We start from the raw sequence: 140,680 nt of genomic DNA, 5'->3' as shown, positions 1-140,680 counted from the left end.
ATATGTCCCAAGAAGAGACCAGATTTATTTATGTTGTGAAAAAGAGAAGAAAACTATGGACACATGTCTAGCTAATGGATGATAAATGAAACCGAGTTCATAATAATTATTCAAGAACACAAACAAATGAATTAAAATTATTTTCCTAAAAAAGTAGGTATTGAGAAATTGATATTTTAAACTATCATAAAACACATGTAAATAATATACCATTAAAAATACTCCTGGCTTTCACAAAATACATTATTGACTTTAATTAAGGTGCTAATTTTGACGAACTATATTTTTAATAATCAAATTTTATAGAGTAAATTGTGCTTATGATACACGAACTTGTAAAATGGGTGTAATTTAGTGAAAAACTTGAAAAACTCTTATTCTAGTGCATGAACTTGTATTGGTCTGTGCGAATTAGGACTAAATAGAATACCAAGACTAATTTGGCTGAGTTGGATGATGAGTAGACCGCCAACTAGGCACTCACTTGACGAGGACAAGCTTGGCTGCAAGTATGCAATGGCCATTTTTTTCAGAAAACCCCTTTTGTTGTTTGGTATTTCAATCGAAGGTCTATTTCCCAGTCAAATGAATTGAGAGGTCTTCGTAGCGACTGCGAGGTCGAATGCGGGTTGCGGTGATGCGGAATTTGATTTCGGTGGAGGCAGCAGCAGGGAGGTCGAGTCCAACAGTGGTTGCAGGTCAAGTCTGACGGCGGCATCGGTGGCTGGAGGTCGAGTACGACAGCAGCCGTGGCGGCTGCAACAGGGAGGTTGAGACCGACGACGACGGTGACGGATGGCGGGGATGTCAACTTCGGTGCCTATAGCAACTTCAAAGCATAGCTCCAATGCTTCAGTGCGGACATTGAAGCAGCAAGGAATGAAGCCATTGTGTCATCAGATTAACCGCGTGGATATTGAATCCATTGAAGCAACAAGGAATGAAATGTTTACTTGTACACAATGTGACAAAATCTGAACACACAATGAAATATTCTGAATGGAAACCAAAATCTTGAATAAAAACTCAGTGAATAACCTGAACGCAAACTAAATGCATAACTTTGAACATGAATTTGATTGTGCACTAGTAGCTAAGAATTGATAACATGGAACCAACTCTATGAATGTGTAGTATAAACTACTGTTTTTTTCTGTTTATTTTCCTGTACTCGATGTATACAGGAGATCGTGCTCCTTCCCTTCGCAGCCTTGGCACCATGTTACCTCTGCGCTAGCGGCAACGTCTTGCCACCGCTGCCCTAAACGTTGCTGGCGCGGTGTCTCCTAGCAAAGCCCTATATCTAATTTGTGGCCTTCTGTCACGCCCAGAAGTTTCCCCTTTTTTTCTTGCTTTAAAAATTGGTTAAATAAATTGCCCGAAGAAATTATCTTAATTAACCTAGAGCTAACTCCATAATTAATAAATGCAATTAATAATCAGAAATAGCGTGGTGGAATTTTTCTTGAGTTCCCCATGCTCCAATGCATTAACAAGATTTTTAGTGGAATTTCCAGAGCCTTGGAAATAATTTTAACCAATTAAAAATCACCAAAGTGCAATATTTAATCCCAGGAAAATCCTTCTCCTCTTTTTCTTTTTCTTTTCCTTCCTTTTTCTCTAGATGGGCCGTCGGCCCATCTCTCTCCCCGCGCTCGGCACCCCTTTCCTGGGCCGGCCCGCTCCTCCTTTCCCCTTCCCGAAGTCCTCCCTCCCTCCCTTTCTCTTTCGGGCGCCGACAGGTGGGGCCCGCCTGTCAGTCGTCCCCTACCTCCGGTCGTTGGAGCCGGAGCTCCAACCGCCCGCGCCGCCGCCTTCTCCGCTCCACGTCGCGCCTCCACTCCGCGCCCGCACCTCGCGCCCACGTCGCCGCCCTCTCCCCCGCATCTCCCGCGCGCGCGCCCGCAAGTGGTGGGGGATCTGAAATCCCCCAACACCCTCTCTCTCTCCTCCACCTCTCCACGTCGCCGGCCAAATAGGGGCCATCCCCGGCCGTTTCCACCCCTCCCTCGCCCATAAAAACCCTCACTCGAGCTCTCTCTCTCTCATTTCCCCCATTCACCGTCCTCTCCCACGCCCTCTACCGCCGTCGCGCCGCGCTCGCCGAGCTCCGCCGCCGCCGCCCATCTCCGGCCGCGTGCCGTCGCCACTAGGGCCGCCGCCGCTAGCTCCGCCGCCGTGTGGGCCATCTCGGCCACCGCCTCGCGTCGCCGGAACCCCATCGGAACCCCATCTCCCTCGCGAGCCGGTGAGCTATCCATTCCCCTCCGTCTCCGGCCAGCCACTTTGGTCGTCGCGGTCGCCTTCTCCATCCCTAACTCCTCTCCTCCCCTCCTCTAGGTGTCGCCGCCGCTCGTCCGCCCCTTCTCTCGTCGGGTCGTCGTCGCCGCCTTCGTCTTCCGCTCCGGCCGCCGTGTCGCCGGTGAGTCCTCCCTCCCCCTCCTTTCCTCACCTTCCCGCGAGCGCCGGCCACGCTGCTGCTCCGGCCATGCGCCGCCGCCTTTCGGCCGTCGCCGCCGCTTCCCGCACCGCCGGTCACCGCCGTCGGTGGCCGTGCCTCGCCGCCGCCCCGCCTTGGTCGGCCGGTCGTCCTTGAGGCCGAGCTGAGCTTGGCCGGCGCCTCCCTCGCCTCCCCTTTGAGCCACCGCCTGGTGGGGCCCACCTGCCAGGCGCCACCTCCCTCCCTTTGGAGCCGCTGCCCGTGGGGCCCGCGTGCCGGCGCCCCCCCCCTTTCGCTGACGTCAGCCCTGGGCTTTATTGCGCAATAAAATGATTAAGGCTTTTTCTTTATTAGTAAAAACACAGTTTATCTTCTAAAATTCTTAAGTAATTCATCCGAGCTCCGTTTAAGTCCATTCAAGTCTCAGTAAATCAAGAAAAATGCAAAGAATCCATTAAAAATGGTTTTGTTTCCTGTTTCAGTAGTTTATAGCATGTTTTGCTTGTGTGCTTTGGTTGTCACGTAGGTTTCGACCGTTTCGTCGATCCGCGGTTTCTCGAAGACGTTGCTGAGGTCTCATCAGTTCGAGAGCAAGGCAAGTCATGCTTTACATTTGATCATATTGTACCCAATTTACAAACACCCTGCATTTCTATTAAATGTTGCATTCTTTTACAATGTCATGTGGGATGGGTCCCATTACTCAGCCATTTATTGTTTACCATATGCCATTGATAACCTGGGTATCAAAATGATTAGATGTTGGTTTAGGAAATGCTTAGCCATGCTTAGCTCAACTAGTACACAAAAAGGGATCACATTATTACATAGACTCTGACTATTAGCATAGTTTTGGATTGGTGCCACCGCAATAGTGTTAGTTAATTAAAATACACTGAATGGTGGGCTGTGGGTGCATGGTTTTGCTGGTCGCACCCATGGCAGTTAAGGACCGGTTCACGGGAAACCCTGGGAGACTTACCGTGCTTACCACAAGCGGGAGTGGGTAACTGCTTGATCTGAAGTATAGCTCGACCCTTTCCTAGGCACCGGTGGCGAGGGTGGGCGTGATGGAGTTGGGTCGGCCGAGGTGTTCGGTTGTCCAGCTGCCGGATTCACCGCGGCGCAAGAGGGGACCGCCCACTGCCTTTTGAGGGGTGGGGGTGAAACCTTAGCGTGGTGTGGATGGTTAGGGGAGGGTTATGTGGAGGGTCTTGTCACGATTTCCCCCTTTGCAGTATCATGGTGATACTTCGGGGCATGGCGACATGTGTGGAATCGTGTCTTGTGTGTACAGTTGTACACCTCTGGCCAGAGTAAAACTATTCGAATAGCCGTGCCCGCGGTTATGGGCGATCAACCAGATTCACCTTGATTAGTCTCACCCCTAGTTTAGCTTAATGAACTGGTGTAGTTCAGGTGGTTGGTTGGGCCTGTTGCAACGTGGTGTAGCGTTGGACAGTGATTGGTTAATATTGATTAATTACTACAGCTGTTTTACTGCTTTCAACTACTGTTTTGAAATGCCTGCTTTATGTAAAAGAACCCCTAGCTTCCTTTGGTTATATCCTGCATCATACCTCCTCTTCCGGTATGACTTGCTGAGTACAGTGGGTAGTACTCAGTCTTGCTCTCTTTTCCCCCACACCAGAGCTGAAGTTCTTCTCAGTTGGAGCCGACTCAGAGAGGTTGGTTTCGTTGCTGCCGTCAAGGTTTGCCTGTGGAGTGGAGTCGCCCGCTGCTGAAGTCAAGCTTCCCGGTTTAGCTCGCTTTAATCTTTCCCGCTGCATTTGTAATCTTTTATATTTTTTTTGTAAGATGTGGGTCTGTATGTCAACAATTGTCGTTTGTGTACCCTGGCTGGTCCTGGACAGGGATTTAATGCACATTCAGCCTAGAAATTCTGGTTCGAGAATTTCTGGGTGTGACACCTTCCACCTTGATCTATAGTCAATCTCCTGACTTATCTCTTTCAGTTACAAAAGGAGGAAGAGACGAATAGAACGAAGTACGAGGGGTTATTTGTAAATATGTTTAGACAGCTCATGCCCATGCCCCAAAACGTGTGAATGCACTGACGTGGCATCTTAATCACATGCCAACTCAATAAGATTGGCCATGTTGTGATGTTTTTGCTTGAGTTCGCACGCACTATGTAGGTTTGTGCATCAAAATGGGAGATTTTCAAGTTTTTACACTAGATTGCACCCACCGTGCAAGATCGTGTACCGCCAACACAATTTACTCAATTTTATAACATGAGAGGCACATTGACTCTGGTATGGTTCGGTAAAATTTCAGTATTAAAATTACACACGGGCTACGAAAATGGCACGCCAACGAGCACACTTATTTTCTAGTATATTCTGCGATTCACTTCTGCCTTTTCTTTCTAGACAACTCTATTTGATGCATGAACCTGTTGCTCTCACTTGCGCCAATAATTAGTAGTGTCTTCAACATCACTAATTCCATAGTACAACTATTAGTAGTGTCTTCGCCATCATTATATTCCATAGGACCATTAGACCTGTTTTGTTTTGTCTTTATTTTCTCAATAGCCTCATATGGTTCTCAAATAAATAATAATAATGTCTGAGACTGGTATACCATTTCATATTGCACCTGAGTTATTACTTAGAACCACTGTCAGTGAATCATCTGTACTTTTGAAATAATGTTAGTGTTAGTGGTGAGTCTGTCACCACTTCTTCCACGAACTTCCTACTTTTTTGGAGTTAATACGTTGTTTTGGGAACACACCGATGTGGTTTCCGGTCACACGGATTGGTTTTAATTTTATTCGCGTTCCTAATCCACCACGCATCAGAAGAAAAGCACTTTGTATACGTAAGTAATATTGCTAATGATTATTGAGTTATACATCTACTGAAATGTAGATACATCCTATCTATTTGAATTTTTTTTGTTAGATTTTGATTCTTAATATATATACTATCCAGACATATAATTTGTTAGGTATTAATAATAGATTGTGAAACAAAGTTGACATTGAGTTAAGTTACTTTATTACTAGATATAAGTATGCATCAAATTCTTATACACAGTCATATACTCGTAATTTGAAAATTTTCAAATATTATAGTGAATTTGTATATTTCATACCTTGATGCCCGAACACCATAGTATCCCATATGGATGTCCTGTATATACATAAAAAGTACTAGATGATATATAGATAAAATAATAAAACAATGATAATAACGAGTTAATGATATTTTTGTTGATTAAAATCTCATTGTAACCACGGGTAATATGCTAGCTTAACTAAAGAATTTTTATGAGATCTAAATAGCCACTTATGTGTCATTTGATAATCCATAGCCTAGAATCATGAGATCGATCACAGTATGTCGGGCATTTATTGTATGTAATAATATATTTATAGAATCAGGGTCAATGACATGTAGGAGTGGCACGCTTGTGCTCATCAAATTTTGATATAAATAATCTAATTAATTAACTATCTAAATTTAGTGGGTCTACCGCCAGCTTATATTGGACGGTTTATGCGGTTTCTAAGCATGCTTTCGCTTCTCTCTTTTCCAACCTATACTTCCTTTTTCCGGCGCATACAATTCCTAAACTATTAAACAATGTATTTTTTAAAGAAATTTTCTATATAAAGAAGTTGCTTGAAAAAATCATATTAATTTATTTGTTTTTAGTTTTTAACTAATACTTAATTGAGTAATTTACTAATGAATTTTGCGTGTGTGGAGAGAAGATCCCAACCATTACAAACAAAGTAAGTCTAGATTGTTGACAAACATTAAACTCATTGTGTCCTTTTTTCTCTAGATGAGTCATAAATTAGGTGGCACGCTAATCAAGTGGTTAATTTGACTATCTAAATTTGGTGGGTTTGTTTCTATCTTGTTGGTCGCGATTTATCTCCATGCGAGTTTGTAGATATACGTTTCTCTAGAGTATAAATGACCCATAAATCATGAGGCACGCCAATCACGAGTTAATTTGACTATCTAAATTTGGTGGGCATGTTCCTATTTTGTTGTTCGATATTTATCTCCATTCGAGCCATAAATTAGGTGACGCTCCAATCAACGAGTTAATTTGGCTATCCAAATTTGGTGGATCTGTTCCTATCAACGAGTTGTTTGATTTTTGTCCGTGCGAGTTTGTAGACACGTTTCTTCATGGCTTTCGGGCAGCACGAGCCAATAGCGGCCTTTCGTGTGCGTGCCGCTTCCTCAGCCATATCGCATACTCCCTCCGTCTCCTCTATTCTATAAAATACCAATCTCATATCAAATGTAATATATTCTTGTACTATAAATATAAATTTAGATATACATATGTCCAGATTTATTTTACTATAATATATCACATCCGATTTTAGAATCGTTTTTTTGGACGGAAGAAGTATGTGTTCGTTCACATGTAGCCTGTAGGTTGCTGTCACCGTGGACGTGATGGCCCGGGCTGATGGTTTGAGTTCTCCGTATAACGGATGAATGGGTCATGTCCACACAAATAAATACTGTGCTTTCAAATTCTCGTCCCATAAGACTTGATCCCGTTCCGATTTCCTCCGTTTTCGAATTTTTTTAGCTCCTCGGGGATACTTACGCGTGTTTGCCTACTTTGCAAAAAGCTCCTCATTTTTTACCGAAATATCACATGCGTTCTCGAACCATCTGACACACCATTGTGTTTTACTCGGAAAACTCCTCGTATTTCAGAGAAATACAACGTAAAGAAGATAAAATTCCGCTTTTAAAGGTAGCGCTGTAAACATAAGACACAAAGGGATGTTTTTTTTTTGCAAAATAACCACATATACCCTCACCCAAACACTATCCCCAACACTTTCCGCCCCACCCCCCCGGCGCGTGGGGCTGCCTCCGCCGCTGGCCGCCCTTCCCCATCGCCACCGTGCGCCATCCCGCCGCCGCCTCCGTCAACGACTGCCCTCCCCCTACTGTCGCCACCTCCTCCTATCACCACTCTCCTCGTCGGCAGATGCGGCCTCCGCTGCCAACCAGAGGGGGGTGAATGGTTGTAATACCCCAAAACCAAAACTTTTAGCGGAATTAAAAGTTACCCTAGAATCCGATGTAGATCGGTCTGACTGGAGTAGATCCGCCAGTCTGACCGCGCATATGCCTTTGATCTGACCGGTGTTGTTCGCCAAAAAATCGCCCTTGGCTCCTATCACCGCTGCTGGTCTGACCACCGTGTCCCCGCCTGTCTGATCAAAGCGATGCCGCTGGTCTGATCGCTGGTGTCCCGCCGCACTACACCATGACACTAGATTACCAACAGACATCTGTCGGTAAAGATAAACAATTATTGATAGACTATTTGTTGGTAAAGGCTTTTGGCAAATTATATGTTGGCAATACTATGTAATATAACATGCTATATGTCGGCAAATCTAAATATTTTTTGGAACAAAATAACTGTCAGCAATATTATGAATAGAAACCAATGATATGTCAGGAAAACTTAATGATAATCCATCTGTCAGCAATGTTTCATCCGTCAGATCTTGATCCAACGGTTCAGATAGAGTGAAGTGAAAGCTCAGACGGCAAATTACTTTAGGTGCGCGGAAAATAAAAAAAAAAGAAAATCCCCATCCACCGCACGCGCTAGAGAAAACCCTAGGCGCCGCCACCTCTCCCCCCTTCTCTCGCGATCCCCATCCACCCGCGCGCCGCCGCCTCCTCCGCCCCATCCACCGCGCGCCTCTCTTCCCATCCACCTCGATCCCTCCTCCTCCTCCTCCTCCCTCTTCACCATCTCGTCGCCTCGCCGTCTCCACCCTCAAAACCCTAGCCGCCGCCGCGCCGCTCCTCGTCCTCCGCCACCGCCCGGCGTAGTCTGCAGCCATGGATCTCCTCCGCTCGCACCTCCACAAGGTCTGCATCCTGGAGCCCGGCAGCCGCATCCACAAGGACGAGTGCTTCGTCTCCTTCGACACCCCGGTAAACCAAGCCACCCGTCTTGGTCCTCTTCGCTCTGGTTTCCTAAGGTTAGGGTTTTTGATGCCGATTTTGCTGAACCCGCGCGCGCGTGCAGAGATCGGAGGGTGGGCTGTATGTCGACATGACCTCGTTCCTTGGGTTCGGGAGGAACCCCGTGTACCTCCACATCATGCAGCGCCGAAAGCCAGAGCCCGACGACGAGGCGGATCACCCGCTGAAAAAGCCCACGCTACTCTCCATCGGTATGAGTGACAGCGCTTTCCCACTGATGTCGTCCAGAGTCTAGGAAAAAAGAATGTTAAGTGCGCTGCCACCATCAATGAGGGATCGTCGGAGCTTGACGTTACGAATCACTGGGTCTAGTACCAGGGGGTACCGCCCCGGGTGGACCACTCGGTCAGGGTGGTCCAAGCGGTCAAACTTGATTGCTGTCTCTGACCACCGAAGATATTGAGGTGTATCGGGCTGGATGGCGTTGATCTCCCGTTCAGTCAGCTTTTGCTTTCGCTTGGACTCGTAAGCCAGGGGCCCACCAAAAATGTGATTGAGTTCCTTGCGAGAATCTTGAAAACCAGTCGGTGCATCGTCTTCATCATCCTTCTTCTTCGACGTGCTTTGATCTTCATCAGTCGGCTTACGTGCTTTCTTGGCATATTGCTCTGCGAATTGCTGATAGATGAAGCAATCTTTGGCCGCGTGATTCAAGTTCGGGTGATGTGAGCATTGAGCATTCATAATCTTGTCCAAGGTATTGATGCGTGATCGCTATCGAGAAGATGGTGTTGTAGTTGACACAAGATCCTCGGGTTTACGCTTGCGGTCCTTGTGGTTGGTACTTCCACACCATCCTGTCATCGGCGCATCTTTCTTAGGCTTCCAAGTACTACCCGACTACTTGGACGCAGTGACAGCATCTTCCGCTTTGGCGTATTCATTGGCCTTCTCGAACATCTGCTTGACCGCCTTGGGAGGCTTGCATCCGAACTTGCCGACTAAGAGTTCATGGCGAATACACTTAGTAAAGGCGGCGATGATGACGTCGTTGGTAATGTCAGAGATCTTGTTGCGTTGTTCAGAAAAGCGTCGGATGTAATCTCGAAGGGATTCTCCGGGCTTCTGGATCACGTTGTAGAGGTCAAACTGAGTGCCAGGACGTTCAAAAGTGCCCTAGAAGTTGGCGATGAAGTGTTCGCGAAGCTCTGCCCAAGATCCAATCATGCCACGGGGTAACCCGTGAAGCCAAGACCGGGCAGAGTTCGCTAAGGCCATAGGCAGATAATTATCCATGGCCTTGCTATCTCCTCCTGCTGCGCGAATCGCGAGACCGTAGACGGTGAGCCAAGACTTAGGATTTGTTTTGCCGTCATACTTCTCGATTCCAGTCGGCTTGAAGCCGGCCGGCCAATCCACTCGACACAGGTCGCTCGTGAAGACGGCAACTCCATCCACATCGTCATCGTAACGATCTGGTGAATGGTGAGGAATATAGCCTCTTTCTGCACGACGTCAATTGATAGTATCACGAAGATCGACGGGACGCCTTCGACGCGGAGAGCGGCGCTATTCAGCCCAGCGCTCCCTATGTCTGTCGGCGGGTGAGTGAACAGATCGTTTACCATGATCCCTGCTCCTACGACTGGATCCTGCGGCGGCAACGCTGAGGCTTGGTTGATGATAATCTTGAGATTGAAGAGGTGGAACTCGGTTGCTAGTCGGCGTACGGACGCTTGAGGAGTTAACTAGGACCGAGGCGGCGATCATGGTCTTGGTCTGGTTTAAGATGTTGACGATGTGGTTGGGTGCATCTTCCTGAAGTAGAGTGTCCAGAAGGGTGATTGCCGCTACCGTGTTCTGTTGCGGGGTGCGAAAAACTGCTGTCTCCTCAACGTCTTGTTGTCCGATAAGTTCTCGTGCTTGTCGCCCAGCCTCCAAGGCGCCCTGTCACCAGTCCTCAGCCTCCTTCGCAGCCCGTTCGTGTTCCTGTTGCTCACGCTGTAGCCGGTCTCGCTCTTGTGCTAGTCGCTCCTCCTCTAGTCGGTGATGCTCAGCTTCTTGTCATGTGCGTTATTCTTCTGCTTCCCGGGCTTGACGCTACTCTGCCGTCTCGTTGTTAGCCATGAAAACGCCGAGGAAGAGAGGCGTATAGTTGTCTTCGTGGCCTTTGTCGAAATTGTCGAGGTTGCTGAAGTCGTAGTGGTAGCCGAAGTCGTCATACTCAAGGATCTCCATTGGTCGAGAGTCGACACCGGGAGAGCTGAGGTAGCCATCTAATTCTTCCGTCGAAACCGTCCTAAGAGGCTGGAGTATGACGCCGACTTCCCTGGAACTAGATTGGATCGGGGCCGAAGCCGGATCCCGTCTAGACCTACAGGAAGAGAACATCCTTGTGGTGAAGACAGCTGCCAAGTCGTCGGGAAGCTTCATCAGGATCGAAGGATAGGCTCCATCATCTTGATCAGGTCGTGTCAGAGTAGATGGGATCTCGTCCGAGTGGTTTGAAGCCGAGTCGGATGAGATGATCTTGGAGTATATCTCGGCCGAGTTCGGGAGACCGAACGGGACAGAGACCTCGTCTCCCCTTGGCTGGTTCGGATCCGAGCCAAGGAGAGAGATCTTGCAGAAGTCGTTGGTGATGAAGTCGAGGCTGCCGAACTGGAACGTCTGCCCGGGAGGGAAGACGAAGTCGTCAATGCCGGAGATGGATCCCATCGCACTAATCGGCGAAAAACTTGACGCTACCCCTTCCTGGCGCGCCAACTGTCGAAACAAGATTTCGGCAATACGAAAAGGGGGTGGCTATCAAGATGGAAAAGTGGATGGGTTTAGAGACACAGAATTTTATACAGGTTCAGGCCCTCTCAATGAGAAGTAATACCTTACCCTTGTCCGGGGATTGATCCGCCGAGTGTGTTATTGATCGTATGATCTGGGAGAAAAGTTATGCCCCAAAAGGCACCTGGACCCCTCCTTATATAGGGGAAGGAGTCCGTATTACAAGATATAGCCCATATTCCTAACAGAATAGGCAAATAAAGATAAAATACAATCGTAACCGACTAAAACTCCGGGTATTTCCTTGATACATAAGTTTGAAATTTAACCCGAGTCCCTTAAAGATATTCTATCTACATACAGTACCCTCATACCCAGTCGGATATACATGCCGTGTGGATATGAGGTTTTCATAATCTCCACAAACCCACTTGGCGAGCGTCCGATATTTTATCATCCCTCATACATACGATTTAGAGCGTTTTCACCATAAATTAGGTGGTGCGCCAATCGACGGTTTGATTTTTCAACTATCTAAATTTATTGGGTCTGTTCCTAGCATACTGGTCGATTTAGCTCCCTGCGGGTTTGTTTCACATGTTTCTCCATGGCTTCGAGCAGCGCGAGCCAATAGTATGAACTTGCGTGTGATATGTCGCTTCCTTGATCGCACGTATGTGCACGTCCATATATATCTCTTCGTCTCAGAAAACAAAACTAGTATATAATATGACATGTTTTACGAATTTATAAGCAAATATTACATCTTATATTATGTTTGTTAGTTTTCTGCAAAACGGCGGGAGTGGTGCTGTCCCTGTTTGGAAGAGATGGCCCAGACTGATGTAATGGCTGGAGGAGTATAACGGATGGATGGGCCATTGTCCTTGCAAACAAATACTGTACATGTTAAATCAAATAATTGTAGGACCCACGAAAATATATACTGCAGCTATTATTTTCTAGAAAAAAGAATTATGAGAAAAATTATTGTAAAGGCCTGTTTAGTTCGCGAAAAGAAAATTTTTGAGTGTTACATTGGATGTTTATCTGATGTCCGAAGGGGTTGAAGCCTTTTCTTTGTGGTAGAGAATACATTGCTCTTACCTCCAGATTTAACATTTCATTTTTCTTGCTTTTGAATTGTGTATCTCATATTGCAATTACGATTTGTTGGGTCGAACACAGCAGACGGTTCATCTGCATATATGCACAAGAAAACTGTCACCCTACAAATCGATGCCTCCGATAGCATGTCAGAATTCAGGTACCTCGAACACACGCAAACAGACACGTCATGGCATCAATTTTTCCGTCTTACAGTAGGATATGAGCTCAAAAAATGAAATTTATCATCTAAACATATTATCTTCGAATACTGCTACAACGTATTACATACATATCACTGTCTAAAATCTGCCGTGCGGTGTTTACATCACCTTTGCAGTGGTTTCAACAGGTCTTTTGAGAGGCCCTCGCCGCTGAACATTCTTAGCCTTAGCCTGCTGTTTCTCTGTGTTGCAGCTGCAGCTGCTGGTGTTGAGATTTTCGCCGCAGCCAACGCAGAGACCTTTGCAGGTGGGACTGCACAGGGCATCGAGCGTGATCTCTAAGTGAATGATGTCCCTGATGTGCTTCGAGATATCAACCTCCTTTTCTCCAGCTGGGAAATGCAACCGGTCATCCCAATCTATATCTTCGTCGTCTCCATCTTCTTGGCTTCCAGTTAGCACAGGAGCTTTGGTTTGTTCTTCTTCAAATATCGTGCCGAGATCAACCACATCAGGTTCCTCTACTCTGCCTTCGGTCAGTAACAGGGAAAAATTCGCAAATATACCTTGAGGCGCTGGCTCAGCACAACTGAAAATGAAGCACAATGCGTTTCAGTATTGCACCATCAACCTTGTCCTCAAGTTGTGCCAGTATTAAATTAACAAAAAAAGAGGCCCGTTTCTACTTTGTGAACAACTTAAGTGATATTCACTGAATATACTAGTTGCTTCATATTCAATCCTCCATAAACCTTTATGCAATTAGTAGATATATATTATTTCAAGGTTTGCACACAACCGCAGCTCAGTCGGACTGAAACTTTCCACAATGGTTGTGGGCTAAAAGAGATACTGTATAACTTACTGTATGAGAGATGAAGTTGAGATTATTGTCCTAAAGTTTTCCTCCTACGGAATAGTTATTTATTTGTTTGACTAATTGAACGAAAAAACTCTTAAAGTGAAGAAATGCCAAGCCACCTTAAATCTAACAAACTAGTAGCTGTATGGAGCAGTGAAGTGTAGTTGACTGGTAGGCAAAGTTCAATCCAGCATGGACATAGAAGTGAAAAATTGCACAAGGCTAAGCTAAGGGTGCGTTATGATGTACTCCCTCCGTTTCTAAATATTTGACACCGTTGACTTTTTAGCAGATGTTTGACCGTTCGTCTTATTCAAAAACTTTTGTGAAATATGTAAAACTATATGTATACATAAAAGTATATTTAACAATGAATCAAATGATAGGAAAAGAATTAATAATTATTTAAATTTTTTGAATAAGACGAACGGTCAAACATGTTTAAAAAAGTCAACGGCGTCAAATATTTAGAAACGGAGGTATTTATGAACAGTAGTAGAGGTGATAAATTATAAAGATTGTTACTATGCTTGCCTTTGCCTAATGAAATTTCTTTCGGTCATAGTACCATGTCTAAAAGGAAAGGAAGAGAGAGAGTGAGAAGGTTAGTTAGTTACCCATAGCAACCGAGGGTGATGACAGTGCGGACGATGCCGTCAAGGCGCAGGCGGCCCCGGCGCCTGGCAACGTCGAGAGAGACGAGCACTGGCGTTTCGTCCTTGGTACCGGTAAGGTTGGGGGAGGAGAGGATGAGGATTCCCATGGTGGCAGCACGTGCCCGAGAGTGAGGGGAGGAGAGGTCGCCAAGGCCGAGGCGCTCCAGGGTGGTGGCGTACTCGAGGTGGTGAACCGAGGCGTCCCGCCGGTACACCACCGCGCCCTCCCACGGAGAACCCTCCTCGTCTTCTTCTTCTTCTTCCTCCTCTGGGTCGTAGTCGACGGTGAACAAGTCGTCGGCGGCGCATGGGGATGGGGATGGGTAGTGGGAGAGACTAGAGGGTTGTGGTCGGAAGAAGAAGCAGCTGCGGTGGAGTGGGGTCATCACCATCGGCGGGGGAGGGGTACGGGACCGGTTGCAGCGGCGGAGGACCAAGGGGAGGCCTGCTCCTGCTCCTGCGACGCCTCCAACTCCAAGCATCATCATCTTATGTAACTTTTGTACTGCTCTAACAAAATTATAGGAGAAATTCTATTACAACAGGCAACCTAGTGTATGCATTTTGTTCTCTAATTAACTATGTTCATGTGAAAAACTCGCTTAGGCATTACTACAAACACCTTCAATGCATGAAAAACTGAGGTAAATTCAACCCAAATGAAAAGGCACAAACCTCAAGATATCATCGTGTTCAAACAGTAGTGCGATGGGCAGAGATGGAGACTAACATGTCTACTAAAATTCTCAAATGAATCAGCCTAAATTCAACTATGAACTAAACCCTAAATTCCAAATCCAAAATGTTCCTAACCATCTCTGGATTTAGCATTTAGGAAGTGGATGAGGGGAAGAGTTACCAGTTCACACGTGGAGGTGGAGGCTGTAGCTCCGGGCGGCGGCGTCGCGGGCTTGTGGCGCGTGAGGCCGTGGGCGGGAGGGTGGAGGCGGCGAGGCGGCGCAACGGGGGACGGTCGACCGTCGACGGCGGCACCGTGACGGGTAGCAGGAGGGCGGGGCGCTCTCGCCGGCGGCGAGTCTCCCCCACGAGCTAGGTCACCGGCCGGCGGCGCTACGGCGCGATGCGCCGATGCGGAGATGGCCTGGGTGATGCGGAGATGGGCGATGCCGCAACGGCGGGCGGGCGCGCGCGACGGGCGACGGGCGGGCGCGCGGGGTGCCGGGCGGTCGCCGGCCGGCGGTGAGCCACTGGGGTGCGCGGGGTGATCGGGAGATTTTTTTTTTTTTCGCTCGATTTTTCTCGATCTGATCCGGATAAGGTAGCGTATGTGATTGAGTGGAGGAAGTACTAATTTCTATATATTAAATTCTTTCAAGCTTCCTTTTACATACGTGACATAACATAGATTAGCATGCATTTCTCTTAAAAGTACACTATCAGTTGCCCTGGCAATTTTGCAAAATACCCTGGATAACATAAAATTTAAGGCGTTTTGTGGTTACGCCTGAAATATGGAGTTTTTTTAAGGTTCTAACGAAAACGCCTTGAAAGCACAGAGTTTTTTTAGGCGCCTTCTAATGATGAAAGTATGGAAGACATTAATTAAATTTGCCATGTATAGAAATATTTTTTGTGGCATTTTATGAAAATTGCCTTTAAAAGGGATGATTTGAGGCGATTTTGCAGGAATGCCCAACAAAATACGTTTAAATGACATCCATCCTGTAGTGTGAGATGGAGCACGGCAACAAGTCACCGATTTCCGCCGCTGCCAGGAGATCGTCGACGCGGGGAGACGGATGCATGTGGTTATGCTCACCCTTGTTCATCGCCACGAGCAGCAACCTTTGTGATCTGTTCAAGGTGTAGCTGGTGATCCATTTATTTAACACTTAGAGCATGTGATTTGTTGGTTTTTGGTATTTAGATACACTTGCATACTTGAACTACAATTTTGGTTGGTTGTACAATATGTATTTGCATAATTGTGTTGCAAGATTTTTTTTGGATGTACTAGCTCACGAGTTAAACGAGCTAGCTCGAGCTAATCCAAGCCAGCTAGTCAGCTCGTTATCCTAACGAGCTAGACCGAACCGAGTACGTGTAGTCAAGAAAGCTGCCGAAGCGGCTACTCAGGACTCAGACTCAGCATACCCAGACTCCGACCTCCATGTTTCGCACATCTTCGGAGGTTCCACGGCGTACTCCTCAAAGCGAGAGTACAAGAAAGTGGAGCGCGAAGTTTTTTCGACATGGCAGGAGGCTGCGTCCAAGGTGAAGTGGTCAGAGCAGAAGATTGAGTTCTCAGAAGCAGACCACCCCAAGACTGCCGTCACTCCAGGGCGATATCCGATCGTGGTTGAGCCCACTATTCGGAATATCAAGGTCGCACAGGTTCTCATCAACAGTGGCAGCTCCATCAACTTACTCTAAACCAGCGGGATCTGCGGGTCACACGCCGGCGGACGGACGTTGGTAGGAAAAGCCTTTCGACAAGGATTTTTCTGGCTGAACGCCCTCAAAGACGCTTGCGACATGGTGTAGCGGTGTGAAGCCTGTCAATTTCACAGCAAACACACAAGACTGCCAGCGCAAGCGCTCTAGACTATCCCTCTTACTTGGCCATTCTTGTGCTGGGGGCTCGATATACTCAGACCATTCCAACGAGGACAGGGCGGCTACAAGTTCCTGTTCGTGGCTATCAACAAATTCACCAAGTGGATTGAAGCGACGCCCACGGGGAAATCAAGGCCGATAATGCCATCAAGTTTATCAAAGGGATATTCTGCAGATATGGATTGCCTCACCGCATCATAACAGACAACGGCTCTCAGTTCATCAGGCCGATTTCCAGGATTACTGCATTAGATTGGGAGTCAAGATTTGCTTCGCTTCGGTTTCTCACCCCCAGAACAATGGACAAGTCGAAAGGGCAAACGGCATAGTACTACAAGGGATCAAGACCCACGTCTACGACAGACTCATGTCACACGACAAGAAGTGGGTCGAAGAACTTCCCTCTGTCCTATGGGCCGTGAGTACCACACTGACAACATCCAATAAGGAGACACCCTTCTTTCTCGTGTATGGCTCAGAGGCTATGCTCCCTACGGAGCTACGACATTAGAGCACACGAGTACAGAAGTACTCCGATGAGGAGCAGGAGGAGAAGCGAAGCGATGATGTGAATCTACTCGAGGAACATCGAGAAAGAGTTGCCGTCAGAGCAGCCGGCTACCAGCAGGCCCTTCGCCGATATCACGAAAAGCGCATCAGAGCACGCACACTTTCGATCGGCGATTACGTCCTCCGACAAGTTCAAAGCCAAGCAGGGCGCAACAAGCTCTCACCCAAGTGGGAAGGACCATACATGATCACGCAAATCTTGCGGCCGGGCGTATTCAAGATTGCAGACGGTGATGGTCGCGAGTTAGCAAACTCCTGGATCATTGATCAATTACGTAAATTTTATGTATAAATCAATAGTATCCATATTTGTAAGATATCTTATGATTTCAATAAAGTTGATTTCAGGTAAAGAATATTGTCAAAGTGTTCCTTCCCAGTGATCCCTTACCACGACGACACCTAGAGTTGAAACCTATCCTCATGTTCCTTTACGCCGTCCTGGCAAGGCCTCTGAGGAACCTAAGGGAACTTCGGCTGGGGACGCCCAGAGCGGATAAGGCCTTGTCAGATTATGCAGAGACAAACGACCATGTAACATCAGGTCATGTAAGAGTTCTCACCGTGTGTATTAACCAAGCCGTGTGATCGGAAATTGAGTTTTCCAACTTCACGGCTGGGGGCTAGGGTCAACGCTTTTTCAACCAAGGCAGGTCAAGGGTCCAAGAGCCTTATCCTCCGAGAATGATTCTCTGACGACAAGGCTGGGGACTAGGGAGAGTGTATTGCTCAAGTGACTGATCGAAGTCGCAAAACGAGAAAACACTCATACACAACATATCCAGAGTAAGAAAGCTTAGTTAGATAGATTTCATTTCTATTTTGCCATGATTTCTTACAAATCATGAATACTTAAAAGTATATTACATGCTTCCTTGAGATGTTTTTCTACACGATACGAAAGCTACCAGGATGGCCAACGCCAATCCATGGAGGAGAAAACCTTCTCGGCAAGCGGCGCCATCGACTGCACAAGACCGTCGATCTCCGTGGATGTTCTCCGAGAACGAGAGAACCCTTTGTGAAGGAACTCGAGGTGCAGCTGCAGGCGGTGATCTCGGATGCAAGCCAGCACGTGTCCCCAGGCGTAGCGGCTCGCTCGACGGCACTCCTGCTTCAGGGCCTCGTCGATGCGCTTGCCAATCCCTTCGAGCTGTGCGCAGGCCCCCTTCATCCACGAGATATACCCAGCAGCGGACTCCTCGGGATCTTCGCGGGGAACTCGGAGCTCCCTGCAAACTTCCGCCATGGCCGTGCAGCAACTCTTGAGGTACGAGTTGAACCACACCTCGTGACCTCGGAGAGTTTCCATGGCCTGGTCCTTCTTCGCCTCCACGATGGCCCTTTCGAGTTCGGCCACCTCGAGTTTCGTCTTCCAATACTGGATCTGACGATCTCGATTAGCCAACGCGTTCTCGAAATCTGCCCAACACAGCAAGGACTAAGTCAAGCCACTTTTCTCTTTCGAGAACACAGCTAATTAAGTCAATCCGAACACGAGAAGCGAAGGAAATCAAGACACAAACCTAAGGATGTCATCGCCATCTTCGTCTCCGCGGACGGGCTTTGATTGACTTCAGCCTTCGGCACGTGCGGCTCAAGCATGAGCGCCGGAACGACTACCGGTGTATCGGGCTGCCCGTACTGCTGGACATCCTCAACATCAACATATCTACAATGACAAAGGTACTCGGGATCACGTGCTAAGGAAACAAGGGAAACAACTGTTTAAATAAAAGCAGTTCAGACCCACAAAAAGTTTTACAGCATGTAGATTAAGGAGTACAAAGGAAAATCAAAGTCCTACTCTTCAAAAAGGGGGAGGACAGACTCCCCCAAGTCGTCGACTTCCTCCATCGTGTCCTTACGCGCGTTATTGGCGACTCCCCGATCCAAAGCTTCTTTGAGGTTTAAATCGGGATGCGCCAGCCTCATGCACGTAGGGACATGACACGCCCCCGGTGTAAATACCGTTGGACGTCTCCTGGCCGCATGGCTAGAGGGGATCGCCTCCATCGCCTTAGCCAGCTCCGCGAGCGACGACGTCAGCGACCACTCATCAGGATGCGCCGGGATCGAAGTCGTGACACCGCACTCCCCGGCGAGTTGGTGCAGGCCGGTGAACAATGTCTGCAGCGAAGCTCGGATGGCTGTCAGATGGCCCTCGAGCTCCGACATCCGGTGCTCGAGTCTGCGCCGCTGCGTCTAGTTGCCAGCTACCAGCTCCTTCATCTTTTGGAGGTCCTCGTGGGCCTCCGCCAGATCATGTGCTAGCTGATCGGCACGTTGGTTTGCCGACGACGCCGCCGCCCTGGCCTCCTCGATCTCGCAGCCCATGCCGCGGGCGCCTGCTTGAAGGATGCGCTCCATCTTAGTCTGGAGCTCCCCCAGGTGAGGGCATCGGCGGACAGAGGCCGGACGGGCATGAGGCTGGCGATAGGACTACGTGGCGCTACCTCCTGGTCCTTAGTAGCGGCCACAACTTCCGTCGAGGTCGCCACAGGGGACGCACTGGAAGCAGCATCAGCCCCACTGTGCGCCGCTTTCGCCCGCACCATCTTGTGAAGATTTTTCTCTTCTCCATGAGGCTAGGTGATCAAAACGGTTAGAATGAAAAAACCTCAAAGACATTTACTTACTTCTCGCCGACCGTCACCAACCTCTGCTTTCGCTAAGGCGGTCGAGACGTGTCCGAGTCCAAAGTAAGATGATATGATGTGAGGTTAAGTCGTTCTGACTATGCACTCAAGGACGAAAGAGAAGCTTACCGCTGGGCTCGTCGCCTTCCGGCGGGTCCCAAGCATGGAGGAGAACTTTCTCCCCCTCTAAAAAACATTGCTGCCGCTTGTGGTGGCAGCAACAGCGTCTGATGCCTCCTTGGCGACGCCCTCCTTCAACGACGTCGCCGCCTGGTGATCCACGAGTGGTCCGATGGCGTCCGTCAGAGGGAGAGCCTGCACAACGTGAAGTCACGACGCGATCTCGAGAAGAAAGATGAAAAGGTCACGTTAATCACGGCGGTGCGTTCGGCCGAGCCCTTGTCGCAGAGTGAGACAGGAATGTCGTCCGCCTCCGAAAGTGCGCTGATCATTATCTGGCCGACGCGGCGCCCCACAGTGTCACTATCCAGACCTGTAAATCGAGAACGAGAACTCGATAAGTCAGGAGAAACAGATGCACTTAGAACAAAATTAGAAATGCGAGGATAAATACCCCGAGGAGAGACCCGGGTCACGTCATCTGGCCCAGAGTAATCTAAGGTCGGATGAGCGCGGGCTTGTAGCGGTTGAATCCACCGACCTATGAAGTCGGCAGCGACGTCATATCCCGACAACCCCTGTTTTCGGAGATCATCGATGATGTCGATAAAGGATTGGAGGGAAGGAGTCAGGGTAGGTTTAGCAGTCCACTCTGGGATCTTTTCTGGCTGGTCCTCAGGAATAACAAGGACGGGGTTCGAGTTCTCTATCTAGAGATAGAACCATCTCGTCCGCCATTTGCTGCGAGAAGCGGGGCACTGGAAGGGGATGTAACGCGACTTCAGGCCATCCCGAAGTCAGAATCCGACGCATCCAGATACCCTTTTGGATTCCATCCAACGCAGCTCATAATAAAAACAAAAGAGGTCAAGAAAAGGCACTACCCCAATGTAGGCCTCGCAAAGATGAGAGAAGATGCTCAGAAAGGCGATGGAGTTGGGGTTCAAGTGAAGCAAAGAAAGGCCGTAGAAATTTAAGACAAGAAGAAGAAACTCGGAAGGCGGAGGCAAAAAAACCGCAAGAAACGTAATCTTCGACTACAACCATGCGGCCCAAGATGGGTTTGGGTTATGTACCTCCAGCCTCTCTCTGCATGGTCCCGCGACCAGGGAGGGCACCGTCGTCCTACAGCTTCTTCATGGACGCGGTGTTCAAGGAAGACTTCTGAAGGTCCATCGCCGCCTGAGGATCGCCGGAGAATAGGATGAAGGAAGTGAGCTAGGGTTTTTTGCGAGGAGCGGAGAAGACGAAAAGCGCTAGAAGGCAGGAGAGTTTTCTGGCGAACGGACTTCAAATGGATCCCCAAAATCCCTTTAAATAAACGCACTACTGATGGTGCGTATTCCAAGGAAAGAAGAGAGATTGCCGCCAGAAAATTCTCGGTCCGTTGCGTGCGGTAGTTTTTCAGACTTCAATTTAAATTCACTCATGACCGTTGAACTTCACGCGGTGTTGTCGATGGCTCTTTATCTCTACGGTTTTCACACCGAGATCGACCAGATGAGAACGACAACAATTCCGACATCAGAAGTCGCGATCGATAACATGAGTTCATTTAAGCAGAAGTCGGGGGCTACTGTCAGGGTTACGGATAAGGTATACCCTCTATCCTTGGATGTACGCTATATACCGATAAGGTATACCCGCGCGTATACGGATAGTTTCCGTATACATTAAGGAAATCTATCACTTAATAGGGATGATATCTACGGATGGAAGGAGTTCTACTCGGACAAGACTGGGTCTTTACCATATCGTGAGGGGTCCGATATCTCCGAATCCTACTTGGAGATCAACTGACCCGCGGTATATAAGGGACCCCCTGGGCAGGACCTAAGGCATCGAAACTTACTGCCAACACACCCACCACAGCCTACGAAGCCGAAGCGCACAGGAGCCAAGTCGTCGGGAGACCTAGTCGAACTAACTCGACTACGATCTCGACGGTATCATCGAGTTCTGCTATTCCCTTTGTAATCTGTGGTTTCCATTATATAATCCCATACCAACTGGATTAGGGCTATTACCTACCAAGGGGCCTGAACCAGTATAATCCTTGTCTTTTGTTTGCTTGATGTCGTACTACGTAGATCCTCGTACCAACGGACCCCAATACCCTTTATATCCAGTCTACGGGTATCCCCCGTCGACAGTGTCCACACATGACCAAAAGGTTCTATATCCATACAGGACCACACATCTATATTCATTAATTTATCCTGCACACAGCTCTTTCCCAAAAGTAAAACTTTCACAAATCTACCCCTCATGTGAATTCACTGAGCATGTCCATAACCGAGGACGCGGCTATTCGAATATATTGACACTCTGCAGAGGTTTTACAACTTTACCCACAAGATACAGTTTGGTGCCACTAAACACCAAATAGTAACAAACCGTTTCCTCAACCTCACCCTAACAGCGGCTTCCCCCATGGGCGGTCCTCCCTTCACCACACAGGTGAAAGGTCCCATGGTACAAACCAAAAACCTATCATCTAGCCACCTAGGCCGCCAGTGTCAGAGCTAAGAAGTGTACTAAGCTAGGTCCTTCCCACGAGGATATGTGGTGCACGGTAAGGCTCATATCAATGGCGCACAAAGTGAAGTCCTTAACTGACTAGGGCGACTTGCCTAAACTAAGGACATCAAGCACACAACAAAAATAGAGCACACAGCTTAGGAGCAGACAGCTCAATCGACCACACAGGTCAACGGTAAGCACACACACATATGGCTTACCTCCTAGGTTCACACAGATCCACCATCACCCCGGTCTAAAACATTTTCCACCAGTTAATTACTACACATGGTGCAACACATGCCACCAAGAAGATAGCACACAGCCACACAGTGCATATAAAAAAAACTGTGATAAGTAGATCATTAGTCAGTATTATATTTTGCTTGTAAAACTAGTGTGAGCAGGGCTAAGCAAATATATGTACCCAGAGTCAATACCCATATATGACTCACATGAAAACTAGGGTGACATGGCGTGAAAGGTAATCAATAATAATTCAAAAGCATGTAATAATTAACAAATATGTCAGAACTACCCATACGTTAATTTGTAAAACAAAACAATGCATATAAGTTAAATACAAAATAATTTGCAAACTGGGTACAAATAAACAAAAATAAAAGGCAGCAAAATAACAACAAATGAAATAACCAATTAAATCAGGAGGTAGAACTCAATTTTAGAAGAATTTAGGAAAAAGAATGGGCCGAATCGGAGGTTGCATGAAAGACATGTGACCTCCGGAAGATTGAATTACTAGAAAACCGTGAATAAAGAAAAATAAATACTTGGAAAATATTCTCTGGAATTTCTGAATCAAAGGAATTATTTTTGGTGGACTGACAAGCGGGGTCCATCTGTCAGTGGGATGATCAACAGTGAATTGGTTAAAGGGGGAGAGTTGTGGACCGATTACATGGATGGCGGAGATTTCTTTATGGAAATGGATGACTTGGAATGGTTCTGAATTTTAGGAGACCGGCTTGTCTAGGACACGTGTGATGTGGTGCCGTGCAGCAAGCACATCATGGGAGCGACACGACGAACCATTGAATCGAAGTAAGGAAGACGACACCGGGCTCATGAAAAGGAGTGGTGATGCAGGTTAAAGAAAGAGACATGACTGACAGGAGGTTGAATTGGCAGAAAATTCAAAGGAAAAGGAAAAAGAAATATTCTCCAATATTTTTGGATTTTATTAGCTAAAGGATTGGGTCTACTGATTGATAGGAGTGAGACAGTGAAAATGCACGCGCATGGCACCGGTACGATGACCATGGAAACAGCGTGACGTGTGAGCGGCATGGCACAGCATCAGTGACGCTGTTGCCGACCCAAGGCAGCGAAAGAGGATAGCAGCTATGATGGCCCTCTGGGACTTTACGAGGAGTTGAGATATATGAAGTTAGACCAGAACTGAAGAAAAGTCTCGCGCAACAGCAGGTCAAATATTGTTGATGGGGTCAACGATACTGTTTGGCAGTACAGGATATATCCAGGATATGCAGGTCGGCATGATAGGGATATATGAAATCTGCGTCACTGAAGAGGAAGAGCGAAGGCTATCGTGGTAATTTCTTTGGATGATTCAAAGCAACGGTGATTTTCTCAAATTATCAGGAATTCAGTCCACGGATGCGGAAAGCGTGGATGTTGGATTTGTTAGCTTGGTTCATAAGACGACAAGGAAGAAAGGGTTTTCTTCATGTCGGGTGAGTTTGATTTATCTATTTAGTGATGACATGGGTTATCTAGCCACGGATTAGATCAAGTCAAATTTAAGACAAAAGGTGAAGGTGAACATGGTCTTCGAGGAGTCTTGTGATGTGATAGCTAAGGAGGAATCTGATTTTGCTTGGCAAGATGACTAAGATAATAGGTGAGAAGGTGAGCACTGTTGTAGGTGGAGTCTAGAGAAAGAAGTGACAGAGATAGCAGAGTCTCTTGAAGACGGTGAGTCTGGCGCAGGCTCGTTGGGCAGCTCGTGATGAAGCTTCGAAAAGAAGACAACCCAAGTCTAGAGGATAGGTGGATTGGCATGGTGATTCTACTACTTCTGAGTGGCGTATATTCGCTAAGGTGGAGTTTGTTAGAATAGTTGTCAAATATACTAGTCCTATTTAGTTACAGTTAGACTTGGAGTTGTAATAGGTGTTAGGGGGTGGAGTTAGAGTCGAACTCTGTAATCCGGTAACTCTCTTAAATAGAGAGGGGGCACCACAATGTAACTATGGCGACTACAATGTAGCGCAAACACGCAGGGAGATAATGGCGGCGTGGCTATGGACTCGTAGCGGCTAGGAGCTATATTGATAGCGGAGGAGCGCCCATAATCAAAGCCCCGGGGATGGAGGCTTCGGCTGAATCTCGTTAACAAATATCGTGTGTTCCTGTGTTGTCATCTGGCGTGTCTTGTGTGATCAATGATTAAAGCAATCGAGAAAGTTAGTTGTCGTTCCGCTATATCGACTAACTTTTATAACAGCGGCCTTCCTCCCTCGGGCTGCGACGATGGCACCGGCTCGAGATACCGAGGCAGTGGTCTGTTCCCTCCACAATAGCGAGCAGCGACAGCAGCAGGACAATGGCAGCAGGACAATGGCGTACAAGCTAAGTGGGAGAGCTTTAACACTGCAGCATGGCGTTGCGGAAGCAGCAGCGGCAGCAGCACGGCACTGACCTATCCATGTAAAAGAAACACAAGAGGGCATGGCACTGGCAATTATGCATATATCAATCAAAATTGAGGAGTTTCTATCTGGCCGTCTGCTCTCGCTGCTGCAGAACGAGTGAATCTGTTCTGAGGTAAATTTCTCCAACCAATATGTGCCTCTGATTGATAAAATTCCTACACACATCCTGCATTTGAGGTAGACAGTTAGCATCGGCCATCAGGTGATCTTCAGCAAACGACTTTTGAATGGGTTGTCCAATGATGCAGCCTTCGGAACCACGTTAAGCCATTAAGGTAACAGGTGATGTGAGCAATGTTATCTCTCCCTAAATCAGTATTCATGCATCATTTTATGGTGGCGGATATTTACCAATAGTTACTTTGCAACATAAAGCCTCAGGATTATAAATTTTAGTCTGTACACTCCTATGTTGCTACTAATATTGGATGCAAAATGTAGTATGATTCAACACAACAATTTCTTTCTATCGTAATATGTATTTATATAGATCTATCAAACTTGTGCTACATGACAAATTAATAGCTTTTTATTTGAGCAATTTTACAATCCTGAGGAGGGTACCTCATACTATCTAGGTATCAAAAGGTACTAAATTTACAATAAAAAAATGGTACCTCATGGTATCTCCTCAAGTATCGTAAAATTGCTCTTTTTATTTTCTGTCTGTGTGCTATTTGACCAGGTCTGAGGCAACTGTTCAATTTTCAAGATGTATTTTTTGCATACTACACATGGATGCACAATTGCACACTATTCATCTAACGCAAAGGTGACCGCTTTTACACTTATTTTCGTTCATGCTTCCAATAAGTGTTAAAAAAAAACATATGTACTAATTCAGCTGCTGACTGACTCCAAATATATACCATCGAAACAACATTCTCTCCCATAAAATTTTTATCCTGCAGAATCAGAACTCACCAATGCTAATCTTCCTAATCTTCTCATTTTTAACTCATGAAACATAAACAACCTACCAACGGGTTCTCCGGTTTTTCTTTCTAATTACTATCTAAACTTATATGGCCATCATGTTCTGCCTGTTCCTAACACAACAGTTGAACTACCACATTTGTGAAAGGTCCTAACTGTTCCACCTCTTATTTATTGCCATTTTTGTTGGATTTACATAAGAAAATCATCATAAACATAGCACTCCTAAGGCACAATTTTTTTTTCATTTCATATGTAAGTTGTTATAGTTTCTCATAATTACTATACCAGTTTATTTAGCTATTACAATGTTCCGCAGCAACGCGGCGGAGTATCATCTAGTTAATACAAAGATTGATCATATAGTTTTTCATCCCTCACCTGAAATAATTGATTCAGCATCACACATTTTCTGACATAAGGAATGCCCAACTTCAATATATTAATCAGCACAATCTGCCATGACGGACGCTTAAAAAAGAGTGTCGTTGAGTTGCACGGGCAACAGACAATTCACTCAAGCTGTTGCACAAGACAATTAGCCAGATCAAAAATTATTGGGTGGCAACTCCCCTCTATCTGTCCTAGGCAGCGTTCAAAAGTGAAGTTTGGTTTTTATACCACTCAAAATAAGATAAAACATTAGTACATGATTAATTGAGTAATAATTATTATTTTTAAAATAAGTTCCTTCGATTTTTCTAAGAAAGAAAAGAAAACTTGTATTAAAAGCTTTTAAGAAAATCACCTAAGAGGAGAGTTAAAAAAAGCCGAAGTTACTTTGCATACCTTATGCAACTGCATGATTCCCACTCAAGGATCAACACCCATTTAATTTGTAGGATTGGCAAAAGATTTTCATAGGATTTAATTTTCTGTAGAATTTTTATTCATAAAAAAAAAGGAAATTTTTTATAGAATTAGATTTCTATGCTTCACATTTCATAGGGAAGATAGCAAAAGATATGATTTCTTTGTAAACTTCCCTTTTATGGCACTATCAAAGAGTTGATATGTTTTTCTATTCCTGCAAGATTGAAGAATCATACCACTCCAATGTCTACGCTTTTTTCCTATCCTTGGAATCAAATGGGGGCCTCAATTTCTAAGAAATCTGGAAGACTCCAGCATAACCAAAACAACGATTCTTTAGATGGTTGACGCTGCACAGGGCACTCACTGCGGAAAACCTGCAGGCAAGACATTGGCCTTTTGGAGACACCATACACCTGTTCATGAAATGCAGTTCCACCCGTTGCGGTTTCAAAAGCAAATAGCTACTTACTACATATCAAAAGCCGCAATAATCATTGATGTAACAGAATACTCGCACAACTGTCGGAATGGAGCGCAAAACCTGAAACTGAATTGAAAACATTGGAGCTTAGTCGATCATTTCAGTTTCAGACATAGGAATTCGATCATTTTTTAATACTGATACTACTACTTTCTCAACGATGGCTTAGAAAGATGTACGCATGAGTAACGCAAATGCAACATACTAACACTGGCGACATATACTTACGTAAGACTCATGTCTAACACTGGCGACACGACGCAAACACGACCACACACTGTTGAAGTGCAGCGCAGACACACCCAACCATGGCACCATGATGCATTTCGACATGGCAGCGAGTACTTATTTAATTCAGTCCACCTCCTCCATCTTGCTCTCCTCGGCGGCGGCGTCATCGAGCGCGGGCATGTCAGCGTCGTCGTCGGCCGCGGCGGCGTCGTCGTCGTCGATGTTGAGGCCGAGCTTGAGCATGCGGTGGATCCTGGCGGCGAAGGTGTTTGGGTCGTCGAGGCTGAAGCCGGAGGTGAGCAGCGCCGTCTCGAAGAGGAGGAGGACGAGGTCCCTGACGGACTTGTCGTTGGCGTCAGCGTCGGCGCGCTTCCGGAGCTCCTCCATGATCCCGTTCTCCGGGTTGATCTCCATCGTCTTCTTGCTCGACATGTACGCGCCCATGCTGCTGTCCCGCAGCGCCTGCGCCTTCATGATCCGCTCCATGTTCGCCGTCCAGCCGTACTCGCCGGTGACCAGGCAGCACGGCGAGTCCACGATCCGGTCCGAGACCACCACCTTCTCCACGCGATCGCCCAGAATGTCCTTGATCACCTTGCAGAGCGGCTCGAACGACCTCTTCCTCTCCTTGGCGTCGTCGTCGTCGTCCAGCTTGAGCCCTTCCTTGGTGGCGGACACCAGCTTCTTGCCGTCGTACTCCTTGAGCTGCCCGACGGCGTACTCGTCGATGGCGTCCACCATGAACAGCACCTCGTACCCCTTCTTCTTCAGCTTCTCCAGGAACGGCGAGTTCTCCACGGCCTTGCGGCTCTCGCCGGTGATGTAGTAGACCTCCTTCTGCCCTTCCTTCATCCGGGTCACATAGTCCTTGAGGCTGGTGAGCTCGTTGCCGGACTTGGTGGAGTGGTACCGGAGCAGGTCGGCGAGCTTGCCGCGGTTCTGCGAGTCCTCGTGGATCCCCAGCTTGAGGTTCTTGGAGAAGGCCTCGTAGAACTTGGCGTAATCCTCCTTGTTGTCGGCGATCTCGAAGAACATCTCGATGCATTTCTTGACGAGGTTCTTGCGGATGACCTTGAGGATCTTGTTCTGCTGCAGCATCTCGCGGGAGATGTTGAGCGGGAGGTCGTCGGAGTCGACGACGCCCTTGACGAAGCCGAGCCACTCCGGGATGAGCTCCTCGCAGTTGTCCATGATGAAGACGCGGCGCACGTAGAGCTTGATGTTGTTCATCTTCTTGCGGGTGTCGAACAGGTCGAAGGGCGCGCGGCGGGGCACGAAGAGGATGGCCTTGAACTCCAGCTGCCCCTCCACGGAGAAGTGCTTCACGGCGAGGTGGTCCTCCCAGTCGTTGGTGAGGCTCTTGTAGAAGGACGCGTACTCCTCCCGGCTGATCTCCTCCGGCTTCCGCAGCCAGATGGGCTTCTGCTTGTTGATCTGCACCCATTCATGGCTCACCTCGTTCACCTTCTTCTTCTTCTTCTTATCTTTGACCTCCTCGATGTCGCCTTCCTTCTCCTTGCCTTTGGAGTCGTCAATGTCGTCGTCCTCGTCGTCGCTGATCTCCTTCTCGGTGGTCTTCTCGGACCAGAGGTAGATGGGGTAGCTGATGAACTCGGAGTGCTTCTTGACGAGGTCCTTGAGGCGGCGCTCCTCCAGGTACTCGAGCTGGTCGTCCTTGAGGAAGAGGGTGATCTTGGTGCCGCGGCCGAGGCGCTCGCCGGCGGTGTCGAGGGTGACGGTGAAGGAGCCGCCGGCCTGCGACTCCCACACGTACTGCTCGTCGTCGTTGTGCTTGGTGGTGACCACCACCTTCTCGGCGACGAGGTAGGCGGAGTAGAAGCCGACGCCGAACTGCCCGATCATGCTCACGTCGGCGCCCGCCTGCAGCGCCTCCATGAACTCCTTGGTGCCGGAGCGCGCGATGGTGCCCAAATTGTTCACGAGGTCTTCAAAAATTTGAAGAGCATTTGTGTCAGTAACTCGCCGCCGGCGAGGTGCGTGCAAGATATGTAAACGAAAGAAAGAATGGTGTACTGACCGGACTTGGTCATGCCGACGCCGCTGTCGATGATGGAGAGAGTCTTGGAGGGCTTGTAGGGGACGAGGCGGATGAAGAGCTCCGGCTGGGCGTCCAGCTTGCTCTTGTCGGTGAGGCTCTCGAAGCGGATCTTGTCAAGCGCCTGCATTCGCCATTGCAGCAGCATTGGTCAGTGTGAGGAAGAAGGGGAAGCAGAGCAAGTGAAAGAAAAACAGAGTGGAAGCAGAGGAGAAAACAGAGCAAACACAAACAAAGCAGAGTAAATCAAGAAACAGAGGAGGGACGTAGTACATCAGAAGAGTTGGAGATGAGCTCGCGGAGGAAGATCTCCTTGTTGGAGTAGAAGGTGTTGATGATGAGGGAGAGCAGCTGGTTGATCTCTGCCTGGAACGCGAACGTCTCCTTCTCCGCCATCTGCACGTCCCCCGCCGCCGCCATTTCAGTTCACTGCTCCGATCCGATCGGTGATCCCTCCTCAACAATGTTGCCTGCTGCTTGAATGCAAAGAGATTTGGTGCTTTCTTGTCGCTGGCTGAAATGCAAGTGCAGCTGTGCAGAGATGGATCGATTGGATTTGACAAGTAGGACGGACGGACAGATATATATATATACTCCTCGATGGAACAGGAAGACGATGGACGGATCGCAGGTGTTCCAGAGGCTTCTCAACATTTCCCGCTCTTTTGGGGTTGCAGCCCATCTGTTGGATCGTGGAGGTGGAGCGGAGAAAGCGCGATGCGGCTTCCAGACTCGAGAGCCTTCCTTCCACAGCTTCCAGCACCAGCGCATTTCGGAGCGTCAGTATCCGGAAGCTTCGGAATTCGTCTGGATGTACGCTACCTTGGGCTGGGCCTTGCTCCAACAATCATTTGCTACATGACCCATATTTGGGCCCACCTTCCTTCAGCAAGTCCATAAAATAATCCTATATATCGTAGATTTCTTTTATTGTCTCCCGTCATCTATAACTAATTTTATTTGTTTTCATATAACTAGGAAATTAGCCCGTGCATTCACGCGGGCATGTATTGTACGATATGTTTGAGAAATTTATAAGGATAAAATATCAACCGAATGACCCGGCCTATATGCTTCAAAAGTATTATTTCTCTTCAAATTTTCTTCATCGACATTATTTGAAATTTTCCAAAATATTTATTAGCTTTAAACTATATAATATTTAATTTATTACTATAAGATTTATTTTTTTTATTATTATCTTGAGAGGAGTTTGACTTAGTTTGTTTAAAAGATATGTCTTATAAATTAAGTATAAATTAAAGATATGGTGTTTTCCAGTTTTAATTGAATGTTTAGAGTCCCTCTTTTTTAATAAATTCTGAAAACTATTATTGCTAATAAACGTATTTTATTAGCAATAATGGAAAAGTTATTACAGGCTACATATATAATAAAAATGTACTCGCAAAAATATGAATGGTGTGTAGAATGAAAGAAACTCGAAGTTATATGCTTCATATAGCAAAGACAATCCAATGTATTTTCTTTGTTCGTGCTTTTAGAAGTAGAGTACAGAGTCCATATAGAAAATACAATTAGGAAATAATAGAAATTCGGAATTAAAAATATGGAATATTAGAAGTAGAGTATAGAGTCCACATATAAATACAATTACGAAAAAAATAGAAATTTGGAATTAAAAAAAGGAATATTAGAAGTAGAGTATAGAGTCCATATAAGAATTTAAAACTAACTAAAATTCGGAATAAACATAATAAAATTAAAAGTAGTATTCAGAGTCCGTATAAAAATATAATTTACAAATAACTAAAATTTAAAATTAAAAAAAATGGGAAGAAGCAAAGTCAATATAGGAATACTAACTGAAATTTGAAATAAAAAATTAAAGAATATTGAAAGATGAGTTTAGTGTCCACGTAGAAATACAATCAGAAATAATAAAAATTCATAATTAAAAAAATAAATATTAAAAGACGAGTCTAGAGTCCATATAGGAATATATATAATTTACAAATAACTTAAATTTGATATTAAAAATAATTAATAACTAACACATATATAAAATACAATATGAATACTACACATTAGTTGTTTCGTAAAGTTATTGCAAAATTTCAAATTATATTTTCATTTTAATATAATGAGAAATATATATATGCTATTATATGAGAGAAACTATAATGATGCTAGCCGCGCAATCTGCGCGGGTCACTATGCTAGTTAACTTATTAAAGGAATAGAAAAAGAAGCCTCCACGTTTGCTCTTATAGCCTAGAAATTCTCATATTAATCAGAGAAAAAGAAAAAACAGAGTCCATATAGGAATATACAATTTAAAAATAGCTGAAATTCGGATTAAAAATATAGAATATAGGAATATAATACTAGAGTCCATACCGGTAGACAATAGAACTAATGAGAATTCAGAATTTAAGAAGATAAGAAAACTAAAAGTAGAGATTAGAGTCCATATAGAAATAAGCAGAATAAAAAATATATAAGGAAAATTTTTTGTATATAAGGACTTTTTTTAGAAAAAAAAATGTGTCCGATCGGACAGCTGCATAGAATGATTAGTAGCTTGGAAGCCTTTTCCAAGGGAAAAAAACCTAAGCTGGGCTACAGTAACCGTGTATAATACAAATCACAAGTGCTCATGTCCGTAAGAGGTATTGGTTTCATTGCTTATCTCGATCTATTCTCCCCGTTGCAACAAATCAAATCTCTAATGGCATGTTCATACGGTCATACCTGCACACTCTACGCATTTATATGTCTATAATAGTATATCTTAGTCTAATATAAAAAGGCCACCATATTTGCTTCCACTTTCTACAAATTTCCATATTAATTAGAAAAAAATAGAGTTCAAATGGAAATATATTTCAATATATCTGAAATTCAGAATAAAGAATTCTCTTCAACTACCTAGATGAAAATAAAACTATTTATAAATATAAATATAATTTAATATATATCTAAAATTTGGAATAAAAATGAAGAAAATTTTAAGAAGAGTCTATGTTGAAATAAAATTTAGAAATATCAAAAACTTGGATTAAAAAAGAATAATAGAGTCCATATAGAAATACAATTTTAAATAGCTGAAATTCAGAATTAATAATAATAAATATTAAAAGAAAGTATTAGAGTCCACACCATTATATAATTTAGAACTAATTAAAATTTGAAATTGAAAAAAAATAGAAGTCCATATAGAAATAAATTTATAATTCGAAATTTAAAATTTTAAAAAAATAAATATTGGAAAAATAATTTAGAGTCTATATTTTTAGATAATGGAAATGGATTACATCTCCGGCTTCTGTCATAAGACACACAGCCATAAGTTTAATAGTAATAAAAAGGTAAGATAAAAGTAAATCAAAAAGAGAAATAAGGTGATGGGACAAATCCCCAACTCCCCTTTATTATTGACTAGCGTTAAACCACATAAAATATTTTAGCTAGCAATTTTTATGGAACTACGCTACCCATAGTGGAATAAGAGACCCTTGGCTACCGATTCCAAGAGTTTTACACCATTGCGCATAGTATCCTGCTCCTCCTGTGGTAGCATTGTAGACCAAAAGTGGAGCCAGTAGGAAGACATGAAGATAACCTGTATAGGGTTAGATAATTGTTTACCATTAAAAACTTTATCATTGCGACAATGCCAAATTGACCAACATACAGCACTAGCTCCAATTAGAATCATCTTCTTAATGGACCTAGATACCCCTATAAGCCAATTACCAAAAATGTTTTTGGTGTTACGGGGTGGGGGGATATTAAAAGAAAAAAACACACATCTCCAAACAAACTGAGCGACATGACACTCAAAGAAAAGATGTTAGATTGTCTCTTGTGCATAGCAGAAAGAACAATGTTTGTCTCCCCTCCCCCTCCCCATTTTCTTTTATCCAGGTTATTTTTCGTTAGAATTACTTTCTGGCGAAGAAACCACATAAAGACCTTGATCTTTAGTGGAACTTTCAAGTCCCACAAAATTCTCTTTTTGAAACATTACAGCTCATGATCGCGGCATACATAGATTTGACGAAAAATTGACCATTCTTATGGAGCGACCATACAAAGCAGTCCTTTTCATTTGACAGAGTTATATTAGCTAGCCTGAGGATCAAATCGTTCCACTCGATTAGCTTTTGGCCAACAATAGCTCTTCTAAAAGAGATATTTAGCGGCGTTGTGCTCATGACCTCTGCCACAGTAGACTGCTTCTTTCGAACCACATTATATAATGTAGCGTATTGATCTTTGAAAGCACGCAATACTAACCACATGTCTTCCCAAAATCTTATGTTTGTCCCATTGCCACATCTAAAAGAACCAAACCTAAGAAATTAATCTTTGACTTTCATTAAACCGGCCCAGAACTGAGAAATACCTATCTGACATACCAGAAAGAGCTTTACCCTTTAAGTATTTATTTCGCAAAAGGTCTTGCCATAGTCCTTCACCATTAAACAACTGGAAAAGCTATTTGCTTAATAAGCAGCTATTTTTTATATCAAGGTTATGGACACCTAGTCCACCTTAATCTTTTGGTCGACATATGTTTTCCCACTTAGTTAGACTATATTTTCTTTTCCGGTCATCATTACTCCAAAAAAACATAACCTAACATGAGTCTATATCAAAATATAATTTAGAAATAATAAAAATTCAAATTTATATAAAAAAGTAATATTCGTAGTTAGCCGCGCAATTTGCGCGGACCATCGTGCTAGTTTCTATTATATTATTAAAGTGGCTGTTCGGTGAAGAGCCCAAAACACACAACATATGGATCAAAATAGTAAGTATTGTATGCCAACACCGATGCATCTACGTTTACTTTGATGTGGTTTTAAAAGGGTAATGTTAAGGAGTTACTGAATTTTATTATAGCTGTGATTTTCAGTATATGTGTTTCGCTTGTTTCCTTACCGTGCTAGATTGGTAAAATTAAAACGAAGAATGCTATAAAAGGTTGATGATAAATCAAACATGCTGAAATTAACTGCATAGAAAGGCCTAATCTCGGCCTGTTTAATTGGATGTTAGCCCATGTGGATACTGCTCCAATCACGATTGGCGGCACATGTGAATTGACACGTGGGGGCCTGCCTATGACACGATTACAAATATGGATTATCCAATAAAGCAATGACTCGGACAGTTAAGACGGGGCATACAAACTTCATCTAAAAATGTTAGTATAAAAAAAATTTCATCTAAAAAGAAGTCCAAGATAAATTGGTAAGAAAACACTCGTGAAGAAAAACGTTTGTTGTTTGCATTGGTTTGCTACTTTGTCAACACTAACAAGCTTAGTATGGTGACAGTGAAACCAACCAAGGGTTTGACAAAAAGCAAAAAAGAAAAGGTTGATGGTGATGCCGGTGATATGATCACTGATGATTGTGTCGAGTTTACCAAGGTGAATACCAAGCTCATTTCAGTGTTCAGACCATTTACAGATGTGAGTTTGACTTTGTGCCGGAGCAATTACATTGGTGTCACCAACCTTCCTATTGTCTCTTCTGAATGTGAGGCCTACTATGATGATTTTGTCTCAGGGGCAGATTTCACAGCTAGACCGCAAGTAGTACCTCCCTGGAGACTGGCAGTTCCACTGGATTTTCGATTCTTGCCATGGCCAGATATATTTAATCAAGGCAGCGGAGGCATGGTGGTGAAGCTCTTACAGCCCTGGCCACCACCTATTCAAGCAGAAGTTAAAGCTAAAGTGGAAAAACTGAATTTACATGGTCAGAAACTAGAGATTCAGATTATCGTAACAGTCTATTCAGTCCCCAAGGCTACCATAGAAGGTCTGCAATTGTTGGGTGAACGAATGTTACAGGAAGAGAAACTGAAGTGTGAGGTTGTCAAGTCCAATTGGTACAGTTTTTCAAATCTTTTAGTTGGAGATATGATGGATACTGCTCTGCCTATGCAGTCATTGGGACAGCTAGTTCCAAGCTACAATCTAGCTCAATCTGAGAATGAAAATTTACTAATTCAGCAAGTTAGGAGCTGGTGTCGGTTCAAATTCTCAGCTAATTATTTCCTGAGCAAGCCTTATCAATGGAGAAAATATATGGTGGATGCTCCAACTTACCAAGGGTTTCATTTTCAAGGAATGATAAAGCAACAAATCGATGGTGTTGATAAGATGTTGCTATACTATCATCAAATCAGCATTGTATATTGCAGTGTTTCTGAAGATGTAGTGTATGATGTGACATGGACTCCTGTCATGCCAAGCAAATGGATCCATGTTGTAGCAATTGGGAGGACATGGCTATTATCTTCTTTTGCCCTGATAAATTTCCTAGAAGCTGGGACTGTGCAATTGGCAGTGAAGCTTGTGTATGTCAAGATTGCTGAGATGACAAGAATAAGATCCTGGGATCCAGGTATTGTCAATTTGGTTACTATAATAGCTTGCCAAATTTCTACAGAAGTGAAGAAGGGAGGGAGTGATACTCTTGATCTCAGCTCAGTTTGCAAGTACAAGAATGCTCATGATAGTATCCAAGTGGGCACAGTATCTAGCATTTCTCTATCACTGACCATGTTTGCTGTCCTTCCATACAGAAAGCTTGTGACTAGTATCAAGATCCCTAACTATAATTCTGGACAAATGGAGGTGCAATGCATCCACCAGAGTGCAAGTTTTGTCACTTCTATTGGCATGGAGTCGTCTCTTGTGGTTGCATTTTATGGATCAGCTGGTGCTTATGGATTAGCTCTTGATGATCACTTGCAGCTACCCTGGGATCTTGGAGGCACTGATCTTGAGCTTCAATTGCATCAACTTGGGGACAAGCTGATTTTTAAGGCGGGGAGAATGTCATGTAACTGGGCCGGATCGGTATGCATATTGAGTTTAGGGCTGGCTAGGCCCAATCCGCTGCGACAAGCCGACCACTCCAGCTACTACAAAAGGAGCAGAGCCAACAAATGGGGAATGGAACGGAACAGAACATATGAAACTTGACTTCTTCCTTCCGATGCTCTCTCTTCTTCAACCTCTGTATCTCTCTTCTCTTCTCCAATCTCTAGCTATCTCTTCTTCTCCAACCTACTGCTGATTCTCAGCCTTGATTCTATTTCCCTCATTTGTATCCCCAAATACTCATGTATCAAGTGTTGGAGGAAGAATTGTTTGCTTGTGCAGGAATTTACTAAATCACATGGAGTGGGTTCGTAACAGGTTCCCGTTAACATGCTTTTTAAACTACGTATTTCGTATCAAAACTTTTTATATAGAAGTTGATTTAAGATAAGTTTATTTTGTAATTTAGAATAATTAAAACTCAATTAATTAAACGTTAATATTTTCTCATTTCATATAACTATGGGCCTGTTCACTTTGATGCTATTTTCAACCATACCATTTTTTAGCAAAGTTGTTAAAAAAAGTCTACATTTAGTTTGTTGTTAAATTTGGTTAATACATAAGAAATCATGCAAAAAAATTTGATAATATTACATCTTGCCAAAATTTTAACATTACTAAAACTTATTAAGAGTTATTTTAGCTACAATCTAAAGATATCCTGTATATACTTAATCTTGGTCTGAAGCGCTACCGAATAGGGCCGATTAATTACGCAGGGTTTGGGGGCCTCACACAAGAATCGCGTGGGGAGTTGTTTATTTGGACAATCTAGCAAGCGGGACATTCGAGCGTCGGTTTGTCGGTTCCTTTTGGTGGCATGGGTGTAAATTGGATTCTCGTGCCCTACAATTAATTGATGATGACTTATTAGCATAGCTCCACAGGTAAGATATGCGCTCATAATATAACCATCTTACCGTTTAACCAAAATTGGTTTCATAATACGAAAGATCGCTAGTTTAGTTTTGTAGCACCCAAAAATCCCAGCTTATTTTAACAACACTGAAAATTAATTACCTCCGTTCTTCATTATAGCATTCCGTCCAAATCACAGTTAACTCTTACCACATTGCCGCTCTAGTTCATTCCTTCCTTCTTCCTCTTCTTTTTATTAAAGGAACCTCGCTCTTCCTTCTGCAGTTGCACGCACTAGCAGCTGAGCAGCAATTGCCCCGCTCCAGTAAAATTATCCCATGTCAAATTGATCACACTTAGAGCAGGTACAATAGCAGACTTTCAGCCAGCTATAAACATATTTTAATATGATAAAAGATGAGAGGAGAGTAGCGGCCTATAGATCTGTAGCCAGCTACAGCACGGATTTCAAGACGGAGTGTGTGTATGACATGTGGACCATATATTAATAGTATATTAAGCAACTATTGTATAAATTGGCTATTAGACTGGCTATAGATGAATTGGAACTAGTAGTGGGCTATACTATTAGGCCTCCTTTGATTCAAAAGAAATTCATAGGAATTTTAGAGGATTTTATTCCTATAAAAATTTTCCTATATAGCCCTTTGAATTAAAGGAATGGATCCTATGAAATCCTATAAAATTCCTATGGAATGCCTCTTCCCATGCAAGTTTTGGAGGAAATTTAACATAAGGTAGAATCTCTTGGTAACTTTACTTTGAGTCTATCTCTCTCATCTAATTCCTGTGTTTTTCCTACGGTTCAATCAAACGGTCATTCCTGTGTTTTTCCTGCATTTTGCAATCCTATGTTTTACACTTATATTCCTATAAAATCCTACGTTTTTTCTATTCCTACGTTTTCTCAATCCTGCGATTCAAATGGACCCTTAACCTTGCTCTTAGGCCGCCCAGTTGGACATACCTCGTGTGAAATTAATTAACTGCCCAAGTAAGAAAGAAACATAGACTACTGTGTTCTTTTAGGATAGTTGGGGACCTTCCTCTCTCGGCAGGTAAACGAAACAAAATATTAGCACATGATTAAATAAATATTAGCTAAAAAACTTAAAAAAATAAATTAATATGATTTTTAAAATAACTTTTCTATAGAATTTTTTTATAACAAATACAACATTTAGCTATTCAGAAAATATGTGTGTGAAAAATGAGAGAGTGAAAGTTAGGAAACGAAAGAAAAGAACACATACCTATGAGGTGCACCATCCAAAGGATCTGTAGGATTTAAAAGGTCTCAACATTTCAATTGTGATCTTCCTATTTCCATGTTTTCACCTTTGTTGTTTCAAAGGAGTTCCAAAAAATTCCTTGGATTGCAAAACTCCAAAGTTCCAATGGATAATCCATAAAGTCTCCACCATAGATAGAGATGCGTTCAAGTAGGTGTATGAGTGGTGACATTTTAATTACTGCACATGCATAATGGAAATTGTTTGTCTCTCGACAAAAACATCCCTTATTTTTACATATGCTACTATTTTTCTTTTACAGAAAAACTACCTAACAGGATCCCGTGGAGACGGAATAAGTGGATAACCATCCATTCTAATCCTTTCACTTCATGTCTCTCTCTTTCCCTAAGCCTCGCTTCAACCTTGTCGTCCTCTGCCGCTTCTCCTCTGCTCCTTTCTCCCTCTCTCTAACTTTTTTCTTCGTTCCTAGTAGGGTTGGGATAGGCATCCACAACAAGCCCTTCGACAAGGACGGGGCGGTGTCGGCGCTCACTATGCTAATGTCACGTCACCGATGGCGGCCATAGGGATCTCGCGTGCCTGGGGTCCAGGAAGAGATGCAACGAGTTTAAGGTGGGAGCTGAGTTAAGCTGTCCATCCTGGTGCCGCAAGCGATGTCCGAGACCATCACACTTGCGTGGGTATCGAGGATAGCAACAAGAAGGAATGGCACTAGCCTTTGTCTCTAAGGAAGGTAGCCATCTCATTTTCGCGCTTGCCTTTGCCTCCTTTCCCTTCTCCTTGTGGCTCTCATCGGTGTGAAGACCTGATAGCCATGAATCATACATGATACCCATAAGGTATTTGATGCCTAGGTATCGAGTCCCTGGTACCTAGATATTGAGTAACCGGTATCGAGATTGTTCGAATTGCTACCATAGGTACCAGGACAGATACCTCAGGTATCAAGGTACATTGTACCTAAATCGGTTTGATTATCATTGGTAGAAGACCGAGTACTAGGTATCAGGTATCTAGGTATATATATCAGGTACTTGGTACCTAGATCGATCTGATACCTATAGGCACTAGACCTGGTACTGGCTATCAGATACCTGGTACCTAGATCAGTCTAGTATCTAAATTGGCGCTGATGTTAGCATCATAACAATAGAAGTGGGTGTGTTGTGCCTCCAACGAGTAGATGTGTTCTGAAGTGTGGGCCCTTGTGAGGACACGAAGAACATGCACTGACGTGTGGAATCTCACGTGGGGATTTACATGAAGTTGATAAAATAACAGGAGTAGTTGGTTGGTCAAACAGTTACGCTCATTAAGTTATTCGATTAGGACGGGAGTCCATGTTATAGCCGTCCTTTTTTTTTAAGATAATCAATATGTGGCATACCACTTCATAAGCTTGCAAGTTATAATTTTACTTTTGCAAAAAGAATAAAATACTTTGATTGAACATTCAAAATTGTTTTTTTCTATTTATCTAGATCGAATTTGAATTTTCAATGTTTTTTTTAAAAAAATGATGAGCATGTATAAAACAAGGGATGTCCTCTCAAGAGAAAAAAAAAAGACTTCCCATGTATAAACAAAAAGCATATACTCCCTGACTTTGGACAAAGTTAAACTGTTTTAAGTTTGACTAAATTTATAGATAAATATAATAATATTTATAATACTAAATTAGTTTAATCAAATCAATAATTGAATATATTTTTATAATAAATTTATCTTAGGTTGAAAATATTATTAATTTTTTCTATAAACTTGATTAAATTTAAAACAGTTTGACTTTGACCAAAGTTAAAACGTCTTATAATCCAAAACGGATGGAGTAGAAAATTATTGTATGGGGACCTATGTACTACTATAAATAGCATGCATATATATGTACCACTGCACCCAACTACTAACAGGCAGCTGCCAGCCATGGCTTCCTCCCCGCCGTTTCGTCTACCTCTCGCCGTTGTGCTCCTACTCGCAATAATATGTGTCCTTTTGGCTTCTCCTAGCTGCCATGCGGACGATCTCACCGCCACCATGACAAACGAGCACGAGAAAGAGCATCAGCTGATGATGATGATGATGGACAGGTTCCATAGGTGGATGGCGACGCACAACCGGTCGTACGCCTCCGCCGACGAGAAGCTGCGGCGATTCGAGGTATACCGGAGCAACATGGAGTTCATCGAGGCGACCAACCGGAACGGCAGCCTCACCTTCAAGCTCGGTGAAACGCCGTTCACCGACCTCACCCACGAGGAGTTCCTCGCGACCTACACCGGCGACGTACGCCTTCCGCCGGAGCGGCGGGGGATGCAAGACGACTCCGACGAGGAGGATGCAGTGATTACAACCAGTGCTGGGTACGTCGCCGGCGCCGGCGCCGGCAGGCGTACGGTTGCGGTGCCGGAGTCCGTGGACTGGAGAAAGGAGGGCGCGGTGACTCCGGCCAAGCATCAAGGCCAGTGCGGTGCGTGCATTAATAGTTTTATTACTAGTATCAATTATCTGATTCTTCTTGTTAGCTTTAATTATTTTTATTAATCTATATGCATTTTTATGTTTATGTAGATAACTTTTTCATATAAATGAGGATAAAAAAAATTTTGTGACGAAAATGATAAAAAAAAATATAATACATATTTTTAATAAATTAGGATAAAATGTTGTTTGTTTCACAACAAGAGAGAGAAGGCATTAACTATGTGTGTTACTGGACAATTATATAGTGTTGAATAAAGTGATTAATAGGTAAGAAAAAAGTCAGTTAATTGAAAAATAGACAACCTTATTATTACACCGACTACATAATATATAATCGCATGGATGCATGGGATGCAGCGGCGTGCTGGGCATTTGCAGCAGTGGCAGCCATAGAGAGCCTGCACAAGATCAAAGGAGGAGATCTGATATCTCTGTCGGAGCAAGAGCTGGTGGACTGTGACGATACTGGAGAGGCCACCTGCTCAAAGGGTTACAGCGACGACGCCTTCCTGTGGGTGAGCAAGAACAAGGGCATCGCCAGCGACCTCATCTACCCGTACGTCGGCCACAAGGAGAGCTGCAAGAAGCAGCTGCTCGGCGTGCACAACGCCACCGTCAGAGGCGTCGTCACCTTACCTGAAAACAGGGAGGACCTGATCATGGCGGCGGTGGCCAGGCAGCCGGTGGCCGTCGTGTTCGACGCCGGTGATCCCTTGTTCCAAAACTACAGGGGTAATGGTGTCTACAAGGGCGGCACGGGCTGCTCCACCAACGTGAACCATGCCCTGACCATCGTCGGCTACGGGACGAACCATCCCGACACTGGGGAAAACTATTGGATTGCCAAGAACTCGTACGGCAATCTGTGGGGCGACAATGGCTTCGTCTACTTGGCCAAGGACACAGCTGACCGCACAGGTGTCTGCGGCCTCGCCATATGGCCGACCTTTCCCACCATTCGGTGAAACCGGCCACACAGACGAAAAGTTCGTTGTACTAGTTTATGTCTGTGGCTCAGGCTGATCGTATCGATGGATCATGGTGGCAATACTTGTAGCTGCATACATGTATATATGTGTCTATTTCACCCATCTATAGCTCCATCGTTTTTAAATTACTAGAATAAATAAAAGTCATGATGATCTCTCATCATGTGTGTTGTTTTACTCATGGAATCAGAAATAAAATTATAGAGAGAGTCGAATATGAGGTGTATCAGGGTTTGCTTCATTTTAGCAGTATTATTGTCCAAAACTCTTTGCAATTCACGGTGCAGGTTGCAATGTATGGATGATTCTTAATTGGAACATGCACCAGATAGGTTTGTGAATAATATCTAGGAGTACAAATTTATCAATTTACTTTAAGGCTGTTTTCAAGACACTATATTTTGGATTGAAATTTCTGATTTTTTTTTGTTTGGGAGCGTCTATTGATTTTTCAACATAGTTGGAACTTCGAATCTTGCAAAATTTTAACCAATGGATACATCCTGTTTTAAATGAAATGATAAAAAAAATGTCATAAGTCATAAATCTATAGAAAAAAAACAATTTTAAAATTTAATTTCAATGCATTGTAAGTGAATGTAAGTACTCCATAACAAAGTAAAAGTGCTCTGTAATTGTAAGTTGGATTAAAAAACACGAAGCTTTGATGCAACATTCTATGGATAAGAAAAATCAAAAGATAAGAGTCGAAAAATCTGTGGTAAATGAAATAGCAAAACCATTTTTATTTTCGCAATATTGAACCCTGGTTTTATTAGATCAAAAGCTGTGACAGCGAAAGCACAACTAGACAACTGATCAATCATTGAACCCAGAACTGATTGTCATGTGTCATGGTTTAGCATTGATTCTGGCCGACAGCAACAGCAGAAGCGCTATCTGTGTGATAAGGAAAAACCATATACTACAAATCACGAAAAACCATAGTGGTTTTCTACATGCCATTGTATTTATTTTACCAGTTTCATGAGTCTGTGGGTGAACTAAAAAGTAAAAGCTTTTGAATGGGAGGCTAAAAAATGCCAAGCCCATAATTGACCGACAAAATATATAATGGATTTAACTTTTTTCACTGGAAGTGAAACCTTTTTTTATTTTTTACTATAGCACTAACGCACAAAGTCTAAGGGCTTGTTAACTTGTTTGAAAATGGCAACGGAGTGAACAAACTCTAATCTCTAATTAGTCGTAGCAATGGTCTAATGGTTCTACACCCTGTCATAATAAGTTGGATGAAGATTCGGAAGGCATAATCCTGTAATGTTTCTCGACTGTGCTTGGTCATTCACTAATCTTCTAAGCATGTGTTGGTTTTGGGACGAGGTGTGATGGGTTAGACTCATCCCTGTTTTTAGGATAAGATGGTCCCATCTATCTATACGGCATGAAAACTGAGATGGTCCTACTTTTTAAGGGTGGCCCACATGTCAGCGAGAGAAAAAAGTGGGTTGGATTGGTTTGCTGGTTTTGCAGGACGATTCCAACCTCAAAATGGGGGGAGAATTTACTATTTGCCACTCTCTCAAAATACCAGTGCTCAAATGCCACTCTCCCAAATTTCCATTCCAAATGCCACCCGGGCCCACGTGTCAGCCTCACTTTCCATTCAAACAAAAATGATGCGGGACCCGGTGCTGAGTGAGGCTGACATGTGGGTCCAGTGGCATTTGGGAATGAAAATTTAGGATAGTGGCATTTGGGAACTGGCATTTTGAGAGAGTGGCAAATAGTAAATTCTCCCTAAAATTGGGGAAATATTTCTTGGCAGGGATCATCCCATCATACCTGTCTTCAAACCAACACCATGAAAAATAGATTCAACCTAACCTAACTTATCCCAACCTTTGAACCAAACGCATTCTAATGGTTTGTTTTTGTTGCTTCGTTTATTTTTGGGACTACCTATATTTATGCAGAAAATCCCCTGTGTACCCCTGAAAGTTCACCTAATCCCTTATGTACCCCTGAATTTTGCTCAATCCCTTACATACCCCTGAATTTTAGTTTGGATCCCTTCCATGCCCTTCCCGCTAGTTGACCGTTAAATTCTTATGAAAAAGTCCATTTTGCCCTTTGGTATAAAGAAGCATATAAATTAATAGAGTATATTGTTGGAGCATAGAAATTTGTTATATGAGACTATTATGTTTATGAGATAGTTATGCACCATATTATTTGCGATAAATATGCTTTGAGATATGACATAAAAAAATAATACTTATTTATTTTTTAGCATATGTGTTCTGATAGTAATAAACAAATCTGTTGTATTACTATGAAAACACATATGCTACATAAAAAGAACTTTTAATAACTAATAAATAAGTATTAAATTTTTATATCATATGTAAAAGTAAATTTGTCACAAATAATATGGTGCATCACAGACTCATAAATGTAATAGTCTCATCCAATAAGTTTTTACATTACAACAATGTACTTCGTTAATTTATTATGTTTCTTCATAGCAAAGGGCAAAATGGACTTTTTCAAAAGAACTTAACGGTGAACTAACGGTCAACTAGCGGAAAGGGCATGGAAGGGATCCAAACTAAAATTCAAGGGTATGTAAGGGATTGAGCAAAATTTAGGGGTATAGAAGGGATTAGGTGAACTTTCATGGGTACATAGGGGATTTTCTCATATTTATGCCGTCATATTTTTCATGAAAAAATAGTCATCATATATTTACATTGTTAGTCACTAAATTATATATGTAATTTTAGTGTATTTACCATGTAAATCCCAAATTACATATGTAATTTTAGCTTCACGTATGACATTTTAAGTTGAGAAATGCTATTGTTTGGAAATTTTGGGCCTCGCCATTTTAATGGGCCTGTCAACATGACAAGGGACTAGATACTGACATGATGAGATGCGTCCGTGGGTCTCGATCAGCACAAATCTCAAATTGAATCGAACTATTAGAAATCTGACTATAACGAGGAAAGAAAATTGTCGCCACAAATATAGCGATTCCATTATTTTTATATAGATTTGGAAAATTAATTTTCTGCTTTTCTATAGACACGTCTTGCCAGTTGCCACGTTGTATTTCCCAAAATTCAATACTACCTCCGTGCCAAAATAAGTGCAGTCATAAATATCCGTGTTTAGCGCTTTGACTATCCGTCTTATTTAAAAATTTTATGAAAAATATTAAAAAAATTAATCACACATAAAGTACTATTCATATTTTATTATCTAATAACAATAAAAATACTAATCATAATCTTTTTTCAAATAAGACGAACGGTCAAACGTTGAACATGAATAGTGTTAAAACCGCACTTATTTTGGAACGGAGGGTGTAGAAATCGACGGTCATGAGAAAGGAGGAGCAGAGTCGAACAAAAAAAATGGAGCCAAAGCAGAGCAAATCGGGAAACAGAGCAGACAATTGCCATGATACAGAATAAGAAACAGAGGAAACAGAGTAGGTGCATATATATCTGATGACTACCTTTACGGTGCTCTGCTTTGAACGATTTCCTTGATCGCTACGAGTGTGCGCTCAAATGATACAAACAGGATTCACAAATAAAAAGGGAAATTTGTACTCACTTTTTCATGACGCATAAAAAAATGAGAGCAATAAAGTTTGAGATACATCTATCCTGTATGAGCAACCTCTTTCCAATTCGTAAGACCACCCTTGTAATAGGATATCGTCTACTTTGGGTTTTTAATTATATTATCTCCTTTGAGAGATTTTTAGAATTATTCAGGCTATTTAGTCTATTTTAGCTTCTACTGTCTCCTTTTTCTTAGGGAAGTGGTTAAGGACCTCAGAAGATAGAGGAGAGCGTCACGCATAGATTTCTAGAATACTTCTACGTGGAATACTCGTTAAATGCGTATTCTCTGTATTATGCTTTGGACAGGACTCGAACCTCCACACCTTTTAGCACGAGATTTTGAGTCCCGCGTATCTACTATTTCACATCAAGACATCTTGAAATTCCTCCACATTCAGAAACACTATAGTAGAGCTTAAGGCCGGACTTAGCAATTTTCTGTCGATTGTGATTTAGCAATTCCCTGTTATTTATTCGAGAATACAACACCAAACTACTAGTATGAAGCAGGCAAATATACAGTCATACAGACTGTGCTCCGTGTGCTCGTCCATGGAGGCATGGATCATGGTCGAGGCACTCTTATTTATATGTCGATAAAGACTACTTCTAAACAAGCTTAAAAGGTGGTTTTGGGGGGCTTGTAATCGTTGAGGTAGGGCATGGTGGTCAGCCCTTTCTTCATCAGCGGCTCAACCATCGGCCACACGCCATTCTCCGTCGCAACCTTCTCGATCACATCGCTAATGTCGTTCTTCACGTCGTACCTCATCGTGCCGATGACCTCCTCCGCCGTCGGGCCGAGCTCAACGGAGACGATCTTGAACGCGCCGCCGCCGCCGGCGCTCTCGACGCGCACGAGCGTGGGGCCACTGAACAGGTTGTGCTTGCACGCCAGGGCCTCCTGGTACGCCCCCGACAGCAGCGCCGCCACGTAGTAGCCGCCGTGCTCCGCCGCCGCGTCGTCGAGTGGGTGCAGCGGCAGCGTCACGGCGTCGCGGATGAACTTCTCTACCTTGCCGTCGCTGTCGCAGGTGATGTCGACCAGCGTGCCGTTGATGGTCGGCTTCTCGTTCAGCCGGCTCACCGGCATCATCGGGAAGAGCTGGCCGATGCCCCAGAAGTCGGGGACGAGGGAGAAGACGGAGAGGTTCATGTGGTAGTTGTAGATGCCGTTGGCGTCGCCGGTCACCCTCTTGGACAGCTTCTTCGCCAGCTTGTACATCTCGATCCCGTGCTTCTTCAGCTCCACGGCGTGCGAGTGCATGGCGTCCACGCCGCCGCCGCCATTGACGGTATGAGCAGTTCTTGGCTGCTTGGAGGAGAGGTCCTGGATCTTGCTGAGCAGCCGGTGATGGGTGTCCTCCTCGTCCTGCGGCTCCGGGATCGCCGAGAGCGCCTCGAGGATGATCATGGAGTGGTGCGACGCCATGGCGCGGCCGCTCTCGGTGCAGAGCACCGGGTGGGGGACGCCATTGTCGTCGCACGTGAGCCGCACCGCCTGCACGATGCTGGACGCGTACTGCTCGAGCCCGTACGCCACCGACATGTCGGAGCTGCCCGACCGCGTCCCGTCGTAGTCGACGCCGAGCCCGCCGCCGCAGTCCAGCGTGGTCATCCCCGTCGCGCCGTGCTCCTTCACCAGCGCGCAGTAGATTCCTGCGGCCTCGGCCGCCGCGTTGTACACGATGTCGGTGGTCGGGATCATGGAGCCGACATGGTAGTGCAGCAGCTTCAGCCAGTGCAGCTTCCCCATCTTCTTCAGCTTGCCGGCCACCTCGTAGATCTTGTCGGCGAGCATCCCGAACTTGCCGTGCTTGCCGGCCGTGGAGCCGAAGTGTCCCGGAATCTTGGTGAGAAGCTTGGCGCGGACGCCGATGACCGGCTCGACGCCGAGCCTGGCGCTCTGCTCGACGACGATGTCGAGCTCCTCCTCCATCTCCAGCACGATGATGGCGTTGAGGCCCATGGCGCGCGCGGAGAGCGCGAGCGCGACGTAGTCGGCGTCCTTGTAGCCATTGCAGACCAGGTAAGCTCCGGGCTTGGCCTTGGCGAGGCAGCTCATGGCGATGAGCAGCTCCGGCTTGGAGCCAGCCTCGAGGCCGTAGCTGTAGCCATGGCCGAAGGTGACGAGGTCCTGGACGACGGCCTTGTTCTGGTTCACCTTGATGGGGAACACGCCCTGGTACCTGGACGCGTAGCCGGTGCTGTCGACGGCGCCATGGAAGGCGGCGTGGAGGGAGTCGAGGCGGTTCTTGAGCACGTCGGGGAAGCGGAGGATCATCGGGAACTGGGGCTTCTTGTCGCCGTCGTTGGTGGTGATGGTGGTGGCGAGAGCTCTGTGGATGACGGAGTGGACGTCGATGTCCTGGCCGGACATGGTGTCGCGGCCATGGGGCTTGACGGCGAGGTGGCCATGGGAGTTCACGGTGAAGTAGGGGTCGCCCCACCCGAGGATGTTGTACACTTGACCGTAGTTCTTCTTCGCCATTGCTGTTCCTTTCTTCTGTCACTAGAGACAATATTCCTTTTTTTAGAATTGCAAAATCATACTACGTATTATTATTGCTTTATTGCACTGCTCAACAGTAGTTCTTTATCATTAATTATCATTTACTAAATCAATATACTCCTAACAACTTACTCACTGTGTCTTATAAAAAATTCAGTTTCTAGATATGTATGTCCAGACTTATCATTTGGATTAATTTTTTTTTACTGAGAGAGAAAAGCAAGAAATCATTAAATTAAAATGGAAAAATAATACTTTGATGTTGACGCTTGCCAATAGAAGAAAAAAAGTATACCAAAGTTGTGTGCCATAATCTATTTTAGAAAGGTTGGATTGAGGATATCTATACTTGTAGTTTTTGTATTGTTCAAGTGTAGAAGCGATGTGTAAAGCTAACTGACTGCCTAAACTTGCACAGTGAGTGTATATAGTATGTGGTGTGCAACTTTTTTAGCAACTTCGGTGAAAATTTGTGCATCTTTTAATTTAATCTGTTTTTTTCATTTTATAAGTTTACACTACGCCATCAGGTCACCTCTGACGACGGACCCAAACCCTCACCTTTGATGGGTGGTGAGTGTGGAGTTATCTGTGACCATTAATCTCTGACCAGGGTCAAACCTGTCAAAGGTGAGGGTTTGGGCCCGTCAGAGGTGAGGATCTATGCAAACTCAGGGATGGTTGTAACCCGTCAGAGGTGAGACGCATGTGATAGGTTTAAAGGCGATGGTCCGTCACAGATAACCCATTATCTGATGTATCACCTACGTGTACTTTTTGTCACATTTGTTAATTGTACCCGCCTAATTTTTTCTTATTTGTGCAACTCTTTTATTTTTCTCTGAAATGATTCTGATGCAAGTTTTCTTATTCACCCAGAGAAAAAAATTGCAAACATTGGATATTGATTATGTCGTTGAATCTTTGACCGATAGATATGGAAAAAATCAGTCATCAGACATTACTTTATTATAAAAAGATGTGCGCAAGGCACCTAGCTAATTAATCATAAAAATATACATAATACTTACTGTAAATTTTACTAAGACAAAATCAAGAAAAATAATTTGTCAAAATTGCACGTTAGATCACTAGTAAAAGAAATCATATAGTAAGAGAACATGGAAAAAATCACAAATGTAAAATAAAACTGAAACAATGGACATCTGTTAATTTGAAATATAATAGATCTTCGCACTATGTACAGCTTTGCTATTCCATTTAGCAAGTTATGGACATTTAAATGCCGTCATCAACCAAACGTTGTGTTACTGCCTGTAAATGTTAGTATCAACCTAATTAAGCATGTAGCAAGAAAGCTAATTAATAGCAAAGATGTCGTTGGCAGATGCAGAAGAGAAGACACTCCAGGTACTAATCATAGAATGTGAAATACCATACCGGTAGGAGGGTAGGGAACTTGGATGACTGGATTTAATTCAGTGCTTGTGTGGTAGCATATGGGATGTAGACTGCATCTTCTTCCATTTATATAGAGGCCTATCTGAAATCAAAATGTGTTACTCTAGCTAGGAGAGTATTAAAAAATGACATGTGATGCATGCTTTGGAGGAGACTGACTGCTCAATAGTTAAATTACTGAGAAGATCATGTACTACTCCATGTGTACAGGATCTGCATTGATGTTAGTGAGTGTGGAGGTGTTCAGATCATATGTGTAAAATTTTGTCGTGTCACATCCGGTATCATATAGTGTGTCGCATAGGGTGTTCGGTCACTAAAAAAACTAATTACAAAATCCGTTAGTAAACCACGAGACGAATTTATTAAGCCTAATTTATCTGTCATTAGCAAATATTTACTATAGCACCACATTGTCAAATCATGGAGCAATTAGGCTTAAAAGATTTGTCTCGCAAATTAGTCGCAATCTATGTAATTAATTATTTTTTTAGCCTATATTTAATACTTTATACAGGTGTTCAAACGTGTTCGATGTGATAGGGTGTAAAATTTGTGTTATGTGTGATCTAAACAGGGCATGTGTTTAGATCTGTCAGCAGTCAGCGCAACACATTTATTATCATAGTTATTTTGGCACCTCTTGGCTCTATTGAATTCATGGGCCTCTCGTTTTGATTTGTTTTTTTGTGACACGTACAACCCATGTGGAAATGCAATTCGAAATGGATTCATATTTAACTTCACCTCGATGCTAAATTGCTACTCCCTCCGTCCTAAAATATAAGCATTTTTTTTACCCTGACACGGTCTACGAGATACTACTTTGACCAATAATATCTATAAAAGTAAGATGTTTTAAATAAAAAGAGTTGCATATTATGATAGTTTGTTTAATGGTAAATCTGGTAACATCAATTTTACATGATTGATCTTTTTTATTTTTTTGTTATTAATGGTCAATGTTTAAAATGTTTGACTTGTCACTATGTTAAAAATGCTTATATTTTAAGACGGAGAAAGTAATTGCAGAAAAAACTCATTATGCATGTCTCATTACAAAATCTGCTTTAACAGTTCGAGAAACTGACTCGCTTAGCGTGGCAAATGTGACATAGGACCAAACAGTCTGTCCGACTCACAATCGTTTGGTAGTATTTTAACTCCTAAATTTAACTTTAAGAATTGGATCTGAAATAAAGTTGTGGAACTGTCTAAACTTCGCTTCACATCTCTAGTTTAGTTTGTAAGAGCACTTCAGCCAGCTCCACTCTCTTTTCGGATAGAGCAAATAATTGTTTAGTTGAACTTTAGCTACAGAAGAAGTCGAGCTAGAGTTAAAGTCGTACCAGACGGATCCTCATGCTTAATCCGGATGGTTAAATCCTCTGACAAATAATTCTCATAGAGCACTATTGGAGAGAGACGCCTTAAAAAAGTTTTAATTTGCCACGAAACCAGGATCATAATATATAGCACTGTCGAATTATATAAGATAGTGTGCGTCCTAGTAATACGGGGCAAATATGCATATTTGTTTAGCAATGATGTATTATCGTAGGATAATGTTCACAGTAACCTGAGATTCTCTCGCCCTCGAGAAACGTAGCATTTGTGTCCACGTACCCACTTATACAGTACGTTGAGCTTAACATCACACTACTATCACACTTTAATCCAAATGCAAATCACGTTGTAATTATTATATGATGTTACCACACTGCCCTAATTCACCCTTTACTGTAGCATGGTTGGCTAAACTGTATGATTAATTGTATGATGAAATCAATGTATGTGCTATAATAAGATCCTACATGTATTGATTAATTTGTGAACCGTAAGTACTGAAGGACCATCTTGGTAACTTGGCGTCTTCTTCAACAACATCGCTTGAGAGATTCTTATTCTCTTATCCCCAACAGTACTTGACTTCTTCTACCTTTTTATTAAGTTCCAAAGAAAAAGAATTAAAGAAAATATCACGCGCTCCACAATTGTCTCGAGGTTGTTCATGAATTGCATCTTCCTAGCGGCAGGGCGGGTCCAGATAAATTCAAAGATATTCTGATGTATATCTAACATCTTTTTAAGAAAATTATATATGTAGTATGTAATATGTATGGATGCGTTTGGCAAATGGGTTATGAGAGATGAGATTGAGAAAAGAAAATGGATGAATGTGATTAAATGAGATGTGAAGAATGGATGGCTAAGATGCAATGTTACCTTGTGGAGGGTGGGATATAATTTCCCTATCCATTTGCCAAACAAAACCTATGTGGTGGCAGTGGTGCATAAAGATCGAATTCAATCAAGAAGCAAATAAATCTATCTTTCCAGACCTGATGGCAGTGGTGCATATTATGGTATAGATAATTGCTGACACTTGTAGTTTCAGCAGCTCAAAAGATCAAAACCCTGTTATAGGAAAAGTTGCATATTATGGTAGATTTATAGATATAACTCAGTTAAATTATAGTATAAAGGAAGCATATTATTACCCAGATGTGAATGGTTCAATATATGTTTTGAAAGGCAGTGGCATTAAGGAAGATAAATTTGGCATTAAACTTGTGAAGTTCAATTACTTGTGTAACAATGGAAGTAATTTGAGTGATGAACCATTTGTTTTAGCATCACAAGCTACACAAGTTTATTATGTTCAAGATACCGCAGAAAAAGATTGGCACGCTGTGGAACAGTCAAAACCAAGAGTTTTCTATGATATGAACATTAAAGACTGACAATGAGGAGGATATACAGCAGTTTTCAGACCAACCTTATAATCTTTACAATGATACTATTGTGACTTGAATTCTCTCGTAAAGGAAAAGAAGTCTCGGCGAAAGAAAAGGCGCTTCGTGCTCCCTCCGTCTGACCACCTTTCCCATCGATTCCGGCGGATCGGTCGCCAGCGATGAGGGAGGGGGTCCAGGTAGTCGGGTATATCCTGTAGTAGGGCTTTCCCTTTCTTTGTTTTTTTTAATTGTTTGTGCAGTTCGACAGGTTGCCGGCGTTGCATCCTCTTGTCTTGGTGCCAAACCATGGATTCTCTTCTTGTTTTAGTTTCCATTTCCATAGATAGAGTGTTAAACCGATGAGGTCGTGTTAGAATTGGACTCAGTTAGTTTCCTTGTTCTGTAAGATAGCCGATCGAGTCGTGTATGAGTCGGGCTTGTTCTTTGTAATCGAACAATAGTTTAATAAAAGACTTTCAGTGCATCACCAACCCTAGTTTTAGTTTCAACAAATTCTTCTTTTTGAGTTTGGGCTGCATCGGTTTCGATCTCCGACTATAAAGTATGTTTCGTCAACTTCTCTTGTATAAGAGGAATTAGTACTTTCTCGGTTAAGTCCAATATACTAGTTAAGCTTCTTCATGCGTTGCTTATCCAATATATTGGCTCGTTCTTAGATTGTTTTGCTTTCTTAGTTAGATTCAATATATAAATCACTCTGTAATTAATTAGCTCGTATAAATATATAAAACTTATTATTAACCTCATACTGTCTCAGTTAAGTCAGATCTTTTAGGTTATAATTTGCTAGTTAGATTTGCTCAAGTGAATAGATTTTATCCGTTGTTTCATCGAAGATTTAGTCGATGAATTATGTATTTATCATGGTTTAAATGTGCTAAATCGGTTAATTTACAAGATTTAGAATAATCGTCTAGTTGCTCTTTTTTATTATCTTCAATTTTATACTGTCTCTGTTAGATCCTATCATTGTGGTTAATAATTATAGATTGCTGTCAATTATATTTAAACTTGTTAAAGCCGATGTTAGTTTATTCCTTCATAAAGAGCAATAATAAGTATCAATTAATTTTGGCATATCGGCCCATATCCAAAAGACATATAATTGTTCAGATTCTATTTTATTACTATCAATCTTATAATGTCTCTAGTACGATCTATCAATATTGGTCGTAATACAATTAGATAATTTACAATTATATCACATCTAAGTTTCAGGCGATGTTCTTTTCAACTTATTATATCTAAAACTAGGTGAAACCCCGCGCATTGCTGCGAGAATTTAGTATGAAGATATACATTGAAACATTATGTGAATTATGTTGGATTATAATTTAACATGTTTGTGTTTGAAAAGCTCTTAAATTATAAAAACTATAAAGATATAGCATGTTTGCATGATGTTTAAATGTGATGATTGTTAGTGGATGATGATGTGGCATCTTTGCATGAAGATATACATTGAAACATTATGTGAATTATGTTGGATGATAATTTAACATGTTTGTATTTGAAAAGCTCTTAAATTATAAAAACTATAAAGATATAGCATGTTTGCATGATGCTTAAACGTGATGATTGTTAGTGGATGATGATGTGACATCTTGTTAATTAGTGGATGATGATGTGGCATCTTAAGCTCTTAAATTATAAAAACTATAAAGATATAGCATGCTTGCATGATGTTTAAATGTGATGATTGTTAGTGGATGATGATGTGACATCTTGTTAATTAGTGGATGATGATGTGGCATCTTTGCATGTTAAGTTTAAGGAGTTAGTGTGGGATAACTTTATAGTAAGATAGGATTCATCAGTTATAGCTGTTGATCTGGGACTCTATGAGAATCATTTGGGCACACGATACTATATTGGCCTTGTGGTCAATTGTCTCCTCGATCTAACCTTTTCATTACTATCTTGTTAGTTTCAAGATTAAACTTACTGGCACGCCCTGAACTCGACTGATAGGACCTGTACTAGAGTCAAGCAAATCTATCACACCTTCGTGTGAACGACGAATTTATCATCAACACCAACGCACCAAGCCTCTGCCAGATCTGCCATACCGCTCCTCCTCATCGTCGAGTAGCCATCGCCGCTCCTCATCCTCGTCGTAGAGCCACATGAGGAGGACTATAAGAGGATGGTGAGGAGAGCTCTACTTTGGGCTCCAGTGAGAGAGAGGAGAGGGAGAGGATAAGGAAAGAGTAGTGAGAATTTTGGGAACATCGTGTATTGGTCAGTTTGGCTCATAAGAACATTTTTTTTCTTTTTCCTAAATGAAACTTTAATAGTGTAGTGAAAACAGTGTCATACGGTAATTTCGATTTTGAGAGAACTTGAGATGTTGTCTAATCTGGGAGCATGGTCACATTAAAATGTTTAATACTAATTTATTACTTGAAGGGATATATATATATATGATACCCCTCTAAATTCCAATGTTATTTTTTATTGTCATGTGTTTGTGGGGGGTTGGGAGGAGGGGGCGGGGGGCTGAATTCTGGAAGTAACCTCGTGAGGGCAGGGCCCAATGTTTGTCAAGGACAAAAGGATTGTGGGGACCCAAAGTGGGTAAATCTAATATCAGCAGGTCTACGATGTAAAAAAATTTAGAGCATGAAATATATCTCTACTATTATAAAAATTTAAAATGTTTTTGGCGTCGTCCGACTGAGTCTCCATGCCTTTTTTTCCGTACGTCGTCCGATTGAGTCTTCATGCCTTTTTTTTTTCATCCGACAAAACAGTATGTTTGTGTAGTTCGAAACGGGTTTTGGTGTATAAACACCAAAAACAACTGATTAGTCCAAATAATCAGTTGATTAGTAGCTAATTACTCGATTAAGACGTTTAATATTTTTTTTTCTATTTGATCGGTGGGCCTAAAGGGAGCAACCCAAATAAGCTATCAACCATATATATACAGTATGCTCTATGTTTGTGCTTACAGTGCTAGGTTCCCAGATCATCCAATGATTTATCTCTGTAGTATGGTATTTTTATATATCTCTATCTCTACTATTATAAAAATTAAAGATGTTTTTGCTGGTACTTTAGTACGTCATCCGTGTATAAGTCGGTTTTTAAGTTCATTCGTTTTCGGAAATACAGATTTGTATTTAAATTGGGTTTTAAATTCATTCACCTTTGGAAATACAAGAGGAGTCATATAAGAAATCTCTTTAAAAAAAACTCGCATGCTAACTTAAAATGATCGGACTCCTAATTATAGCTCATGTTTTTTCTAGAAAAATATATATCCAAGCGAATTCTTCCAATGAAACTATTATAAAAATTGAAGATGTTTTTGCCGGTACTTTGGTACGTTATCCGTGTATGAGTCGGTTTTTAAGTTAATACAATTTTAGAAATACAAATATGTATTTAAGTCGGATTTTAAATTCGTTTGTTTTTTGAAATACAGGAGCAGTCGTATAAGAAATCTCTTTATAGAAACTTATATGCTAACTTGAGACGATCAACTCCTAATTGCAGCTTATGATTTTCTAGAAAAAATAATATGTATTCAAGCGAATTCTCACAATGAATTTCACCTTAACTAAACCATGTAATAATAATAAAATTAAAATAGCCTTCATCCATTGCAATGCATGGGTATTTTTTTCTAGTCAAGTAAAAAAATTTGACTTCCAAACATGCCAATAGTTTTACCATTATGTTGGCTTTATAGTTTTCACTAATTTTAGGAATTGGGAAGTGAATGTGTTTATATTCCTTAAATACTGTACGAGACAAAAATAGTCCAAAGCCATTGGCAGACAAAGCAATACGAGCTGCCCTTGAGAGCCTGCCGGTCTTCTTGCTCGCATTCAGATTTTCCTTTTTTTTGGGGGGGGTTGGGGGGGAGGGGGGGGCGTGGTTGGTGAGATGCAATTATACATTTGCATTACCTAAAGAAAATTAAGACATTGAATAATACTCCACAAGAATGGAGTATTGATTGAGTTTACTCTGATGTGTGTTACAACAACAAGATACAGGGCTGCTTGCAAATCAGTGAACACAACAATGTGTAATCATCTCAGATTATCCTCCCAATTTATGTATGATTGGCTCAGATCGAAATCGCAGCATATGCATACATACAAACATGAATAAGCAACAACTTGTCCCTTGTTATTTTTCAGGTTGAGAATGCAGGTTGAGGTTCAGAAACTGAGTGTACTTGTTTGTAGTACGTTCAGAGCTGCACTTGGCTGACGAGAGGCTTCCCGGAGAAGAAGGCGTCAAGGTTGGCCTTGACGACGTCGACGACGCCTTGGATGGACTCCGGCGTGATCACCGCGCGGTGGTCCGACAGCACGACGTTGTCCATCCCCCACAGCTCCGGCGGCACCTCCGGCTCGTTCTCGTACACGTCCAGCCCGGCGCCGCCGAGCACCCCTTCCCGCAGGCACCTCACCAGCTCGGCCTCGTCCACCAGCCCGCCGCGCCCCACGTTCACCAGCACGCCGCCCTTCCCCAGCGCCTCCATCACCTCCCGGCCCACCATGCGCCGCGTCTCCTCCGTCAGCGCGCAGCTCAGCACCAGCACGTCGCTCTCCGCGGCGAGCTCCCGCACGCTGGGGTAAAACTTGTACGGCGCCGACGCCTTCGGTGACCTCGAGTTGTAGGCGATCACGCAGCCGAACGCCGCCAGCCGCCGCGCCACCAGGCCGCCGATGCTTCCCAGCCCCACGATCCCCACCCGCTTGCCGCTCACCTGCGAGAGAGAGAGATCATCGGATTAGCATTTCGATTCACCTCGATTTTCTTTCCACCCAAATCTGCAAGAACCTTGCTCGCGAGAGGGTAATCGCCGGCGGCGGCGGCCCAGGCGCCGCGCCTGACGTACGCGTCGGCGGCAGCGACTCGGCGGAGCACGGCCACGAGCAGGCCGACGGCGTAGTCTGCGGCGTCGGCGGAGAACGCGTTCTGGGCATTGGTGACCGCGATCCCGCGGCGGCGGCATGCGCCGAGGTTGATGTGGTCGACGCCCGCGGACGACGCCACCACCAGCTCGAGCGCCGGGAGCGCGTCGATTTGTGCGGCGGTCACGGCAGGGAGGTCCACGGTGAGGAGCGCCCTCGCGGAGGCGGCGGCGGCCTCGTCGGCGTCCGCGGCGGGAAGGAGGCGGTAGCTGGGTGCGAGCTCCTGCTCGAACTCCGGGATGAGAGGGTCGGCCAAGAGCACGATCGGTTTGGACGAAGAACCGTCTTGGGTCGCCGGCGGCGCCATATCCGGCGAGGCGGCGACGGTGGGTGGCGGTGAGGGAGAAGGAGAAAGTCAGTGTACAGATAAGTGGGGGCAGGGTAGAGATGTGGGCTAATTTGTGTCATTCCTACAAAAAAAAGAAAACTCCAATTTACTCCCCTGAAACTTTTTAATTTGATCAGATTTTTTTTCATTTTACCTGTAAACCATAATAATTTGATCAGATTGTTTTTTTCATTTTACCTGTAAACCATAATAGCCATCTCTATTATAAAAATTGCTCTAATAGACTTACGGTAGCTCATATCCAAACCTCCGACGGCAGTTTGGGTGGACAAGAGGAGAAAGTTAGTGAGGTGGATGAATAAGGGTGTGTTTGAGGAGAAGAGGATTAAAGAGATTGACAAGATACGCAAAACGAGGTGAGCCATTAGCTCATGATTAATTAAGTATTAACTATTTTAAATTTTAAAAATAGATTGATATGATTTTTTAAAGCAACTTTCCTATAGAAATTTTTTTTAAAAAAAACGCATCATTTAGTAGTTTGAAAAGCGTGCGCGCGGAAAACGAGACTCAATCTCCCCTATCACCCTGGAACGAATAGAGCCTAAGAGCAAGTTTAATAGTATAGCCAACTATTAGCTCCAATTCATCTATAGCCAATCTAATAGCTTATCCATACAATAGTCATATACTACACTATTAATACCTGGTCCCATTTGTCATATACACACTGCGTCTTAGAGTCTGTGCTACAGCTGGCTACAAATCTGTAGCCCGCTGCTCTTTTCTTTTTTTATTTATCTTCTTAAAATATGTTTGCAGCTGGCTTATAGTCTGCTATTGTATCTGCTCTAAGTGGACCAGGGTGAAGAGGACGAAATGAGCAAAGCTTAAGAGGAGATAGGTGGGCTAAGCTCGATCTTAATCTATCTTAAACACTATCATAATTTTGGGCCAGCAAGTCATTAATGGAAAAATATGATTTTTTTTTTCATTTTTACTTTAAATTTGGATTCACATTGTCTTATGACACAATGTGTTAGATGGAGCCGATTTCAAATATGTTATTTTAGATGTAGGTGATAAGGGATTAAAAAAACACCCATCCTATAGCTCCCAAAACGACCCCCAATACTAGTGAGAGCAGATTGAAGGAGGCCTGAATCAGTTGAAGGATGACCCATCTAGGATGACATGGCAAATTTTATGAAGAGTTTGGAATATAATGACATATTTGAAGGACCTGTAATTTTTGGGCCCAAATATTTTTAGATGGTCCCATTCCAAAATTACTGAAATTCTCATTTTTTATCCTGGAAAGTTCGGTATTTCCTCAGCCACTAATAATGCAAGTTATACTTTGGATGAGTTTACAAGTAAACGTTGAACTGCTACATGAAAAGAGGAGAGAAAATTTCTGACGGTTTGTGAATGACTGACTCATGAATTAAGGCTGCAATAAATAGCGTGATTGGATCGTTCCTCCGATCCAATAATTACAGTACATTAGTTAGGCTGTATTTAATTCAGCGGTTTGAATTTTAGTTGAAATTGAAAATATTGTAACTGAAAAATTATGTGTATATGAAAGTTGATGTGATGGAAAATTACTGAAGTTTGGATCCAAACTTTATACGTAAACACAGCCTTAATTAATGAATTACCTTGGTCGCGAGAGGGTAGTCACCGTCCGCCGCCCACCTGCCTCGCCGGAGGTAGGCCTCGGCGGCGGCCACGCGGCGAAGCACGGCGACGACGAGCCCGACCGCGTAGTCCGCCACGTCGGGGGCAAACACCTCGCCGGCGTTGGTGACGCTGATCCCGCGGCGGCGGCACGCGTCGAGGTCGATGTGGTCAACGCCGGTGGACGTGGCCACCACGATCTCCAGCTTGGGGAGCCTAGCCACGAGATCTGCGGACACAGGCGTCAGAGCCGGCACGAGCACGGCCCTCGCCTCTGCTGCGTTGCCCTCGTCGGCGTCGGCGGCAAGCACGAAGCGGAAGCGGCCGTCCAGCGCGGCAGCGAACTCCGGGTAGAGCGGCCGCAGCAGGATCACCAGCGGCTTCCCGGCGTCGGGCGATGGCGCCACCATCTTCTCCTCCACTTTGGGAATTGTGAATTGGAATTGGAATTGGGATAGCTCTGCTCACCTCACCAGCACCAGGTAAGGCTGTGGTCGATTGTTTTTTGGAAGACTGATTCGATGGCGTCATACACAGCTGGTACACAATCAGGCAGAGGATTTGGTATTCCACCTCTGTGTTTTACCTATAGAAAGCAGTATTCTCTTTTTTAAATTAAACATAGTACAAACACAGACTCACAATACACATACACCAACCCATATGAACACGCACACACACTCTACATGATAAGCAACTTCTAAAGACTGAGTCATCAAATCTTGATATTGATAAAGCCATCATGAGCATCTCGCTATCTACAATTACGTCGTCTACTAGTGAAAAAAATAGTTAGCCGTAATTGTGAACACTAGGGGTGAAGCTAACATCAAAAAAGGGGGCGGGGCGCACTACCATTAAAAATCTAGAAAATTTCAGTACAACACTGTACATTCTAGCATCAATTGAGTGAGAAATTAGAAATTTGGAGGGTTCATGTGCACCCCCCCCCAAAAAAAAAGAATATAGCTTCGCCGCTGAACACCCATGTTAATTCTAGGACTTATACTGGGTAGGCCGATTCTATTAAAAGAAACCTAACTAGTTGAGCTACACCCACTTCATCATGTACAAAGTTGTTAACTTTAATACTAAAACATTCGATAATTTGTTTTATCACAAATTTAGTATAAATATGAAAAATAGTAGTCATATAAAGACAATAAAATAAATGAAAACAATTTCTGTCGCTGAAGAAGACACTAGCAGCAAGAAAGACGGATGCACTGTAACATCCTGAAAATTCAAGACAATAAAAATCACTAAAATTTTGAATTTTTTTTTTAAAAACATTTGCATCATGCTGGTTGTTATGATTGCTATTGCTTGCCAAACCGTAAGTGATCACAAAGAAAGTAAAGTAAGGATCTAAAATTTAAGTAATAGATAAATTTACAAGAATATAATATTGTTAATCCTACAAATAATTATGCACAAGATAGTTAAGTCAAATATTAATTTCTATTACAAATTACAAATCAGGTATTAAATATTCGAACCATGATTGATAGCTTGATGTCACAATTAGCTAAAGAAATTGTAAGATTAAATCTAATTCATTTGAATCGAATCTCACATGAAATATAAGAACACATGAAATGATGATCACCACTATAGTGATCGTGTTTATAAATAAGTAATTCACCGGAATATATAGATTGATACTTGCAACATGTCGCCGAGTTACTCATGACATGAAAATCACTCATATAAAATAATGGTCATATAAATAAATTAATCCTTATATATAAACAAGAATATATGAGTGTTTAAAATTAGATTAATGTTGTACCGAGTCTTAATATACTATTTATAGAATAAATAGATTCAACCTAACCGTGTAAAATATATTGCTATAAGTTCATTCAATGTGCTATTGTAATAATAAGGGCCACACTAGGATATTTTAGTACCCTCAAAGCCTCCAAAATTATCTAGGCTAATTTTAGAATTAGACCTCATTTAAATAATATAATAGAAAAATATATATGAGAATAAAATATGGGTAATATTAAAATTTGGTAAACTTTCATCTAAATTAAAACATATATTGGGTAAACCTCATTTATGTAAAAATTAGGATTTATAGAATGAAATTTATACAAGGGATAAACTAAAATCGGGTTAAATAAAAAATGGCACTGTTCATTGCACTCTAGGTGCTCGACGTGGTCCCTGGCTCTATTTTCCCCTCCTCAGCCTCCTCAGCCGCGCGCGCCTGGCTGCCTCGCGCCCCGCGCCACGCCGCCCGCGTCGCGTCGCCGCTGCCGCGCCGTCGCCGCTCGTCCGTCTCATCATCGCCTCGCGCCCCGCGCCCACGCGCCGCTCGTCCGTCGCTCCGCCGCCTCGCGCCCCGCACCGCGTCGTCATCGCCTCACCGTCGCCGTCGCGCCGAGCCCCGTGCCGCGCCGCGCCGAGCTCCGCGCCGCGCCGTCGCGTCGCCGCTGTCACCACCTGCTGCCGCGTGCGCGTTCCATCGCCGCCTCGCGCCGTGCCGCTGCCGCGCCGCGCGCCGTCCCGTCGCCTCGCGCCGCGTGCCCGCTGCCTCGCGCCCCGCGCCGCTGCCACGTGCCGTGCCGCCTTGCGCCCCCAGCCGCGCCGCGCCGTCGTCATCTCCACCCGCGCGCCGCGCGCCGTCACATCGCCGCCGTCGCCTCACCCCCCCTCCACCGCCCTTCCCTTCTCTTCCCTCTCCCCCTTATCCTCTCTTTCCCCTATAAAAGCCCACCATCCTCCCCTCTCCCCACTCCATCCCCTCCATCCTCCACGCGTCGCCGTCGTCGTGCCGCCGCGCCGCCACCTTCGAGCCGCCGCGCCACCGCGCTGTGCCGCGCCGTGCACCGTCGTCGCCACCGCCGCCATCGGTGAGCCGCTGCCTTTTCCCCCCTGTTTTGTCGCCGTGCCGCTGGGTAGAGAGAGAGCAGAGAGAGAGGGAGGAAGGGAGAAGCCGAGAGAGAAGAAAGGGAAAAAGAAAGAGAGGAGAGAAAGAAAAGAGAGAAAAAGAGAAAAAGAAAAGGGGAAAGAGAAAGAAAAGAAAAGGAAAAGAGAGAAAAAGAGAAAAAGAAAAGGGAAAAGAGAAAAGAAAAGAAAAAGGAAAGGGAGAAAAAGGAAAAGGAAATAAATAGGAAATTAGAGGGAGTTTGGGGAAGTTTAGAAAATTTAAAATAATTAGAATTTAATTATAGATTAATTATAGTCGTAGAATTGCAAAATTTAATATAAATTATGGATTATTCTTGGTAATTTCTATGAGAAATCAATTCGCGGTAGTAATTTAGATGTGATTAATAACTAGACAAATAGATGAATTCTTATAGATTATTATAGATTATTTTTGGGTAATCCCTATAAGTAATCGATTCACGGTAGAAATTCGGATTTAGTTACTAGGGATTTTAGCCGTGTATTATATTTAATCATTTAGTCATAGACTAAATTAAATCATATAATATTTCTAGGATTTCGTTCGATATTTAGCTCCAATTTGAGTGAAACTTGAACCTAAATTCATCTAAATTCATAAGCTTTCCAATGATATATAATTCACTATTTGATAAAATATATTTATAAATATTAAATAATTAATATCAAGATGATGCATAATAGTCAACTTAAAAATATGCTAATAAATAAAATTAGTATTGTACAGTAGAGTGGATGTAATAATATTTGTCTCTAACATGTCTTGCCACTGTAACAACCACACAAACTAATTTTATGTGATGTCTCAAATGAATGGATGTATAGGAAAATACTACTACTTATTTAATATTCGATGGCCATGGCTTATAGATTATTTAAATCAAGTATAGCCTTATGATTATGTAACTAAAATATAAACACACATAGATGAATCTTTAACCTGTTTAGGAAAATAATAACAGAGCTAGATGTGGAGGAATCACTAAGTAAATTAATCGATGCAATACCATATAGAATAGCATATATATGCCTAAATTGATTACCACTTATTAGTAACCCAATAGAACCAGTGCTTAAACTTGTCGCATCACATATACAATATCGCTCATAAAAACTAGCTAATGTATAATTAAACTACAATATATTCAGGAATCACTTGGAGCATTGGGTAGTACACTTTCTAAATAAGCTCATGTACAGTAGGCGACCAAAACCTTATACGTTGTTGCACACATATATTGTACATCCCATTATAGTTATACAATTAATTTATCTTTTTCATATATTAAACTAGGGAGTATATAACAAACATGAATAGTAGATAAGTACTAATTATAAATCTTGACCTCATATGTTCATAGTTCAATTGTAACTCCGGATTGTTCATTAAGAGATAATCTGTAACTATAATATTATAAACTTCCCGAATTTAACATATAGAGCATGGATAATTATTAGCCCCTTTATAATTTATAATGGCAAGTAAAATATGTTCATAATTAAAGTAAAGCTTCCATCAATAAAATAATAATACAAATAATTCACTGTAATTGTTTGATTGATCCTAAATCCATCTAACAACAGAACCTCTAGTATATAACCGTCCTATTTAGATAGATGCATGCTTAGCCATAATCCTTCCATAAGCCATTTGATAGACTAAACCACCGATTAGCCAAATATATATGTATCCCATAAATGCTATGTTGGTTAACTCCTAAATAGGCCACGTTGATAATAGAAAGATTAAGAAACCTTAGCCCCTAGCGTGATTGGAATCCATTAGCAAACACGAATAGTACATTTTGTTGCGCATATTTGATTGTTGTTTGAATATTGGTTTTTCTCGCGTATTATAGACCTTGTGTATCGGTTAGTCGTGAGGCAACGTCTGCAACTTCCAGGAGGTGAAGGTTGATCAAGATTATATCAATAATAAGGATTATCCTGAGCAAGGCAAGTCATCACTATTCCTTGAACATGTTGATCCTAATTGCGAAATTATTTTGTTTACAAATAAAATTGCATGCAATGATGAACATCCTACTTGTGATTATGCCATGCCTTGATTATTGTTTACCCTTAAAATCCTTGTACCCATGATTACGTATGAGTCCCTAGTCAATTATGACAATTGCTTAGAAATGCTATTCTAGAATCATACATACTCATATTTATCAAATGCTATATGCTTGGGCAATTACCTTTGGGAAGGTAATTGAGATGCGGCATGTGGAGACATGAGCGCCACATTGCCATGATGTTGATGACATGATTTGTGAAAGGAGAAATAAAATTAAATAACTGTTTTCGACTGGGGCGGACGGAGGATTTGGGTGGTATCTGGAAAAGGCTAGTACCGTCCCCGGTCAATTAAGGACCGAGCAATGAAGTTAAGCATGAAACGACCCCCGTACAACCGTACTTCTCGAATGGGTATAGACCTAGCGGATTAGATAGCCGAGCGGAGGCAGTATCCCTGCATAGATGGTTCACCCCTGAGTGAGGCAGGTGCGCTACAATGGGACAGCCGTTGAGGTAGGGCCGAGAGAGGCGTGCCCTACATCGGTGTCGCCATTGGTAGGACTGCCATGAGTGTGTGAGAGAGAGAACTTAACTTGAACCATAATTTAATATGCGTGTGAGACTTCTCTTTCCCGGGAGCGCCAGAACTCCTCTCACTGCTAGAAACATGGACGCCTAGAGTGCATGAGGATTTAAGTTCATGGAGCGGGTACTGCCAATGCGAGGTTATCGAAAAGCTTTGCCGTGACGCGTCTCATGTGTTGGGACGAGGCTCATGTGTTGGGCAGTCGCGGAGTGCGGGTAAAGTGTACATCCACTGCAGTGTGAGTAAACCAAATATATTCGAATAGCCGTGCTCGCGGTTATTGAGCACCGGGACATGTATTACACTTGGCTAGACTCTAAATTCTTAACTTGTGGGGAATGGGATATTGCATGATGAATTTTATGCTGATGAAGCCACATCCCGAGAGGAGGGAAGGTGGACATCCTCAGAAAACCATGACGATTCAATGGCGGGAAGCTATCCTTGGGATCACAATGGATGGTGGACAGAACCGTCGTTGTTTAAAGTGAACACTGGTACTAAAATTTGATCAGTCTATGCTAGGTTTTAGGCTTGTGAAAAGAATTGTAAAATTAGCTTTATGCAAAAGGACCTGAAGCCATTCCTTGAAATACCCTCTATCATATGCATTGTTATTGTGGTGGCTTGCTGAGTACGGTTGGTACTCACCCTTGCTATTTATATATCTTTTAGGAGAGTGTTGAAGAGAAGCCCTTGTCGGTACGCTTGCGTATCCCACAAGATGATCGGAGTGCGGTCTTGTTCTAGGTCTCGTTCCCCAGTCGACTGCCTGTGGCATGTTAACCGGGCCCTTATATTATTTTGTCTTCCGCTGTTATTCTCTGATAGTTGTTGGCCTACCTGGCCCTAATGTAAGTATTTAACACTTTTAGCCTAAGTTCATTCGTGATATGTTATGATCCAACTATGTATGTGTGTACCAACTACTGATCCAGGGATTGGTACGGATAAACACAGAAGATTTCCGATTTCCAAAATCGGGGGTCTACATGCACAAATCTTGTGCATAGATCGACAGGTGGTCAATTTTTTCACTCACCTAATGAATAACAAAGTGAAATAAAATTTCACTATTCTGCAGAATGTATAATAGATTAACCTTCTAATGGTCTTTTAGAAAAGATAAATTAAGATAGTTGATTCATTTAAGTAATAAAATTGTATCTCTTCTCTGCATAGGTAGACCACACAGAATGAATAATGATTAGTAAGAGCTTGTTCGGCGTGGAGGAATTTCAACATATATGAATTGAAGTGAAAGAATAGTAATGCATATCCACATTAATCCATAGAAAATTTTTCAAAAGGTATAGTTGATGAAATTCTTTTTTATGTTTTCTCTCTATAACTTACCGGAAATGGTTTTTTTATTTGTCTATACTTTATTCATACGAAACGAATGATACTCACAATAATCAATCCGTAGGAATCTACATCCTTTGCTTTTCCTCCAAAACGAAACTAGGCCCTAAAACATTTTATAGCAATAATGATGATAATAAGAATAAGTCAATTGTTGGACTAACAGGGCAAGTGTGCGTCACTCCGAGGCTTCCACTCGCGTAAGCAGCGGCTCGCCGGCGAAGAACGCGTCGAGGTTGGCGAGGACGACGCGGCTCAGGTCGGCCATGGATTCCGGGGTGAAGATGGCCTGGTGCGGGGTGAGCACCACGTTGTCCATGGCCCACAGCTCCGGCGGCACGTTGGGCTCGTCGTCGAACACTTCCAACCCCGCGCCGGCGACCCTGCCCTCCGCCAGCGCGCGCACCAGCTCCGCCTCGTCGACGTTGGCGCCGCGCGCCACGTTCACGACCACGCCGCGCTCCCCCAGCGCGTCCAGCACGCCCCGGTCCACGATGCGCCGCGTCTCCGCCGTCAGCGCGCACGCCACGACGAGCACGTCGGAGCTCGCGGCGAGGTCGGTGGCGGTCGGGAAGTAGGCGTAGGCCACGTCCTCCCTTCGCCGGCGGTTGTGGTAGGAGACGACGCAGCCGAACGCCTCCAGTCTCCTCGCGATCGCCGACCCTATGCTGCCGAGGCCGATGATGCCGACGCGCCTCCCGCCGATCTTGGATCCGAGGGGGAGGAAATCGCCGCCGCGCTGCTCCGGACAGAGGCCGCGCCGGACGAAGCGGTCTCCGGCGGAGACGTGGCGGAGAACGTCGAGCAGGAGGCCGACAGCGTAGTCGGCGACGTCGGTGGAGTAGATCCCGCCGGCGTTGGCGACCTGCACGCCGCGGCGCGCGCACTCGCGGAGGTCGATGTGGTTGGTCCCGGCGCTGACGGTGATGATGCAGCGGAGGGAGGGGACGGCGTCGAGCAGCTCGGCGCCGACGGGGATGGGCCCGCCGCCGAAGACGAGGACGACGCGAGGTGGGTCGGCGTGGGCGGCCACGGCGGCGAGGAAGGCGTGGATGGGAAGCGCGGAGGCGTAGAAGTCGAGGAGGCGGAATCGGTGGGCGACGTCGGTGAAGGTGCCCGGGAACAGCCGGCACAGCAAGAGCACCGGCGGCGACGACATTTCTCTTTCTTTTTTTTTGGTGATTTGTTGCTTTCTTTTTGGGTGGTTTCGGGCATCGACCATGCCATTTGTTGCGATGCGATATGCGACATTTTTGCTGTAGCGATCATGACCTGATAACTGACATCCTTAAAAGAAAATGGAAATGTCCCTTAAACTGTTCAATTAAACTTTGAAGTCGGGTGTTCAATCGCCTTAGACACTGTAAGATGATGGTTTTGCGGAGTGTTTTTTTTTTCTGATTTACATATATATTGGATGAGTTTCATTCCGTGATATATAAATTGGACATATATGTTAAAATCTCTACCTAAATCTTTCATTTTGCTCCTAGTATGATATCACTATAGGATATAAATTGGTAATTAATCGATGATTGATAATACGTGAACATGCTATATTAGTTCTTCAAAACCACTTATTTAAGCTTGCAAATACCCTAAATCACTTTAGGGGGGTGTAGTGGTGGAGCTAGAATGATTTTTTTGAGCCCGAGCAAACTTCAATATAAATAATATTTGCTATAGATATTTAATCATCAATTTACTATTCAATATTAAAATTCAATGGAGTCTTTGCCGACAAGCCCGGGTGATTAGCCGGCTAGCTAGCGGAGCGGTAGCTCAACCACTGAGGGTTAGATGACTAGTTTTAAAGTTTATAGTGCTGGATAAAATTTATTAAGGTTGGGAACTACACCTCCCCTGCACGTAAAACAGAATTATCCATTAACACATGGTTAATTAAATACTCCCTCCGTATTTTAATGTATGACACCGTTGACTTCTTGACCAACGTTTAACCATTCGTTTTATTTAAAATTTTTGTGCAAATACAAAAATATTTATGTCATGCTTAAATATCATTTGATGATAAATCAAGCCATAATAAAATAAATGATAATTACATAAAGTTTTTAAATAAGACAAATGGTCAAACGTTGATAAAAAAGTCAACGGCGTCATACAGTAAAATATGAAGGGAGTATTAGCTAAAATAAATTTGGAAAAAATACTAATATAAATTTTTGAAACAACTATTCTATAGAAACCTTTCTTAAAAAGAAATACACCATTTAATAATTTGAAAAGTTTAACTGAGTTAGTATAAGTTTTGAAAGTCGGATGCTGAACTCAGTCTTAGCAGGTAGTATATGGATTTTTATCTAAAACAGAAAAAGAAATCAATTCCATTTTTAGGAGCATCTGCGATGACATCAGCCGTGGCCGCGCCGCCTGCCACCGGCGGCAAGCGACCGGTGCTTCTGCTGCGCCGCATCAACGACCGTCTCGCGGCGGAGCTTCGCTCGCGCTTCCGCGTCCTCAACTTCTACGAATCAAGCGCTCCCCTCCTCGCCTTCCTCGCCGCCGCCGCCGCGGGGCCCGACCCCCCGCTCGCCGCCGTCGTCGTCGCCGGCGGAGCCATCCAGGTCAACGCCGCGTTCCTTGACGCGGTGCCCTCCCTTGGCTGCGTCGTCACCACCGGCGCAGGCGTCGACCACATCGACCTCGCCGAGTGCGCGCGCCGCGGGGTCGCGGTGGCCGGCGCAGGCACGGTCTTCTCCACCGACGTGGCGGACCACGCCGTCGGTCTCCTCGTCGACGTGCTCCGGCGCATCTCGGCGTCCGACCGGTACGTCCGCCGCGGGCTCTGGGCGGCGCGTGGGGACTACCCGCTTGGATCCAAGGTTCGTTCTTGGTTTTGACTCACTGTATGTTACTGCTGTAAATTGTGATTAGGATATTGTTGTAATTGATGTCGAACTTAACAATTTTTGATTGTCATCAACTTTTTGGGTTAGTGTTCTTCTCCATTTTTGGAAGAACTGAAGGAATTTGGTTCTGCCTCATTTCATCATCGGAAAAAAAAATGGCGCTCTCTGTATCAAAAATGGTCGTGGATGGCAAAGTTCAAATGTTTGTAACTTGAAGTTACAGCTTAGTATTGCTTTATCAGTGCTACTATTTCCTAGTAATTGTCACACAATCTCTAACATCTGAACATTTTCTGCAAAATGTGAGTTCAGGATCTACTCATGCCTGACTGGGAAATGCCTATTTGTTCCCCAGAAGTTATAATTGGCATCCAAGAATTAGCACCATGTTGTGTTCTGGCCTATTCGTACATGCATTTTACAGTTCAATCTGAATATCTAACATCAGTTATGACAACATCAATATCTCAATGAAATTGACACAAAAAAATTATGCTGTTATCAGCTAAGTGGCAAGCATGTAGGTATCATCGGCTTGGGCAGCATTGGATCACTGATTGCAAAGAGGCTCCAAGCATTCGGCTGCACCATTTCCTACAACTCCAGGAGACCAAAGGATTCTGTCTCCTACAACTACTTCCCCGATGTCACCGACCTCGCCGCTGCATCCGACGTGCTCATCGTCGCGTGCGCGCTGAACGATGAGACGCGGCACATCGTCGACAGTAGTGTGCTAGAAGCCCTTGGAAAAGACGGCGTCGTTGTGAACATCGCTCGCGGCGGGATTGTTGATGAGGCAGAGCTGATCAGGGCACTGAAGGAAGGGAGAATTGCAGGTGCAGGGCTTGATGTGTTTGAGAAGGAGCCTGATGTGCCGGCAGAGCTCCTGTCCATGGACAATGTGGTGCTCACGGCGCATGAAGCTGTCTTCACCACTGAATCCAACTGGGACCTGGCCGACCTCATGATTGCAAACCTGGAGGCCTTCTTCTCCGGTGGCCCATTGCTTACTCCTGTACTTCCCAAGTAATTGGATATTCATAAATTGCATGGGTATTACTATTACAAGAGATCCATGAACTGAAGTTTAGTGCAGGATCTGTAAAAAATACTACTTGTACTTGTTCCTGCCGAAGGCAGCAAGTGATTGCTATTTGATCGGTGTTTGTTCCAGTTTGTAGATGAGTAATTGCAGTTTTCATCTTAATCTTATTGAGAATGCAGTTCATGGTACAGAATGTTTGTTTGAGAACCACGGAACAGTGTAAATGCACTTTCATCGAAAATGAGAACTTCAGTTTCATTTCTCAGAGTATATATCTGCTTTGCATAATGAGGAATTAAAACTGGACGTTGGAGTTCATACTAGAAACTCACATGGATTGATTTGAGCAAAATTATCACCATGGATTAGTATTAAGAGTAGTAGATCATACCAGGATGAAAAATGTTGGCAGGAGATGCAGTTAGGAACTGAGGTCAAAAGATTTTCTTGCAGCCAACTGCTCAGCTACAGAAGCCCATTAGGCCCATCACATGGGTCAGGTGAGACATGTAGAAGTCCAGGTATGATCGTGGGCCTTCCATATTGGCAAGGAATAAGTTCACTTTAGGTCTCTCATCTTGACGTCGAGTTCGAAACGCATCCTGAACCACAATACCAAAAATCTTCATCCTCCGAACTTGCAAAACCAGGTTAAATTAGATGTACTCACGCCGACTAGGCGCTTACATGGGAAAAAAACAAAAGTGGGTCCCACATGTCATCATTACTCTCCTCCCCTCTTCTCTCTCCCTCCTCTCTCTCTCCCCTTGCTCTCGGTCTTCCTCCTCTCTCTCTCTGTTTCTCCACTCTCTTCCCATTTCTCTCCTGGCTGGTGGACGGGAAGGGTGAATAGGCGGGTGAGCAGCGAGGAGAATGGTGGCGGGAGAAAGGGCAGCCGACAGGAGAGGGAAAGGTTTCGGCCAGCGTCACCGAGCTCGAGCGATGGGAGAGAAGAGGGACGCCACTGAGCTGTGAGTGAGGTCGAGTAATCACCGACTGCGGCCAAGAGAGAGGGAAAGGTCGTGCCTCATCAATGGTCAGCGGAGGCAGCGGCAGCGGCAACTACGGGAAGAGGAGAGAAGGGGAAGGACAAGGCGTGGCCGATCGCATTGGGTGGGAGAGGGGAGAAGGAGAAGGAGCATCGTCAGCCGCATCTGGAGGCGATGGCTGCTGCTCAATCTCCATTAAGCTCCTCCATAGATGGCGCCAGCTCCTAGTAGACCCCTCCCAATCCAGGCGACAGCGACGGGGCTCTTCCAGGTCGATCGGCACCGCGATGGAAGACAGAGGAGAAATGGCAGCAAACGAGGCAGGCACCGCCGTAGGTGACAGTGTGTTGCTGGCCGAGGAGGGGTCAAGGAAGAGGACGATGGCGGCGGAAGCCGGAGAGGAGTATGATGATGACGGCGACCTAGGGACATTTGGCGATGGTGCCAACGCACCGTCTTCCTTGCCATCGAGGACATTGTCTCTCTCTCTCTACTGGGAGAGATGGAGAGAAAACGGAAGAGAGAAAGAGGAGAGAGAAAAGGGAAGAAGAGTGAGGACGAAATATGATGAAATATGGGGTCCACTTTTGTTTTTGCCATGTCAGCGAAACCACCCATCTTTACTGTCAGAGGACCTAATTTAGCCCAGTTTTGTAAGTTGAGAGTCAAGATTTCTAGTATTATGGTTTAGGGACATGATTCAAACTCGATGTCAAGATAAGATATCTAAAGATAACTTTTTTCCTAATGGCAAAGATAGTGTGGATCCTCGCCCTCTTGGGCTCTGTTTAGTGTGGGCTTTCAATTTATTTTCTCTCTTTCCCACCTCAAGAAAAAATAGAGTTAGACCTGGGGCTGGATAAAGGTTGCTATCGCGAGATATTTATTTTATCCAAAATTTAGGCTAAGCCTATATTACTATATTATATCACTTTATTTTTTAGAACAGTCTAAGAGTTTAAATCATGTCAAACAAGACCAAAGAGAATAAAAATAAAGTATGTTGTTATGTTCAAGGCAAGAAGCGCTTATAGTACCTCACTAAAGCACTGCCAGCACCAGTGTCTCCTTTGTAATGTTACAAATGTGGTATTATATAGTTAACTATATAAGACCACATTTGGAAAAGGAGAAAAATTCTTGGAGCAATGTCATATGATTTGAATCCTATGGAAATTTTGCTGTATAAATGATCCATTGAAACAAACGAATTGAACATCCATTAAATCCTATCCAATGCCTTAACCCATGGGAGTTTGAGAAGAAATTTAACAGATACAACCTCATAGGAACTATAGTTCGAGCTTTTATCTCTTTTCAAATTCCTTTGTTTTTTTTTTCTCCATCTAAACTGTCGTTGTTGTATTTTTTAAATATGTTTGACATTTCTCTATTTTCTCATCCTATCTTACTAGAAAGTTATAACCCACTAATTTTAAAGCTTAACATGCAAACATACTACATCATCATCCACTAGCAATAATTACATATAAAACTTATGTAAGCATGCATCATCATATATAATTCATTGAATTCTACGAATCAACATCCAATCATCTTCCTTTATATTATTTTTCACAATATTTTTAACATATATATCCATCATTTTTATAATACTTAACATCTATTCATCCATATAATCAAAGTGTGGGATATCATATTTCATCTAGAGTCTCATGCAGAGTCTACTAAATCTATTTCTCTCTTAACATAGTGTGACAAATCAGTTTTATTTTTTATTAATAAATAATATATTTTTTTACTTTTAGCTTAATTATTAAAAAAATATTAAAATTTACTTAGTAATTTTCGCAGCAAAGCGCGAAGAATCACTGGTTGTTTTAGATTGAAGGCCATAGGCCCTGCTTTTACTGAAAGCAATAGAGTCTGATACACGAAACGTCATACTCTGGGGATGCCAGCTTTACAAAGCAAGGAGCAAGAGCTACTGAAAGGACTCATTACAGAGACCAGAAACAGGCTCGAAACAGATTACAGAAAAAAAAAAAAGGTCATCCAACGCCAGTGCGAGTTGGGGACAGGGACTTGATAGTCATCAAGATTTGTCTCTGCCAGCTTCAGCGCATCTCCACCTTCTCTCTTCTTCTCCAGCTTACACCACCGTTGAATATAGAAAATAACACGAAAGATAATGGTTAGAGGAGTTGACAAAATTTTTTTCCCTAAACACCATATCATTTCGAGCTAGTCACAATGCCCAGGATCAAAATTTTTTCACCATTCTTTTGTCATTGTGTTCCTATCGAAATATTTTGTTTTTCTTATTCATGTGCTTCCGCATTCCCCTGTGGTCCAAATTAAGGGGCCATAAATGAGCATTCCCTAGCTAGCAGTGTCCCAATATAATCCAACGTACAAGCTGGTAATAACAATAATGCAAAGGAATACTCCCTCTGACCCAAAAAAAAAAGACAAACCCTGGTTTCCGTGTCCAACGTTTGACCGTTCGTCTTATTTAAAAAAATTATAAAAAAAATTAAAAAGATAAGTCATGTATAAAGTATTAATCATATTTTATCATCTAACAACAATGAAAATACTAATTATAAAAAATTTTCATATAAGACGGACAGTCAAACGTTGACACGGGAACCCATGGTTTGTCTTTTTTTGGGACGGAGGGAGAGTCGTTCAGTACGACCATTTCATTCAATTGGACAAGCAGCATATGGTACACTAGACGTCGTCCTTTATTTTGTTTTTGTTTGGCTTCCCTTGCTGCATGCGTTGCTAATGCTAGCTGCTGCCCGTGTCTCCTCGTGTTTTCTAGATACGTACTGTACTACTCTACTCTACTCCAGAGTACATGTTGTTGGTTAATTGTTGGTTAATTGGAGTCGCTAGGTTTCGAATTTCAAAAAAGTACGGTCGTCGATGGATCTGAGATATATGCATGGCGAAACAAAGCATGGTACGATCGAGTTCCAGAGATGGTACGTGCAGTGTATGGATCTGGAATCTTATTATTTCTTCTCTGCAGATCACCGGCTGATAGGGCCCCAGTTTGCCGGCTACGACCATTGCATAATTCAGATCGTGAAACCGTGCATTTGAATGTAGTTAGCACTACTAGTACTGCTACTACTACGTGCATTTCTGGATGCATGAAGGACATCTATAGATTCAATTATTCATTATTTTTGTGTTTTATTATGATTATTATATGAAAGACGAATGCCTACACTCACGTACTCATGTGTACGCAATATTTATAGGTAGTAGGATTTAAAAATTATGTTATTGATCATTGTTGGTTTAGTAATAGTATATATCTAGGGTTGTCAATAAGATGAGCTCGAGAGACCTCCCCTTTCCTAGCTCAAGCTTGGCAAGCGCAAGCCAAACCAAGCTTATTCCACCTACGAACTTTTAAGCAAGCTCAATTTGAGCTCAACTAAGTTTTAGCTCAGACATAGTAGTATAACATATACTTTATTGATAATATCCTAGTAACTAAAACTATTTTTCTGGTTAATCACACTAATGAAAGAGTAAAAGAAAAAAAAAGACTACGATATGTATATGCTGCTAACATGTTCTAACTTATTGTATAGACAGATACAAATGTATATTTATCTATTGGTTTATCAAACTAACAAGATGAATAAACAATAAAAGTTAATATATATAGTCAAGCTTAGTAAGTAAAGCTCGCAAGCTTTAGCTCAAGGTTGGGCTTGGCTCGTTTGGAGCTTAAGCCAAGCTCGAATAGAGCCGAGGACGAGCCTAAGCTAGAACTGATTGCGACCCTCAAGATTTTTTAACATTCTAATAGTATTATTATTGGTTAAAAAAACTAACAACAATAATTGTTATGTTTTTATAAACCGACAATAATGCATTTGAACCGATAAAAGGCGGTAGGCCTAGAAGGCGTCCACTCCCTTCTCGACTTCTTTGGAGCACGAATCACGAAACAAATGTTAAGGTAAAAAAGTTTATAAGAAAATTTTTTTTGCGAGGAAGTTTATGAATTTTGATCTCATTTTTTCGTTAACAGCCATTTAACAATTCCGCTACAAATATATAGTATTGCCTTATGTAGTCTCTTGCTGCGAGTCTCGTTCCGGACGGAAATTAGCCCGAAACAAATTAATCAGCATCGCCATGCGCGAACGTACGGCTAACGATGTAGAAGTGGGCGCGTTTATAAGCAGAAGAGAGAGGAGCCCATGGCCATGCGTATGCAGCACTGCACTTGTCGGTCGTCGTCTAGCTTCTTCCTCTTTCCCAGCCTCGATCGACAGCATGCTGCAGGAGGCAGCTGCTAGCGATACGTACCAGTACGCCATCGTCGTCTTCCTAGCACCCGATCGATCCATCATCTATCTGAAGATATGCAGATATACCTCTGCTGCTCGATCTGGATTCATATATATTTCGGACTCTCACTGTTTCCGTATTTGGAGCTAGCTATAGCATGCACCTGCGTTGTTGCCTGCCCTCTCAGGCTCAGCTCCCATATAAATCTACAGGAGTAACAGGACTAGCTAGCAATTCAATGTCCCTCCGATCCTAGCAGCTCTCTTGCTGCCGCTGCTGGATGCATGATTGCAACTTACTCTATTTGTTTCTTGCTTAATTAATTGCTGGCCTGGGGTTCACTGATGATCAGTGCTAGTACATGCCCAATCTTGGATTTTCTCCAATTTCAAAACCCATGTATATATATTCCTTCGCTACGTACGAATACATACATATACGACGTACGTAGTCATGGACAGTAGCTGGCTAGTACAGTGCGTAGTTAATTAATTAGTGGGTTGGTCGATCGATTTAACGCCAGAAACGCTTTGTCCGTGACGACTGCCTACCCCACTGTCTCGGTCTCTGACTACCTACCTACTGTGCTCCCTCACTTAATTGCATGCATCACATTAATTAATCTGTACCCCCCATAAGCCGACCTCACAATGCACTAGCACTAGTATACGTAACAAAAATTAAAAAGCTAGTATTGCAATATACTACTCCATATATTGGATTTTATGGCAACACCCCCCATCAAACACTACTTGCCCTTTCTGTCCCTCACCCTTCGTCTCCTCTGACTCTGAACGCCATACCACTGCCGCCACCGCATCGACCACTTCGGTCTCGGTCTTGGTCCTGACGAAATTCAACAACATTTTCATATATGTAAAGAAATAATTAAAATTTTCAACAAAAAATCACAAAAAAAAAATCGTAAGCACTTATGAGTAAAGACTCTTATTAGGCTGCATGCTTATAAGAAGTAGGGATGTGAAAATTAGAGTTTAATCCTATTAAATATAGTGGATTGTAGGTTGCATTTAGACTTTTTTTTGATAATTCGGTCTTTTCGGTTAACTGAGGGGACTAACCGAATTGACCGAACAAAATTATGTATGTCTTTCACTGCTTAGGACCGAATTAATGACCATATTTCTCGGTCTCGGTCTTTTTGGTTCGGTTTTTTTCTGCCCACCCCAGCGAGAAGGGGCCGGCAACGTCGATATGGTGATCCCCAGCCTCCCTACCAGGGTATTCATCTAGACAGAGTGAGGGCCCAGGTGGGCTGCAGCTCAAATGTCAGTGGCACTCGACCGCTCATTGTAGCTCTGAAGCTAGCGGTTCTCATTGTCGGGCCGCCCCTCCCCATTGTTAAGCCCTGGCTCCGCTCTATCGTCAACGTCGCACACCACCGCTCTCTCCCCTAGCTTGGGCTGCATCGCCATAATATTGCCTTTTCCTTCCTTCGGCCAGCCATACACACCTTCTTTACTAGCTTCCGTTTTCGACCATTGAGCTACGAGACTTGCTCCCTGAAGCCAACGTATACTAGTGGAGAAACCATCTTTGTCCGGTCGACTAAAAATCACAATAGTCACGGTTGTAATAAAAAATCGGGACTAGAGATGGTTTTTAGTCCTGATTTATAAGCAGAATGGGACTACGTGATCTTTAGTCCCGGTTTATAAGCAGAACGGGACTAAAAATCATCTTTAGTCCCGGTTCACATGCTGTCAGGTGTTGTCAGGCCTTCCAGGATTTGTAGTCCCGGTTGGAGTTACCAACCGGGAGTAAAGATCGGATCTTTAATCCCGGTTAATAACACAAACTGGGAGTCCCGGTTTGTGTTACTAACCGGGATTAAAGATCAAAACGCACTATATAATCCCTATTACTTATCCTCTTTTTCCGTCCACACAAACTCCTCTCTCCATCTCTAATCCTTATCTCTTCCCTTCTTCCCTTCCTCCTTATCTCTTTTCTTTCTTATCCCTTCCCATGTGCACAGCAGGAGGGGGAGGGCGGGCCGGCCGGCGGCGCGGCGGCGGTCGGGGAGGAGGGGAGGCGGCAGCCGGCTCAGCCGGCCGGCGGCTTTGCTTCCTTCTCTTTTTTTTCTTTTTTTTTTTGAAGAATTTGTGATCCATGTATGGATTGAGATGAATAATTTGTGATTCATTGTATGGATTGAGATGTATAATTTCTTTTTTTAGAATCTGTGATTCATTGCATGGATCTAATAGGTACATGGTTTGTGTATTTGGGATGTTTCTTTGATTTGGGATGTATAATCTGTTGTGTATATGATTGATTTGTGTATTTGGAATGTTACTTTGATTTGGGGATATGCATCCCACCTAATTTGGGAGAAAATAAATTAGAGATTAAGTAGTAAGTAACAATAAATGAAAAAAAAACTAACCGGGACTGCCGCTCTCATCTTTAGTCCCGATTGGTAACACCAACCAGGACTAAAGATCGATCTTCAGTTCCGAGTATTTAAACCGGAACTAAAGATAAGGATCTTTAGTCCCGGATTCATAGTCCCGGTTTAAAAACCGAAACTATAGAGATTACGAACCGGGACTTAAAAACGATTTCTCCACCAGTGGTACCACAAGGTCCACAACTTGGGGGCTCCTAGATTCAACCACCATAGGCTCGGATGCCACTAGATCAAATCGCCACAAGCTCAGTAGCAGGCCGGTCAGTGCAAGGAGTGGCGACGGTGGATCATATTTGATCAAGGGTGGATCATAACTTGCTCCCTCCGTCCTAAAAAAACCAACCTAGCTAGAAGGGGATGTGACCCCTCCTAGTACTTAGATTAAAATGATATAGATTAATTTATACAAGTTCTAGGAAGGGATACATTTACACCCCTTCTAGATTGGCTTTTTTTTAAACGGGGAAGTATTAATTAATCTACATCATTATAATTTGTACCCGGCCACTACTAGAAAGCCTGGTAAGGAATTGTAGAGTTAGAGGGTAGCTAGCAGTGAATTGCTTATCGTATATATATAGCTATGTGATGCATGCAGGTGCAGTCTTTTTTTTTTTGAAAACTAGGATATTTTATGATTAGAAGCAGAGTAGATAGTTGATCATACAGTTGGATGATATGAAATGATCTCTCAACTGCTTAGCATAACAGCCTCTCTCTGGATAGGATAAATGCACTATGTTTTGACAATTTAGGATCAAGTCTCTCCTAGTAGAAGACTTAGCTTCTTTGGCCAGCTTGTCCGCCATTTTGTTAATCTCTCTCGGAATCCAACAGACCTGCATCAAATCAATGGGAATGGTGGAAATGATTTGTGACCAAATGGGTTTCAAGCACCAATGCCCGGGGTCTTCCATAAAGTTCTTCTTCTAAGCTGCATCAACAATTGTGGCGTTGTCCGTCAGAAAAGTGACACCTGCAAATTTGAGAAACATAGCAATATCTAGCGCCAATTGGAGAGCCAAGAGTTCAGCTTGCAAAGAATTTTGGGCTTTATTAGAAATGGCTTTAATGAAAAGGAAAAAGTACGAATTACCCCCTCGAACTATCGTGGTCGTCCGAATTACCCCCCTAAACCACAAAACCAGACATTCTTCACCCCCAACTATGTAAACCGGACGAACTACCCCCCTCAATACAATCCGCGGTGGTTTTGGTCTATGCGGCGTACACGTAGCAATCCAGTCGGTATTCCATTTTAAAAAAATATTGTGGGACCCACCTGTCATACACTCATACTCTCTCTCACCCCTCTCTCTCACACTCTTCCTCTCTCTCTCTCTTACCGTCTCACGGCGGGCGAGGCAGGATGCGAGCGAGGCGGAGGGTGGCGCGCGGGGGTGGGCGGTGGGCGGCGGCGCGAGATGAGGCGGAGAAGGCGTGCGGGGGCGTGCAGTCGGCGGCGGCTCGAGCGAGGCGGAGGCGGCGCGCGGGGGCGGGCTGGGCGGCGGCGCGAGACGAGGCAGAGGTGGCGCGTTGGGGCGTGCGGTGGGCGACGGCGGAGGAGCGGCGTGGCAGAGAGGGCCTAACGACGGAGATCCATGCGCCGACAGTCGCCGCTGTCCTCGACGCCCCGAGCGGCCTCCGCCACCACCCACTGCCATCCCGCCGCGCCGAGCTCCGTCCGCCCCCGCCGCCGCCGTCCCGCTGCCCTCATCTTGCCCGCGCGCACGCCTCCGCCACCATCTTCAAGAGCTGGAGCAATGCCCACGGGGACCGTGCCGGCACCGCGGCGCGCGTGGAGAAGGAGCGGCGCCGCAGGCGGTGGTCGTTGTGGTCCCTTCCGTGGCGGCGGCGGCGGCGGCGGGGCGCGCAGGGAGGACGGAGTGGGGAGCGAAGCCGCCCATGCGCGTGCGCGTGTGGGGCGGCGTCGAGGACGGTGCGGCTTGGGAAGAAAGAGAGAGGGGAAGGGGGCAGAGAGGGCTCCCGCCTCCACGTCCCATGTCGGTGCCGACCGCCCGCCGCCGCGGTCGCCGAACGTTCGTCGCTGCCCCCACTCGCCGCCGCGCCCGACGACACCCAACAACTCCGGGGCGTCGAGCTCCGCGTTCCGCCCCAGCTCGCGGCGGTGCCCTCCACCGCCGACACCACCGCCCGCAGGTGCCGGCGCCGCGCCTCCTCTAGCCCACCGCCCGTCCCAGCGCCGCCGCCCACCTCCACTTCGCTTCTTCGCCAACGTCCCGCGCTGCCGCAAACCGCCGGGCCTCGCGCCGCCTCCGCCGCCCGTCGCCCGGGCGAGCTCCACCTCCACCTGCGATGCCGCCTGCATCTTGCCTGAGCATGTACGACGGAGAGAGAGAGAGAGAGAGAGAGTAATACCGGGGAAGGAAGGGGTATGATAGGTGGGCCCAAGAGAGGTATTTTTATTTTTATTTACTGACTGGATTGCCACGTAGGCGCCACGTGTGCAAACTCAAGTCAAAACCGCTCAAAACAGTGTTGAGGGGGGTAATTCGTCCGGTATTGAAAGTTCGGGGTGAGGGATGTCTGGTTTTCAGGTTCAGGGGGAAATTCGGCCGACCGCAATAGTCGGGGGGGGGGGGGGTAATTCGTAATTTTTCCTAATGAAAATGGCATTATGATTATGAGGAGAGTGAAAGAAAATGCCAATGCCAGTGCTCCCATTATCCCAGGCAGCATCCAGGTAACATCTGATGCTATTTGGAATTTTGTCCATCTTTCTGCTGTTTGTGCTTGTATGAGTGTCATCCATGCAGGTGCATGCAGTTACTACAGAAGCAGGATGTATGTACTATATATGTATGACCGATGTATAGGGGCGTGCAATATATACAGTAATACAGTGATTGGATCGATGCTACGCTTTACAATGTAAGACTTTCTAGCATTGTTTATATACATATATTGAATCAATGCTATGCAGGTATGTACGTACGCTAGCTAAGGTCTATATATACAGTGTACAGTATAATCGATCGATCAAACATGGTTAAATCGATGGATGGATCAGCTGCTCCGATCCGTCGCCCGCAGCGGTCATGTGATCGATGTATCTGAACGTACGTCACCCCATATCAGGACAATCGTCATACTCATACAGTACTATTTATTGCAAGGGATCGATTTGGGCTAAATAAATGATGTAGCCGCTCTGTTTGAAAATTTATTTTGGCTTCTCCATTTTTCCGTACGTTAAACGACAAATAACATAATATTAAGTATTATAAATTTGGAAAATGGGTTGATTTGATTTTTTTAAAAAAAACTTCTATATATAAAGTTTTTTTATAAAAAAAACCGTACTATTTAACAATTTAGGAAACATGTTCACAGTAAACGATGGAGTAGCTATACAAAAGTGAACCGAGAAAAAGAATGCACCCTAAGACATACTTTTGTAAACTACTCCCACTGTCCCAAAACATCTATTTTTATTTTTGGTGTGCAAAACAAGGTGGATAAAAAAAAAAGATCAAAGTGTTCCTCATTGTTAGGTGGGTAGAGAAGAGGTACTCTCTCCATCTCAAAATAACTTAATTTAGAATAGAATGTGACATATTTTAAGACAATGAATCTAAACAAGCTCATGTCAAGATTCGTTGTTATTCCAGGTTGAGTTATTTTGGGACGGGAAAGTATTGAATAAATAAAAGTCATCTATTTGTGAACCGGAAGTAGATATGATAAAACAAACTTATTTTAGGATAAATGATGATAAAAAATAATGTTATTTTAGGACGAAAGGAATACATTGCATAGTTTCAAGCCTCCAACTTACCAAATCTTCTACTAAATAGAGTTTACATATCAAATTGGACTCGCTCCATACTCTTGTTTTTAACTAAAATATTAATGAATGTCTCACCCTAATAACTACTCTCTTTTTCCCAAAATAAGAGATTTTGAATGGATGGGGACACATCTTAATTTTAGGAATATGGAGAGTGAGTATAATCTTCCGGTCACTACAACTCCATCGCTAAGAATTTTTGCTGCTAGGAGAACCCGGTTGTGCCAAACATGGCCTATATAAACTTTGAACTAGAGAAATAAAGTATAATTATGCAACATTACGTAGTTTATTAATTTAAGACTTCTTTAACATTTTTTTGGTTTCATTACTTTTTTAAAACTAAAATCAATGGGTGACATGGTATTTGATTTTTAATTTTCTATAAAATTGAACTAAATCTCAGATTATTCTAGACGATTCCCATCGAACAATTAATGCAGTATTTAGAATCTAAACAAATTCATCTACAGTGAAATAACATTTATTCATACATTGAAAATGGCTTTTGTTTAAGTAGTATATATATCACTAAAAACCACTCTAAATCTAGGCCAGGTTGGAAAATGAATGGTTTGAGTAGAAGGATAAGATCCATATTTGTCCCCAAAAGTTAATCCGATCCCTTATTTGCCTCGTATTTTCTCAATGATGCGTAGGACCAGGATGCAGGATCCATATGTCAATATGTCAGTGGCTCATTGTGAATATATAAATAGGGTTCGAGTGAATTTTACAGGCCCAGGTAAATAAGTAATTCAGAGTTGAATGGTGCACGTTTAGAATTTTACCGTTATTTTTTCATACTGATCTCTCTTACAAAATTTCATGGTTGTAGAGCAGACTTCTTAATTTTTGAAATAAAATATGGCAAGTGGCTACGTGGAACCGTATGATGACCTCATTTAGAAAAGCCATTATGTGCTTTGATATAAATGACACAGTTGACTCCAATATTGAATATTTTAATCAATACTATATTCAAGTTATTTCATTAGGAAGAAGAAAGGTATATAAACCATTTGGTTTGGAATTACTACTCATGTAAAATTACTTGGGCATCCCTATTATTGGTACTTTAGTACTCAGAGCATCTCCAACAGTCCCTCGAAATCTGACAATCCAAATATCCATTTGATCAACTTGTCAAAAATAATAGAGAGCCACATTTTCCTTTCACTCCAATAACCTTTGCATTACACTTTCCAATCTGACAATGGGTCCTACATATCAATCTCTATGTGTTTCTTCTTCCTTCCTCTAGATCTTTCTTCTCCCCACCTCCATCGGCAGATCCCCGACCTCTCCCTACTCACGTCCAAGTCGTCGCTACATCTGACCGTCTCACCTCCACCTAAGTAGGCCACCACCACAATCAACCGTCAAGGATGGTGACGGAGCGTGGGGCTCCTCACCGGGAGACCGCGCAGGCCCCCCTTTGCCAGTTCGGCCGGGGGCCCTGGGTGAGATTCTAAGCTCTCAGTGTGTGGAAGGTTCGCGAGAATGGAAACACACAAGACACGGGCGATGTATACAGGTTCGGGCCGCTGAGAAGCGTAATACCCTACTCTTGTGTTTTGGTGGATCTATGTATGAAGAAGCTACAAAAGAGCTGAAGAACCAGAGAGCTCTTACTCTCTCCCTCTCTGATCGTTCTCGATCCCCTCTAAAATCATCCAAAATCTCTCCCCTCTAAGTGGGCAAGGTCCTCCTTTTATACCTCAAGGGGATACCACATGCACCATCTCTCTCTTTTTTGTGGGGACTTATCCTATCTTTTCATAAACAGACGGAGACTTGTATGGTTACCGTCCGAATGACCTTCTGATGGGACGGCCCATACCTACCTCCACTTCCGCCGGAAGCAGGCGCGACGTGGGAACATGGCTGTCTGCTGACGACATGACCAGTGTCAGACCGGTCACAAATCGGTCATTCTTGTCCACCACGTGTCAGTTTATCAATCTGCATGTTCGCCCCTCTTCATACAATGTCTTGCTTGTAATGGTTAGGATGAAGCCTGGTATACATCTGACCGGGACCAACGTGCCATCTCCAGGAGCTAACACGCCGGCTCCGGCTAGGGACGAGTGCTTGGAGGCTCTCATCTTGACGGGATGGGGCGAGGCGTGCGTCAGACCGCCTGTCGCCACCTAACCCACGATCTGACCGGTCTGTGACTGGTCACAGACCGGATAAACGAGTGCGCTGCACTGCGTTACATGCGGCGTGACGCGCTCGTCCAAACCGCAATAAATGTGGTTAGGTGAGCCCCGCTATGCTCACTTACCCCATATACGCAGCGCAAAACCTACAAGGGGGCGGGGCGCCTCGGCCCTCGGGGCCGAGACGGGAGCGGTCCGACCCCTCGGGGAGACAAAGAGAAGGGCGGCCGTATCACCCTCGGGCCCGACCCCCCCGAGGGGGTTAGGCCACGTGGGTGATCGTGTCTGCCTCAAGTCTCTAAGTCATGATACTCCCGGTCCCATGTCACCGACAGTAGCCCCCGGCGTTATGCCAGGGCGATCGCCCTCCTCGAGGGAAGCGGTCGGGCGTGACGCCACTTCCTAAGGCCTGGTGACAAGTGGGGCCGGTCTAAAAATCGGGACAAGTCGGTTCGTTTTTCCTGGAGATATGGTGATGGCGCTTCGGTCGGCGAGCGTAATTAACGCGCGCACGAGATGTTCCATCTCGACTGCCACAGCCGCATATCCACCTCATGCACCGCAAACGGGCGAATGGGATTAGTGGATGCGTGGGCGCGAGAAACGAGGGGGCAAGATAGTGGGCGCGAGAAACGAGGAGCCGGGCACAGCGTTGGCAAGGGTATAAAGTCGCCGAGGAAGAGATTTGCTTCCTTCCTCTCGCCATTATTCCCCTTGTCTTTGCCGCTTGCGCCCTAACTCCTTGTTTCCTGTGCCCTACCTTCGCCACATGCGCTCGCTCTCAAACATCTCTTCTTCCGGCATCATGGCACGGGGCTCCGCTCCACTTGACGGTAGCGTGCTGCCGCCTTCCCGCATCGTGAGCGAGAGACAGGCCGGGCTGCCGCGCCGCTTCATGCCGGAATCTGTCACCGGCCGGGAGATAGTCTCGCTGGGCGAGGGATGCCCGGCGCCACGCTACCCGGGGCGGTCCGTCTTCTTCCTCCCTTTTGCTATGGCAGGGCTGGTTCCGCCATTTTCTTCTTTCTTCATGGATGTTCTGGAGTTTTACGATCTCCAGATGGCGCACCTCACCCCCAACGCGGTAATGACATTGGCCATCTTCGCGCACCTGTGCGAGATGTTCATCGGGGTGCGCCCATCCCTTCGGCTGTTCCGATGGTTCTTCACCGTACAGCCGGTGTCGCCGCAGTCGGTGGTTGGTGGTTGCTACTTCCAGCCGCGGGGGCTAGTGCTGAACCGCTACATTCCCTGCGTCCTCCGCAAGAAGTGGGATGACTGGAAGAGCGACTGGTTCTACACCCCCCTCGCCGACGAAGCGCGCCTCCGACTTCCGAGCCAGGTTCCAGCGCAGGCCTCCAACTGGCGGGCGCCGGTAGATCTGGGAGATGGCTACGACGCCGTCCTCGACCGCCTGGCGGGCCTGCGATCCCAGGGGCTCACAGGGGCCATGGTGTTCGGCGACTATCTTCGTCGCCGGATCGCGCCACTCCAGCGGCGCGCCCGGGGCGCCTGGGAGTACACCGGGTCCGAGGACTGTATGAGGACCCACCAGGGGGTCAGATGGGACTGGGCTCCTGAGGACTTCAAGATAGTGGTCCAACGGGTGCTGAATCTCAGCTCCGTGGAGGCATCCCTCATTCCTCAAGGAGTCCTCCCCCTCTGCAGCGATCCAGACCGCGCCTCCATCCTGACCATCATGCAGGCGGTCGGGGCGTCGGAGGAGCGGGCTCCTCGAGGCCACGATGGCGCGGGTGGGAGCCGCAGGGGGGAACAATCTACCGCGGGAGGGGGTCGTGCTTCTGGGCCCCGCGACGGGGGCCCGGGGAGCGGCCGCCCTGCCGACGCCCGGGGGAAGAGGAAGCAGGAAGGAACCCCTCCCCCATCTCCTCCCCGAGGGGGCGGGGCGGCGCGTGCCTGCAGCAGGCGCCCGGAGGGGGCCACACCGACGTCGCAGCCCGAGGGGGAGCGGAAGAAGAAACGGCTCCGCAAGGTGGGGGGACAGAACCATCCCGGGGAAACCTCATTTCCCCTCCAAGGTGGTCGTTTAACCGACCCCCTCGCAGGTTCGTCCCACTCCCATCGTGGCCGTATTCATTCTCTCAACGCGAGTTTTCACTCATCCATCTTGTTTGTCTTCTGGTCTTTCTTCTGTTTCAGCGAGATCCCGTCGCGTCCCTCCCGCCATTCCAAGTCCGGCCAGTCTGAGGCCGAGGACCCGGCGACCACAGAGGCCCGGAGGCGGGAATCTGACCGGCGAGAAGCCGCGGATCGCCTTCGGGCAGCCGAGGAGGCAGCTCGGGAGGCCGCCCGGGCTCGCCAGACCGAGGAAGCCGCTCGGGAGGAGGCCGGACTCCGCCAGGCCGAGGCGACGACATCCTCCGAGGCGACCCGTGAAACTGACCGGCAAGAGGCCGTGGATCGCCTTCGAGAAGCCGAGGAAGCTGCCCAGGTGGCCGTCCGAGCTCGCCAAGCTGAAGAAGCCGCTCGGGAGGAGGCCAGACTTCGCCAGGCCGAGGCGACGACGACTTCCGAGGCAACTCGCGACGAGGCCGCGGGCGCATCGCTTGGGCCCACTCCCTCGTGCGACGCTCAGGACAAACCAGGTCCGGGGGACATCCCCGAGTCCGGCACGTCCATCGGCGGGCCAAGCCGCGCGGCATCCTCTTCGAGGCGGCTCTTCCCCACGCCTTCCGTTGCTCCACTGAGCGCAGAACCCCTTCTGCAGGCTTTGGCCGTCGCAAACACCACGGTGTTGGATGGGTTAAGTGCCCAGGTGGAGGCCCTGCAAGCAGAGCGGGCGGAGCTCGACGCCGCATGGGCGCGTGTCGAAGAGGGGCGACGCTCGGTGGAGGCCATGGTGGAGGTGGGCCGCAAGGCACACCGCCGGCACATCTCAGAGCTCGAAGCCCGTCGGAAGGTGCTGGGGGAGATCGCCAAGGAGGTGGAGGAGGAGCGGGGGGCTGCCCTCATCGCCACCACCGTGATGAACGAGGCGCAGGACACCCTCCGCCTTCAATACGGGAGCTGGGAGGCGGAGCTAGGGAAGAAGCTCGACGCCGCCCGGGGGGTCCTTGACGCTGCCGCTGCCCGAGAACGGCGGGCGGCGGAGACCGAGGTGGCATCCCGGCGGCGCGAAGAAGCCCTTGAGGCCCGTGCCATGGCGCTGGAAGAGCGTGCCTGCGCCGTGGAGAGGGACCTGGCGGATCGCGAGGCCGCCGTTGCCATCCGGGAGGCAACGCTGACTGCGCACGAGGCCGCCTGTGCCGAAGAGGAGTCCGCGCTCCGCCTCCGCGAGGACGCGCTCACCGAGCGGGAGCGAGCTCTCGAGGAGGCCGAGGCCGCGGCGCAACGGCTGGCGGACGGCCTGTCCCTCCGCGAGGCAGCGCGGGAGGAGCAGGTGCGCCGTAATCTGGAAGGTGCCCGCGCCGAGAGGGCCGCGCTGAACCAGCGGGCCGCTGAGCTTGAGGCGCGGGAGAAGGAGCTGGACGCGAGGGCGCGCAGCGGCGGGGCGGCCGCGGGCGAAAGCAACTTAACCGCCCGCCTCACAGCTGCCGAACACACCATCGCCGATCTGCAGGGCGCGCTAGACTCGTCCGCCGGGGAGGTCGAGGCCCTCCGCTTGGCAGGCGAGGTAGGGCCCGGCATGCTTCGGGACGCCGTCTCCCGTCTAGACCGCGCCGGCCGGCAGGCGGGCCTCTGGGGCGGGCGGACTACGAAGTACGCCGCCAACCAGGGGGGCCTTGCCCAGCGCCTCTCGGAGATAGCCGGGACTCTCCAACGGCTCCCCGAGGAGCTCGAGAGGACGATTAAGTCATCCTCGAGGGACCTCGCCCGAGGAGCGGTGGAGCTCGTACTGGCGAGTTACCAAGCCAGGGATCCCGACTTCTCCCCATGGACGGCGCTGGACGAGTTCCCTCCCGGGACTGAGGACGGCGCGCGCGCGCAGGTCCGGGACGCCGCCGACCATATCGTCCACAGCTTCGAGGGTTCGGCCCCTCGGCTCGCGTTCGCCCTCAACTCCGACGAGGAGGACGATGACGGCGGAGTGGGCGACAGTGGCGACGAGGCTGGCGACCCGGGTGCATCGGAGTGAGCCCCCAGGCCCCCGCCAATCTTTAAATAGTTTCTTCTTTTCTTCTTCCGAGGCCTTCGGGCCCCTTCTTGTATAGACTAATTTAATCTGCAATCAAATAAAGAGGAAATTTTTTGTGTCAATTCTATTTGTTGTGTGTATGAGACGAGGATGTTTGTGCCGCGGTCCTTTTGTGTCTTGGCTTGAACAAGGGCTCGTGCCCAGGTCCTAGTCCTCAAATGGCTCGGGTCGGGGCTAGTGCCTGGGGAGATCCACATGTTGAGACTGGCCAGGCCGGGAGCGTGGTGACCGAGGGTTATGGGTGACCCGATTGTGGGTTTTTGCCGATTCACCCCCGGAGTTCACCACGCCCCGAGGCACGGCTCGGTTCTGGGCCCCGTTTGGCGATTTTAGCCGACCCGAGCCCCCGAGGGCAGGATTGAACACGAGTGACCTATTTCAAGTCAAGATCCTTCAAAAGGAAACAACAGCACAGATACAGCCTTTAGGAAATCGAAAATGCTTTTATTGAAATATAGATATAAGAGAAATAAGAATATGCATATGTGGTAGCCCCCGGCCAACCCTGCACGCCCGAGGGGGGTGCGGGGTTGGCCCGGGCCCGAAACCTGACACCCGATTCCCCTTTAGGGGTAGAAGCGACGAAGGTGTTCGATGTTCCACGGGTTAGGCAGCTCTGTGCCATCGCCCGTGGCCAGCCGAACGGAGCCCGGCCGAGGGACGCCGATCACTCGATACGGACCCTCTCACATTGGTGAGAGCTTGCTCAATCCAGCACGCGTTTGGACGCGGCGTAGGACGAGGTCGTCGACGCAGAGTGATCGGGCCCGGACGTGGCGCTGATGGTAGCGCCGCAGGCTCTGCTGGTAGCGCGCGGCTCGGAGGGCCGCGCGCCGCCTTCGCTCTTCCAAGTAGTCGAGGTCATCTCTGCGAAGCTGATCTTGATCAGCCTCGCAGTACATGGTGGCCCGAGGGGACCTCAGGGTGAGCTCGGATGGGAGAACCGCTTCCGCGCCGTAGACGAGGAAGAAAGGCGTTTCCCCGGTTGCTCGGCTTGGCGTGGTTCGGTTCGCCCAGAGCACCGCTGGCAACTCCTCGATCCACGAATCGCCGTGCTTCTTGAGGATGTTGAAGGTCTTGGTTTTAAGGCCTCTGACGATTTCCGCATTGGCGCGCTCCACTTGGGCGTTGCTTCTGGGGTGGGCAGGTGAGGCGAAGCAGAGCTTGATGCCCATGTCTTCGCAGTAATCGCCGAAAAGTTCACTAGTGAATTGGGTGCCGTTATCCGTAATAATACGGTTAGGCACTCCAAACCGGGCTGTGATGCCCTTAATGAATTTAAGTGCGGAGTGCTTATCGATCTTGACGACCGGATAAGCCTCGGGCCACTTAGTGAACTTGTCGATCGCGACATACAGATACTCAAACCCACCCGGGGCCCGCCTAAACGGTCCCAGGATATCGAGCCCCCAGACAGCAAATGGCCATGAAAGTGGTATGATCTGCAGGGCCTGGGCCGGCTGATGGATTTGCTGGGCGTGGAATTGACACGCTCTGCATCGCCGGACCAGGTCGACCGCATCATTGAGAGCTGTCGGCCAATAGAAACCTTGTCGAAAGGCTTTACCAACCAAGGTGCGCGAGGCGGAGTGGGCTCCGCATTCGCCTTCATGGATATCGGCAAGAAGCTCGACGCCTTGTTCCCGAGGAATGCACTTCAGGAGGATTCCGTTAGCCGCGCGCCGATAGAGGGTCCCTTCTACCAGCACGTAGCGTTTGGAGATGCGCTGGACGCGTTCACTCCCTTCGCGGTCCTCGGGTAGAGTCTTATCTGTGAGGTATGCTTGGATCTCAGCGATCCAAGCAATCAATCTAAGGGAGCTGGGAGCACTCCCCTCGGGTCCCGAGGCCTGGACTCCGACGGGCCTCGGGGGCCTGTCAGGCGCGTCCGTCTCCTCTAAGGGGTCGGGTCGCGTCGACGGCTGGGCAAGCCTTTCTTCAAAGGCGCCCGGTGGGGTCTGGGCTCGCGAGGAAGCGTGCCGTGAGAGTTCGTCGGCAACCGTGTTATCCCGTCTGGGCACGTGCCGAAGCTCTATCCCGTCAAAATGGCGCTCCATACGCCGTACTTGGCGCACGTAAGCGTCCATCTGCGGGTCAGAGCACCGGTACTCCTTACAGACCTGGTTAACGACCAGCTGGGAGTCGCCTAACACCAGGAGGCGGCGGATCCCCAGTCCAGCTGCCACCCTGAGTCCCGCAAGGAGTCCCTCGTACTCTGCCATATTATTGGTCGCCCGAAAGTCAAGGCGAACCAAATATCTGAGGACGTCTCCGCTCGGCGAGGTCAACGTGACCTCCGCACCGGCGCCCTGAAGAGACAGGGAGCCGTCGAACTGCATCACCCAGTGGGCAGTGTGAGGCGGCTGTGAGGGGCCCGAGCTGGCCTCGGGGACTAAGACGGGCTCGGGAGCTGGGGTCCACTCTGCCACAAAATCGGCGACGGCCTGGCTCTTGATAGCGTGGCGTGGTTCAAAGTGCAAATCAAACTCAGAAAGTTCGATTGCCCATTTCACCACCCGTCCAGTACCCTCTCGATTATGCAAGATTTGGCCGAGGGGGTAAGACGTAACCACCGTGACCCGATGCGCCTGGAAATAATGGCGCAGTTTCCTCGAAGCCATCAGAATAGCGTAAAGCATCTTCTGGGCCTGAGGGTATCGGGTCTTGGCGTCCCGGAGGGCCTCACTAACAAAGTAGATGGGCCGCTGCACCTTTCGGTGGGGCCGATCCTCTTCGCTAGGGGCCACATCCCTGGGGCGCTCTTTGTCCAAGCGGCCTCGCGGGGTACACTCGTCTTCTGTGCCGACGACCTCGGGGTCGGAGGACGACAGGGGCGGCCTTCCCACAATGGCCTCGGGGCCGTCCTGGGGGTCGGGGGCTCCTGGCGTCGTCGGACAAGCGGGCAAAGGGCCAACTCCGGTCGTCAGGGGCCTTAGGCCACCGTTCGGCTCGGGGGCCTCTTCTCCCTGCTCTCTCCCGGGTCGAGTCGGCACAGGGTTAGCCTCGGGGTCAGAGGGCGATAGGTGCGGCCTTCCCGCAGTGGCCCTCGGGCCATCCTGGGGGTCGGGGGCACCTGGCACCGTCTGACAAGCGGGCAGAGGCCTGCTCCGGTCGTCGGGGGCCTTGGGCCACCGTTCGGCTCGGGGGCCTCTCCTCCCTGCTCTCTCCCGGGCCAAGCCAGCACAGGGTGGGGGTGCGCGGAATGAGGATTGTCCTCATCGCGCTCCACAACCAACGCCGCACTAACCACTTGCGGGGTCGCCGCTAAGTAGAGTAGCAAGGGTTCATTTGGCTCCGGGGCGACCAGAACTGGGGGAGAGCTGAGATACGCCTTCAACTGAGTGAGGGCACGTTCAGCTTCCTCCGTCCAAGTAAACGGCCCGGAGCGTTTGAGGAGCTTAAATAAGGGTAGCGCCTTCTCTCCCAGCCTCGATATGAACCGACTTAGGGCGGCCATGCAACCGGTGACGCATTGCACATCCCTAAGCTTGCTAGGGGGGCGCATCCGCTCTATAGCTCGTATCTTCTCGGGGTTGGCCTCGATGCCTCGGGCAGAGACCAAAAACCCGAGAAGCTTGCCCGCAGGTACACCGAACACGCACTTATCGGGGTTCAGTTTTATGCGGGCGGAGCGGAGACTCTCAAAAGTTTCCGCTAGATCCGAGAGTAAGGTCTCTTGGTTGCGCGTCTTTACAACCAAGTCATCGACATAAGCCTCAACATTACGTCCTATTTGGCTACCCAAAGAAATCCGAGTAGTACGTTGAAAAGTAGGACCTGCATTCTTTAACCCGAAGGGCATTGTCGTATAACAATAAGTTCCTATGGGGGTAATGAATGCAGTTTTTTCCTCATCCTCCCTAGCCATGCGAATCTGATGGTAACCAGAGTATGCATCTAGAAAACACAAAAGGTCGCACCCCGCTGTGGAGTCGACAAACTGATCTATGCGAGGCAGGGGGTAAGGGTCCTTAGGACATGCCTTGTTAAGGTCGGTGTAGTCGATGCACATCCGAAGCTTGCCGTTCGCCTTGGGAACGACCACCGGGTTCGCCAGCCACTCCGGATGGATGACCTCGCGGATGAATCCGGCCTCCAGAAGTCGCGCCACCTCCTCGCGGATGAAGGCTTGACGTTCCGGGGCCTGCCGCCGTACTTTCTGCCGGACCAGCCTTGCGCCCGACCGCACGGCGAGACGGTGCTCAATCACCTCCCTGGGGACCCCGGGCATATCCGCCGGTCTCCATGCGAAGACGTGAGCGTTTGCCCGCAGGAAAGAGACGAGCGCGTCTTCCTATTTGCCGTCCAGAAGACTACCGATCCGTGTGGTCTTGGACGGGCCGTCGCCCAGGGCAACCTCCTTGACCGGGACCTCGTCGCATGTGACTATCCGCTGCCTCGGGGCGGCGGGGGCGGAGGTGCCAAGCCTCTCGTCGCCTCCCTTGGGCTTGGACGCGGCGGTGAGGTGGTTCGCGCGCTGCTCCATACAAGCAAGCGCGACTTTGAGGTCGCCATGGACAGAGATGGGGCCACCGGGGCCCGGCATCTTCATCTGGAGGTAGGCGTAGTGGACTGCCGCCATGAACTTCACCAACGCGGGCCTCCCTAGGACCGCGTTGTAGGGCAGACTGAGGTCCGCCACATCAAAGTTCACCCGCTCCGTGCGGAAGTTGGCGGATCCACCGAAGGTGACCGGGAGGTCGATATGACCTAGCGGCCAAGTGTGACCCGGCGTCACACCGATAATCGGCTGGGACGGCCGGAGCACCATCCCCGGGGCCTTGATAGCGTCAAAGGCTGCGGGAGAAAGGATGTTGAGGGCTGCTCCCCCATCAATGAGGACACGCCCCAGCTTCACGTTGCAAACAGTGGGGGAAACCACCATTGCGATCTGTCCTCCCCGGGCAACGCACGGTGGGTGGTCGGTCTGGTCGAAGGTGAGGGCAACCTCCGACCACCGCGCCCGGCGCGTCGCCTCATGAGTAGGGGCCGCGGCCAGAAGCTCTCGCTTCATGGCCTTGAGGCTCCAGCGAGAAACGTGAGCACACGCTCCCCCATCGACAGTGGCAATGGTGGCCCCAGGCTCTTGGAAACCTAGGTCATCATCGCCGTCATCGATGTCCTCGGCGGGGGCCTTCTGCTTGGCCTCACTTCGCCGATTGCCGGAAGGAACCGCCGGGGACTTGCCCTCTCGGCGCTCCTGCCTCCTCTCCTCCTCCCACTTCCTCGTCCGCTCAGCCAAACTTTTGACTGCGCGGCAGTCCGCGAGGTCGTGAAGGGAGGTGTTGTGGACGATGCACCACTTGCCGGTTAGGCGCTCCCTACTGGGAGCGCCGGCCTCCTTCTTTTTGTCGCTCGCAGGCCTCCCCTTTCGGGTGGCCCGCGAAGCGCCCTCGACGGCGAGGACATGACCCTCGTCGTCGGAATGGGCTGACCTCTTCTTCCTCCTCCTGTCACGCCGCCCTGTCCGAGCAGCGGATCCGGGGGCGGCCGAAGCTGCCACACCGGAACCGGAGGGGTTCCAGGTACATGCCTCTTCCTTACGAGCCACTCGGTCCGCGAGCTGAAAAAGCTCCGCGGTAGTCTGGGGCTCTTTGGATGCGATCTTTTCGAGCATGCGGTTGTGCCGCACACCCCCCCTGAACGCGTAGATCACCGCGTGTGCAGGGATGCATGGTATGGTGTTGCGGACTTGACAGAACCGCTGAATGTATGAGTGAAGTGACTCATCATCCCTTCGCTGGACTGCATGTAAGTCCGCTTCTTCACCTGGGCGCGGATATGTGCCTTGAAAGTTCATGGTGAACTGTTGGCACAAATCCTCCCAAGAGTGGACGGACGCGGGTGGCAAGTTCATTAGCCAACCCCGTGCCTGTCCCTTCAGGGCCATGGGAAAGAAATTCGCCATGACCCTGTCGTCACCCCCGGCGGCCTCGATCCCGGTCGTGTAGACCTGGAGAAACTCAGCGGGGTTGACGCTCCCGTCATATTTTTCGGCGATGGTGGGCCGGAACCTTGGGGGCCAACGGACGTTCCGAAGGCTCGCCACAAAGGCTCTACAGCCGACACCACCAACCGGGGGCACGGAGGGCTGATCCCCGCGTCCGTGTTGAGGTGACACTCCGGACGAGGAGGTGCCCTCCGTTGCGTGGGTAGCACGTCGGCCATTACGCCGGCGCTCGATACTGATGCGGGCATCCGGCCCCCCACGCAGATCTTCCCGGGTCGGAGGCGCTGACGAAGGAGTGGCGGCCGAATGGCGAACAGCGGCCGCCGCTCGCCGCGCCCTCCGCCTTGACGACACGGAGCCGGTGGTAGCAGCGCCAGAGGTCTTGGTGGCGGAGGACCGCCCACCAGCACCTAGGCGCTGCCGTGCCGTCATGACCAAGTTGGCCACGTCGTCCAGCCAACGTTGGGCTGGAGACTCCGGGTCAGGGACAACGGGCGGGTGACGTAGGAGCGCGCCCGCAGCTTGGAGCGCGCCCTGGGGCGTGCTGCCGTCGCCGTAGACGAGGAGGCGACGCTCCCCATCTCGCCGCCCTTCCCCATCACCCGTGGATGTCGAAGTCGCGGATCCTTCGACCCTCTCGAGCGCCTCCTCCCGCCTAGGACTTTGGCGTGGAGGGGGCGGTGGAGTACGAGCTCGACGGCGTGGGTTCGGCTCCCCGTCGTCACCGCTAACACTCGGAGAGAGGTTGTGCGCCTTTGCTTGTTCGGCCATTGGGCTGAACATGAAAAGCTTGGCGCACACGAAAGAATGCGAGAGCTTAGAAAAACACACGCAGAGCCCCCTACCTGGCGCGCCAGATGACGGAGCGTGGGGCTCCTCACCGGGAGACCGCGCAGGCCCCCCTTTGCCAGTTCGGCCGGGGGCCCTGGGTGAGATTCTAAGCTCTCAGTGTGTGGAAGGTTCGCGAGAATGGAAACACACAAGACACGGGCGATGTATACAGGTTCGGGCCGCTGAGAAGCGTAATACCCTACTCCTGTGTTTTGGTGGATCTATGTATGAAGAAGCTACAAAAGAGCTGGAGAACCAGAGAGCTCTTACTCTCTCCCTCTCTGATCGTTCTCGATCCCCTCTAAAATCATCCAAAATCTCTCCCCTCTAAGTGGGCAAGGTCCTCCTTTTATACCTCAAGGGGATACCACATGCACCATCTCTCTCTTTTTTGTGGGGACTTATCCTATCTTTTCATAAACAGACGGAGACTTGTATGGTTGCCGTCCGAATGACCTTCTGATGGGACGGCCCATACCTACCTCCACTTCCGCCGGAAGCAGGCGCGACGTGGGAACATGGCTGTCTGCTGATGACATGACCAGTGTCAGACCGGTCACAAATCGGTCATTCTTGTCCACCACGTGTCAGTTTATCAATCTGCATGGTCGCCCCTCTTCATACAATGTCTTGCTTGTAATGGTTAGGATGAAGCCTGGTATACATCTGACCGGGACCAACGTGCCATCTCCAGAAGCTAACACGCCGGCTCCGGCTAGGGACGAGTGCTTGGAGGCTCTCATCCTGACGGGATGGGGCGAGGCGTGCGTCAGACCGCCTGTCGCCACCTAACCCACGATCTGACCGGTCTGTGACTGGTCACAGACCGGATAAACGAGTGCGCTGCACTGCGTTACATGCGGCGTGACGCGCTCGTCCAAACCGCAATAAATGTGGTTAGGTGAGCCCCGCTATGCTCACTTACCCCATATACGCAGCGCAAAACCCACAAGGGGGCGGGGCGCCTCGGCCCTCGGGGCCGAGACGGGAGCGGTCCGACCCCTCGGGGAGACAAAGAGAAGGGCGGCCGTATCACCCTCGGGCCCGACCCCCCCCCCCCCCCGAGGGGGTTAGGCCACGTGGGTGATCGTGTCTGCCTCAAGTCTCTAAGTCATGATACTCCCGGTCCCATGTCACCGACAGATGGCGAGGAGAGAGGCTGGATGGGGGAAGGAGGAAGGGGGTGCGGCACACTCCGGGATGGGAGAGAGACGATGCAGGAGAGAGAGGGGGGTAGGGAGGAGATTCCCCGCATGGGGTCCAGTGTTGGCCAGCAAAATAGCATGGCCAAATCTAGCTAGTGACCAGGGGAGTTTGGCTAGCCAAATGACTTGGTAAGCCAGTTGGTAAGGTTGAGCATCTCCAACAGCCTCTCCAAATTGGACTCTCCAAACACCCATATAGCCAACTCTCCATCTGATTTGGCTAGTCAAACTAGATGGTCACTCCAACAAACTCTCTATTAATCCTCTCCAAAATAACAACGGATCCACATGTCAGCCTCTACTCATCTTCCTGCTCTCTCTCTCTCTCGCCCCCTTTCTTCCTGCTCTTTCATTCTTTTCCCCTTTCCTTCCTTCTCGTTGTTGTCACTTCCCTTCTGCTGCTCCTGCTCCTGCCACCGCCGCTCGCGGTGGCCGCGCGCGTCTTCTCCGTCACGGACTACAGCGCAGCGGGCGACAGTGTGCGGTACGACACAGGGGGCCATCCAGGCAGCCGTCGACGCGTGCGCAGCAACGGTAGGCGGGAGACGGAAGGTGGAAGGTGGCGAGGGGGGTGGGGGAAGGAGGCACAAGGAGGCGGGAATCGGAAGGTGGAAGATGGCGCGGGGGGGTGGAAGGAGGCACGGGGAGGCGGGAGTCGGAAGGTGGCGCGGGGAGGCGGAAGGCGGCGCGGCGGCGGCCTCGCCCCGCTCAGGCCCTTTTGCTCGACGAGGCGACAAGGCGGCGGTGACGGACAAGATGGGAGGCGGCAAGTGACGACGACAACGTCTTCGGGGGGCTGTGGCGGAGCTCGGGACAGGGATGGCGAAGGCAACTGCGCAAAGGCTAGTGATGGCGACGCCGACCTTGCTCGACGACGACGACCTCGATGGCCCACGACCTCGACCTCGAAGACGAAGACGCTTCCCGCTCCCTCCTTCCTCCGCTCGGGCTAGGACAAGGCGGCGGCGGACGAGGGCATAGACAGTGGAGGCCGGCGATGGATGCCGCCGCCACTGCATGTGCTCGGATGGAGGGTGTGCGTGGAGAGAGATGGGAAACAGGCGTGGGTCCCATGGATGGCTAGCCGGTTTTAGCTGGCCAAATTTGGCCAGCGAGGGAGGCAGTTTAGCTAGCTGGATGGCTTGGCCATTGAAATAGCAAGTATGTTGGAGAATAATTTTTGTTCAAAATTGCCAAATTTTGGCTTGGAGTGTGGGATAGCTAGGCCCTTGGAGATGCTCTTAGAGTGTGTTTTATCCAAAATTGCCAAGTTTTTGTTCGGAGAGTGGGATGGAGATGCTCTCATGAGATGGCCCCACCTTGCTAGTACTAGTACTCTTTTTAGAATAGAGGGAGTATATAGCTTGACGAATCGGGAATTATTGGTAAATAATACCTCACGGTGTATAATGCTACGAGATATTATATATCTTAGAAGACAATACTTCATTCGTTTTAAATTACTTACCATTTTAGCTTTGTCATAACTTTTATATGTTTGTATCAATTTTGAAAATTCATATTGTATAGCATCATAAGGTTTATGTTTTTAGATTCACTATGAGAAATGTTTGCATAACATAGAATTTACATGTTGTTAACTAACACTGATTTTTTTAAAGAAATAATGCTCAAAGATAGACATGATCGATTAACTTAAGATAGATTTAGAACGATAAGTAATTTAAAAATAGAGAGGGTACGGTAAAAAATAACTAGTAAGAGTAATATATATGCAGGTAAATTGAAATTTAATGCAGTGCTAGCTATTGTATGCATTGAATCAATCGATCCTTGGTCTCACACCCATTAAGGCCAGATTAATTGAAGGGTTCACTTAAAGCTTGAATTTTTGAACGACCAAGTAGTACGTGAGAGTATTGCCATAACTAATTTTCAATTTCAAAATGAGCGTATAGTAGTACGTAGTCGAATTCAAATCCACGACGAGACGAAAGCTATGATGCGTGGATCTAGCTACAAGCTATAGCTTTCATGTGGTAGATCTACCTACATGGAATTAATTAATTTACCGTGCAGCTACGAGTTTGGTCGAGAGAGAGAGAGGTTAATTATTTATTAACCAGGGGCCGGATCGGAGGCGCGTGTCTACTGACACGGTGGCCGGGGACGCATGTAGCTCATGGATCAGCTGCTAAGATCAGATCAGTATAGTAGCTGGTGTACCACCAAGCAGGCAAAGCCTCTCTGCATGCGTCCAAAACGTTATCTTTAATTTTTGCATTTGTGCATGCTCCCCCTACCCCTACCCCCAGCCTCAGCTGATCGAATTCAAAACTGAATACCATCATTTTATTTGAATGAACTTGCATGTGCATTATTTTTTGTTAGAAAAAACAAAAGAGTGAAAGTTAACCATGTACACTCCAGTTAAGAAAAAAAAAAAGCCATGTTTCATAAATCCGACACGATCTATTGTCTATGGATAATACAATGATACTCACTGGCTAATATATACGGAGTACAACACATCACAATAAACCGCCTAGCTATTAATTTTGGGCTATGTATCAAGCCAGAAGTTATTATTTTATATATATAGAGAGAGAGAGGGAGGTTCGTAAGTATATAGTTGGGTGTTTTTTTTAATAAATATTTGAATTAGGTTGAAGGAAATTATACAGTTGAGAATGAGATGGAGCATATTAATTAAGAGGGTGACGAAGAAGGTTTGCAGTAACTAACAGTTTACTAGAAAATAAACAACCATTTGTTGTGCAAAGAGAGGGATAATTAAGGAGGAAGAAGATGACGATGATAGGCCGGAAAGCCATGTGGTCACGCCGGCTGCTGCTGCTCACTGGAGTATTGTCTCACTGGGGTCGCTCATCCATCTCACCCAGAGAGAGAGAGATTCCAAGCAATGAAATGAGGAGGAAGATGATGATGGTGACGCCTTCCTCAATTTCAGTGCACTTAAAACCCCCAACCAATGGGGGCTCAAAACGTCACTCACAGTCACATTTGATCCGTTTTGTTATCCACTAATCCATGGTAATTAACCACCCTCGCATGGGGATTAACTACGGCATTAACTAAAGTACATCATATCAGTGAGTACAGGGGTAGTAATTAATTAACCAATGGACCATGCCCAACTGTCTGATGACCGATGAGAGTGTGCATTTTGCATAGAGGTGTGTGAAGAGGCTGTGCTTATATCATCTCATCTCATACTATGTGTTTGGTTTGTGTTTTCTCGTTGGAATCATCGTCGGTCCGTTCGTCATATCGTCATCTTTGCTCCTTCCAATGCAAAGCGAACCTTAATTACTGTGTTAGTACATGGGGCAGTCAGGTACTGTACATTAATAAACTTTAGGACAGTCAGCAGCATATACTACTGCAGTATCACATCCCTTTCTTGCTTCCCCTTTCTCTTAGTATCATGCCCAACTTTTTAACCGGTGGTACTAGTATTATACTACGACTGGATGCCCAAGAAAAAGGAACCAAATTCAAATTGAGACATATTTTGGTTAATTTCATGTTCTTGTTTTCCAATCAAATTATTCGCAATGTCAGTTCTATATTTTAGGACAATGAAAATATGTTACATCCTCGTATCTCTGTCCTAAAACACACATCCAAGTGATATCAGTTCTTACGTACAGTCATGCTATACGCTCTTCCATATGGTAGAATGTGGTTGTCAACCAAACAGACCCTGGCTAACGGATGGATGAGAAACGGGGGTAAAAATACAAAATATGGGGGTGAGAGTAGCAATTTGAAGGATGGTGAGCCCGCTCCCACGAGATGGAGGGAGGCATAACCTGCAGTAGATTCAGATCTCTCTTCTTTTGAAAACACATGCAGTCGGTGTACGCAGAGATACAGCTAGAGAGGAGCATCTGTGCTGAAAGCAGAGAAGCAACCAACAATTAGGCGGAGAATATGCAATGCATGATGATAACAACTTTCCCCTGTTTCTCCTCTTTCTTTCTTTCTTTCTTTCTTTCTTTTGTAGGGAAGGGTGTGATGGTGGTGGTACAAGAACCAATGATAACGATCCATCCTTTGGTTTGTTTTGGATGGAACAACTGTGTGCTGCATGTATTTCAGTCCATTTCCAGATTGACACTGATTGATGAGATTGATTCCCTTGCCCCGATGCATCCCTGCTCTGCACTGGAGTAGTTCCTCTCTCTCTACAGGCTATCCCAGATTCTATTACCGGATTGGGTTTCTATGTATGCAGTTGTTAGCGTGACTGCAATTTAAAACGATTAAAATAACATTCAACGGCTGCAGACATTGTTTGCACATTAAAATAACAAAAATGTTTACAATAGCATCCGTACTGTAGCACTCAATCTTAACCGTTCCTTGAAGAAATGAATGAATGAGATAATTAACATGTACTCTAGTCACTAACTTGCAATTTGTAGTAGTGACCGCATGTAATCTCAATCCAATATTATTACCCAAGAGAGAGTCTCTCTTTCATGTGACTGTAAATTATTCAAGCAGAGGGATTCCGGGTTCCTTGGTCCCCCTTGTTAATTACTGCTGCTGCTCCAGGGAGTAGATTTCATTTCACTACTACTACTACTGGAGCCTGGAGGAGTAGCTGCATATTTTTTTGCATACTCCTACTCATTTGCCCACTCTGTGCAGGCAGTGTCACACTTCCCCAGCTTAACTACTCCACTCCTCCTCACCCTCTTCTTCTTGTTCATCTATCTTTCTCTCTCTAGAGCAGGAGTACTAAAATGTTGAGGAGCAAAATATTTGCAATTGCTTGCACCTGCAGACACCGACAACAAACACTTGCTAAATTTGTCCTCCCCTGCCCTGCATCACAAAATACCTACCCACTTCAACCATTCCAGCTACCTCTACCTAAGCAAGTATAGCAGCCATAGGCGTATACTCCTACAGGAGAGAGGAGACGAGACGAGAAGATCGGTGAGAGGCAATTTGTTGCCATGAAGACTAGCTCCAGACACCATTGGTTCTCCCGCACCCGCTCCTCCTCGCCGCCGCCGCCTTCCAGGGATCAACCTCCTCCTCCGGCGTTCAGGCACGGGAGGCCAACGCCCGACGCCCACCCGGGCTGCATGGCCATCATGAGCTACCTCATCTTCTCCCCCGGCGCCGGCTGCGTCGGCCGCCCGCCCAATTCCTCCTCCTCCCACGTCGCCGTCGTCACCGCCGCTTCTCCGCCGTCGTCGTCCCTTGCTACGCCGGGCGAGGCGGGCCTCCAGGCGCCGCGCAACAGCCTCGACCTCCTCGACGCCGACCTGCTCCGCCGCGACATCCAGATCGGCGTCCAGATCGAGCCGGCCTTCGACGCCCTCGCGCGCCCCAGGCCGTCCGCGCCGACCTCCGAGGCCGAGACGCCGCGCACGCCCAGCCTCGTCGCGCGCCTCATGGGCATCGACGGCCTCCCCGACTCGCCCTCGCCGGCTACCTCCTCCAACTCCAAGCCGCGCGAGAAGAAGAAGCGCGTCATCCCGGAGTCCATCAGCCTCCGCCAGCCGCTCCGCGACCTCTCCCGCTCCCTCCCGGACACGCCGCGCGCCTCCACGTCGTCGCTCAGGCCGGCGGCGGCGGTGGCGCCCACGTGGGACGTCGTCGACCACCCGCGCCTGTCACTGCAGGTGCTCAAGGACAACGTGCTCGACCGGGCCAGGCAGTACATGTCCATGCCCACCTCGCCCACCTCCTTGTCCAAGAAGAAGAAGACCAGAAGCCGCCGCGACGCCACCGCCGCCGCCGATGGCCGCTCCAGCAAGGAGAATGCCGTGCGCGAGATCGTCAGGCAGGCCAGGGAGACCGTCACAAACCGCAAGTCCAAGAAGAACGCCGCCGCCATTGGCAAGGAGAACGCGAGCCCCGTGCACCACCACCACCATTGCGGCAAGGAGAACGCGCCACCTGCAGCTAAGCAGGCGGCAGCCGCGCCGCCGATGAGGGCGCCTTTGGCTGAGCAGCAGCCGCACGCCCCGAGGCTTCCGCTGCAACCGAGACCTGCGCCACCGCCACCGCCGCCTCAGCAGCAGCGAGCGAAGCCGTCCCGGCCGCCACCTCCGCCTCCGCCGCTGGACCCGCCACCGAGAGCTGCGGCGCCACCCGCCAAGTGCAAGCGACCAGACGGGTGCGAGCGGTTCGCGACGCGGATCAAGAAGCCCGCTCCACCGCCAATATTACCGGCGCAACCATCGCCGACGAGCTCGACGGACGTCAGGGACATCGTGGTCTCCGGCGAGCGCAAGATCACGTCGTCGACGCCTGCGGTGACGGCGCCTCCAGCAACGGTGGAGGAGGACCCGGAGTACGTGTACCTGCGGGCGGTGCTGGAGCGCGGCGGGTTCATGCGGGCGAGAGCGGCGGCGTTGAAGGGGCACTCGGTGGAGACGCCGGTAGACCCGCTGGTGTTCCACCTCCTGGAGCTGGAGCTGCCGGCGGACGAGGCGCGGCTGGGGCCCCTCCGGCACAGATGGAACCGGAAGCTGCTGTTCCAGCTGACGCAGGAGATGCTCGCGGAGCAGCTGCTGGGGCTGGACCCGACCTCGCCGTCGACGTCGTCGGGAGCGGCGCTGGTGGCGCGGCTGTGGAGGCGAGCGCGGAGCTTCCCGGCGGCGGACTGCAGGGTGGTGGAGGACATACTGGCGCTGGTGGCGGCGGACGTGGAGGCGGCGGCGCGGGCGCGGCGGGTGGTGGAGCGGCGGCTGGTGGCGGAGGAGGGGGAGGACGTGGCGGAGGAGGTGGCGGAGCGGGTGCTCGACGCGCTGCTGGACGCGGAGATCGCGGCGGTTGCCGGTGGGGAGTGACGTCACCCACCACCAACCACCGTCAGATCACTGTTCAACGATCCGGATAGCGACAGGTCGCCTCGAAATGCGCGCAACTAGTTGATGATCTCTCTTGAATTGGCTGAGTAGACATGCCTCGTCTCCTCACTTTCACTAGCTCTCTCTCTCTCTCTGCTTTTTCTTTTTCTTTTTTTAGTTTTCCTTTTTCTTTACTGTTATAAAATTTCTGATGTATATACTCCTACATAGTATTATTATTGATTCAACATCTGAACAAAATGCTTATTGATAATTGCCCTGAAACAAGATTGATTTTTTTTTATGTTTTAATTTCATTAATAGACTATTTCTAAAAATATTTTCAAATAATTCTATCACGCCAGACGCAGCTGAAGTGGAAGCAGCCTCTTCTCACGCCACCACTGCTGGCATGGCAGGACAACGCTGCCACTCGGCTGGCGTGGCCAAAAAGTTCAGTTTTCGAAAATATTTTTTTAAAAGGCTTATTAATAAAATTAAAACATAAAAAAAAGAAAAAATAAAAAAATTTGAACCAGATTACTCCTGTGTATATTGGGTGAGAAAGAATAAGGAGCCGAGTGTGCAGAGCAGAGCAGGTACGGTACAGTACGTAGAGATAATAGCACTGTAGTAAATGAATCGCGGCATTTAATTATGGGTGCTCCACATTTGAATGCGGTTCCGTCAGATAGTGATGTAGTAGGAGTACTTGTACTATAGTGATGATCAAAAAATATTGAGGGGTTGGCTTGTGTATCGTAGCGGTACCCTGGGGTAGGAACATTTTGCAGATCCATCCACTGTAAACAATTAGATTTCCATCTATCTCTGTTTGCTTTCGTTGCTACCTTTTCAAAACTGCATCCATGCAGCCTCAACCTAGCTACTATTACCGTCCCAAAATGTAACTATTTAGTACTCCATTCACCCTAAAATATACGTAACAATCAAGGAATGAATTGGACATATCATAGATTTGTCCAGATTCGTTTTATTAAGATACGTACAATTCGATCCTAAATTATTCCCTCCGTTTCAGAATGTAAGTCATTCTAGCATTTTCCACATTCATATTGATGCTAATGAATCTAGACATATATATTTATCCAGATTCATTAGCATCAATATAAATGTGGGAAATACTAGAATGACTTACATTGTGAAACGGAGGAAGTACTATATTTTTGGATGAAGAGAGTATTGAATTTGACACCGTTAGTACTATGAATTTGGATATAAGACCAAATATCTATATTTTGAGACGGAAAAAGTAACACTATAAAATTTTAATTATCTTGTTAACAAACGGTCACAATCTTTAAGTACTACTAGTAGTGATAATTAATACAGTATAGTACTATCTTATGGTTCTTGTTTTTGTTTTTATGAAAGAAAGAAAGAAGATAGTAAAAAGGTGATGATGAGATAAAGAGAGAATCTGATCCCATTTGTTTGGTTGCTGACATTGGCATCGGTTTCATCAAGAGGAATGTGGCATCGGTCTGAAACAAGGCTAATACTGAGAATTTTTTAGGCCGGTGATAGAGGAGATAGATAAGATGCTGTGTGGTTTGTACTGATTCATCCTCTCCAATACATCTCACGGAATATATGTCTTTTCCCCTGCGGTGTTTTGGGACTTGCAGCAGCAGAATCTCTGAATCTGCATGCATTCTGCAGCAACACGGACATGGCATGGCCGGCCTTCCTTCAAATTGCAGTCTGCACTGCATCTGCAACTGAGAGTAGCGGAGTAGTGTACCTCTCACCAATTTGTTGCTGTTTTGCTCGTTGTAAGTAACGTTGGTCATTTTGCGTCTATCGATGTGTCTGCTTCTCCCCTCTCGCTCATTGTTTGTGAGGGAAAACGTACGTGCAGAATTCCATCTGCCATATATTACGCCAAGTGGCCACAAAATTCACACTAGTAGTAGTAGATTCATATTCTCTTTTTCGATCCCCCTTGATCATCAAAATTTCTCAACTTTCCTCAGGTCGATCCGTATTTTTCATCCTTATTATATTATTGAGCCAACTGCCTAGTTAATATTCTCGGAAACGGATTGTGTCGGCATGGTTAATATTGGACTCAGAAACAAATTAGACTCTTTTATTTTAAAATAGAAAAAAAAGAGAAAATGGTGTGTTTCTTGTAACTTTTATTCCTCAATCTTAAAGAATACGGTTTCACTAGTAATCCAACGAAACTGGAAAACGATAGTAAACTATCCGAACAACATGTTTTTAAATAAAAAGGTGTAAATCTCTCCAAGTGAAAAGTGAATGTGAAAATTGAACGATAATGAGCCACGTAAGCAAGAAAAGATGGTCCGTTGGATTTGAAGACCGTTAAAAAGAAGACCTCTCCAATAATCAAGCAGAGTGAACGAAAGGCTCCCGAAGCACTCCTGGCTTCTAACTTCCCCAAGACCCCAACCTCCTGCGTCTGCCTCGATGTCCACACAACCGAGAAGTTCACCATTATTTTCTTGGCCATGGGGAAGACGTAGAAGGGGTAGTGGTGACGCAATATTGCAGTGTGGATGGGGAAGATGCGTCGACCACGGCACAGAGAGCTAGACGGAGGATGCCTAGCTTTGAGTTGAGGTGCCGCCCATGGAGTGCCTAATGTGTTCCCAGGGCCATGGCAAATGAGCCTCTGCCTTGAGCACAGCCAGGTCCACGTGCCCATGTAGAGAGCACCAAGACGAGCTCTATCTATAGGGATGCACGAGCCAGGGTTTAATTTGGGGGTGAAAATGGTTGGAAACAATCGGAATCAGTAGCATCTCTTCGGAAACGACATTCGATCGACCGGTAATTGACCATATTTATCATTTAAACTATTCAGTGTTTGCATTAATACGATGTAAAAAGAAATTAGAAAATATAAAATTTATATATAGCCAAAATGGGTAAAGGTCGAAAACGGTACCCCTTATATTGAAACGGTGCTCGGTCGATCGGGAATTTTCATGACCATTTTCATAAGGTTAAAATAATACATAGAGCCATTGGTTCAATTTAGAATAAAAACTCACAAACATATCCTTACAAAGCAATCACTCCATTGAAAAATAAAATAAAGGGTTGTACAGTAGCAGCAAAGGAAAAAGGGGAACTCACTGTCATACAACTACTAAGATAAAACAAATAGTATTAAAATAATGTAAATTTAGTTTAAAAATGTGAATGCAAGGTTTGCAATTAATTGTTTATTAGATTTCCTACTGACTTTATTATCTTATAAAAGTTAAAAATCAAATAAGCAAAATAATATAGAAGGCAGTTAGCATAACTATATTGACAAATTCTTCATGCACCAATACAGTTCATATATATTTTTTTTAAACATAGAGGAAATAGCAAATAGCAGTATGGTTAGAGCCGAGCGAATACGTGACTTCATCATATCCTAGTTGGACTTGAAAGCGAAAATAGATTTCACCGTGTTACAGAAGTACTCCTAGTATTAATTAGCACTGTTGAAAGTGGATAAAGAAACATAGGCCATGCTGACATACCACTGTGTGTCGACGCTGTTACTAATTTTTGTCAAGACTGACTAGTATTGTACTCTTTGTTAGACATGTTCACGTTTTCCCCGTACATTTTTGTCACACTGCCTCGAGTGGAAACCACTACCATCAGCCAAGCCAGGTTGTAACTGGACCTTATCTGGAATAGTAGATTTTTGAAGGAATTTCACGAGATTTAAACTGATTCAATAGAAAAATCCTAAGTTCCAATCTATGGATAAGAAGAGTCATACAGTGCTAGTACAGTATGAATAAGTTCATCCAAGGTCCCTTAACTTTACACCGAATTCGATTTTCGTCCTTAAACCCAAAAACCAGATATAACAGGTCCCTGAACTGTCAAAACCAATGCAAACATGGTCCCTCGGCGGTTTTAGCTAACATGGCGCCTACGTGGCTGGTTTAACTAGGTATTCGTCCCACGTGGCATTGACGTGGCGTCTACGTGGCAATTCTATCCCGAAAAATAAAAAAAAACGTGGGCCCACATGTCAGTTAAAAAAATTGAAAAAAGTGGGGCCCACATGTCATTCACACCCCCCTTCTTCCTCCTCTCTCTCTCCCCATCTCCCCTCTCTTCATCTCTCTCCCCCTCCTCTCTCTTCTCGATGGTGAGCACGCCCAGCGTAAGTGGTGAAGGGGTGGAGGAGCGAGGCGGCGAGGTCGGGCCGGTGGCTCGGTGGGCGATGAGACCGGTGACCGCCGACGAGAGCGACGGGCTGGAGGAGGAAGCCGGGACGATAAGAGGGGGTCGGCGACGGCGGTGGGCGAAGCAGGACGCGTGCGGCGACGGGTCCCCCTGGAGCAACGCCGGTGACCGAGATCCGGCAGTGGCGGCGGGGAGAAGGGCGGTGGCCGGTGGGGAGAAGGGGCGGCGTGCGGCGGTGGCCGCCGGAGGAGGAGATGCGGGGAGGCATGCCGGTGGCAGCGGAGGAGGAGGCCGTCCACCGCGCGCTGCTCCCACTCTCCACTGTGGGCGAAGGACCGGCCACGCTTGTGGTGGGACCTATGCAGCAGCGCCGACTTCCGCATGTTCCGCCCCACCTTCGACTTCCTCTGTGCCGAGCTCGCCACCGCTGTCGCCAAGGAGGACACTGCCCTTCGCGCAGCCATCCCCGTCCACCAGCGTGCCTCCCTCCACGAGGCCTTCCTGCATCCATGCGCCGCCACAACAAGTTCATCACAGAATCGTTAATGTCGTTTTAATTTGGAGCAAATCAAGTGCGTGCAGATGCAGGTGTGTGTATGTTTAATCACCGTTTTTTCTTGGAGCAGTGGCAGCCCTCGCCGTCGTCGTCACTATTGCGTTTGAGGCGGCCAGAAGCATAATCTGAAGCAGACTGCATTGGTGGGGATTGTCGCCGCCGGCGGAGCACCCGCCTACCGCTGGGGGCACCGCGTGGGCGTTGGACACGCTCCCATCGCCGGTGAGCTTCCCGCCCCTCTGCTCTGCCCCGCTCCGCCCGCGGCCCGTAGCCGCCCAGCTCCGCCGATGGCAGTGACGCCTAGAGAGGGATGAACAGAGCTGGGAAGGAGGAGGAAGAAGAGGAGGGGGTGTGGACCCACATGAGGCCCACCTTTTTTTTAACTGACATGTGGGCCCATAGTTTTTTATTATTTTTCAGGTATAGAATTGTCACATAAGCGTCGCGTCAATGCCACGTGGGATGAAGACTCAGTCAAACCAGCCACGTCAGCTAAAACCGTTTTCCAAACCGCCGAGAGAACTTATTTGCACGGTTTTGACAGTTCAAGCAACTGTTATATTTGGTTTTGGGGTTAAAGGACGAAAATTAAATTCGGTGTAAAGTTAAGGGACCTCGGATGAACTTATTCCAGTACAGTATAAAGCCTCTTTTGGGCCAATGGACCTCTGATGGGCCGCTTATTTGGGTTACACTGTACATATATATACCCATCACTGTATATACTGGAGTATTATCGGAGTTCACTTCTGCAACGAAAATAGAAGTGTAAATTTCATAAAATTACACGTTTTGTAATCCAAGCTGTAGAAAACTATATATATTTTGACACTTGACTACATATTTATATATTTGGTATTAAAGTTTCACGGAACCACGCTATTGATAAGTACATGAAATTTACTCAAAAAATGGAATGAAACCAGACGAATAGCAACAATAGAAATTACCTGTACGTGGAGTATGTAGGTGGTGGGTTAGGGAAGCATGACCGGCGTGAGCAGCGGGTCGCCGGAGAAGAAGGCGTCAAGGTTGGCCACCGTGTGGTCACGTAGGTCGGACCTCGACTCCGCCGTCCACACCGCCACGTGGGGCGTCAGCACCACGTTCTCCATCTCCCTCAGCTCCGGCGACACCTTGGGCTCGCCCTCGAACACGTCCAGCCCGGCGCCGGCGATCCTCCCCTCCCGCAGCGCCCTCACCAGCGCCGCCTCGTCCACGTTCGCGCCGCGCCCCACGTTCACCACCACGCCGCCCTCGCCGAGCGCGTCCAGCACCTCGCCGCCGACGATGTGGCGCGTCTCGCTGTTGAGCGCGCACGACACGACGAGCACGTCGGAGTCGGCGGCGAGGGCGCGGACGTCGGCGTAGTAGGTGTAGGGGAGCGAGCGTTTGGGGTTTCTTGAGTTGTAGGAGATGACGCAGCCGAATGCTTCCAGCCTCTTGGCGATCAGTGAACCGATGTTGCCAAGCCCGATGATGCCCACACGCTTGCCGCTTACCTGAAATTATTTGATTAATTATTTAAGCACATACATGATTCAGAGAAAATTAACTCAAACTGTCATTTCACATTTTTGGGTTGATGCATGCCAACAGAAAGACGAGAAATGCATATATAAAACCCGGCACTGACAATCAATACTTTTTTTTAGATAATGGGAATTTATAAAACCCGGCTTCTACACCAACGGGGGTGTATACGGCCACAGAAAATCCGAGCGAACAAGCTCTGTTCATACACAAAAGCTGTGTTTAGTTCACGCCAAAATTGAAAGTTTTTTGGTTAAAATTGGAACGATGTGACGGAAAAGTTGGAAGTTTATGTGTGTAGAAAAGTTTTGATGTGATGGAAAAGTTGAAAGTTTGAAGAAATATTTCGGAACTAAACACGGCGAAAGTTCACAAACAAAAGGAGCACAAAGGCTCAAGCACCTTACATAAAACTAAAAGAGCACAAAGATTCCAAAGCCTTTCAAAGTGAAAAGATCTTCTAAATAAACTAACGACCATATTACCCCTTTAATCGCTTTCTTATATTCCATCTATCTTTACCAAAGAAGTGCATGACATATGTCTCTAGCAAACACCACATACTCCCTCCATTCCATACATGACAATCAACACTTAGCAAACATTTTTACAGAAACAAATACTCCTTCCATAAAAAAAACGAATATAGGATTGGATGTAACACACATTCTAGTACAATAGTACTACGACAGATGTATGTCTAGATTCGTAGTATTAGATGTGAATCTAGTACTAGATTAGTTTTTTATGAGACGGATGCAGTATTTCACTAGTTAATAGCTTATGTCAGTCAAGCCTGCAATGATGGAACCTATAATCCTCATGGTCAGTCTGGTATATGTTCTCTGATGCAATATTCGTGTATGACACCTACACAATACACTAAACAATTTTATATGCGTCCCTTTGGTTGTAAACTTTAACACCACCAGTTGTTCCAAACGTCCTGAATTTCTTAAATTGTTGGTTCACAGAACAAATTAAACACCTAAACTTTCTGATTTAGTTAGAAGCCATTGTTGCATAAACTGTGGCTTATGGACAGCGGTTGTAAATAGAATTACAGGTGTAAGGAAGTGTGCGTGAAGTAATGGATTTGGATCATATGCAACGAAAAATTTAGGATATCAAATGATATGTTCACATTTTCCCATTGTTAAAAGGAATCGATGATAAGATATATTTTAAATTTGTAACTTGTAAATGAATGTTTTTCACGAAAAAAATGCAATATAAAAAGCAAAAGAAGTGTCTTTCAGGAATGTGCAAAAGGCTTGCATATATTTTGTATTAAGATATGAAGCAATGAACAAACTTAACAAGAAAAGCATAAACAACTATGAATTAAAAAGATTGGGTATGGAACAAATACTTTTTTTCTTGGAGGACAATTGGTCAGAGGCAGACCTGTGTCTCCGCAATTCCTTTTTCCATACAATATCCTCTTTACCAACAATTTTTACAGTGGCCAAAGTAAAAGCTGAGGGTTGGAGTGCTTTTAGATTTAGAAGAACTTTGATAGAGGACAGATTGGTGTTATAGCAGAAAATACAACAGTAATGTCAGATTATTATTCTGACTGATCAGAGAGACATGATTATTCGGAATCGTACAAAAAGTGGGCATTTTACTGTGAACTCCTTTTACAAAGCTTTAAAAGTACAGGGCTGCCTTTACGCTTTGAAGAAAATGTGAAGTTTAAATTACCTTTGAGATAAGATTTTGGCAAAGACAATTTAACTCAAAGAGGTTAGAGGTGGACATCTTTTCTCGACCTGTTCACCAGCGAAATTTGTATGGGATGTTGCTAATTGTGCTTTTGACTTGGAGTTATTCAACGTATTGACCCTGGATGAATTGATTCACTAAAAACCTCCAGAAATTGATTGCTAATTATGGGCCAGCAAGCCAGGAATGCTGCTTGTTTCAAAAACATTTTACTAAAAGACAATTTGAAGTACAGATGGGGAATCAAGCAGGAAGATTGCAATGATCTGATACTGTGCCATTTCAATAGCTCCTTGTTGTTGCTTTGCTGAAACTTTGTTGAGCCTTGTGTAATGGAGTGTGACTCTTTTTAGGTACTTCTGCTGATGCTGCTTCTCTGCACTGTGCTGAGATAATGCAAACAAGAGCTGGTTCTATTTTCACTCCTTATTTTAAATTGCTTTCTTAGCTATCAAAATAAAATGCATCACAAGTTCCATTCTTTAATGGGAATCGGAGAGATTATATATACATATAATAAAAATAAAAAGAATAAATATTATAAAACTATATTTTTTTTACCAAACTATCGCAAAACTACATATTTAAAACGTTGTATTACAAAACTACAGATTTAACAGTAAATTTATCCCAAAACTACACATTTAAAGCCGAGTATCATAAAACTACAGATTTTATATTAAATTTATCACAAAACTATAGATTTAATATTGAAGTTATCACGAAAATACATATTCTAGAGTTTAATCCCTAGTACTAACATTATGTTGGAGTTATAAACGTCATAGTTTTGGGATAAATTGATACTAAACATATAGCTTTGTGATAAATTTGGTACTTAATCTTTAATTTTTGTGACATTCCATTCCAATTATATAGTTTTGTGAGAAATTTCGTGCTAAAACTGTAGTTATGTGAAATTATAACTTCTGCTGATGCTGCTTCTCTGCCCTGTGCTGGGATAACGTAAACAAGAGCTGGTTCTATTTTCACTCCTTTTTTCAATTGCTTTCTTAGTTATGCAAATAAAATGCATCACAAAATAATGGAAATCGGAGAGATTATACGTACATATAATAAAAAATAAAAATGCATAAACTCAATTAGACTGCAGTTAGTGTTGGTGATTAGTTGAAGAAAAGAAAAGAAAAAAAGGAAGGTGGTGCTGACCTTGGAGCCGAGAGGATAGTCCCCCTGCACCGGCCAGAGCCCTCGCCGGACGTACCTCTCCGCCGCCGACACGCGCCTCATCACGTCGATCACCATGCCCACGGCGTGGTCGGCCACGTCGCCGGAGTACACCGTCCCGGAGTTGGCCACGACGACGCCGCGGCGCGCGCACTCGGCGAGGTCGATGTGGTCGACGCCGGCCGCCGTGCTGACGACGCAGCGCAGGGAAGGCACGGCGTCGAAGAGCGCCGCGTCGGCGCGGATTGAGCCGCCCCCCATGACGACGGCGGCGCGCGGCGGGTCAGGCGCGGCGGCGGCGGCGGCGAGGAAGGCCGGGAGAGGCTGGCCGGAGGAGAGGAGGTCGAGCACGCGGTAGCGCTCGCGCAGCGCGACGGCGAAGGGCTGGTCCACCGGCCGGAGGAGGAGGACGGCCGGTGGCTTGCCGGCGCCGGAGGGCGATGCCATGGTTGACACAGACTTGCCACCAGCTCCACCTCCACCACACCACTCCACTTGAACCTCGTAAAATATCACTCTTTTTTTTGGCAAAGTACTTTCTATATAATAGTAGTATAGTACTATCATTCTTTTTTTCTGTCTTTAAAATGCCAATAATTTATTACTCTTATTGGCCATGCATTTTTGTCGTCAGCATGTTGCCTGAAAGCACGACAAAAACGGTTCATATGCATTCTTCTAGCACACGATGATGAGGGATAACCATAACATCACAAGTGCAAAATGGAGGCAAACATTATTGCAACCTAATGAGTATATTCACATACAAAATCTGGCATAGCTGATGTCTACTACATAGGAACCTAGACTAACAGCTAAAGGAGTCTGGGAATCATCCTCTTTGCTGCTTCAGACTCAAGGGGTTGGTTGGTGATATGATATGCCCTGAATCTGAATGGATGCTCACTTGGAGATCTTGGCTGTGAGCTCCCGGACCAGCTTGGCTGCAACCATAGCCGTCATCCCGTCCACCGTGTCACGCTGCGGGTTGAACTCCACCACATCTCCGGCGACAACATCTCCTTGCAGGTTATGGAGGATGTTGAGCACGTCGCGGAAGGAGAGGCCTCCTGGCTCAATGTGAGAGACACCTGGCGCGAAAGCGGGATCGAGGCAGTCCACGTCAACTGAGATGTACACTCCCTTCACACCTTCCCCAAGTTTCTGCCAATAAATAAAAAGAATAAGTTAGACATTTGGATAAAAGGATATCCATGCTATGGATCCCAACTGGGAAACACATATACATAGATTGGATGGCATCAAAATTTTACTTTGGAAAATAAATAAAACATTGGCTTAATCCTAAGTTCCACTTGTGAACCTTCCTTTTTCAGCTGGTTAAATACAACAATGACAGGTAACAGGGTGACTTTCCAACAGATCTTGATGGTTTTGACAAGGTAACTGTCACTCTGCCACTTTATTTTTTAAGCAATTTTATGAATAGCTATTTCCACAAGGCACACTACAAAGCCCATCGACTGATGAAGTTTGGTTATAAAAACAGATTAGGGAGCCAATGCGAACGGCCCCTTGCCAAATTTTGGTGACAAACCAAGTTAATGGCAAATCTTGGTCCAAGCTACCAAAGTTTCCTAGGTTAACATCGCCAAAGCATTGAAAGTTCAAACTAGACACCCATGGCCTTGGTTGCCAACCTGTTGTAGACAAGGCTGTCCAAACAGAGCATCTACGAATAGATTACAGCATTAAACTTAATCCCATGATAGTTTATCTAACATTATGGTAGAGGTATCAGAGTTGCAACTTGAAGAGAGACCAAAAGCTGTGGAGGCAGTAACAGAGCCCAAAAGGACCCTAAAACTCCTTTGGGCCAAATAGATACATTAGTATGTTTAAATGAATGGCCAAGTGCAAATTTGCAATTATCACACTACAAAGAATCATAACACACATCAATACTATATGTCCCCAATCATCATATTAAAATTACCCAGGTGATTGCAAAGACATTGACGTGGTTATTTTTAGTAAAATTACCAGACTTTCAAGCTTCTCCCTATCTTTTGAAAAAGTGCGCATCTCATACTGTTCCACACCAAATCTCTTCCCCTGCTCACGCCCTTCTTTGGTAATTGATCTGATTCCAACCTGAAAACCATCAGGATTAAAGGTGAAACCATATTTTCAGAGCAATGACAGCTGCGCTAGTTATAGAGAAGATTATAACCCAATATTTCAATATTGTGTTTGTATTTTCCTTCTCCTTAAATTTGGGCTTAAAAATAAAAGAGATACTTCATTCATTCGTTCGTTCATTCAATAGTAGTCCCTTTGTTTAGATAAACATCCATTCAGTAGTACTATGATAGTTCTGGAATGCAGAACTCAAAGATATACAAGTGGGATACCAACCCTCCTGGTGATTCCCTCAAAAAACAACGAAAAGCTGTATAAAAGTACCTGTAGAAGCCTCCTAGCATAACCTCCTTCCATTATTCTTGCAAATGAAGAAGCATGCGAATAGATGTTTCCTTCAAAAGCATCGTAGATATCTGGATGTGCGTCAAGGTGAAGAATGTCAACAGGTCCACCAAGCTTTTCAGACACAGCCCTAACAACTGGATAAGATATTGAGTGATCGCCTCCCAGGACCAATGGCCGAAGAGGATCCTACATAAAAGTATGGCATAGTTAATAAATTACTCTGCTTCAATAGCTTTAAGTTTTGTCCAAGCAAATATTTGTCCTAAAATTAATTAAGATGTATGTCAGACTTCACCAGATCCTTAAATAAACTTCAAAAAATTATGCTAACTACTGTCAAGGAAATAGCTGAGATGATCGACAAACAAGTTTTTGAAACAAGCATGGTGGGATAATGTGCTCACTTCCTCCATCACTGTTTTGACAGACTCGCTTACAACATTCATCAATCTGTCATCTTCAACACCACAGTCACGAATCTCTTGTATGGGGACATCACCAACATCTGTTAGCACTCGAGGATCATTGAGTTCTTTGCCTGAACAACAAGAAGGCAAGGCATATTTCAATAAATGCTTATTGTATACAAGATATGCTACTATATAGTTTGAACACGTTAACTGTACCTTCTTCTGTGCTAGAGTTGGTACTTCCACACCAAATGGCTTCCCTTATCCGGGGAGGAGCAAATGCAGGTCCCTGTAAGAACGATGAGTTGTGACCAAGAGGAACACCTAAGAGGCATGCTGAAGCTTTCACACCACCAAGAGCGCGCAGCAACTCTGCCTGCACACAAGCAAAAGTTCCAAGTCAGGGTTGGCAGAGTTGTCAGAAATGTTACAAGATTAATTAAAAGATTTGATCCTAGAATGAAGTAATCTTGTAGAAACTGAAGTTTAAAATCTTTAGAATCTGAAAAAAAAACACTAAGACTAGTTTGCAGAGAATGTACGATTAATGCCACTCTCAATGAGCCATAGGTTTATTTACGAACTCAAACAAAGTAGCTCCAAATGTTAAACTTTTCCATCTCTAATTTGTTAGGTATTCAGGTGCAACATGGTAAACATAATTGCTTCAGAGAAAGAACATAAATCTGTAGATTAAGCTAAGAGGACGTTGGATTACAGCTGAAGCAAAGGCTGAAAGCAATGCTGTGTGCGAAGGACCATCTTTGACCATATCTTAGTCCTTGGCCCACTAAATAATTTTGATATGAGCCTTAAAAGGACTCAATCGTTACATAAGTTGCAGACAAAAAAAATAACACTTGAGGTAGCATATATAAAATGAGTTGCAAACAAAAAAACACTTGAGGTAGCAGATGTAAAATGTAGGTGTACAGATCCAACCCATGTATCCATTACGCATTCGCGATATGATTTGAAAGCCTGGTAGATGGTTAATTAATGATTGATTAAATTTCACAGAAAAGAAGAAAAAACAGGTCATACAACAGTCAGTTCATGACAAAGCCAAGGGTCGTATTAATGATAGTCCTGTATCTTGTCCTACAATTTGAGGGAAGAGCTGATTGTAAAGGTAAGCCACTTAATTTCTTGTGTGGAGTACTTGTGCTGTTGAAAGTCTGGTCCTACAACATTTGGTGCGTGTTGAATCGACTTAAAAGCAACATAAGTAAAAAAAAAAGGGGGGTTTGGGTAGTACAGGTGGGTGGGGGTTTCAGAATCAAATGCGACATCAGAGTAGTGTTGTAAGGATGCCCCCTATCTGAACGCAAGTGCTATATTATGGTTGTTGCATTAAGAGATTATTATTACTGGTAGTAAGTCAGTAAAGTTAAGTAGCAAAAAAAAAAAAATTTTTGGGTGCACAGGTGCAGAGAGAGAGAGAGAGAGAGAGAGAGAGAGCAAGTGTGAGAACAACAGAATGGTGTATAATTAACTAATCGATTAGCAGTAGCAGGATACAATGTTAACAAAGGGAGAGCACATGCTACCACTAGTAAAAGGAAAAGAAAAGAAAAGAAAAAGACCGGGTGATACTGACACTAAACATGATTACCCATTAACTGGGCGAATATAAATAAATAAAAGAAAAAGGGGGTGAAATCGAACCGAAAGGAATATGCAGCTTTTTAAAAAAAGAAGGGGAACCTGGAGAAAGAGGATCGCTGCAAAGCAGGATGAAGATGAAATGGGTGGGGAGAGAGAGAGAGAGAGGACCTTGAGCTTGGCGCGCTCGCGGATGAGGGTGAGGGAGGCGTCGATGACCCGGCTCTGGCCGCGCTCCAGGGCGTCCGCCGACACCTTGGCGGCGCTGAGCCGCCGGACGTGGTGGATCCACCTGGTGCCCGCCGCCACGCCGCCCATATCCCCCCTTCGCTCCGCTCGACGTCGATCGATCTCGATGGAGGATTCGGGATTTGGGGATGGGATTTGGAGAGGAGAGGGGATCGATCGAGCGAGCGAGGCAACAATAATGCAGTGCACCGCCCCGCCGGAAATGGCACGCCGCGACAAGAATAAGTACGCACGCAACGCAACGCCAAGAGACGCGTGTGTGTTTCCTACTCCGCTCTGTTCCGTTCTCTTTCCCTCTCTATCTTTCTTTTCTTTTTACAAAGTCCAATTGGCGTCCCCTATCGAATTATCGAGTTTCTACAGCTAATTCCTCAATATTGACATCAGTGTTAGGTGATGTGACATCTACGTCACACTTATAATTAGAGAAAAAAATTAAATAATGTGGAACTCACATATTAGGAAAAAAATATCCCTACACTTATTGCCCCTCTCTCTCTCTTCCACTCTTCTCCTGCAGGATGCAGGCCAGTACGCACCAATAACGAGCTCCTCGTCCATCCAAATCGACGAGGAGGATCATGGTCTCAAGGTTGAGGTCAACTACGAGACGTGGTGGGCACGACGTTGGTGAAGAGGGAGCGGATGGGGACATGTAATGAGGAGGAGAAGAGTGTCTTGGGGGTGGTGGAGAGGAAGAAGCTTGGTGAGCTGGGTAGTGGGATTTGGAGGAGTTCAATGGAGGATACCTTGGGAATATCGGCAAGGCAGCCAATCGAGAATGGGATCTCTATGGATCCAACGACCATGGGCCCATGGCAAAGATGAAGAGGAGGCAGCAGCCCAAGCCAGCGGTTGTCATCTTCTTGCCTCATCGACAACCACCATTGTTGAGGTCCATCGAGGTAGGGGGGTGTCGACGAATGCTTGCCACCGTCACGGTAGTTGGATGTCACGCCCAGAAATTTAGCCCAAATTTCCAGACTATTTTGTGTATTAAATCCCTGTCCAGGACCAGCCAGGGTACACAAAACGACAAGTAATAAACAGTTCCAAACGTAAATAAAGCGCAAAATACTTACAGAAGAGGCACTTAGTCCTCACACCGAAACAAAAGCAGCAGCAGCGGAAAAAAGGCGATCCTAGCGGGGCTTCAGCTCCACTCCACAGGCAAAACTCAACTGGGGTCTGAGCCTTGGTCTTCTAACTTCGTCTTCAGCTCAGAAGCACCACACTTCTGAAAAGGGGGAATAATAGCAAGGCTGAGTACAACCACCGTACTCAGCAAGCCACACCAACGATGCAGACGTGCAAGGGGATACAAGGATGGTTTGTGGCTATTTGCATAAAGGCGGTTGTAAAACATTTTATTTAGCAAGACAGTAAAACTGTTGAGTAATTAAAGTAACATTAAATCTCCACTGATCAACGCTACACCACGTTGAACAGGCCCAACCAACCCACCTGAACTACAGTGTATTGGGTCGATTTATTAAGATGGGACTAATCACGGTGAATCTGGTCGACCGCCCATAACCGCGGGCACGGCTATTCGAATAGTTTTACTCTGATCAGAGGTGTACAACTGTACCCACAAGACACAGCCCCAAGACACGTTTCCGTACGCCGACATGCCACCACGACATACCGGAAAGAGGCCGTGACAGGACCCTTCGCATAACCCCCTCTAGCCAAGCACACCACACCTCAGGTTTCACCCCCGTCCCCAGCGGGCAACGGGCAGTCCCCTCTCGTGCTTAGGTGAATCCGGAAGCCGCATAGGCCGTCGCAGGGCCCATCCAAACTCCATCACGCCCACCCTTGCCTGGATGCGTCGACTAGAGGAAAGCTACACTACAAGCCCAGCCGTTGCCCACGCTGGCTTGTGGTAAGTACGATAAGTTCTTCCAGGGCATCCCGCGAACCGGTCCTTAACTGCCAAGGGTGCGACCAACAAAACCATGCACCCACATCCCACCATTCAGTCGCATTTTAGTTAGATAATTACGACCATGAAGCATGGCCAGATGTCTCGAGCACGCAGCTCACTCTGATACTAAAAAGGTCTAATACTGTAATTATCCCATCAACTGAGCTAGTGGTAATTAAGCATGGCTAAGCATATAGTTCTAGCTAGGTCACATAAGTAACATGAGCTAGTCGATTCATTACCTAAGGTTGACAAAGAACAGATATCAAGTAAACATGGCACAAGCGAGCAGATAGGTAATACCCGGATCCCATGTAATTAGCAAAACATGCATATTTATTTGCAAACAGTAAAACATTTGTAAATTGGGATCAACATGCTCAAGGGGAATGTGTGACTTGCCTTGCTTCTTCACTTTGATCTTCCGAACTCTTTTCCTCGCGACCGCGGACTTCCGAAACGATGGATTCTACACGCTGGCACGTAAAACGAGGAAAAACTCTAATAAAAACCAAGAAAACAGTACATAAAAACTAAACAAACATGTAGAGCTCAATTTTAGATGAATTTTGCAAGTTGAATGGCTCAATTCGGAGTTCGAATGAATTAGATATGAATTTTAGAAGTTTTGAGCCATTTAAATGGATTTCTATAATTATTAATGATTTATTGAGCAATTATCAATTATTTTCTCAAAGGAAAAGGCATTCGCTGACGTCAGCAAGGGGCGCCGGCGCCGACAGGCGGGCCCCACACGTCAGCGAGACGAGGTGGCGGTCCACCGTGGACCGGGACCACAAGGACGGTCCACCGCCGGTCCACGGGTTGGACGGCCCAGATCGGCCAGGGCCGATCGGACGGCTGGGGACGGCCGAGCGGCGCGGCCTGGCCAGCGCACACACAAGGCTGGCGGCGGCGGCGGCAGGGACCAAAGCGACGGCGGCACACGGGCTGGGCGGCCACAGGCGGCGGCGGCACGGCGCGCGCAAGCACGGGAGGCGGCCGGCCAAGGGGAGAAAGAGGGAAGAGGGGAGGAGTGCTCACCGAGGGCGGCGACGAGGGGCGGGGAAAGGCGGGGGAGCTCGGCGTCGGCGCTCCTTGGGACGAAGGCGGAACGGTGGCCCGGCGGCGATCCGCGAACGGGAACCGGCGGACGGCGGCCGGAAGGACCTGGGGAGGATGGGGGAGAGGTTAGGAGGGGGAGAGAGGGCTCCCAGCGGCATGAATCGCTGGTCGGAGGTGAGAACGGGCGGCGGATGCGCACCGGCGCAAGGGGAACCGTGTTCCGGCGGGATCCCGGCCGTGAAAAGCGGCGGCCGAGGTGCTCCTCGGCGCTGCGAAGCGAGCGGCGGCGACAGCGCGACTTGGGGTGGCTAGGAGCAGCGCCAAGCGGCGGCTGGAGTCGGCGGCGGCGGTGGAAGAAGGTGGTGCGCGTGGCGACGGTGCTTCGGAGGCGGGGAGGGAAAGTGGAGCGGACGCCGGGGTGCAGCACGACGCGACGAAGCCGCTGGTGGCGGTCGCGCGGAACGACGGTGGTGGGAGCGGCTGTGGCGACCGGCTGGAGGGTCGTCGGCGAGCGGCGGCGGGAGGTGCGACGGTGGCGGGGTGGTTTTCGTGCACGGGAGGGCTCGGGAGAGAGGGGAAAAGGGAGAGGGAGGTGCGGGGAATGTTTTTATAGGGGAGGGGAGGCCGGATCGAGCCCGGGAGAGGCGGAGTCGGGGCGGCAACCGCCGGGGAAGTGGGGCGCCGACGTGGGGTGATGGCGGCTCGGCCGGCGCCGGTTTTTGTGGGACGAGCGGGGAAAATGGTGGAGGACATGGAGGGGATTGTGTCCACGTGGTTGGATGCGAGCTCGGGTGCGGGAGGGCGCCGGATTTTGCGGCGACGTGGGCGGCAATGGCGGTTGGGGTTGGCCGGCGAGAGGTAGAAGGTGGAGCTAACAGGTGGGGTCTACGGTCCCACCTGTCGGCCGGATGGAGAGAGAGGAGGGAAACCAGGGGACGTAAAGCAGACTTTCGCAAGGCGCGGGCCGGCCGAGAGAGGGAGGAGGCGCGCGGCCCACGGGAGAGGGGGGGAAGGTTTGGGCCAAGCCCAAAAGGGAGGGGAGGGGATTTTATTTGTTTTCTTTTTATTTTAATTGATGCAATGATCTTTGTGCTATTAAAACTATTTCTCGAGCTCCGAAAATTCACGGAAAATTCCGGAGAGTACATTAGGGCACAAAGAATATTACAGAATATTCCCCGCCAATGATTTTTAAAGGAAAATTTTAATTTCCTCTATAATTTCACTTGATTAAATTGATTTAACTTTTAATATAATTTCTTGAAATGCATTATTAATTGATTTTTAATCCCGAACGAAAATCGGGGCGTTACAATGGACAATGTCGATGACATGGAGGCTACTCCTATGGCCTCAACGTTAGCTGCAGGGGCGGAGCAAGGAGTAAGGCAGCTAGGGCTAGAGCCCTACTCCTGGCCCTAAATACCCATCGAAATAACATTCTAAAATTTGAAAAATTAGAAGAAGAAAAGATAAGCCTGTGAAAATTACATCAATTGAACCGTAAGCTGGAGAAATTTTTGGCTCCACCACTAGCTAGCTAGATGAGAGGATGAGGGAGAGAGAGGATTGTGACATCCTAGCCCAATTAGAATAAGGCATGTGTGGCACATACAAGCTATGTGCATGTTTAGTAAGAAAGGAACCAAATTATAAGGGTTTATCCCTCCGACCATATCACTTTTGGATTAACCCTTTTACACGAAATGATAATGAAAGTGTAAGTGAAGTGGTATGTATAAGTGGACATGCCCGTCGGATAGACTAGCTACGCAGTTCTTGTGGGAGGGCTGTTACGAGGATAATGATAGTGATGAAAGGATGACACGTTAGGCCTCATGTTTTTCTTTTCTTCCCTTATGATTGACATATGTGTACCATTATTTTTATTTATTTATTCTTAATTGTTATGTCATGTAAGTGCCACCGTATTAGATGGGATTAAGTCAATATACCACGTTAGCTAAAATCGTTGTCAAAACCACATTGGGACTATATTAGTAGTGGTTTTTAAGGATGAAGAATGTGTCTTACTCGGTTTTATGGTTGAAGGACACAAGGGAACTTGACACTTAAGGGATTTAAAGTGAACCTTTTTTTCCCGTACAGATGATGATGGAGTGATTTGGAGAACAAGAGCAGGCCCGGATCCAGAATTTGGACTAACAAGAGCAGGGCTACCAGAACCAAAATGATATGGGCCAGGTCCACATTTCATCGTCAAGTTTTGTGCAAGTTGGCATCAAGTATTAGCCCGTATAATAAGGCCCAGCTAACATAAGGCCATTCACAGCGCAAGCACCGGCTGCCCGGATCCTAATAAAAAAGTTGGTCCAAAGACACTCATCCCCACAGTACAAGTATCTATATTTGTGTGGCTCAATTGGATGGAGACACTGGTGAAGGAAACCTAGCCCACAGTGCACGTGACCCTACCACGAGGACACGAGGACACATCACCTACCCACGTGGACTCGTTTCCCATTCCATCGCTCTCGCCCCTCCTCCCCGCCGCTTCTTCTCCGCCCCGCTCCTCCTCCTCCACGCGTGGCGACTTTCTTCCTCCTCCTCCTCGGCCGCCGCCGCTGCCATCTCTGGCGCCGATGGAGCTGGTTCCAATGGCAGCGGCGGCGGAGGAGACGCGGTGTCGGGCAGAGCCCACTCTCTCCTCAGCGTGCTCGTCCTCGGCGTACACCACCTCCTCTCCCTCGTTCTTGGCGGCGGCACGCCGGTGCGCGTGCGGCCGTCGGTTCTTGGCAGTGGGAGGCGTCCCCAGCTGCCGTGGCGGCGTCGGCCACCACCACCGGCCTTTTCATCTATATGCACTGCTTCTGTTTGTAGAAATGCTTGTGTGCTTGCAGTATTGTCTTGTGGGTTGTTTCTTGGGTTTTTTGTAATTGTATGTATGGCCATTGTTGTTGTGGGAGGAGGAAGAAAGGGTGAGAGCTCTCATGATATATTGCTTGGCTTTTCCAAGTCCATGGCCTGTTTCAGTAGTAGCTAGGGATAAAGATCAAGAAAAGGCCTTCTTCTTGTTAGCTCCTTTTGCATTGCATCCCTTTTTTTTTTTGCCTGCACTCTTTGTTTCATGTCTTTGTGGTTTCTTTGGTCTGAGGAGCAAGTTCATTCCCTTTTTTTTACTTGAAAAAAGTCTATTCCTTTTGAATTCTCTCATTTCCATCTTGTTCTTGCAATCTTACTAACCCCAAACTGAGGAAGAAGCTAGTACAATGCGTGCAAGGCAAAAATCCGGCGCAGGAGCGGAGGAATCGGTGGCGGGAGAAGGAAATCGGTGCGGCAGGAGAAGATTTTGGAGGGCGAATCAGAGATTTTACCAGAGGAATGGGTGCGAGGTCACGGGTGGGCAAAGCCACGCTGCCCACAGCGCGCGTTCATGCCGATTTCGTCGCCACGCGCTCGCCCGTCTCTGCGAGGTTTTGCGCTCCTCAGTTTGGGGACGAGAACCCTAGGTTGGTCACGGGCGCGCCCTCCATGTCGACACGAATCCATCATGGCACAAGTAGGAACCGGTCTAACTGTGTGCACTGTGAAAGGCCTAATCTCTAGCTACCTCAGCCTCTGAATTTTTTATTTGTATATTTATTTTTTAAAAAATTATAAAAACATTTTTTGTTCTAAAGATACATAAATATATTCCTAACGCCCTAGGATGGTGATTTATAAAAATCAACCTTCCAGAAGGCAGCAATGGCAAGGGCTGTAAGTGTAGATTTTATATTTGCATTTAGACTCTTCCAATCAATTTTAATTGCTACAGAAACTAGAAACTAGTGATGCTTATTTAACACTCCAGACAACTTTAAATGAAAAAGTAATAGACCTACAAAGTTGTAGATTTCATTCAGACCAATAACTTTTATATAAAGCTTTTTTCGTCGGAGGTCATTTGAAATGTCTATACGAGATTTTGTCAAAATAGATTTTTATTTTGAAATGAATATTTGGACTCCTAAATGATATTAAATAGAAAAAAATATGTTCACTACTAGTATACTACAAGAGCATCCAAAGGTTTGGAACAGTCACAGCAAAACAGCCACAGCTCCTCCAAACATCACGGCAATCTAACTACCAACTACTAACATGTAGCATCACCTTCTCAGATTCTCTAGATCCTCCTGTCAACTTTCTTCCACGACACCTTTCATTGCAATCTTTCTGTGCTGTGCGTTTGGAGAGGACAGAGAGAAAATGTCTCGTTTCTCAAACTCTTAAATGTATTTTTTTTATTTCTATATAAAAGTTACTTTAAAAACATATTAATTTATTTATAAAATTTAAAATTATTAATACTCAATTAATATGGGTAAATGGTTTACCTAGTCTGACGTATCTTCGTAATCATTCCCTTTTTCTCTCTTCTTTAATACTCCCTAACGCCCTAAGGCCCTATTTAGATCACACACTGAAATTTTTTACCTTGTCACATCGAACGTTTGAACACGTGCATAAAGTATTAAATATAAGCTAAAAAAATAATTAATTGCACAGATTGCGACTAATTTGCGAGACGGATCTTTTAAACCGAATTGCTCCATGATTTAATAATGTGGTGCTACAGTAAACATTTGCTAATGATAGAATAATTAGGCTTAATAAATTCGTCTCGCGGTTTACTGACGGATTCTGTAATTAGTTTTTGTATTAGTGCTCGAACACCCCATTTGACACCTTATATAATACCCGATATGACACGCCAAAACTTTACACTCCTAGATCTAAACACCCCTAAGAGCTTACATAAGTTGGTGTGATTTAAATTTAAATAGTATACAAAACGATGATTCAAATGTAAAAGTAAGATGATGTGGTTTTATAATAGAACAAAAGAAGAAAGATAATTTAGGCCATACAAATCATAGATTAATCAATCTAAGGACTAAAAATAATTGATGTCGTATGGGTTAATAAGAGAAAATTGGAATAGCATTAACTAAGTGAGGATGAACTTTATTGTTATATAGGATTTTGTAAAAATAATAAAGGGATATATATTAAAATATTATGTGAATTATGTGGGATTACTTAACATGCTTGCATTTTAAATCTCTAGACTTTAATAAATTAAAAAATTATAGATAATATAGCATGCTTGCATGATGCTTAAATGTAATAATTGTTAGTGGATGATGATGCGAAATTTTTGCATATTAAGTTTTAGGATTCAGTTGGCTATAACTTTATAGTTTATAGTAAGAGCTGATTTGGTTGAGAATTGTTTGCGACATGTAAAACGAGAAAGTTCTTTAATAAGATTAAGCATTAAATTTTATAAACTTAAAAAGTATATTTATTTAACTTGTAAGAAAAAACTTTTACGCAAAAAGGCATTTTGGGTAAATGGATATTCTGTTAATGTGCGTTTTTGAGGAAAAAAATTATTATCTATATCTTGCCCCCCTCTTCGTTATTCCTTGATCTATTCTCATTTTACCATGAGAAGAGATTAATTATTCTGTCCTTTTTTTATAACGTTGGTTAGTTCAATTTTAAACTAGCCAACGTCATATATTAAGGAAATAAAGTAATATTAATTATTTTAAGCTTTAAAACTAAATTAATATATTTTTTTAGAAAACTTTTATATAATACTTTTTAAGAAAAATATAACATTTACTTGTTCAAAACGCGTGCAATCAGAAAACTAGAGACTGTTTACTCTAGCTTCATCATAGAGTATAGATAGAAAATCATCGGGGGAATTCTTTATATGCCACTTGAAATTGACTGACCAGTTTCTTTATATGCCACTTAAAATTGGCTTCTCCCATTAAGTTTTTCAACCCCCACTCCCATCACTATACCGTTTGTTGACCGCTAGTCAAATGTTAGTTTTTCCGTAAATGACCAATATGTCCTCTCAACTAAAAAATGTGTAAACTTCAAAAATTTATAACTAATTTATTTTAAATCCTTTTTTATGAATAAAATTTTGTCAGAATCAGTGAAAAATGCTCTTTATATTAAAAAAATTGTTGGAAAGCTGCATGTTTCATGTTTTTATTGAAAATATAAAAATTGATTTTTTTTACCACCACCGTCACAAATGAATTTTCAATAAAAACATGTAACATGTCGTCCATGCCACAGTGAACTAATCATAGCTTCAGATTAATTGTTATTCATATATATACATTGACACTCGTTATTCTTGATAGTACTAGTATTAGATTGTCATCGATATTTTTTATATGGCTAATGTATAATGTATTCTATTTTTTCATTCTCATATATTTGTTATCGCACATCTTATGGGAGGTGCATGAAGGTTCTAGAATACCCATTGATACTGTTAGCTTTTTTTTACTAATTTTTTTTCTCTTATAATGTTGATGTTTATTTAAAGACGTGGGTCGTGGTGATGACATCTTGTATTCCTTTTCACTAATGTAGATACACATTTATCCAAAATTCTTTCATACCAGTATAAAACACATGATCAACAAGTGGTTGTCATTGCCTCATTGGAAATCCCTGGTATAAGACGGTAGGCGTGTTGGCAGTTTGCCACTACTGCCCTTGCTTGACTCGTTTGGTTGGTTGCCTAATGGAGTAACTAACAAAAAGAACAAAAAAATTCATGCTAAAACTTGAGCGTTGACCGCTTTGACTCCTCTTCTTTCTCCATCTTCGGTGCGTTCACATGCCAAGGGGGTGTAACGTGGCATTCAATTCGGTTAATAAAACCACGACCATTTCCAATTTGTCGTTCCCCATTCCTCAATTCAAACAAATCTCAACCAAAAATTAAAAATCATGGCCATCACACGCCGCCACCCTCCTCTCCTCCTCCTCTTCCTCGCCGTTGCCGCCGCCGCCACCATCGCCGGCGCGTCACAGTCCACCAGGCCCAGGCCGGCGGTGAGCCCGGCCGCGGCGGCGGACTTCGTGCGGCGGTCGTGCCGCGCGACGCGGTACCCGCAGGTGTGCGAGCGGAGCCTCATGCCGCAGGCCCCCGCGGTGGGGCGCAGCCCGCGTCTCCTGGCGCAGGCCGCGCTCACCGTCGGCGCCGACCGCGCGCGCTCCTGCTCGGGCTACCTCGGGGGCGGCGGCTCCTCCAGCTCGTCCAAGCGCTCCGGCGGCGGCGGCAGGGGCGGCGCGGTGGGGGACTGCGCGGACACGCTGCGGGACGCGGAGGAGCGGCTGCGGCAGTCGGCGGCGGAGATGAGCCGGATGGGGCGGTCGGGGAGCCCGCGGTTCGCGTGGCGGCTGAGCAACGTGCAGACCTGGGCCAGCGCCGCGCTCACCGACGCCTCCACCTGCCTCGACTCCCTCGCCACCTACGCCGCCCCCGGCATCGACGTCGACGCCCTCAGGAAGCGCGTCGGCGCCGTCTCCCAGGCCACCAGCAACGCCCTCGCCCTCGTCAACAACCTCGATCCGCACCACCACTTGTAATTACTCTAAATCACTCCCCTACGTGCACCTCTACAATCACTTGTATGTAGTAATAATCTCATCGCTCCTATCCTACACGTATTATGGATGCTTAATTATAGTAGTAACTGCCTTGCTTCTTCCAAATTTCTTCTCCTCTTCTGCTTGGGGATGTGTGTGTAACTGTATCTTCTTGTCTTTTCTCTTCTTTGCTTTCTTGTTTTCTTTTCTGGAAGTTGCTAGCGTTAATCTCTTCTTTCAGAAGAGGTTGTAGTACTGCCTTTCAGTTTGGATATCTTAACTGTACGGAACCAGAGCAGCTTTAATTAAAAGAGTAATATATACAATAAGTTAATAATGACCCTAACATTCTTTCTTCTTAGGATCAAACAGGAAACAAAAGATTTGTTGTCTTGTGTTCGTTTAGGGGTATTAATTGATACTTAGTTGATGGATGATGATATTTTTTGAACTAGAGTGTGCGTTCTTCATGTGTAAACAGATGCGATAGCTGATCGATCCAGAAATGAAAAGGAAAAAAAAAGAAACCAACATATTATGGTTGCATTATTGCATATGTTTTGCATTTGCATGTAGTGGTCTGATGACTAGCTAGGTCCTGGCTTCACTTAATTATTGTACCTTCTTTTGATTAGCTCTATCTTCGCTCTCTTCTTCTTCGGCATCGTCGTTGTGTTGGCCTCTTGAGGGATAAGTACATGGAGAAAATGTCGGTTTCCTAGACAGTACGTTTTGTTTGGTGCCTGACTGACTGATCGACGAGTCTCGTCGTACGCTGCCACCGGCAGCCAAATTTTAACAGCATACTTGTATATATATATTTGGGTTACGGTTACGTACCCATTCCACACGTACTGATAGTATGGTGTCGGTGATGGAGATGGAGGATCTTTAGTTTTGAGTGCTTTCATATGCAGCCTGCAGGACCAGGACCAGGAGGAGCCAATGCAAGCAGCTATGATTATTGATTAGTGTCCTGGATTTTTTTTCAAAAGAAAAAGGCTAATTCTAATATAGTATACTCCCACCGTTTCAGAATAAATTCACTTTTAGCTCATCCCGTTTGTTTCAAAATAAGTTTTCTATAAAAGAGAAATAGTTGTTTGGGGATTTAGAAAGAGAGGGTATTCTAGTCTATTTTACTTTGTATTGGTATATGTGAAATGAAATGAACTTATTTTGAGATCGGAGGGTGTATGTAGCAGGGAATATGTGGGACACCAACGTCAGTTGTTGGTACTTGTCTTTAAGTAATTGTCCCTGAATTATTTGTCCCTCCATTATAGTAGTAACTATATTTTTTTTCCAAGAAAATATCTAGTACTATTATATATTTTCATCTGTGGGATCTTATTAGTACTTTTACATAGCATATTAGTGAGTTCAGATTTCAACTGCACATATTGCAAAGTTGCAACCTCTTTGAGAATGCGGACTACAGTACAGTACAAGTGTTGTGCATTGCCTAATTGCAATGCCAGCGGTGGACCTTCATTCCTTAAATTTCGTACCACCTATACTACTGTACTACTTCTAGTACTATGTACTGTTTCACACTAGTGGAGTACAGTATATGACTAGTATAGTGTGTTCACTTGATTGTATCCATAATTTATTAGACATAACAGTACGTTACGTAGGCTATATATATACTTTGTGGTTTTGTTGGTGCATTTGTGGTTATGGCAGTAAACCTATGAAATTTTTTTGATGGGGTAGGTAATTTGATGATGGTAATAACATCGATCAATAGTCAGCAGCAAAGTGAAGAAACGAAAATAGTAGTAGCACGCACTGACTGAATGGAGTGCTGATAAAACAAATACTCCTACTACATCATGTTCTGGTACAGGTCAGGTGGAGAGCTAGCTAAAACTTGCTTTTTAAGCCCGTGGTTATCCTCTAATCTGTGCGCAACTCGCTTGTTTTCATGTAATAACCATGCGTGGCATCCATTATGCATGCTACTTTACCTAACCAATTACAATAACTTACCAATTCACCTGAGACAGCACTACCAAGTTTGTTCAAATTGAATCTAATCAAGCAATCAAATCGGAGATAACAATGTGTAGCTTGGGTGCATTTTGTACACGAGAATATAAGCTTCCAGATTGAGTTCTTGATTGAATTTTGAGGTAAAACTAGTGCCATAACAAACTTGCAGAGATAAGATGAGAGGCATTTCAGGTTCATACTGTGCCAACCAACAACCAGAGAAGGCTGAGATCTGATTCAATTTATAAGGCCAGAGAAGCGTCACCTTCTGTTGCATGTCTCTGTCTTTGCCATGCAGTGCAGACATGGCTACATGCTGCTGCACATACAGTGTCCTTATCACTGGACCAGCATGGACCCCTGATCGATCCAACAAAGCATGATCCAAGCCATCAATCGCCACCATTTTTATGCAAACAGGAAATGAGCAGGATGGATGGATGAATGAAGAATGAAACTTCACGATAACTGAAACCATCTGCAAGACACTGAAAAGTCTTTGTACCTGAAGATACAACATACTACGACAGTATAGTATATGTAGAAAAGGCCGCTTTGTTCAGAACAAGAGGGAAATCAAATCCCCCAAATACAGTAGTACATGAGTTTCACAGCAATTGTACAGAAATGGCTATCAGAGTTTTGTATGCTAGATTGGCTACAAACATATATAGTCACGCAAATATTATTTGCAGATAGTTCACGTGGAAATCTAAATTAGGGAAAGAAGTAAAATTTCTTGCAAAATTACCGTGGCCACATCATGTAAGAAACAAGGACTGTACGATTTCCCTTGCAGACAACATAAGCCGTTCGATGTTTCAGTACTTGGTTTAACCTCCTCGTAATAAATCTTTTAGTTTCTATGATTGAGCCATGCCATGAACAAGCCCCGCAAATTATCTGACGAACGCAGATCCAAGAATTTGAGGAAATCTCTCGCTACCTGCTTCCAACACTGCCCATTCTTTATCTGCTCCTGCATTTGAAGCCCCCTGATCTTGTTCATCCTGCCTTGCCGCCGCGTGGTTCTGCGAGCTTGTGGAGGTGTCGCCATGCTTGTCTTCTCCACACTTAGGTGTGCACTGCCATGTTTGGATTTCCAGTACATCTGGTATGTCGTTGCCTCAGCATTGTGGTAAAGGTAGTTGATTGCCTTGGGCAGCAACATCTCGTCCAGTTGGTGAGGATGAACATCTACATGCCCCTTCTGCTGCTTCTCTCCATCGATTGCTTCTAATGCATAGCTCTCGGCTGCGTTAGTAGGTTCCAGGTCTTCAACAGAGTCATGTGGCATGAAGAGAAACCAAAGCTTCAAAAGAGGGAATTTCTCCAGTGAAGATGTGCCGTATCTGATGATTGATGATCCTTGCAAGTTGTTGTATTCAGACAGTGAGATGTGACACTGCAAAAATACTTGAATGACTGGTTCTGGAAATATGCTTGACAGACTACTACTTTTTTGTGTAGCTGCTGCTGCTGCAAGCAGGAATGTATCCTTTGGAGCAGCACAATGGATCTGGCCGGAACCATTGAGTCAAGGTGGTCTGAACATTGTCCCAGTGTTCCATGCTTCCATATTCATGGTATGGTGGCAACCATGAGAAATCTTGCGTAGGGAGCTGAGTGAGTTCCCTGACAACAATCTCGGCTGTGGACTTGAAGTGAGGTGTGACTGACTGTAAGCATTTGACTGTAATTCCCATGACGTCTGTACTTTCTGAAAGACGCAGTATGAATCCTAACCGAAAACTGTTCTTGGGCACCTTGCAATCTTCATAGACAAAGAACAGCATGGCCTCTAGTCCACGCTCCTCAAAACTCATAGGGCGTATACTGAAGAAATGGTATTGACTTCCATCATGCAATGTTTGATATCTTAGAGATTTGCCTGCGAAAAGATGTGCAATAAGAGGGTCAAAGAACAAATATTGCCGTGGTCTCCCGCCTAGCTGCACAAACCTCAGAAAACTGTCAGCACTATCTGCAATCCTCTCAAATCTTCGAACAATAGCGCTGCTTGAGTAGTCATCATTATTGTGGCCGATGAATGAGACGATGAAAGATTTGGTTGCATGAGCAACACGTCTAGGAAATGAGGATTGCTTGACCTGCACTTCGATCTCTTTCTCTTCTAGAGCGCGCTGCTTGCATTTGCGCAACGTATCATCACATTCTTCAGACGCACGCTTCAGTTTCTTCTGCCAACGTAGCAACGGCGTATCGGTGATCTGCCACTTGTTGGAAGTCTTAATCGCAGCCTCCAGCTTAATTTGCGCCATCTCCAGCCTCTCTATGTTATCTCCTTCGTTTGAATTATCCTCATACTTGCTGATAACACCAGAAAAGATTCCTCTGATAGCCTCCCCAACAATGGCAGATCTGACCGTCTCATCCATTTTGAGCTACCAATCTGTAAAACGGTGTCCTGCTACTAGAAGAGAAAGAACGGTAGCATTAGAATACTATTGGAGAACTACGAATAGATGAAAAGATATTGAAGTATGATGTTATAGCAATAGCATAAAAGATCACTCATACCAACCTTGCGGATTGATCTAGCAGAGAGCAAAGCTGGGTACTCTAGAAGTACTAGCTAGCAGTTGTGTCGTTGTAACCAATGTGTGGGATGGTTTCCAGAGGCTGGCCTTACATGGCTGTTGCCTCAACAACTATGTTGTTTGTTGTCCCTACTGTAACCTTGCTCTCCATTTCTTAATAAACTTTGGCTGGCATTCCATCGAGGCCCATTGGAACAAAAAAAAAAGAGAGCGGATATCTGAATTTGCTTGCAAAAATGCTGTACTAGAACATGCAGTACAAGGGAGCCGAGTAAACCTATAAATAGACAAAGATAAGTTTTAAGGAGGAGAAGCATTAACAAATTGAAAAAAGGGATCAAACCTCATAAGTTGCATATGGTAAACAGAACTTATAAAATAAGACCAAAGATAACGTTATATAGTGAATGATTTGTTTTACAAACAGCCATTGGCGGATTACACAAGAGCTTTTGTAGCTACCGATTATTTTCTGTTCATTTTGTATGAACAGAAAATTAGTGGATGTCCTGCACTCCACATTAGGTGGTAAGGACCTAGAAAAGGAACCATGTCTAGAGTTTTACATGTTGTTTTGAGAAAAATATGCTTCGTGGACTTGACTACGAAGACTTTCTTTTGATGTCACCTGGAACTGAAGACTGAAAAAACAAATTTAAAACCATGTTAAGGACAAAAGAACAAGTAGTCTTCACAATTTTCTCCTGTGTTGAAATCAAAATTGGTATTGGAATTGAAAGCTCTTTCTCTCCAGTAGAAGGAGAGATCATCAAAGTGGGGACTTAACTCTTAAGACTCAAGGTACCGTTTGGAAATTCACAGTACTGCATGGAACTGAAGAGTGCAGGCCCTGTTTGGAATTCCAAAACAGTTTTGCAGGAATTATATGTGATTGTTTTATTCCTCTAAAAGTGTAGTGCTGGATCCTGGATGGGCTACGGAGCAAAAACGGAGAAGGTATTCAAAAGGAAAATTTAGGAGTAAGTTTTTGCAGTTACCAGCCTAGCTACCAGTGAAATTTTTTTAGCAAAACTACCAGTAAATTTTGCAGGCTATGAAGTAAACAATCTATCTATTAACTTATTAAAGTAATAGAAAAAAGAGCCTCCACGTTTGCTCTCACGGCATAGAAATTCCCACATTAATCAGAGAAAAAGAAAAAGTAGAGTCCATATAGAAATATTATTTAAAAATTCGGAATTAGAAAATAAGTAATATTGGAAGAGGAGACTAGAGTCCATATAGGAATACAATTTATAGCTAATTAAAATTCAGAAAAAAAAAGAAAATCAAAAGAAGAGATTAGAGAGCAAATAGAAGTAGAACTTAGAAATAACTAAGGAATATTGAAAAAGAAGTATAGAATCCATATATGAATACAATTTAGAAATAATTGAAATTCGAAATTAAAAATAAGGAATATTAAAAGATAAGTTTAGAGTCTATATAGAAATGCATATACAATTTAGATATAACTGAAATTCGAAATTAAAAAAAATAGAATTTAGAGTCCATATAGAAAAACAACTTAGAAAAAACTAAAATTCGAAATTTATAATAAGGAATATTGAAAGATAAGTCTAGAGTCCATATAGAAATACAACTTAGAAGAAGTAAAAATTCAAAATTGGAAAAATAAGAAATAGTACAAAACAAGTCTAAAGTCCACATATGAATACAATTTGAAAATAACTAGAATCGGAATAAAATAAATAAATATTGAAAGATAAGTTTAGATTCCATATGATAAAAATACAATTTGTAACTAAGAGAAATTCAGAATAAAAAAAAGAAATACAAATTAAAAATAACTAAAACAAGGAATATTGAAAGAAGGGTTTAGAGTCAATAGTGGAATAAAATTTGTAAACAACATGAATTCGGAATTGAAAAATAATAAATATTAGAAGATGAGTTTAGAGTCTGTAGGAATACAATTTAGAATTAACTAAAATTAGAGTTTTAAAATAATTAATAAATATCACGTATGTAGAATACAATATAAATATTACTCATCAGTTAGTTTGGTCAAGTTAGTATCAAATTTAAAATTATGTTAAACAATTTATAAGTAAAAGAAGAAGGAATATTCAGGAGGTGTTCCTAGTAGTGCTAGCTGGCAGTTCTCGTTGTAACCAAGGTGTGGGCTGGTACTAGAGACTGGCCTTCGGCTGTTGCCTCAACAACTATGTTTTTGTCCCTACTGTAACACTGTAATCTTGCTGTCCATTTTCTCAATAAAATTTGGTCGGCATTCCATTGCTGGCCCATTGAAAAGTAAAAGGAGAGAGCAAGCTGTGAAGCAGACATCTGAAGTTGCTTGCAAAAAAGCTGTAACTAGAATATGCTTAAGGAGGAGAGGAATAATCAATTTTTTTTAAAGAAAAACTGATCTCAATACTTTCAGGTCTAGTAATGACGAGGGATGTTAGGTCCCGATCCTCCGATAGGTATTGATAAACAGTCGATTTGGGCAGAGTCGCGATATAACTCGATCCGGCTTCTAAATGAACACGCTGCTGAGCCCCGCAATCGCAGCGCCACGTCTCTGGTTATCAACCGTGCCGAAACCCGGTTGACCTCGCCGAGAAAACTAATCCCTGCATGCGAATTGAAGAACATAAGCAAGAATAAGATAGATTGCAACCAACTTGCATATAAATGATTAAGCACTCGAATTTGGGGTTCCACAAACCGATCTAGTGGCGAAACTGGTCTTGACAGAATAATCTAAGCAAAACCCAACTCTAAACGATGACGGCTATTGAGTTAATATGATTAGGGACGTCCTAGGGTTACCCTAGGGCGCATCCCCATTGGGCTAAGCCCACGACACAATTACAAAGCCCAAAACTCAAATCTGATTCGGACTGGATGAGGTACGTGGCTTGTTTTGCAGATTCCCGGCAGCTCGGTAGGAATTTTGACGTGGGGCGAAAACCATCTGAAAGTAGACTCCATAAGCTTTCCAACATGTACTCATGGGCCCCAAAATTCCTTCTAGATCAGCGGCTAGGTCCGTTTGAAGTTGATGCTGTCACGAGGCCTGAATCCGAATCCAAAACGTATACAACTTGATCTCTTGTCTTCTATGGGCCAAAAGTGACGTGGTTAGGTAGAAATAGACTTGGAGAAGGTCTTAGTTTGGTCCCCAGTCAACTTCTTTAATCATCCATTTATTAGTTACACTCGGTCTCTTTTCCTTTACCCAAGCAAGTACCTCTACAAATGAAAACACACAAAACTCATTGTGTAGCAACGTTTGTTCAAATATATAACAAGTAAATCTAATGTAGAACATATGCACATTTATTTGATTAATACATAAGGTAGTCATGGTTATATCCGAGCTAGTTATATTCTCATCAAGTAAGTACTATTTACAATCAACATGAAGAAACATGATCTTGAATCAAATCAGACCTCATAAAAGGTTCATAGGTACACTGAATACATGAAAATATAATGATATGTACCCTGCAGCTTTTAAGAACAATATAATTCGTTTTACAGACAACTATTGACAACGGATTATATTACATACGAAGTTTTTTGTAGCTACCAGCTATTTTCATTTGTATGCACCGCAAAAACAACAGACCATATCATACTAAGATGCAAAATTGCTGGAATGCTGTGTGGTACAAATTTTGGAGTTCTTGACAAAGCCAACAAAGCAAAGAACCTTCGCTATTTCTAGAGGATGTGACACAAAACAACAGGATTGACGACCAATGTTGGCCTATCTGTTTTGTGGTGTAATCCACTAGAAAACCATTTCGTACGTGAAACAAATTTATTTCTTTCCAATTTAAACTCTATATTTCAAATTTGATCTCCTTCCAAATTTAACTCGCTTTTCATATGCACGTAATCTCCCATCGTATCCCGCATGAAATCTCTATCAACCACGTGCATTGTTTTTTTAGTTTGAGCATCCCGCGTGATATTCCAATCGTTCAGACGCCATCTTCTTCCAAGTTGACTCCTGATTCACTGGCAACGCTATCCTGAGGTATCAACACATACCTACACATAAATCAAACAAGAAACCATATCCGAGCACAAGTTCTTTCCCAACATGACTCAACATTAACACACAACAGTATTATACACGTATAGAAATCATCTAGAAATCATACTCATGAGATAATCATAAGTATCCAAATAAACAATCCGAAATCAACACCTATCAGAAATCAGCTGGTTACACCGTCGGGCTAGCCGGTCTGATCGACCTACTCCACCCGGTCTGACCGGTCCCACACAATTAGCTAGCACCACATCGCCAATAATCATCAAATATAAAAATCAATTATCTCACAAGTTAATTATTTATCACAAAATAATAATCAAAACACACTTTGATGTCATATCACTAGTAAAAAATGATTTTCCTAGACAAGCACCTCAACAGGTTGAAGACGGACCATAAGTATCGGCGTCTGCAAAAATTGACTCACATTTTCGCATACGACTTGTTAAGAGGAGCGTATGCAAAAATCTATTTTTGCAAGCAGGCCTCTTAAGGGACTATTTGTAAAAATAAGCTTATTTTTTCGCATGAAGTCCTCTTAAGGAGCCACATGCAAAAATACCCCCTCTTTTTTTTCTCTCCTTCTCTCTCTTTTTCCCTCCTCACCACTTCAAAAAAAAATTTCACCCTCTCTCCTCTCTCTCTCCCCTCTCCTCTCCTCTCCTCCTCCGAATGGGAGTGGGCGGCACCGCTGACGAGGAGGCCAACCGTTGGATGCTACGGCGGGCGGCAATGGAGAACGGCGAGGACGGTGGATCTGGCGCTGCCGCCCATCGGGAGGGCCGGATCCATCGCCCTTGGGTGCGGCTGCGGCCTCTGCGATAGCATGCGGCGGATCCGACGACGCCGTCCTCGGGTACGTCTGCGAACGGCGGGCGGATCCAGCAGGCAGCAGCTGCTCCTACCCCCAACCGTATTGGAAGATTTGATTTTGATCATTTGGGAAAATCTCTTTTGTAGTACTAATGCATATACATGTAATTAATTAAGGGTACGGTGTGGTATGACTTCGAAGCAACCGGCCAATCTCTAGCTTAACTAGAAGTAGATTAGCATATTACCGATATGATTAGCCGTGCAGCTTGGTAAGTCGTGTTCGTCGTCGTGCAAAAACTGGCACTACAGCTGGATCAAACTGGTACACACGCGTCTTAACTGAATATCGAATAAAATTAGATCTTATACGAAGATCGAGAGAGTATTAAACTAGCTAGCTATAGCTAAGGTGTCGGCGATGCATGAGATCGATCATGTTGTCTTGTGAGAAGATGCATACTAATTAAGCTAGTACTTGACAGCAAGCTAATTAAGCTAGCCATGAGACGCCGCCATGCAGGTGTGCTCCTGATCCTGCAGCTGCAGATCGCCGTCGCCGGAGGTGGGGTACTACGGCGCGACGTGCCCGGACGCCGACGCCATCGTGCGGCAGGTGATGGAACGCCGCTTCTACAACGACAATACCATCGCCCCCGCCATCATCCGCATGCTCTTCCACGACTGCTTCGTCACCGTACGTACGTGCCATCGATCTGGAGTAGCTAGCTAGGGTTCGTTCATCATATGTTTCATGGCTGCAGGGTTGCGACGCTTCTCTGCTCATCGTCCCCACGCCGACGCGCCCGTCGCCGGAGCGGGTGGCCATCCCCAACCAGACCTTGCGCGCCTTGAACATCGTCAACGCCGTCAAGTCCGCCCTCGAGGCCGCCTGCCCGGGCGTCGTCTCCTGCGCCGACGCGCTCGCCCTCATGGCGCGGGACTCCTTCGCCCTCCTCGGCGGCACCGCCTACGACGTCGCGCTCGGCCGCCGCGACGCCCTCCACTCCAACTCCTGGGAGGACGACCTCCCGGCGCCCTTCTCCTCCCTCGACGACACGCTCCGCCACTTCGCCGCCAAGGGCTTCACCGCCGACGAGACCGTCCTCCTCTTCGGCGCCCACACCGTCGGCGCCGCGCACTGCTCCTCCTTCCGCTACCGCCTCGCCAGGCCGGACGACGGCACCATGGACGAGAGCCTCCGCTGCGACATGGTCGGCGTCTGCGGCCTCGCCGACCAGCCGGCGGCGGCCGACTACGCCATGACCTTCCTCGACCCCGTCACGCCCTTCGCCGTCGACAACGCCTACTACGCGCAGCTCATGAGCAACAGGAGCCTCCTGCAGGTGGACCAGGAGGCCGCCACGCACGCCGCCACGGCGGGCTACGTCGCCTACTACGCGGCCAACCCCGACGCCTTCCTGCAGAGGTTCTCGGAGGTGATGGCCAAGCTCGGGACGGTCGGCGTGCTCGAGGGCGACGCCGGCGAGGTCAGGACAGTCTGCACCAAGTACAACACTAGCTAGTGCTAATATTTTAATTTCTTTAAATATTTCTTTTTTTTTTGACGCGCGCGATCGACAAGTCCGCACAAATGGTCACTACATTAATTAATTGAGAAGTAAAAGAGGAAGATGCACGCTAATCTCCCGTTTCTTTCCTGTCAACTAAATAATTATGAAATTTTTTTAATAAGATTTGGAAGACAGATTAGTATGTAGTAATATATCACTTCACAAATATTTAAATTCAAATTCGACTTCTACAAGTTGTAACAAAAATAACAAATTAAATTTTAACTAGTATAAATATATTCATAGTTATTTTTATTATAATTTATAGAAGTTGAATTTGAACTTATATATTTGTTAGATAATATATTACATATTAATCTATCTTGTCAATTTTTTAGAATTTTTCTTAACAATTTAATTCATATGTAAGAAACGGTTGAAGTCCGCCAGAGTGTTTAAAACAGTACTTCCGTAAGAGACTCAGTTAACTCTTTTGGTTAATTCGTGGTGTGTGTACCACTAATTGTGGACCAGCTGATTAGATTAAACACAAACTAGTTAGGTCAATGATGTAGTTTGTCAAATGTTAATTTCTTGGACTGAGGGTTCAATGGTTTATGCATGATTCTTTCTGTCTCCATGTATGCATGTGTTGCGCTAAAGATGTAATTAATCCTTCCTTATCACACCCCGCCTACCACCGTACGGACATCGTGTGCGGCTCAAAAGAACAGCGAACCATCTCATGTGAAACCGTGATGTCGATACCCATTTCAGGTTACAAATTAAATGCGGGTACCCGCAGTAACAAAATAAATCATTACAATTCTAATATAAAATATACCTTTATGTTTCATATTCGAGTAATCTCTGAAATAGAACCTTCAATCAAAAGCAGTAGCCGTGGAACATTACATAGCTATATAACACCAATCCAAAAGCAATGACTTGGGTCTAGGGACGAAACCTTAATCTTTGCCCTCTTCAACCTGAACTAAAAAAAGAATAAAAACAACAATCAATAAGGGAATAAGTACTTTCGTATTTAGTAGGCTACTGGAAAATATGTAACATACAAGCTGTAAAAGAAGGCTAGGTTTATTTGGCGAATCGTTTATTTCTTAAAACATTTTCTTAAAGCTCTTAGTGTGTATTCTTATATAACATTTAGAAGGAGACTTTACCATCTTAATCTGCCCGCGAGTTTACTTTGCAACAACCAGTGGTGAATCCACTGTTGGGGCTGGTTGGGGCTCCAGTCCCAGCTCTGGCTGACAGGGATTGATCCCAGATATCTATGTCTATGTGTAGTGACTAGTGAGTTCATAGTGCCAACAAAATTAATTACAGCAAAACAACCAACCGATGATGACTATATTTGGCTGGAGATGTTCAGGGTGAAAGAAACGATGTGGATTACTTTTACTTTCGTGTTTTAGTAGCTGTCAGTGTGTAGCCCATGCCTATATATATCTTTCAATCTTTTTCACTCTTCAGTTCCCTTCATTCTTTAATCCACCGTTTTTCTATCCGTGTAGGATTTTCAAATATTGTTGATATAGATTAAAGATATATGATTATTATTTTATATTATGACGATAAATAAAGCCCCACCTATATTTTCATCTAGATTCGTCACTGGCAACAACTCAAGCAGGAAAGACAAGTTTGCCACTCTTGGTGTGTGTGTGTGTGTGGCATTAGATGTGGACCACCTGATTAGATTAAACAGAAATTAGTCAGGTCAATGATGTGGTTTGTCCAATGTTAGTTTCTTGGAGTGAGGGTTGAATGGTTTATGATTCTTCCTGTCTCCATGTATGCATGAGTGCAGTGACGAAGGCAGAACTAAATTTTGGGTGCTAATGGAATGACATAGACTAAATATATGCCAATTTGACTAAATATAAAACCAATCTAAAATTCATACATAAATATATGGTGTGTCTTTATGAAATTAATAGTGATCTTGTATTTATTATCCTTTTCTTTCCTCTAACAATTTTTTTATCTATAGAATTGAAGAGTATGTAGGGGTCCCCTTGTTAAAAAAATCCTGGCAAGGGGGCGCCGGAAAAAAAAACCTCTGTGTCCTTTTTTTTCAAGCTCTCCCTCCCATGGAAAAAAAAAGATTATATTAGAGAGCAGCAAAGGCAAGCGGTCGTTAACGAGAGCCAACTGCCATGTAACGAAAAATGCCCTCTAGCTAGGCCCTCCATAGGGCTTGGGGACATCTAACTCCTTACCACTTTTAAGATGTGTCAATTAATTATTTGCCACTCGTTATCTATGACATATGGGTCCTTATGTGTCTATAACATGTGGGTCCAGTGGTAAATATTTTAGCACCACTCGTGAGAATGACAAATTGTTAATTATTCCGGGCTTGGGACGTTGTAAAAAACATAAAATTATTTTGTACATATTTTAGTAAAAAAATCATATTTTTTTTGGAAGAAGTACGAATTACCCCCTCCCCCGAACTATCGCGGTCGTCTGAATTACCCCCCTGAACCATAAAACCGGACATTCTTCACCCCTAACTATGTAATCCGGACGAATTACCCCCCTCGACCCAATCCACGGGGGTTTTGGTCTACGTGGTGTACACGCGGAGAGAATAGAGAGAGAGAGAAAGAAGTGTATGACATGCGGGTCCCATAATTTTTTAATTAAAAAAAACGCTGATTGGAC

The 140,680-nt window shown here is 45.6% G+C and overlaps 14 protein-coding genes across 19 annotated transcripts; 5 read left to right on the top strand and 9 right to left on the bottom strand.

Annotated features, from left to right (window-relative positions):
* Positions 1-9,303: 9,303 nt before the first annotated feature.
* LOC136356033 (uncharacterized) lies at positions 9,304-11,121 on the bottom strand. The gene is made up of 3 exons (XM_066309420.1): positions 10,513-11,121; positions 10,159-10,221; positions 9,304-9,552 (listed from the first exon to the last, which is right to left on the bottom strand). The coding sequence occupies exons 1-3, from the start codon at positions 11,119-11,121 to the stop codon at positions 9,304-9,306; spliced, it is 921 nt and encodes a 306-aa protein (XP_066165517.1).
* Positions 11,122-12,406: 1,285 nt separating this feature from the next.
* Positions 12,407-15,267, bottom strand: LOC9270448 (large ribosomal RNA subunit accumulation protein YCED homolog 1, chloroplastic). 3 transcript variants are annotated; one of them, XM_015777994.3, is made up of 3 exons: positions 14,833-15,267; positions 13,935-14,483; positions 12,407-13,044 (listed from the first exon to the last, which is right to left on the bottom strand). In XM_015777994.3, exons 2-3 carry the CDS (start codon positions 14,459-14,461, stop codon positions 12,615-12,617), a joined length of 957 nt encoding a protein of 318 aa, XP_015633480.1. In that variant the 5' UTR covers positions 14,462-14,483; positions 14,833-15,267; the 3' UTR covers positions 12,407-12,614. The 3 variants fall into 3 exon arrangements, with proteins under 3 accessions (XP_015633480.1, XP_015633479.1, XP_066165418.1); XM_015777993.3 differs by having other exon boundaries at positions 13,935-14,478; XM_066309321.1 differs by having other exon boundaries at positions 13,935-14,430.
* A 12,108-nt stretch (positions 15,268-27,375) lies between these two features.
* On the bottom strand, positions 27,376-30,176 carry LOC9267997 (heat shock protein 82). The gene is made up of 3 exons (XM_015778791.3): positions 29,889-30,176; positions 29,598-29,739; positions 27,376-29,505 (listed from the first exon to the last, which is right to left on the bottom strand). Exons 1-3 carry the CDS (start codon positions 30,033-30,035, stop codon positions 27,683-27,685), a joined length of 2,112 nt encoding a protein of 703 aa, XP_015634277.1. The 5' UTR covers positions 30,036-30,176; the 3' UTR covers positions 27,376-27,682.
* Positions 30,177-40,519: 10,343 nt separating this feature from the next.
* LOC4334918 (senescence-specific cysteine protease SAG39) lies at positions 40,520-42,335 on the top strand. The gene is made up of 2 exons (XM_015779676.3): positions 40,520-41,091; positions 41,463-42,335. Exons 1-2 carry the CDS (start codon positions 40,548-40,550, stop codon positions 42,068-42,070), a joined length of 1,152 nt encoding a protein of 383 aa, XP_015635162.1. The 5' UTR covers positions 40,520-40,547; the 3' UTR covers positions 42,071-42,335.
* A 3,788-nt stretch (positions 42,336-46,123) lies between these two features.
* LOC4334917 (arginine decarboxylase 2-like) lies at positions 46,124-49,670 on the bottom strand. Of its 2 annotated transcripts, none has more exons than NM_001402331.1 (2): positions 49,610-49,670; positions 46,124-48,208 (listed from the first exon to the last, which is right to left on the bottom strand). In NM_001402331.1, exon 2 carries the CDS (start codon positions 48,185-48,187, stop codon positions 46,316-46,318), a length of 1,872 nt encoding a protein of 623 aa, NP_001389260.1. In that variant the 5' UTR covers positions 48,188-48,208; positions 49,610-49,670; the 3' UTR covers positions 46,124-46,315. The 2 variants fall into 2 exon arrangements, with proteins under 2 accessions (NP_001389260.1, NP_001389259.1); NM_001402330.1 differs by having other exon boundaries at positions 46,124-48,202; positions 49,610-49,669.
* Positions 49,671-56,324: 6,654 nt separating this feature from the next.
* Positions 56,325-59,754, bottom strand: LOC4334916 (glyoxylate/hydroxypyruvate reductase HPR3). Of its 2 annotated transcripts, none has more exons than XM_015777987.3 (2): positions 59,280-59,754; positions 56,325-57,118 (listed from the first exon to the last, which is right to left on the bottom strand). In XM_015777987.3, exons 1-2 carry the CDS (start codon positions 59,706-59,708, stop codon positions 56,597-56,599), a joined length of 951 nt encoding a protein of 316 aa, XP_015633473.1. In that variant the 5' UTR covers positions 59,709-59,754; the 3' UTR covers positions 56,325-56,596. The 2 variants fall into 2 exon arrangements, with proteins under 2 accessions (XP_015633473.1, XP_015633472.1); XM_015777986.3 differs by lacking the exon at positions 59,280-59,754 and adding an exon at positions 57,193-57,694.
* On the bottom strand, positions 59,749-67,416 carry LOC4334915 (glyoxylate/hydroxypyruvate reductase HPR3). The gene is made up of 2 exons (XM_015779151.3): positions 66,361-67,416; positions 59,749-59,884 (listed from the first exon to the last, which is right to left on the bottom strand). Exon 1 carries the CDS (start codon positions 67,353-67,355, stop codon positions 66,375-66,377), a length of 981 nt encoding a protein of 326 aa, XP_015634637.2. The 5' UTR covers positions 67,356-67,416; the 3' UTR covers positions 59,749-59,884; positions 66,361-66,374.
* A 1,124-nt stretch (positions 67,417-68,540) lies between these two features.
* Positions 68,541-70,242, top strand: LOC4334914 (glyoxylate/hydroxypyruvate reductase HPR3). The gene is made up of 2 exons (XM_015780671.3): positions 68,541-69,042; positions 69,575-70,242. The coding sequence occupies exons 1-2, from the start codon at positions 68,566-68,568 to the stop codon at positions 70,097-70,099; spliced, it is 1,002 nt and encodes a 333-aa protein (XP_015636157.3). The 5' UTR covers positions 68,541-68,565; the 3' UTR covers positions 70,100-70,242.
* Positions 70,243-100,545: 30,303 nt separating this feature from the next.
* Positions 100,546-102,987, top strand: LOC9268541 (uncharacterized). Its single transcript, XM_015780668.3, has one exon. It carries the CDS (start codon positions 100,892-100,894, stop codon positions 102,737-102,739), a length of 1,848 nt encoding a protein of 615 aa, XP_015636154.1. The 5' UTR covers positions 100,546-100,891; the 3' UTR covers positions 102,740-102,987.
* Positions 102,988-108,082: 5,095 nt separating this feature from the next.
* On the bottom strand, positions 108,083-112,449 carry LOC4334913 (glyoxylate/hydroxypyruvate reductase HPR3). Of its 2 annotated transcripts, NM_001419069.1 has the most exons (3): positions 111,918-112,449; positions 108,437-108,988; positions 108,083-108,235 (listed from the first exon to the last, which is right to left on the bottom strand). In NM_001419069.1, exons 1-2 carry the CDS (start codon positions 112,380-112,382, stop codon positions 108,464-108,466), a joined length of 990 nt encoding a protein of 329 aa, NP_001405998.1. In that variant the 5' UTR covers positions 112,383-112,449; the 3' UTR covers positions 108,083-108,235; positions 108,437-108,463. The 2 variants fall into 2 exon arrangements, with proteins under 2 accessions (NP_001405998.1, NP_001405997.1); NM_001419068.1 differs by lacking the exon at positions 108,083-108,235 and having other exon boundaries at positions 108,283-108,988.
* Positions 112,450-112,504: 55 nt separating this feature from the next.
* LOC4334912 (arginase 1, mitochondrial-like) lies at positions 112,505-116,848 on the bottom strand. The gene is made up of 6 exons (NM_001419067.1): positions 116,573-116,848; positions 115,013-115,172; positions 114,791-114,924; positions 114,363-114,572; positions 113,940-114,050; positions 112,505-113,099 (listed from the first exon to the last, which is right to left on the bottom strand). Exons 1-6 carry the CDS (start codon positions 116,717-116,719, stop codon positions 112,839-112,841), a joined length of 1,023 nt encoding a protein of 340 aa, NP_001405996.1. The 5' UTR covers positions 116,720-116,848; the 3' UTR covers positions 112,505-112,838.
* Positions 116,849-126,381: 9,533 nt separating this feature from the next.
* Positions 126,382-127,410, top strand: LOC4334911 (21 kDa protein). The gene has a single exon (XM_015778850.3). It carries the CDS (start codon positions 126,423-126,425, stop codon positions 127,062-127,064), a length of 642 nt encoding a protein of 213 aa, XP_015634336.1. The 5' UTR covers positions 126,382-126,422; the 3' UTR covers positions 127,065-127,410.
* Positions 127,411-127,476: 66 nt separating this feature from the next.
* LOC107275684 (uncharacterized) lies at positions 127,477-131,468 on the bottom strand. Its single transcript, XM_026024523.2, has one exon. It carries the CDS (start codon positions 131,459-131,461, stop codon positions 130,517-130,519), a length of 945 nt encoding a protein of 314 aa, XP_025880308.1. The 5' UTR covers positions 131,462-131,468; the 3' UTR covers positions 127,477-130,516.
* A 4,822-nt stretch (positions 131,469-136,290) lies between these two features.
* Positions 136,291-138,591, top strand: LOC107278779 (peroxidase 44). The gene is made up of 2 exons (XM_015779712.3): positions 136,291-137,169; positions 137,237-138,591. Exons 1-2 carry the CDS (start codon positions 137,092-137,094, stop codon positions 137,996-137,998), a joined length of 840 nt encoding a protein of 279 aa, XP_015635198.1. The 5' UTR covers positions 136,291-137,091; the 3' UTR covers positions 137,999-138,591.
* Positions 138,592-140,680: the final 2,089 nt, after the last annotated feature.

This window comes from Oryza sativa, chromosome 4 (assembly GCF_034140825.1).
Source record: "Oryza sativa Japonica Group chromosome 4, ASM3414082v1".
Lineage (NCBI taxonomy): Eukaryota > Viridiplantae > Streptophyta > Magnoliopsida > Poales > Poaceae > Oryza > Oryza sativa.
The sequence above is the reverse complement of the archived record's forward strand: the minus strand, read 5'-3'. Positions and strand labels throughout refer to the sequence as shown.

Excerpts from the sequence above, each read along its gene's own strand:
- LOC136356033 (XM_066309420.1), bottom strand. The coding sequence starts at position 11,121 with ATGGGATCCATCTCCGGCATTGACGACTTCGTCTTCCCTCCCGGGCAG. Across the intron at positions 10,222-10,512 it reads TCATGGCTAACAACGAGACG|GAAGATGCACCCAACCACAT; the intron begins GCAGAGTAGCGT and ends ACTCTACTTCAG. Across the intron at positions 9,553-10,158 it reads AGACCATGATCGCCGCCTCG|TTTGACCTCTACAACGTGAT; the intron begins GTCCTAGTTAAC and ends CCTGGCACTCAG.
- LOC9270448 (XM_015777994.3), bottom strand. The coding sequence starts at position 14,461 with ATGATGATGCTTGGAGTTGGAGGCGTCGCAGGAGCAGGAGCAGGCCTC. Across the intron at positions 13,045-13,934 it reads ATCACCCTCGGTTGCTATGG|TTGTGCTGAGCCAGCGCCTC; the intron begins GTAACTAACTAA and ends CTTCATTTTCAG.
- LOC9267997 (XM_015778791.3), bottom strand. The coding sequence starts at position 30,035 with ATGGCGGCGGCGGGGGACGTGCAGATGGCGGAGAAGGAGACGTTCGCG. Across the intron at positions 29,740-29,888 it reads TCATCTCCAACTCTTCTGAT|GCGCTTGACAAGATCCGCTT; the intron begins GTACTACGTCCC and ends TGGCGAATGCAG. Across the intron at positions 29,506-29,597 it reads CGTCGGCATGACCAAGTCCG|ACCTCGTGAACAATTTGGGC; the intron begins GTCAGTACACCA and ends AAATTTTTGAAG.
- LOC4334918 (XM_015779676.3), top strand. The coding sequence starts at position 40,548 with ATGGCTTCCTCCCCGCCGTTTCGTCTACCTCTCGCCGTTGTGCTCCTA. Across the intron at positions 41,092-41,462 it reads CAAGCATCAAGGCCAGTGCG|CGGCGTGCTGGGCATTTGCA; the intron begins GTGCGTGCATTA and ends CATGGGATGCAG.
- LOC4334917 (NM_001402331.1), bottom strand. The coding sequence starts at position 48,187 with ATGGCGAAGAAGAACTACGGTCAAGTGTACAACATCCTCGGGTGGGGC.
- LOC4334916 (XM_015777986.3), bottom strand. The coding sequence starts at position 57,633 with ATGGCGCCGCCGGCGACCCAAGACGGTTCTTCGTCCAAACCGATCGTG. Across the intron at positions 57,119-57,192 it reads ATTACCCTCTCGCGAGCAAG|GTGAGCGGCAAGCGGGTGGG; the intron begins GTTCTTGCAGAT and ends TCTCTCTCGCAG.
- LOC4334915 (XM_015779151.3), bottom strand. The coding sequence starts at position 67,355 with ATGTCGTCGCCGCCGGTGCTCTTGCTGTGCCGGCTGTTCCCGGGCACC.
- LOC4334914 (XM_015780671.3), top strand. The coding sequence starts at position 68,566 with ATGACATCAGCCGTGGCCGCGCCGCCTGCCACCGGCGGCAAGCGACCG. Across the intron at positions 69,043-69,574 it reads ACTACCCGCTTGGATCCAAG|CTAAGTGGCAAGCATGTAGG; the intron begins GTTCGTTCTTGG and ends TGCTGTTATCAG.
- LOC9268541 (XM_015780668.3), top strand. The coding sequence starts at position 100,892 with ATGAAGACTAGCTCCAGACACCATTGGTTCTCCCGCACCCGCTCCTCC.
- LOC4334913 (NM_001419069.1), bottom strand. The coding sequence starts at position 112,382 with ATGGCATCGCCCTCCGGCGCCGGCAAGCCACCGGCCGTCCTCCTCCTC. Across the intron at positions 108,989-111,917 it reads ACTATCCTCTCGGCTCCAAG|GTAAGCGGCAAGCGTGTGGG; the intron begins GTCAGCACCACC and ends AAATAATTTCAG.
- LOC4334912 (NM_001419067.1), bottom strand. The coding sequence starts at position 116,719 with ATGGGCGGCGTGGCGGCGGGCACCAGGTGGATCCACCACGTCCGGCGG. Across the intron at positions 114,573-114,790 it reads TCAAAACAGTGATGGAGGAA|GATCCTCTTCGGCCATTGGT; the intron begins GTGAGCACATTA and ends ACTTTTATGTAG. Across the intron at positions 114,051-114,362 it reads ATGCTAGGAGGCTTCTACAG|GTTGGAATCAGATCAATTAC; the intron begins GTACTTTTATAC and ends GATGGTTTTCAG.
- LOC4334911 (XM_015778850.3), top strand. The coding sequence starts at position 126,423 with ATGGCCATCACACGCCGCCACCCTCCTCTCCTCCTCCTCTTCCTCGCC.
- LOC107275684 (XM_026024523.2), bottom strand. The coding sequence starts at position 131,461 with ATGGATGAGACGGTCAGATCTGCCATTGTTGGGGAGGCTATCAGAGGA.
- LOC107278779 (XM_015779712.3), top strand. The coding sequence starts at position 137,092 with ATGGAACGCCGCTTCTACAACGACAATACCATCGCCCCCGCCATCATC. Across the intron at positions 137,170-137,236 it reads TCCACGACTGCTTCGTCACC|GGTTGCGACGCTTCTCTGCT; the intron begins GTACGTACGTGC and ends TCATGGCTGCAG.